Below are 120405 nucleotides of genomic sequence, written 5' to 3' on the forward strand. Positions count from 1 at the left end.
AGAACCTTTCTGGGCTGGATTCAGTTTCGTTTACCAAAAGAACCCACCTGAAAAATGGACATTTCTCCTGCCCAAATTGACTGAAAAAAAGGAACGGCGACTTCATCACTTCCTCAGAGAAGACAGAGGCCAGCTCCCCATGCAAAGCCCTACTTTGTGCTTTCAGTTCTTGAAAAAGACAACGAAACATTCGCCAAAAAACAAGTGGCTGCTCTGGGAGGATCAAAAAGGAGAGCCTAAAGGCCCCAGAGCAAGGCAAAATAAATAAGCCAGGAAATATCTGCAAAAGCAACCAAGGACTGGCACCATGAGGGATCGCTGCGTTAGGCAGAGTCTGAGTGTGGGCAGGCCACGAAGGATTTATTTGCTTTTTGGCGATGATTTTCACTTCCAAAGCACGGAGAAAAACACGGCCAAGGCTGTCTTTGCTGGTTAAAGATTATATTGAAAGGAAGCTGCTGGTCCAAGGGCCTTTGCCCACAGTGTATTGAAGCATAAACACACTTAAGGACATGCCCCAGTGTTTGTGCAGTGTTTATTGGAGAAGTTGTTGGTGTATTTCAGTTTATTAAATGCAATTGCTCTGTGGTTTTGCTTTTTTTTTCTTGCCTTGCCTAAGCTCTGCAGGACGAAGCTGGGAAGAAGAGGATGAATTTATTTGGTTTGATTTATCTGGTGCTGCTTGGCACCTCCTCGTGCCCTGCAAGCTCCTACAAGGCCCACATCGCATCCAAACCCAGCCAAGCTCGTGGCATCCCTCCCGCGGTGTGTGCAGGGCTGTGCATCTGCTCCCTGCTCCTGCTCGTGGGGAATTTGTTGTATCCCCACTTTCTCCCAGAGAGGGCTGAGAAAAATGTATATATGTGGGTTTTATACGTGGAGATAGGATGGAGGTGGGATGGAGATAGGATGGAGGTGGGATGGAGGAGGGAAGCAAAAGGGATGGAGGCAGGAGAAGAGGTCGCAGGCAGGCTGCAGAAGGGAATTGGGAAGGCTGGAGGAGGGAATTAGGCAGGATTGGGGTGAGAAACGGCTGTGATGGAGACGGGTTGGAGGCAGGGTGGAGGAGGGCCGGAGGAGGAGGAGGAGAAAGAGGAGGAGCAGGAGGAGGAGGAGGAGGAGGAAGAGGAGGAGAGCAGCAGACAGCAGGCACGAAGGGCGCACGGGGGGAGCGGAGGCGGGGAGCAGCAGTGGGCGGGCAGGGAAAGGGAAAGGGGCAGGGAAAGGGGCAGGGAAAGGGGCAGGGGCTGGCGAAAGGGGCAGGGAAAGGGGCAGGGGCAGAGAAGGAGCCGCCTGCCCGTGACTCAGCCGCCAGGAGCTGCCCCTTCGCGCAGCGGGGCCGGGGCGAGCAGCGGGAGCGCAACAGGGGACGGTGAGGACCTGGGGAGGGGGAGACGGGGAAGGGACGGGTTCAGCCTTTGGGGGGCTTTGGGGGGTCCGTGCTGAGAGTTTTCAGCGGATTCAGGGGCAGGGCTGGCAGCTGCGCTTGTTTTTCCAGCTTGGTTTTGGGGCTGGGGGCTCCGGAGGGATGCTGGCGCAAGGGGGAAGAGCAGGGGAAGGGCAGGGGGGTAGGGAGGGGGAGGACGCCCCGATTTCCTGATTTCCTAACAGGGGAGCAGAAGGTGACGGGGTTTTGTTTGAAGGACGATGGGGAATGTCCTGTGATGTTTGCCTGGCTGGGGACGGCGATGGAGAATGGGGTTGGGGACGGGGATGGTAATGGGGACAGGGATGGGGATGGGGACGAGGGTGGCTATTTAGGGGGGACCCTCGCCCATCCCATGGATTTGGGATGGAGAGGTGAGCGTGGCTGCTTGCATCAAGCTGCCCTTCCCATTTGGCCAGGTATCCAGCCTGTGCCAGCGGCTCGGCTTTCCTGGGAAGGGCTGGGTGTGGGGATGAGCGGCTGACGCATTATATATATATATATATATTAATTTTTTTTTTCCAAAAAAAAAGGCCGAAAACCAAATCCAATTCTCCTAACGCAATCATAGGTGGAATGGAGTCACCACACCACGGGGCTGGTGCGTGCCCCAGGGCCACCAAGCTCACCCAGCTGGGCTGGCCAGCTCCCTGTCCCGACCCTCGGCTTTGTTGTGGCTCCAGAACAAAGGACAAAGCTCATTTGGGGCAAAAGGCTGGAGGAAAGCACATGACGAAGGCTTTGCTGAGCACCTCCTGCCCTCGAGGGCTGGGGGGTATGGAAGCTGAAGGGGTGGGCCAGCTTTTATCTTCCTCACCCCCTTGGATAAGGGCGGGCGGGTGCCACCCTGGATGCCCAGAGGGCTCGGGGCCAGACGAGGTGCTTCAGGGCTCTGACTTATCTCAGGGCTTGAGCTGCCCGAAGTGGGTGCTGGCTCCAGCAGCCTGTTTTGGTGTGGTTTCTGTTCTGACTGGGGCAGGAGGGCGGGGAAATGCCCGCTGAGATAGAGCTGACGTGCAGATCTTGGGGGCGAGAAGACCTTTGCGGTGGGGCGCTGCGGTGGAGGGGTTTGCTCAGCATCCTCTGCGTGACCCTGCCGGGCTCCGGGCTGAATATTTGCAGCTCTGCCCGTGGGAAAATGAGCAGGGGAACAATTCTGCCTTCGAGATTTGATCAGGAGAGATGGGGAGAGCAGCTGGGCCGTGTCTCCTGCCCTCCCTGCAGACACCCGTCTCGCTGCGGCTGCTTTCCTCCCTCGCTCGCTGCAGCTCCTCTCCGTGAGGCCAACGGCTGCGCTCAGCCCAAATTTCTTCTTTTCCAGCCTCCAGATGGCTGAGTTGCAGGAGTTCTGCAGCAGGCAGCTGCTTTCAGGCCTCAGCTTCTTGCTTTTCCTTTGAGAAATGTCATTACTGGATACGTTGGGGCCCAAAGCAGCAGGGCAGGGGGCTTGCTGCAGCCCAGGAGGCGGTGGAGCAGCTCGGGGGGCTCATTGCACGCCCCAAACACCCTCCTGTACCCTGGAGAATCGCCCAGGTGGAGTCTCAAGAAGTCCAACAACCTTTGCCAGGGTAATATTGAAACTTTAGGGCTGTGGGTCCTGCAGGAGCAAGGACTGGGCTGTACACAAGGCCTGGCTGGATTTCCTTCTGCCTTTTGGGCTTTTGGGGGCTCGGACAGACCAGGCGGTTCCTCCACACGCACAGGCGAGGAACAGGGGCATTTGGTGGTAGGGACCCTCCCCAAAACCAGCTTTGCCTTTGCGTGTTGTTTGTTTCCAGCACTGAGAGCCTGGTGAACGGGGCGAGTCGTGGTTTTTACTGCTGAATTAGCCTGCACCACCCCTGGGAGAGCTGCACAGGAGCAGAACCGGCGCATTTGGGGACGGTGCCAAAGCCGGGAGGGGCAGCAGGTGGACACCCCCTTTGGAGACCTCTGGGGACAAAACCAGGGCTGGAAAGGGAAAAGATCTGGCTGGAGCAGCGTGCAGGAGGAAACAGAGATCCGCAGGCACGGCTGCCCTTGCGCAAGTTTGGGTTTTGGTGCCGTTTTCGGGGTGGCGGCGGCTGAAATGGCCGCAGAGCTCTCCGGGGAGGGGACACGGGTGCGCAGGGGAGATAGCGGCGCTGGGGAGCGGTGACGGAGCCACAGGGGGGGGCCGTCTTCCTCTGCCTTTCTGGGGGGGAAAGAAGGCGAAGGCAGGAGGCAGCAGCTTGTTTTTGGCGGCCGCAGGCTGCCCCCGTGACTCGCTCTCAGCGGAAATTCGCTCTCTGCAGCCAAGATTTACCGCACGCAGGGAGCTTGTTAAAGCTAAGGGAGGGGGGGGCAGGGAGGAAGAAATCACGTGAGATCGAGGCTTTCCCCTTCCTTCTCCACCCAAATCCTCCGGCAAAGCTTGGGATAGCGTCATCCAGCCGAGAGCATCGGTCTTTCCCCCAAAAAAATTCACGCTCTCAGCCCGTTTGCAGGCTCGGCGAGGGGGCTGTTTGCTGAAATGGCCGGCAGGCTGCGGGTTGTTTGGGTTGCACACAAGGAGACGAGGCTGCTCCTGGCCACGAGCCATGTTTTGGGGTGTAAGCGAGCTCGCAAGTGGCGGTGTCCCCTTTCAGCTCCGTCCCCGGTTGGCTGCAGCCGGAGGCGTGCAGCCCGTGTGGTCTTGAAACCTGAGGATTAACCAGGCTGTTGTGCTGCCTGACCTGGGGTGGTGTAAACTGGGGGCACTGGGCTCATCCCGGGGGGACAGAAGGGTTTGAGTCCCCTCTGTTCCTGCTGTAGCTGGCACTTGGGGGCACAAAAATGCCCTGGATGCCACTCATCTGTCTCTGGTCAGGCTGCTGCAGCTTTATCCAGGTGCTGGGAGATAAATCCATGCTGTGCCCACCAGCGTTTGGGTGCTGTGACTCTCCAACCCCACGGGCAGGGTCCCATTTAGACCCGTTCAATGCAGAAAAGGCCTCCCAGAGAGGCCATATGATGTGATTGGGCTGGGAACACCTTCAAAAAGGTGAGATTTGGGGGCAGGAGGCCCCACGCGTTGCTGAAACTCAGCTCAGCTTTTGGGCTGAGCACCAAGGGGGGAAAAAAAATCAATAAGCGGTGGATGAATGGGGGAGAAAAATGAAAGGGGGAGGCTTGCAGGCGCCAGGGCTTGCTGCTGGCAGAAAGTAGGACACTGCTGCTGAGCTTTCTTCCCTGGAAAGGCTAAACTTGGCTGCGAGTGGGTGGAGGCAGGCTGGAGATGTGTGCGCGTGTGTCCCCATAGCTCGCAGAGCCGCCAACGGGAGCTGTGGGGCCGCTCCGGCGTGTTTGGCCACAAGGGTTTAAGCCTGGGCTTGCAAAGGTGATTACGCACCCGGCTGGCTGAGCTGAGTAGGAATTAGAGCCTCAGCCTCTGCTGCTCGGCGCTGCAGTGAGTATCTGAGGGTTTTAGGGCTGCTGGAGGGGGGTTTGGAGAGGGGTTTTGGTGGAGGAGGGCGCCTGAGTATGTTTTTGCAGAGGTTGAGCAGCTCGTGGTGTGCCCGAGTCAGGTGTGGGGACGGGGAAGCAGCTTGTGCTCTGGCATGGGGTGGGTGTGTTGAGGCCTTTCCGTGTCCCTGTATTTCCCCCTCGTGTCTCCGTTCTCCAAACCGGGACTTCCCTGGCACGCTGCCGCTTCTCAAAGCCCCCTGAGAAGTCCCCATGAGATGGGAGCTGCTCACGGGTCACCTCTTCATGGGCTTGAGCTCCCCGCCCTGTGATGTGAGCACATTTAGGGTCCTCAGGGCCACGAGCTGGCCAAAATGAGGCTATAAAGCCCCAAAATGTGCTCTGCAGTGGCATCTTCAAATGTGTTGCAACAAGGAAGGGGCCGGTGAGTTTCCTGGGGCTGCAGCCCTGCAGTTTGATCATTTATTCCTTAGCCTTTGGTTTTATGGAAGCAAACACAGCTCTTAATGCCCTCCAAACTCAATCCCTTGGATCTGCTTCAAGAGGGACTTTTCCTGCTGCTGCTAATCCCACAGCAGACGACCGAGCAGGGTTGCCTTGTCCGATGCGCTTCTGGGTGGCAGGGGGGGGTTATTAGCGTGCTCCTGTGTCTTCTCCTCATCTTTGGGGTAAATTTGGGTCTTCAGGGGCTTTGTGCGGGTACGTTGAGGAGGTTTCACGCTGGGGAGGTTTCAACGATTCCCAAATCTGGCTGCAGGTGGAGTGACCCGTGCCGTAGCCAAGATGTGGCCGTCTGTGTCCATCCTGTGCATCCTGGTGGCCTTGGCCAACGCCCGCAGCATTCCTTACTACCCGCCGCTCTCCAGCGACCTGGTCAACCACATCAACAAGCTCAACACCACCTGGAAGGTGAGTACCGGGATGGTGTTTGGTCCCAGTTGGCTTCTCCTTTGAGCTGGTGCCATCACGGGTTCCTGCTGGGGTAGTAACTGGTGATGAGCTCGTAGAGCAGGAGGAAGATCTGGAGCACCTCTCTGTGTCTCTCCCCAGGCAGGACACAACTTCCACAACACTGACATGAGCTACGTGAAGAAGCTCTGTGGCACCTTCCTAGGTGGGCCCAAGCTCCCCGAGAGGTGAGTGCTGGGGGAAGAAGATGAGGGCCCCCAAAAGCTCCTGGTGCATCTGCAGTGGGTTGGGGGGTCTTTCCTGGCAGGCTGTGAGCGGGGTTCCCCTGGGTGCAGCTCACTTTTTTTTGGTGATGTCCTGGTGGACATTTTGCATGGGGTTAGTGTTGTGGGGAACTTCTACCCCATGTTGTGCCAGCTCCTTGAGCAATCTCATAAGTTGTACGCCTCGAAACTCAGAGCACTGGAGGAGCTGCTGACCTGGTCTGAGGGCTTCAGGAGTGTTCGTTCTCCTTCAGCAGTCAAATAATGGGAGCAGTCCTCCTCCCGGTCACCTCCTGAGCTGGCTGGAGAGAGCACTGCCCCCAGTCCTGCTTCACCGGGGTTCCTATAACAGGACTTCCCTCTTTCTCCCTTGCAGGGTAGATTTCGCTGCGGATCTGGACTTGCCAGATAACTTCGACTCACGGAAGCAGTGGCCCAACTGTCCCACCATTAGCGAGATAAGAGACCAGGGCTCCTGTGGCTCTTGCTGGGTAAGAGCACGGGTTTCAGGTCGTGACAATACAGGGTTTGGCGGACAGCAAGCAGGCTGCTGAGTTTGCTCCTGAGCTTTAAAACTGGGGGGCACAGGGGATTCTGCGATGTCTTAGCACTTCAGTGGGCTTGTCCCAGCCAGTCTTGAGCTTGGTGCTCTCAACTCCATCCCAGGAGGGGACAGAAATCTGCCTGGTTTCTCTCCCGTGGCCTACCCTAACCACCTTGCCTTGTATTTATTTTTTTTTTGGGGGGGTTGTCCACAGGCCTTTGGTGCTGTAGAAGCCATTTCGGACAGGATCTGTGTCCACACAAACGCCAAGGTGAGCGTGGAGGTGTCGGCGGAGGACTTGCTGTCGTGCTGCGGCTTCGAGTGCGGCATGGGGTGAGCTGCTGGGGACATTTTTTGGCTTCAAGGAAGGGTGGGAGGAGCGGGGACACAGCCCGAAGGTGCTGGTAGTGTTTTGGTCTTGTTTTTTTTAGTCTTTTCCCTCAGCACGAAGCCCCACTGGTGGCTTGTGCTGTAGATGGTAGTGTTAGGTGGGAACATGGAGGTGACTGCATGGCCTGAAGGCCCCTCTGGGCTTTGTACTGCAGTAGCAGGCCAAAGGGAGGGTCTTCCAGTAGCCCCAAAGCCTTGTTCTTTTTTTTGGCAAAAGTATTACACCTGTGGCTTATGCAGTCTTCGGGAGCAGGGCTGGGAGTTTGGTGTCTGAGCTGTGTGGTTCTGGAGGCAGAAGCTGAGCAGGGACGTTGTGAGGAGGCCCCACTGCATTGGGATTTGGAGACATGGCTGCTCTCAGCTCCTTCTTGCCCTAAGGCTTTAAAGGATCACCTTCAGCTTCCTCGGCATGGCTGGAGCTCAAACTTCTGTCTCTTTCCGCAGGTGCAATGGTGGTTACCCCTCTGGTGCGTGGAGGTACTGGACAGAGCGGGGCCTCGTGTCTGGAGGCCTCTACGACTCCCACGTGGGTAAGTCCTGGCTCATAGCCTTGTGAAGGCCAAGAGGAACATCCCCACTCGGTTATGGGGCTGTGCCCTTCAAGACATACTAGTGTGTGTCCTCGTGGCCTTGAGCACCTCTGCTAGCCCCGCTGGCTGTTCCTGTCTCCATGGCTCCTCCTGGTCACCCGTGTGGGACAAGAGACCCATATGGCAAAGTAGTCACAACGACCAACCCACAGAACTGGGGTCAGGACATGTATGAACCAGTCTGTGGATGTTTTGTTGGCTTTGGACCAGTTTTAATGCATTTTGGGTGGGGGCAGGAGTCTTCCTGATGTGTTTCCCCTTCCAAAAGCAACTTCCAGACTGGAAACCTCGGCCACCACCTCCTAGCAGGGCCATAAGGTGGTTCAGGTTTCCATCTTTCCCTTCACCTTGTCAAGAGGAAGGCGGTGGGGAGCAGGTCCAAAGGGAAACCTGCAGCGATTGCTCATCTGGTGATGACCTCCTCTTGCCCTCACCCCACTGATCTGTGGGGTTTTTGGGTTAAAAGGATCATAATTTGTGCTCAGGGCATCTGGTGCCTTCTCAAGCTTGGTTGCTGGGGCTGGGGGGTGCTTGGGGACAGCCAGCTCATGCCACCTCTGCCTTCCAGGCTGCCGTCCCTACTCCATCCCACCCTGTGAGCACCACGTCAATGGCTCCCGGCCACCGTGCACCGGGGAGGGAGGAGAAACCCCCAGGTGCAGCCGGCACTGTGAGCCTGGCTACTCGCCCTCGTACAAGGAGGACAAGCACTACGGTAAGGAGGTGGCCTCCCGGCAGGAACTCCATGGGGTGGGTGGGATGAGACCTCTTCCCAAGCAGTTTTATGGCCAACGTCCTCAGGATGGGTGGTTCCTGGAGCTCGTGAGCCTCTCTGATGAGCTCGTTTGTGTTAATTGAGATGGGGGAGGTGATCTGGGTCCTCTTGGTTGTGGTAATGTGGGTGCAGGAGGTAACCACCTGGGCTGAAGAGCATGGTGCTGAGTCTGGCCTCACATCTGCTTCCTTCCTCCCTCCTGGTGGCAGCTGGGACTCTACGCTGAGGGTTGTCTGGCTGCTTCTTGCAGATTTGTCTTAGCATTGAGTAATTTTTCTTTTTGAAGTGAATCTGGAGAAGGGGAGAACTTCCCTTTCCACAGAAGCTGTCTGGTATAGGTCTTTGGGTACAGAATGGGACCCTTGGGTTAAGCCAAGGGAAGAGGGATGGTTGGAGCCCACATCCCCTGCTGGGCTGTGCCTGTGCCTCCTGAGCAGCTGGGTTTGAATTCAACCTTTAAGTGGAGAAGGGGCACACTGAGCACTCATAGCGCAGCCATTTCAAGGTCTGGTGGGCCCAACAAGGCTGGGCTGATGGTTAGGACTTCTTCCACCTCGCTAGGCATCACGTCCTACGGCGTCCCTCACAGCGAGAAGGAAATCATGGCTGAGATCTACAAGAACGGACCAGTGGAAGGAGCCTTTATTGTCTACGAGGACTTCCTGATGTACAAGTCTGGTGAGCATCAGCACCGAGGCTGGTCCCTACCTCACCCATAGGGTCTGTCCTGCGTGGCCCCGTGTCCCTGTTCCCAAGTGTGAAGGGAGATCTTGGGTTTGTGTTCGAGTATTTGGTGTTGTGAGAACACCAGCAGGTAACATCTCCTTTATCCATTGGTTTGTAGCAAGGGGAATAGGTTTTTAAGAGTGGTTCAAAGGGAAGCCCCAAGAAGGAACTCCCAAAATAGCATCGGAGCTAGGATTTTAGGTAAAATCCTGGCAGATGGACCCCAATTCCTTGCACTGGGTTGCGCTGCCTCTGGGCCTCTTGACGAGTGCCTCCTTCTCAACTCCATCTCTCTATTTTAGCTTCAGGTTTGAGTTCATTTAGCCAAAAAGGGAAAACCCCAGAACAGAAATCACCAAAACACCTTTCTCAGCCAGTCTCTGGGTTTTCGTATCGAATATTTTGGAAGCTGGCAGAGCTCTGAGGGGGGGAAAAGCCACTGACGTTTCGGGGTGCTGCCTTGCAGGGGTGTACCAGCACGTGTCTGGGGAGCAGGTCGGAGGCCACGCGATCCGGATCCTGGGCTGGGGGGTCGAAAACGGGACCCCCTACTGGCTGGCTGCCAACTCCTGGAACACCGACTGGGGGGATAACGGTGAGGAGCACAACGCTATTGGTGTCAAGGGAGGGGCTTCCCCCCTGTTCCCTGGTCTCCTTGGGCACTCGGTTTGGTGGGAAGACTGACGTGCCCCTGGTGTCTTTCCAGGCTTCTTCAAAATCCTCCGAGGCGAGGACCACTGCGGCATCGAGTCCGAAATCGTGGCCGGCATCCCCCGGACGGAGCAATACTGGAAGAGGATGTAACCAACCTCGTGCGTCACTGCTGAGTTGATCAAACCACAAATAATCCCGAGTCCCCGATGCTTTTAACTGATAGCGGGTTGGGCGCAGAGCCCCCTCTCTAAGAGACTATAGTTGAGGTTACTTTATTAAAGCTTTTTATCTTTTTTTTTTTTTTTTAAACTTTTATTTTTTAGTTGTATGATGGAGCCGGAGGTGGCAGGCCCTGTACTGGTGCCAGCTGCTGTCTGCAAGCCCTCTGCTCCTGCTGGGTCGCAGGACTCCCTGCTCAAAAGGACTGCTGGGGGGCTTGCTGGCCTCTTTGTGCTGTGTTTTTTGGCTAGCCCAGACCCCTTCCAGCCCAGTTTGTTACTGGGAGGGAGGGAAGCAGTAGCTTTGTGCTGGGAGCAGGGATTTGGTGGGGCAGCAGAGACGGAGGCTGCTGGCAAATCCAGGCATGGTTTGTGCACCCAGGGCTGGGGCGGTCTGACTGGTAGCAGGGTAGGCGAGGGAGTGTGTGCCTTGTGGAATTGGCTAAACGTAGTCCTGTTAGTGACAAAATACTGATGAACTTGACGTGGGGCTGCCTACAGCCCCTCCTGCCTGTGACACGTCCTTTCTGCATCGCTTGCTCTGCTCCATTATTTCGGCTGCTTTTTAAACCACTCGTTCCTCAGCTGCTGTTGGTTTTTTATTATTTCTTTTTTCTTTTTTTCTGCTGTAATCTGGGGTTATTGATCCTAGGGAAGGGCCTGGCTGGAGCTCCGTGAGCTTTGTTCCAATGTCCTGCAGCATTCACGAGCACGCTGGGAAGGGCAAACTGCTTTTGGCCAGGGCTACGCAGCTCGGGCCATGCCTTGGCAAGGGTGCTGCTCTGATGTTGTACTTTGGGACTGCAGATGATGTTCTCCAGGTCTGCCACAGGGAGCTCATGCAGATGCTTGGAGGTATCTGGCGAACTTGCACGCGACTGAAGCTTTCTTTGAGCCACAGGTGGCAAGGAAGTTAAACAAAAAAAAAAAAATTATTTTTGTTATTGGGGGAAGTGTAATAGCAGTGTAGGAGGAATCATGCGATTTGCCAACACTAATATAGTGAAAGAGCTTTTTATTTTCTTTTAGAGCACAAAGTATATTGCTGAGCTAATGCTACAGGGCTGAAATAAGCGAAGCAGGCTCTCCCTTGTACTGTAAAATAGCCCCTTACCTCTGCATCCTGAACCAGTGAGACGGAGCTTTGGTGTGTGTGAATGAAACAACCGTGCCAATAAACGATTTCTCCAACATCTCGTCTCCTGCCCCTTGTTGACTTCTCCTTCAGTAGCTAAAACCATCCTGAGCTCTTCTCCTGTTGCTTTGCTGTTGTGGAAGGCAGGCGAGGCCTTTTTGTACAAGTGCAAGCCGTCCCCACCCCATTCTCTGGCCATATTGGTGGCAGGGGAGCTGCAGCCACTGCCTGGGACCTGCACTGGCCCCCGAGCAGTGCCAAGTCCTGGTGACACAGAGGATGCTCCACCAGGGACCAGAGGGAAGCCAGGGGTGCAGGGCTGGGGAAACAGGGATGTTTCCAGGCACTGGCAAGCACAGCAGCAGCCCAGGGGGTGCTGGACTAGACTGGTCTTGACTTTCTGAGGTTTCTAGAGGGCAGCAGTGCCCCTAGAAGGGCTGTTTGTAGTCCCCCAGCCTGCAACATGCTCTAGGGCTCTAACTTACCTCCTGCCTGGCTCCAGCTCCAACCCAGAAGAGCAGAGAAGGTCCCTGACGTAGGCACAGCTTCCCCACTCCCCTTCTTCCCAACAGGGAGTGGTATAAAAGTCAATATACTGAGCTTTAGCTGTCTCCCCCCCAGGTTACAATTCAGTTTTCAGGCCCAGATTGGGCCTGAAAATAGGGTATTAGGGTATAATTAAATAGGGTATTACTGTCATGCCCTGCAAGGAAGCATCTGCACTTTATGTAACTTGTGCAATAGCGGGGGAACTACCACAATAAGAGAAATAACAGCGGAAGAAATTCTCAAACACTCTTTTTTTTTTTTTTTTCCAAAGAAAACTTTAATGTCAACAAGACAGGAAGCTGCACAAAGGGAGCTACCGCAAGTTTTTTTTTGAACGACAGCTTAAAACTATCTACATAGGTACCCGTGGAGTAGGGGGTGCTTCCTCCAAGTGACAGTCTGGCCACGCAGCCTTGGCCTTGCAAAGGCCACCAAGCGCCCCTGGTAGGGGTAAGCTTTGCTCTGTCCTGCCCCAGGCTGTCCCCCCCATCACACAGTCAAAGCAGCAGTGAGGGATTAGGGTCACTGAAAGCCAAAATCCAGGAAAACAGGACATGAAAGCCGTTTCCTCTTCCCACCCCTGGCGTTCCCCATGGGAACGCAGCCCGCTTGAAGTCCAGGCTGATGGGTTTCGAAGCAGCAGCAGTGGAAAGCTCTTCCAGTTTGCACGTCAGGCTCACTCACAGCACCCCGAGCTGCAGCCAAGTGGGCCAGGAAAACCCACCTGGGCCACCCCAGGCTCCCCCTGGGCTACAAAAGTACAGAGCCCAGAGCATGCAGCAAAGGTGGGTGGCTGTGCTCACCTCAGGCTCAAGGTTATTAGCCCAGGGCAACTCCTTCCCTCTCCCTTTCACCACCTCCCCAGCTGCTAAAACCCCAAACTTTGCAATGCACAGTGCCACCTGCACGAAGGAGCTGCAAGAGCTGGCTTTGGGCTGGGTGCCAGTGGCCAGCGCAGCACGCCTCCGACATTGAACAAGGAAAGGGCTTGTTTCAAGCCTAGCAGCCTCCTCAAATACGACAGAAAGGTGAAGATTGCCCCTGGTTCTAGGTGCCAGGAGGGCAACCAGCCCGGGCTGGTGGCCAGAAGATGGCCAGAGCTTTCTGCAGTGCCTCCTGGCTGAAGCCAGAGCCCTCCACATAGGGAAAAGGGGCTGTGCAAGAAAAGGAGGCCAAACCCAAAAAAAAGGCTCCCGTCCCGCGGCTCCAAGCTGGAAAGGGGTCTCAGATCTCAAGCAAGAAAAGAGGCAACTGGAGTTTCTATTTCAACCATCCTAACCAAAAAAAAAAAAAAAAGAAAGAACAAAATGGTAGTTATCAGGTAAACCGTCCAAAGGGAAAGGAGGGGAAAAAGCAAAATCCAAATTCAACCCCAAACAATAAGACTCCGATTGGTGCTTGCAACCAGCCACGCAGGCAGCAAGAGAGGTGAGGAGCGGAGCCCGGCGATGCCACGCCGTCCCCCCAGGGGGCTCCAGGCCACCAGCATCTCGTCCTCGTCACCGCCCACAGGCCCGGTGGCACCTGGTGGCACCTGGCTGTCCCCACCAGCAGGGGACAAGGAGCCTCCTGCCTCTGCTGCCCGTCCGCCGACCATCTCTTCTCTCCCACCGCCTGCTCACCCTTCAGTTCTCGCCCGCCTGGACGTACTCTTCGGCGGCCTTGGAGATGGTGCTGAGGTACTGCCAGCTGAGGGCGGCCAGCAGCATGGCGCACGACAGGTAGATGGGGGAGTAGTGGTGGCGCGAGGCCATGGGGCCGCCGGGCAGGCTCATGGTGCGGATGGAGGCGATGATCTGCTGCGTCTTGTTGGAGGAAGGGTCGGTGCTGGGGATCTTCTGGTAGATCTGGGGAGGGGAAGGAAGAGTAATGAGTTCCATAACTCCAAGAGTAACCTCAGTTTGCCCCCTGGAGCAGCAGGGGCAAAGGAGCCCATCATCCCCCTGAATTCTGCTCTAGTGAGGCTACATCTTGAGTGCCGTGTTCAGTTCTGGGCCCCTCGCTACAAGGACATCGAGGCCCTGGAGCGTGTCCAGAGCAGGGCTACGAAGCTGGTGAAGGGCCTGGAGCACAAGTCCTGTGAGGAGCGGCTGAGGGAAATGGGGGTGTTTGGTCTGGAGAAGAGGAGCCTCAGGGCAGACCTTATTGCTCTCTGCAACTGCCTGAAAGGAAGGGGTGGGGAGCTGGGGGTCGGCCTCTTCTCACAGGTAACCAGTGATAGGACCAGAGGGAATGGCCTCAAGTTGTGCCAGGGGAGGTTCAGGTTGGAAATGAGGAGACATTTCTGCCCAGAAAGAGCAGTCAGGCGTTGGGACGGGTTGCCCAAGGAGGTGGTGGAGTCACCGTCCCTGGGGGTGTTCAAGGAGAGCTTGGATGTGGTGCTTGGGGACATGTTTTAGTGGTGATATTGGTGGTGGTGTGGTGGTTGGACCAGGTGATCTTGGAGGCCTTTTCCAACTTTAATGACTCTGTGACTCTATGATTCTAAGGCCCAGCTGCTGTACGGGGCCAGGGCCCACTTCCCTGGAGAAGTGCATTAAGCCAGGCAGCCTCTTGAGGGCACCCCATGATGGGAGATGGGCCGCAGGGCCTCAGACACAATCCATCGACTTCAAGTGGTGGTGCTGGGGCAAGCAGGTCTGGCCCAGCAAACCTCACTCACTGCTGGCAACAACCCTTGCTGAATATACTTTTTTACCCCTATGAATCCACCCACCAGCTGTCCTTCCATGTAAACTTTTTCCATCCACAGCACCCCAAAGGCAGGAATCCCGCTGCTTAACCACCTGAGATGGGCTGCCCTCATTTACTGCTGCCCATGAAGTGGAAACACAAACTGCATCACACCCGCTGCAACTATGGACACGGTGTAAACAAGAGTGTTCACCATGGAGCTGTCTGTGGGGAGATGATGAAACCTGTTCAGAAGAACCAGTCCTCTTGACTGCTCAGAGAGAGGAAGCCCTCACGCTCTGTAAGCTGACTCATCTTGCTCTTGACCAGAATTAAGACAAGACTTTGGTCTCTGCCTCCCAACACAGGCACAGACCGAGGGTATATTTAAATAATGTCAAGCACCTTGTTTGGTCCAGGCCAGAACCACGTCAGGCATCGCCATGCCCTGGTGATGGACTAATAGGGACCTAATGAAGGGATTAACAGATTCAAGGGCGTGCAAGGGACTGCCCATTTCCCACCAAGAACAAGAACAGCAGCAGCCAGAAATGACTCGAAGCAAGCTGCTCAACCTACCTCTTCCACGTACTGGTACATGATGGCTTTGACAGCCTGTATGTTTGTGGCGTCCATCATCAGAGTGACGGCTTGTCCCTTCCGGATCTTCACTACGCCCCTGAACACCTGCTTGTTGTTATAGCAGGCGGCCAGAGTGGCGATGGCCATCACCTAAGGAGAAAAACAAAGAGCCCTCACTACATTGCAAGGAGCCTGCCCAGGGAATAACTTCAACCCGAGTGAAGTCAACAGCAAAACACTGGAGTGGAGCCACAATCCCACTTACAGCACGCGCCAGCAAAGAACAAAGAGATAAGAGAATAAAACACGTCAGAGTTTGCTCTAAAGAAAGATATCTTCCCTTGGTGCATTTCCTGGCTCTCTGATGAATTATTGCAGCTACAGGATGACTTGACAAGGAGGCAGCATGCATTATGTCAATTAATAATGTAGGTGAATTTGACAACCCAAATGTTGCCTGCCATTCCTCCCCCCAGCCCCACTTTGGAAATTCACTCCCTTACATTTTTTTTTATTATTATTATTTAATTGTTATTATTTATTTTAAAGATACATTACATTTCTATCTCTCTCAAATTTGTTTCGATCCAGTGAATAAGCCTAAAAGTGAATAGAGATTGAGGGTCATCTATCTATCCCCATGTTCTGGCATGAATTAAAATGGGAGGACAAAGAGGCCTATGCATTCATGCCGTGGATATATGACAGTATGAGATTTTTTAGCCTTTTCTCAACATCACTGGTGTTTTCTGAGAGAAACAGCAGGTTTCTGCCAACTGGGGACTGAGAGGTCAGAAGATGGCGTAGAACACGCCCACTTCAGGTACCCAATGAGGCGCTGTTCATTTCTCTCATCCTCCTCAGACAGACAAGAGGTGGTGATGGTCCTGATTTTCTCTAAACAACCCAAGATGTCTCATGCCCGTTCCCACTTTCTCTGGCCAATTCCCACCCTCCCAGGTGATAAGGTGCTCCTCAGTTTCTTGTTGTGTCCTTATCAATGGTGAAACGCAAAAAGCCACATAACTTTCCAAGACTTGTTTGGGAGAATTAGAAAGCAGGCCTTCTTTCTTAACAGCACTTTCTTCAATCCCTTCAAGTTATTGTTACATATTTTGTGTTCTACACTTGTTGTTTCCATGGTCACTTCAGGATGTCTCCAATGCTTGAGTGCCCAGCTGCATGTCAAGGACACGCCTGGCTCCCAGGGGCAGGTCCCAGGCCGCACACAGACCTCCTGGCCTGGACCCCAGCCTGGCACACATGGCTCCTGTCAGCTGGAAGCAGCCATCTCACCTCAGCATTGGCTCATCACAGCCAGGCGATCTCTGGCAGTGCTGCCAGCAGGGGCACTGCAAGACCCCTGTGATGCCACCACAGAGTCACTGTCACCCTACGGCCTCACAAAATGTGGCTGCCTGTAACTACCCTGAGCCATGCGCCTGCAGCTAGTCTGGCTGGTGGGACTTGAGAGCTCGAGGTCCCAGTGCTGGAAGGAGAGAGGCGGAGGTATTCCATGAGGCACACGCGAAGCCATTCTTTTTGCACACGAGCCATCAAGGTTCTTTGGTAATGTCACCAAATATATCTACATATATGTGCCTGATGTAGCGCAAGGAAGACACAAAGAGTTGAGGCCCTGCACACCGCAGAGGTTGCAGGCACCATGAACCAGGAGCAACCAGAGGAGGAGGCCCCCGGGGATGAGACGTGCCCCATCTGCCTGGGCTGGCTGTCCAGCACCACTCATGTGGACCCCTGCGGGCACTCCTTCTGCCTGGGGTGCATCCTGCCCTGGGCCACTAAGAGCCACCTGCCTGCTGTGCTGCAGGCCTATTGCAGCCATTGTGCGCCTGCTGCCACCCGCCTGGCACAACGCCTCGCCCTGCGGGCCCCCCAGAAGATCGCAGCAGGACGGGCACACACTGCCATGGTCCCTGCAGTACCCCGACGCCGAGGACATCGCCTGGCTACGTTGGGTCCAAGAGGAGGAGCCGGGCTCTGGCGACCATGCGGGCCGCGGGGCCAGGCCCTGCAACTGAGAAGCATCTGGGGCTCACCTGGGGATGGGCTGTGGGGGTGGCACCCACATTTACCCCAGGAATAAATTATGACTTTTCCAGCCTGCAAAGCCTCTGCCTCCACTCATTCCTGCATAGATCAGTGAGGGGCTGAACACAGTACTCTCTCTCTATGTGCACCGAAAATGTGTTTGGGGATCTCTGCTGTTGATGGGGAATGGCTGCAGGTGGCAGGTTCCCAGGATGAGAAGTCATTTGGGAGCCACAAAGCTGACCTGGCCTGACTGGGAAAAAAGGCTGACAGCAAGTCTCCTAAAAACCTGGCAGCAGAGAATGCCTGCCAGCTGGGGAACTGGGCCTGGCAACCTGCAGCATCCCTGCAAGTGCAGTCTAAGGGTACCTAAGAACCTGAGAGTTCCTGAATGCATTCCTGCTGCGTGACATGATTTAGGTGCTCCTGCTCCGGAAAGGGGATTGGACTAGATATCTTTCAAAGTGCCTTCCAATCCCTAACATTCTGTCATTCTCTAACTGTGCATCATTGAGCACTCACCCTGGAGGAGAGTAGGCTCAGGGGGATCTTAGCAATGCTTAGACATCCTCACAGGGAGGATACAAAGAAGACGGAGCCAGGTTCTTGTCAGCACTGCCCAGCAGCCATCCGGCTCTAGGTGTCCCTGCTTGAGGAGGGGGGTTGGAGCAGAGGACCTCCAGAGGTCCCTTCCAGACCCAACCCTTCTGGGAGCTTCCTGCTGGGTAGAAAACAGGCCCTTTTGATCCCACTGACACATAAGATGGCGTAGAACGCCCCCACTTCAGGTAACCAGTGAGGCGCTGTTCATTTCTCTTGTCCTACCAAGACAGACAAGAGGTGGTGATGGTCCTGATAAAGAATCCTAGATGTCTCATGCCTGTTCCCACTTTCTCCGGCCGATTTCCACCCTCCCAGGTAATAAATTGGTCCTCAGTTTCTGGTTGTGTCCTTATCAACGGTGAAATGCAAAAAGCCACATAACTTTCCAAGACTTGTTTGGGAGAATTCTAAAGCAGGCCTCCTTTCTTCACTCCCTTCAGGTTATTGTATAGATATTTTATGTTCTATTCTTGTTTCCATGGTTTCTCCAGGACGTCTCCAATGCTTGAGTGCCCAGCTGCAGTCAAGGACATCCCTGGCTCCCAGAGGCAGGTCCCAGGCCGCACACAGACCTCCTGGCCTGGACCCCAGCCTGGCACACATGGCTCCTGTCAGCTGGAAGCAGCCATCTCACCTCAGCATTGGCTCACCACAGCCAGGCGACCTCTGGCAGTGCTGCCAGCAGGGGCACTGCAAGACCCCTGTGATGCCACCAGAGTCACTGTCACCCTACGGCCTCACAAAATGTGGCTGCCTATAAGTACCCTGAGCCATGCGCCTGCGGCCAGTCTGGCTGGTGGGACTTGAGAGCTCGAGGTCCCAGTGCTGGAAGGAGAGAGGCGGAGGTATTCCATGAGGCACACGCGAAGCCATTCTTTTTGCACGTGAGCCATCAAGGTTCTTTGGTAATGTCACCAAATATATCTACATATACGTGCCTCATGTGTTCCAAGGAGAGTCTTGCCCACTGGAACCTATCATATTTTCCATTTTCATTGCAATGTTTGTAATCCATACTAAGAATATTTAGTGCTATAGTACTACAGACAACTAGGTTGAACCTAGAAAGCTTAAACTATTAGAATATTTTCTTCCTGGTTCTCTCTGTAGTACTCCTGCTGGTGGCACACAAGGTGGTGAGGTCCAAAAAAGAAGACACGAAGCGTCGAGGTCCTGCCATTGATACACAGCAGAGGTGCTGAGGACCAGAGGCTGCTGATCACCACCTGGCACCAGGGCAGCCTCCCACAGGGAACGACCATCTCCACACCGCGGAGGCTGCAGGCACCATGAACCAGGAGCAGCCAGAGGAGGAGGCCCCCGGGGATGAGACGTGCCCCATCTGCCTGGACCGGCTGTCCAGCACCACTCGTGTGGACCCCTGCGGGCACTCCTTCTGCCTGGGGTGCATCCTGCCCTGGGCCGCTCAAAGAGCCACCTGCCCGCTGTGCCATGGACCTATTGTGGCCATCTGATGCCCGCCCGGCGCAATGCCTCGCCCTGCTGGCCCCAAAGGAGATCGCAGCAGGACGGGCACACACTGCCACTGTCCCTGCAGTACCTTGACGCCAAGGACATGGCCTGGCTACGTCTGGTCCAAGAGGAGAAGCTGGGCTCTGGTGACCATGCAGTCCGCCAGGCCAGGCCCCGCAACTGAGCAGGCGGCCGGGCCTCACCTGGGGACGGGCAGAGGGTGGCAGCCACCCTCAGTTACCCCAGGAATAAATTATGACTTTTCCACCCTGCAAAGCCTCTGCCTCCACTTATTACTGCATGGGTCAGAGGGGAGGGGGGTAGAGGGAGTGGGAACAGGGGCTGAAGTAATTAAAGAGCAGAAGTCTCCTAAAAGCCTGGCAGAGAATGCCTGCCAGCTGAGGAACCAGGCCTCGCAACCTGCAGCATCCTTGGAAGGTGGTGACTGCCTCCTGCAAGTGCAGCTTAAGGGTACCTAAGAGCAAGAGGTTTCCTCAAGATACCACTACCAAGGGCAAAAGCAAGAAACCAGAAGAGCAACAGGCTGTCTGAGGAGGAGGAATTGCTCTGGAAAAGGTGCCCCTCTTAGAGACTAGGTAGCATCCGTTTCTATCGGTTGTCTCAGGTGAAACACAGAAATTAGCAGCGTCTTTTGGCAGCTCCAAGGAGGTGGTGTTTTAGATTGGACTAGATGGTCTTTCGAGGTCCCTTCCAATCCCTAGCATTGTGTGATTCTGTCACAGACATGATCTGTAACCCTTCCACCTCCAGCTCTTCATCAGCTGGGCTGCAGATGATGAAGAACCACTTGGAAGCCATAACCTACCTGGGGGATAGCACAGAAGTTGAAGACACTTTGGTTTTTCAGGCGGGACAGATACGTAAGGACATCAGGGACATGGTGGAGAGCGTTGGTGATGAGCTCGTTCAGACACTGGACAGCCATATCGATGTTCTCTGGTTTGGCAAGGTCCGAGAGCTTTTTTGCATATCTGCTCCAAACCTAAAGAGCAAGATAAAGACTCAAATTAGAGGGTACATTCATGCTGTGAAGGAGACATCGGTAAGTCTGAGGTCTGGGGGAAGAACCCCCACAGCCTTGAAGGACTAGGGCTTACACGGCTAAAGAAGAAAGAAAATTCCTTGGAGGGCTTCAAGAACAGCAGACAAGCATCTGTCTGATAGGCAGAGCTGATCCTGTCTCTGGGAAGAGACTAGGTAACCTCCCAAAAACCTCAGCCAGTCTTTTTCTCCCTCATTCCCAGATCTGACTTAATAGGAGAGGGGAAAAAGCTGCCCAACAAGCTCTTAGCAGTGGGGGAAAGACATCATCTTGCCACCACATCAGTGCCTAACAGCTGTAGATAGATGTAGGACTCGTGAGCCAGGTGTCATTTGAAGAAGTTGTTATTAAAGGAACATACAACCAACAGCAGCAACCTTAAAATTGGAGCAGACTGTCAAATCTCTCCCATTAACTTCGATTTAAAGGGATATGAAAGATGCTACAATTTTAGCTGTGCGTGGTCCATTTGGCTACATCCACAAAAGATCTTGGACAGAAGTTCACAAAGATTGTCAAGGGACAACAACAAACAAGCCAGAACAGCAGAAAAGCCCTGACCATGGGGATTTTGAAGAAAATTCTAGGAGGAACTCCTCCAACGCGAGGCTGCAATGCACTATCAGAGCAGCAAAGACTGTACCTACATAATTTATTAGCACAGTACGTGCAGTTCCTCACGAAGCACAGCAGAAACACTCGCCCAAAGGCAGTGCTCTCCCTTACCTCTCTGGGCCAGAACTCCCTTCCCTCCAGCTGGTCCTCCAGATAGTCACGGATGATGTTGGTTTTCTGCAGGAAGAGGCCCATGGAGTTTGCCAGCTCCGTGTCCTGCCCGACAATCGGATCTTCTAGCTCTGATGCAGAGAAGAGACGGGAAAGGCCTATCCCCACCAGCCCAGCTACGTAGTGACAGTACTGGGAGGCACCGGGAGGGGAAAGGACAAAAGAAAAACAAGATAAATGGAATGGTTACAAAGAGCTGCCCACTTCTCACAGCACGTTTTACAAAAATGATGCTCAGGAGGCAATTCATGGTACGTTTTCTGCAAGTTCTCCTTGCAACATTGGCCTTCCCACGCCCAAACACCTTGCCAGAGATGTCCTCTGCCACGTGAGTGAGTGTTGGTGCTAGGTAACTAGGTTGGAGCAAGGTAACTTGAGCGTGTCCGGGTTGACTTACCTTATCCCACTCCCGCTGAGAATCGACTTTCTTCTCCAAGAACTCGGCCATCCCGACACCCATCTTGTGGCAAATGTCTGAAATCACGTCCTGGTAGACTTTCGACAGGTTCCTGAACTCCATGGAGATCTGCAGCACGAGCCACCACAAGGAAACAAAGACAGCAGGAAAAAAAATAATAATAAAAATCAGAATTCAACATTTATTAGCAGACCAGACTTGTTTAGCAGGCTCTTATCCCACCCTGGCTAGAGATCTAGGACGACTCCCCCAACAAGAGTTGTTTCAAGGCCCTCCAAGCACAGGCTCTGTCCATCCTCAATCTCAACGGCACGATCTCTGGCAGCAGATCAGACACGATGAAATCTTTGGGAAGACTCTGCAGCCTTGGACCTGCATCCTCTGGGAGGTGCAGGACAAAACTAGCTATGCCTGGTGTGCTAAGTCATTTCTCAAAATTGATGAGAGCATCCCAGCACGCCAAGAACAGGAAGGGAAGGAGAGGATGCTGGTGCTCTGTTCTCCTGAGGCTTTCCAGCTTTGGCTCTTGCAGGACATGAGTGCCCTTCGCACAACGGGAAAGGCATCAAACAGCAGGGAGAGTGTGAGATCCTCCCCCTGCATCTCCACAACCTTCCCAGTGATTCAATTGCTGCGTAAATTAAGCGCACGGGCTCAGCTTCTGCCTCAGGGGCTGGGATCCCCCACGCAGAGAACTGCTGGCGAGCACATCCCTACCAAATATTATTAAAATCATACCTGAATATGAACTCTTATCACCTGAGTGCATAACACAAACAAAACAGAGAACAACAAAGTTCCCTAGACACCTTACCAGCAGAAAATCTCTCCTGAACTACCACAGCAGTGGCATAAAACCCACATCTTTATCACTATATATTAACAACTCCCTGGTGCAGCTCTCTCCTATCCCATGCATCCGCAGCAGAGCCTCAAAGTTTCCACTCCACCTTGCTTCTCCAAATGACAACCCCCTTTCCCACTGCTACGGAAAGCCTGATCAGGACAGAAAAAAAATAAGCAGAAGAAAGCTGAGCAAAGCAGGACTTCCTCAAAAAAAAACAAAAAAAAAACAACAAAAAAACAACAACAACAACAAAAAAAAACGCTTTTTTCTATATTATACTGTTTCTTCAACAGAGCTTTAAAAACAAAGCAAAAAAAAAAAAAAACAAACCATCAACTATTCTTGATCAATGTGAGCAATAGCAAAGCAGCTCTAATACTGATTAACTTACTGGGGAGATGCAGACTCCTTGTGCCTTCGTTTTGGAAAGATCCTTAAATAGCAACACTTTGGGCAATAAGTTTATGAACAGCAAAGGTGCTTTTTATCGTAAGCTCTACGCTGAAGACCTTCAGACTCCTGCAGATCCTGCAGGACTGCTGCAAACGCTGTTCCTCCCTCAAGCTGGGCACCAGGAAAGTCTTCCTCATCTCCCTCTGCACGAAGGGTCCCAGGACAGCAAACCCAAAAAAATGCATGGGCTCTGCCCCAGGAACCTGATGCTTTCAGAGGTGCCTTACCGTGGGGAAGTCCTCCAGCACCTGGCGGTCCTTCTCCTTGCTCTCCATGTACCTCCAGTCCGGCTGGTAGAGATAGGAGTGAAACTCGTGCAGCATCGGGACCTTTACGTCCAGGCTGATGGTCATGTCATCCTCTATGGTGTCCAGGGCACGCAGAACTAGGTAGAAGATGCAGACGGCGTGGCTGCAGGGGGAGAGAAAACCGTCATCTTAATCAGGGTTGCTTATTATTTGGGAAAAGCAGCTTAGGTTCATCCCTGGCTTTCTCCCTGGAGCAGAGCGTTCCTTGCAAGGCTTTTTTGGCTATTTACCACTGGGCAGGGCACTGCAAAATCCGAGCGAGCTCCGAGGCTCCCGGCCAGCGCTCGCTAGGACCCGGGGGGACGGAGCCCGAGGTCTGTTTACAGGAATAAAAAGCAAATTCACAGCAAGGACAAGGGGAAAAGCAGGTGGGACCGTTCCTACTGCTGCACCTGGAGCCCTTTTAGCCACCCTGGGGGGAGTAAGGGCACCCCTTAGGGTGCAACGGGAGCATCAGGGAGGGCAGGCAGAGCCAAAAAGGCTCCGGATTTCTCTCAGGCTTGCCGCACCCAAGCCACACAGGAAGGAATCACTTCCCCAGAACCCTCCCGAAATGAGAAACGCTGGGTTTAGGCAACCCCCTTCCCAAGAAGATGCCCTAAACACGGGGCAACGGGCCGGATGGGGTCCTGGCACATGCAGCACAGGATTTATAGGGCCAAAAAGAAACCCAGAGAGATGAGGCCGAGCCTCCCAGCCCAGCACATCGATCCCTCGGGTACCGCCGCCGCAAGCACCACCTGCCAGCTCTGCCTCTCCCTCCCTCATCCCCAAACTCTCCAAAGGCAGCTTTGGGAAGTGGATTTCTCCCGATCCGCCACAGAGCTGTGGCCATAACTCAGCAGCAGTCCCCGCACGTAGGTCGGGAACGGCCGCCGATAGCATTTTTAGGATGCCAGGCAGGCGTTTCTGTGCCCTGGGGACAGGGAGCCTTCACCATCCCGGTAAACTACAACAAGGGGAGGATTAAAGGGCAGAAAAGGCAGGCAGGACAGATTACCGGCACCCTATAGACACCAGGAACACATTACGAGGTGTTAAAGAGAAGTGAAAGCGCCAATCAATAAAACAGGGAAAAAAATAAGTTGGGTTTTTGGCCCTTCTCACGCTTTTCCAAGCCGCTGGATTTTTTTTTTTTTTTTTGGCTTTTCCTGCAAAACCATTTCACAAACACTGGAGAGCAGCCGCGGGGCAGTGTCCCAAACACCAGCTTGGCCCCAAATGCCAGCTCAGGAACCAGCAGATTCAGGAAGGATTCAGGCACAACACGTACACCTACTTATGGGATCCCCTGCTTTGAACCATTAACACGGCTCGGGATTGATGAGGAAAGTTCCCCAGAGGGGAAATCAGGAACATAAAGGAATATTTAGGGTGCGTAAAGAGGCGCACAAGACCCCAAGCTTTTATCCCCCTTTTTCCACAGGGGTCAGCGAAAGCTTTAAAGCAAATCTGGGCGCCCAGCAAACCTCGTGGACCTCCGGGACGGAGCTCTGGAGGCTGCTGCTTCCACACCAACCTCTCTGTCGGGCTCCAGACCCTCGGTCAGCCCCGGTTTTCTGCTCGCCTCCTCCTGCCGTGCCTCTCCGGCGTGGCACCCAGCGCCAGCTCCCGCTGCTGCTGCCAGGACGCGCATTCCCAGGGTGTCACAGGCAGCACACGGGCCCTGCCTTTCACCTCCCGCTGCCAGACGAGCCGCAGCGACCGGCGGCGGGCCCCCAAAAAAAATAAAATAAAAAAAAAAAAAACCCGAGCCCTGCTGCGTGGGGAGGGAGCAGCTGCGCCGAGGAGCCCAGGGGCATGGCGTGGGCACCGCCGCGCTGATTGGGGCAGGAGGGTTTGGGGTGCAAGGCTGTTGGATGGTTCCCCTCCAAAAAAAAAATCCCGAATGAGCAGACCTGGTGTTTGGGGGCATTGCACAGACCCCCCCAGTACCCAAACTGAGCAACCCCAATGCTTAGGGGCATTGCACAGACCCCCCCCCCAGAACCCCCCCAGGCAGCTTCAGCACTTGGGGGAATTGCACAGACCCCCTCAAATCCCCCAGTACCCAAACCGAGTGGTCCCAGTGCCTGAAGGCACCACACAGACCCCCCCTAAAGTAACTCCAGTGCCTGGGGGCATTGCACAGACCCCCCCCAGTACCCAAACCGAGCAACCCCAATATTTGGGGACATTGCACAGACCCCCCCAACACCCAAACCGAGCAACCCCAATGCCCGGGGGCACCGCGCAGCCCCCTCCCACCCCCCCCCAAGCAGCCCTGCAGCCTGATACCATTGCACCCCCACCCTCCCCACCCCCAGCCGTGCCCCCCCCCCGGGTGCCCCCTGCTTTCAGCTCACCGCAGCTCTCCGTCCAGGGCCTGGATGACGGCGGCGAAGCTGCGGCTGGTCTGGTTGAGGTAGCGGTAGCAGGTGCGGAGGCCGAGTCCCAGCGAGTCCTGGGGGGAAACCGGGGGGCACAGAGGGGGTTGGAGGCGTGGGGGGGCCGGAGGAGAAGGGGGGCACTGGGTGGCAGCCCCGCTGCGCTGCCCCCGCCGCCCCCCACCCCGCAACCGCCCCAGAGCAGCTCTGGGGGGTCCCCGAGGGGGGGACAGAGCCAGGGTGCGCTTGAAAAGGGACACGGCTTTGGTGCTGGCGGCCATCGGGGAGGTGGCAGCGGGATGGGGGGGGCACCAAGGGGGGGGCACCGAGCCCGCTCCGCCCCCTTGACCGCCCCCTTAACCCGCTGAGCGCCCGGCGTGGTGCTGGGAGGCTGCAAGCTGCTGGGAGCACCGCGACGGGGCAATGCATGGGGAGCAGCGAGCTGCTGCAAGGCTGTGGGAGAGGTGCAATGCGAGGGGAGCAGCGAGGTGCTGCAAGGCTCCGGGTCAGAGCAATGCACGGGAAGCAAAAAGGTGCTGGGAAGCTCTGGGGTGATGCACGGGAAGCACTGAGGTGCTGCAAGGGGCTCGAGCAATGCACGGGGAGCACCAAGGTGCTACGAGGTGCTGGAGCAATGCACGGGGAGCACCAAGCTGCTCCAGGAAGGTGCTGGAGCGATGCACGGGGAGCACCAAGATGCTGCAAGGGGCTGGAGCAATGCATGGGAAGCACCAAGGTGCTGTAAGAAGGTGCTGGAGCAATGCACGAGGAGCACCAAGGTGCTGCAAGGGGCTGGAGCAATGCACAGGGAGCATCAAGGTGCTGGGAAGCTCTGGAGTGATGCACGGGAAGCAGCAAGGTGCTGCAAGGTGCTGGAGCGATGCACGGGGAGCACCAAGGTGCTGGGAAGCTCTGGGGCGATGCACGGGAAGCAACAAGGTGCTACAAGGTGCTGGAGCAATGCACGAGGAGCACCAAGGTGATGCAGGAAGGTGCTGCAGGAAGGTGCTGGAGCAATGCACAGGGAGCATCAAGGTGCTACAAGGTGCTGGAGCAATGCACGGGAAGCACCGAGGTGCTGCAAGGCACCAGGGCCGGGATAATTAATCTAAGGGAAGCATCAAGCTGCTACAAGCCGCCGGTGCAATGCACGGGAAACACCGAGCTGCTGCAAAGCACCGGGGCAACGCGTAGCAAACAGCAAGCTGCCGGGAAGCACCGGGACAACACGCACGGGATGCACCGGGGCTGCTGCAACGCCCAGGAAGCACCAAGCTGCTGCAAGGTGTTGATGCAATGCACGGGAAGCATTGATCTGTTGGGAAGCAAACCGATGCAAAGCACCGGGGCCGGTGCAATGCAAGGCAAGCCGGCAGCTGTGCAAAACACGAGCAGAACCAAGCGGCTGCCGAGCACCGGTGCTGATGCAGCAAGCACCCGGGAGCAAGCAGCACGCTGCAGGGCAGCACCGGCGCCGCTGCAATGCACCGTGAGCACCCAGCCTCTTGCATTGGGGCTTGCTGCGATGCCTGCAGCACCCCGGGGTGCCGGGGACCCCCAAAGCGGGGGCGCGCATCGCCTGCAAGCGGCTCCGCACACACCAAGCAGCCGTGCACGCCCAGCCGGCTGCCGATGCAAAGCAAGGGGAGCGTGCAAACCCCAATGAGCGATGCTCAGCACCATGCAAAGCCCCGGGAGCGATGCAAAACCCCCCCGAGCATCACAAATCCCCCCCCAAAACCCGCAGCGGGGCCGCGCACGGAGCCCCCCCGCCCCCCTCCATCACCACGGGGACGCGCCCCGGAGCATCCCCGGCCCCTCACCGGGTCGATGCGCGGCATGACAGCCCGGTAGCCGCCCATCTTGAAGCGCAGCAGGTTGTAGATGTCCTCGGGGTGCCCCAGCCATGTCCGCAGCAGCTCCATGGGGGCTCCCGCTGCCCGCGCGCGCTCCCGACGCCGCCACGCGCGCTCCCGGCGCCGCTCCCCCCTCTTCGCCCTCCCCCTCCCCTTGCTAAACCGCTGAGGGGGGCGGGCCCCTCGAGGAGCCGCTCCGCCAATCAGAGTGCTCGCCTCATGGCTCGGCAGGTAGATAGGAGCGCCTATTGGTCGGCCTCTCGTCGTACCAGAGGGGTTTCGGCCAATAGGAAGGCGGCGCGGCTGGGGTGACAGCCGGCGGCGGGCGCTGATTGGGCAGCGGGCGCTGCGGGCACTCGCGTGGCGCCGGGAGCGCTGAGGGGGGAGAGGGAGGAGCCAAGATGGCGGCCGCCTCCTGTCAGCGCCACAGGGGTTGAGGTGCTGGTGGTCTTTGAGGCAGTAGCTTGCTTCTAGCCCCCACCTGAACCCCAGAAGTATAAAAATTGGAGAACACCTCACATAATATCTCGTCCAGCCATCCCTTGTCGCTAATATCACACATTAAAGCGTGTCCCTAAGCACTACATTCAACCTGAAGCTCCCCCTTCCACCAATATCTCCGCTAAACCCTGTCCCAAAGCACCACATCCAACCGTGAACTCACCTTTTACACCAATATCTCCCACTAAACTCTGTCCCTGAGGACCCCATCCAGCCCTTCCCTAAACTCACCCATGGACTGTGACCCCACCACCTCCCTGGAAACGCTCTTGCAATGCCATGACACAATTTCACCTCAAAATTTTTATTTAGGAAGGACACCCAAACCCCCATACTTCATTTTCAGGCCTCCTCTTTCACTAAGAACTTGCCTCCTAACAAACAGCCACTCAGGGCTGGTCACAAGATGAAAGTGAGCTTTTGCAGGACACCCTCAGAAGTGCCATTAACCACCCCTTTTGGTACCAAACCCCCCTAAATTCAGCAGTCCCATCACCCACAACCACTCAAGGGCAGTGGCCATGAAACTCCAATTTGGGAAGCAGCCTGCCATTGAGGCCTTGAACTCCATCATTCCCAAGTGATTCACAACCCACCTTTAGATCCATGAGATGTCTTCCTGCTGGTGCCATCCTCTAACAGGGCAGCATGAGATTCTGGAGTTCCCTCATTTGTGCTTTATGTTTTTAACCAAGGAACACTCAAAAGAGACACAGTGAACTTCATCTGAACATCACCAGTTCTGCTAATTCAGTTTTTATTTTTCACTCACAAGTCAACAATCCTTTGTTAAAGTAAAGCCAAATTCAGGGAGAGAGAACATGCAGTAGGGCAGATGTTGCAGGAGAGACAGCTCTGACCAGCTAGGGAAAGAATCATCTATTTCTGAACCTTTCTGCTTTTAAGCTACCTTGAAGATCATGAGTTTCATGCAGTCCCCATCACAAACATTGTGAGATACCCCCACGTTGGTCAGGCTTGTGATCCTGGTTGTAGCTGTGGACCTTACTGAGTCCCTCCCTTCAGAACCACACCTGTATTTTGTTACAGCTGATTTTTTGACATCAAGACCTGGATTTAGCAGAGTTCGCCAGAAAAAAAAAAAAAAAAAAAAAAATCAGCCTGCGGGGGCAGACGCTCTGGCAGGCAGAGCTGAGCTGCACCAAGCACTGCTGAGGTTTTCATCCCTTGGAAGGAAGCAGCTTGTCTCGCAAGAGCTGGCAGAGGAACAGCCACTCATTTTTTAACCACACCTAATCACAGCCAAATACACACGTAACTCTGCCATAAAACAGAAGTAGGATTATCTAACACTGAACCAATCAAGCTGTGTAGACTGACAGACCTACTCCTTTAAGTCAACTCCATCTGAAGTCATTTTATTTATATTTGGGTCAAGAGTAAGAGTCTCAGTGACAGTAGTCACCTGCTCAACACCCTAAGCTTCCCATTTGCTGTAGCAGACATGGAGACAAGAACACCTCAGAACTGGTTAAACTTTTTCTTTGTGACAAGACTGTGTAAAAAAAAAAAAAAAAAAAAAATCAACCACTTTCTCCTTTTTGCATCCAGAGGCATGCAAAAGTGCCTCCTGTCACCTCCACTGAGTACTTCACTCTGCCAGATCCCTGTCCCTAACAAACAGCCTCAACACCACCAAAAACCATGAAGCCCATCTCAGGAGACCTTTCTGAGACTACTTGGACACCTTCCAGGAACCAAGGAACATAAAGCCAGGTCACTCAGTGACTGGGGTAGGCTCCCCGACCCCTGACAGCACTGCAGGCTGGCACTGAGGACACCACCACGTGAGTCTCTTATAGCCACCTGAGGGTCCAAAGGTTCCCTTCATCACCGCATGCCCAAGGGGACACTGCTCCTTCTGGTAGATCTGAAAGTGCAGCCCTTCGTCACGCAGCTTGCTCTGCAGCCAGTCCGAGCTGAACTGAATGGCACAGTCGAGTAGATGCTCGAGATCTGAGGGTGCCAAGAGAGATCCTTGTGTTAATGGATGGATCTTTGCCAGGTAGAGGATCTCATTTTTAATGATGTTCCCTGCAAAAGGTCAGAAAATCGGGAGACTATAAGGATATTTCTTATCAAGGTGATGCAGACCCACAGCTTCCAGTCACTGTGATTTCTGCTGAAAATATCACATCTTGCAATGCTATCTCCCATATCAGAGGTGGCATACAACAAGCAGACTTACAGCTGGGAACAAACCAGAGGACAACTCCCTTCCCACTACTCATCAAGCAGATCCTCCTTTCTTCCACAAGTACAAGCTGCCCACACTAACACATTTCACTCAGCTCACAGTGTGCACCCAAGTATCCAAAACCTTTCCTCCCTTTCTTGCCCTGCCACTAAGTCCTGGAACTCACCCAGCCCTGAAAAATATCTCTGGTCCAAGAGGGTGTAGCAGACAGGATGGGGTGCACGGAGGGCATCCAGCGCCCGGCCACGGTGGAACTCAGCAGAGAGGATGTCAGACGTGGGATCAGCCACCGGAGACGAGCACCACTGCATTCGGCAGTTGTAGAAAACAAGGAAGCCTCCGCTCTCAAAATGCAGAACCAGCCTGGGAGAAGCAGAGAAGTTAGAGGCTCTACCATAAACATCCCTAAACCACCTGTTATGTTCTGGGTCTGGCTGAAGAGATTTGCACAAAACAGAGCAGAAAGGCAGCAGCTTAGATTAAAAAAAAAAAAATCAAGTATTCGAAAGGGTCCACACATAACTTAAGTTTACAGAAAAAAAAAACAGACTGAACACATCATTAGCCATCAACCCATGGAGAGCAAATGCCCATCAATTCCCATGAGAGCCCCAGGGAAACCTCTTGGAGTACCAGCACCCCAGGGCTCCAAGGGGACCAGTTGTAATCTGGGCTTCAACAGCAGTGTTTTCACCACTGTCTCTAAGAGCATCACTCCAGCCAGTGGTTTCAGCTACCCCAGATGTTAATAAAAAAGCTTTGTAAGTATAAGTGGTATAAGCTGGCATTTTGGGGGCATAACTCACTTTAGCATCCTAGAAGTCATCTTTGAATAAAAGTCTTAACCTAACTGACACTGTGGTTCCCAAGATGACAGGCAACATGAAGCCCTCAAGTGCCACCCCTTAGTTCTCTGATGAGATGAAACAAAGGAGATAAAACAACAGAAAAATTAAAGAATTAGAGAGGCTGTGGCTGGCTGGAGGAGGCAGAAGACAGCAGAGAGCAGAACACTTCTCACTAAGGGTAGGAGAAAAATATTAAGACAACATGTGTGCAAAGCAAACCTTACCCAACTGATATTGCTGACAGGCTTCCATCACACCTACAGCACAGCAATCCCCAAACAGCAACCTACTATGGGGTTCCTGGTTGAACACACCCCACACCTCCTTATTTAAGACCTACTTTTAAGATTCTGAGAGGAAGAAAGCGGAAGGACAGTACTAAAAAGCATTCCCATATAAATTTAGTCTGAAACAGAAGATTGCCTCTCCAAAATGAGTGAACACCACCGAGTACCTGGGTGTGGGGTCCTTCCAGTCCCCCCTCTTGTTGGCTTGGCTTGCTCTAGAGAACTCATTTGCCCGAATGCTGCCGAATAAGCCAAAGTGGACACGCAGCCAGCTGCCCGGACCCCCTGGGACATCAGGTCTGGAGCACTGGAGCTCCTGCAGCTCCTCTTCCTGGGGATGTGTCTGTGGAGCACACACCTGGGCAGGAGAACTTGTCCCACTAGCAGCCTCTCCTTGCAGCACTGGGTTGTCTGTGCTTGGTCCTAAGGGACAGCCAGCTGCCACAAAGGCCAGGAATAAGTTCTTGCCATGAACCTGAGGAAAAGGAAGGCAGGATGGACTGAGGATCTACATCATCTCTGGCTGTTTCCATACAAAGGGCTGTTACCTAGTGTCTTCTAAGCAGGAGGCACATCACCCAACCCTTCACAGGATCCATTTGCATCTGAGCCAGCCCTGTCAGAGCTCAGAGCATCCCTTCTTCATCTATATGAAGCAAAAAGCACCCAAACACTACTCCCACGTGAAGGCCTCTCAGAGGCAGGCCAAAGGGTAGTGGCTTCCCTCCAGGGCCTGCCATGGACTGATAAAGCCACCTTCAGCACAGCTCACCTGGGCATCCTGGAGCCTCAAGGACTTCAGGTCATCCACATTTATCTTCCTGGTGCTTCCCCCCACCTTGGCCACCACCTGCCCCACAAAACAGGAGGCCAGCAGCTGGAACTTCCTCACTGAGGGGCCCTCCGGCATCCCGGCCAGCTGGGGAGGGAATGGCAGGACCTCCTCACACCAAGTGCCCTAGAGCTGAGGGAAAATTTCCAGCTCAGAAACACAACTAACAGTCAGAGGCTGAGCTCACAGCCCCAGGAAGAGCTCACCACAAACCCCTCACACCCCTGTTTTCTTCCTCAAGCCCCTTTGGCAGTGTCCACAGAGAGAGCCAGGTCCCTTTCAGAATCAGGAAGTTGAGGAGCCTCCAATTCATGGGGAATTTCACAATCTGGCTGCACAGGGCCCTGAGCAACCTGTTTTAACCCCACTTCAAGCAGGGATTCAATGTGTGGATTTCCAGAAGCCTTTTTCCACCACAGGTTTTCCAGGAAGGCCTTAGACCGCTTGGAGCAAAAGCTCCCTGAACTCCAGCCACTGCTTCAGGCCCAGAACTGTCGCTGCCAGCACCAATTCCCCCTGCAGACCAACCCCAGAGACCAGAGGCTCTGCTTCAAACCCCACAGCACCCAAAGAAAGGCTCTGAGCCATCTGGCACCACTCTGAGGTTGGTTTTTACATCAAGCACATTCATGGGCACCCACCAGCAGAGGCATCTGGGCTGGGCCTGACACAGCTGCTCCCAAATGCTGATCCCACAGGGCCAGGCAAGGCAGCATGGCCATAAAAGCCTTCATGTGCTGCAACGAGCACAAACCCTTTTGGGAAAAGCTCCAAGATGAAAATGTGTCAGAGAACATTACCTGGGTATGGTACCTTCCATTTAATGCCTTAACTGGTCCTACAAACTGAATAGCTTTTGTAGCAGTAAAAACCTGAGCTTTATCCCCATGTCTCCCAGGGCAGGAGGTAATTATTCACAGGCTGGTTCCAGTTACACCCATTCGGCTGGGTGTTGCGTACTGTAGGCTAAAGCCAGTACCAGGTCAGGAGTCACCCAGGAGGTGACAGATCCCCAGGATCAGCTGCTGGCCCCAGACACCGCTCAGTCAAGTGGCCTGCCCACACCTCAGGCCCTTTTGGTCCTCCTCCCAATTACATAGGCACAGGATTTGCACAAGGCAGCACAAAATGAGCCTCAGAGCAGCTCATGGCTATAGCTCAGAGCTGCACATCACCTGCAGAGCTTCATGGCTGTGATGCTACTGCTGTGTTCTCCTACAAATGCTCCTCCACACGAGCAAGAAGCACAGGGAAGAACAACCCATGTCCCACCACAACTTCATGGCCTTACTGGGGTTTCAAGACACGTGGGTATGACTTTCCGTGTGCAAATATAGGGGCACAGCTCTGCTCAGCCCACTGCCTTCCATCACCCATGGGATTTTTCACTCCATAAAACCATTATCTCCCCAGTTTGCCCCAAATCTGTGCACCAACAAGCCCAAGCCCCTCTACAAGGAGCCCCTGCAGGATGAGGGCCTTGGCTTTTGCCTCCTGCCAGCTTCATATTCCCTTCTCCCACCCCCAAAAATTGCATTCAATTCCCACTTTACACCACTCCAAAACAACCCAGAGCTCCCCCCTCACCTATTCTCCCAGGGACAGCAGAAGCAACCACCCTGCAGCATGCTCCTAGGGATGGGGCTCACCCAACACCTCCACAGCCACAGCACAGACCCCCAAAACAACCCAATGCACACCCCCCTGTCCCCAAACCCCACAACCAGTGGGCTTAACAGTCTCCTCCTTTCCTTCCCTTACCCCCATTGCCTGCTTCTACTACCCCCCAACCACCTCCCACAGCCCAAAACACCCTCACTACCTTCTTCCTAACCTTCACAGCCCAACCTCTTCCTCTCACATGCTTTAATTGAAAAAAATGAGAGCCTTCCCCTCTTAAAATATTAGCAGGGGGGCTCCCTAATTGGCTGGCATGGGAGAAAAGGGTGAGGTTTCAAGTGCTGGCCCCACCCAGCCCACCAGTTGCCCCAGGGACTGGTTGAACTGGGAGAGAGCCTGGACACTTCATGGCTGGAGGGGGACAGTGTGAGGGTTGTGAGCGGAGCCTTTAGTGGAAAAGTGATTTTGGTTTATGGGGGGCAGCTGGGAGCAGTCGGGCTGAATCAGCTGCGCAACTGTTAGTAAAAAGAGCAAAAAAAGTCAATTTTGAGGGTGCCTGGAGGAGCTTATCCTTTCTCTTCTGTGCTTGTGGAATCACCTGCAGGTTGGAAAACATGTTAGGTGCTTTCTCCCCTACGCATTAAAATAATCTTTGCTTCTTTAGGTGCACCAAATAGGATAATATTTACCCCCAGGCCTCCCCAGGAAGCCCCCCAGGATAGTCAGAGCCAGGCAGCAGCCTTCTGGTTTTATTGCCATTGTTTTATTTCCATTAGTTCTAAAGGTGTAGAAGTTACGTGGATCGGTAGCCATACTACTTCTTAATATATATTTTTTTACATCTTTAAATAATTACAACTTGTTCAGTTGGTTGGTTTCCCTCTCCCCCTTACAAACAAGTGTCTGTTTCTACGGGACCTTCCCAGCCGACCTGGGAAGCTTCAAACTTTATACATGGAGGGAAAAAAAAAAAAAAAAAGGCAAAACAAGACACCCCCCCGGCATAGTCACAGCTTCAGAGTTACACTGAGAGTCATTGATCGGTTTGAAAGCTCTTCTGCAATATTCCTGAGCTCCTCCTGGTTGGGGAGGGTCCAATCATCCCGTACAACTGCAAAGTGGATCCCGGATCTCTTCTGATCGATTTACACAACAAGATCTGACGTGATTCGAGATATTGCACGTTCACAACTCGGAAAGACGTTTAGAGGGGGTAAAAGATCTTTCCACCCTTCCTGCTCCCCATCTTGCTCTGGTGAGCACGGAACTCAATGAAGAGGGCTTGGCACAATCCCACCTTGTGCTGCAAACCCGTAGGCATCAAAATTTATGCGTGCCATTAACGATGAGCTGTAAGGGAACAACTTCCACAAACAGGTTTATATAAGTGATTAAGCATTTTGCAGGACTGGGCCTTTCGCTCCTGAGGACAGGGATGGTTCTCAATTCTGTTTGTGCAGGACCCAGCCTGGTGTCACAGAATGGTTGAGGTTGGAAGGGACCTCTGGAAGTCATCTGGTCCAAACCCCTGCTCGTGGCCCTCAGCAGGACCTCCAGCCACACTGCAAGGGAACAAATAACAGCAATAATTGTCTTGTCGTATTGTCTCTGGTAATTGTATCTCGTTTCATTAGCAAAGCAGGCTCTGAATGCCTCCCCCATCACCTGAAGGAAAGCAGAGCTCGAATGTAACCCTGAATTTTGTAACTCGCCCCTCTGACTCGAACGAGCTGAATCTCCTGCCGGTTTCCTTCCTTCATCCCGTGCGAATCCCTTCAAGGGTCACCTCTGGTGCTTGTCGTCCTGTGGTGACGACCCCAGGTGCATCTGAAACGTCAGCTGCTTGTGGTGTGAAGGGGCCTCACCTTCTGAAAGCAGACATCTTGCTACCTGGCTCCATGTAAATGCTCCTCACTGTGTTTCAACATTCATTTTTTAAGGCTTTGTGGGAAGAAGAGAGGCAGTCAACCAAATTGTGCCGCGGTCATTTAGATAACCTAAAAGGATGTGAGCCGGAGGACCACCAGGCTCATGTCTTGCAGGGTTTTTCCACTTTGCTCTGCAAGCAGCCTCCTCCGTGGCACCAAGGAGTGTGGTTTAAGGGCAGGAAAGAATTTCAACCAGGGAATTTGGCTCTGAGGGCAGTAGGAGGAGCACAGTGATGGGGAAAGCAGACAAAGCCCTCGGGAGCATCAGCACAGAGACAAATGCTGCGTGTGTTTGGTCTCCTCGGGCTGTGCAGGGTGGTTTTAGGTATCTCTGATGAGGCATCTCTGGGGTGCTTCGGTGTCACAGAGAAGAATTCACAGCGAGACCCCAAGAGACCTCAACTGCCAGGTGCGAAGGAGGACAGCACAAGGAGCAGGCTGGCTAAAGACCTGCGTGCCCGCAGAGACAGACCTTAATGTTTTCAGCCCAAATTCATATTGTTAGGTGCTATTTCTGGCCTCTTTGCAGGCTACTGGTCTCAGCAGAATCACAGAATGTCAGGGTAGCGTTTGATTCATGTTTCATTGAATGCCTGTAGCTAATGCGCTAACGAGGTTGGACTCTTCATGAGCTCTGTGGGTCAGAGTGCAAACCCCGGGGGCATCTTGGCAGGGAAGGATGGGAAAAGTTCCCAGTTTGTGGGCTTCATTCCCGTGAGCCAGTGAAGGGCACTTCTTGTCAGGGGGAGGACCACACTTTGGGGATGCTCACAGAGGAGCCTCAAGGTGCAACCATCCCCGTGGCATCGCTGCGTCCTCCTCCAGGGAGTGCAAATGCTCTGTCCCCTCTCAAAACCCCCTACAAATCTGAGTGGAGGGGCCCAGCTCTCTACTCTGACTCCATTCCCAGTCTCTGTCATGACCAGTCCAGTTAAATCCTTCTCCTTAAAGAAGCTTTTCAGCCACCAGGAGGAAATTAAAGTTCAGACACGAGTCATGCTTTTGTTTCAGCCGTGTGGGTGGCTTTCCTCTTCGCCAAGCCCCGTATCTTGGTTGGAAACACTCCTTGAGGGAATGGTGAAGGGTGAAAGCTGGAGGATGGCACCTTACACCCTTCAGCACATTTTGGGGTAGCACTCGGTCGTTCCGCAGTCAAGTCCAGGATGCAGGGAGGGAAGAGAAGAGCTTGAAAGGAGAGAAGAAGAGCGACAGAATTTGGGAGTGGACAGAAACGAGAGTGGAGAATCTTGTTGGATGCAGTCTCCCCCAAAAAAACAGGCTCCTCTTGCAGGCAAGCGAGTCTGTGCAGATGCTTGGTGAAGAAGATGCCCCCTGCCTGCATCCATTAAAGGCTGAAGGGTTTTCTTGTAGTGGAAGGTCAAATCCTTAAGGGTTGGACATGGAAAATGGTCACGAGCCGGCTGCTAGGGGCAAAGCGGGCACTCACAGTACAACACCAGATAAATGACAACAGGATTTCATCAATGACATCAAAAACAACAGAGAAGGATGCAAAATAATTAAATTAACTGGCTGAAAAGTGACGGCACAGCAGAGTTAAAGAGCAACTTCCACTTGCTGTGCCCTGCAATAATCTCTAAGCCTGACTTGTGGCTATCCATAAGGGAAAAGCCCAACACTTTCCTCCAGGATTTGATGACCAACGTGGGTCTCCTCTACCCACTCCTGGAAGGTTTCTCCTTCCAAAATCCCCCTTTGATTTCAGACAGACCTTCTCCAGGCTCCGCCGACGTTTTGGAAACACAGTCCCATGATTTTGTAATGATAAATAGGAAAGGAGTTACTATTAAATACGGACATTCATCGGGTTTCCAGACCATCTAGGAGAATGAAGGTAATGCTCTAGGCACGTGAGGTGAGGATGAGGAAGCGGGGGCTTTTTTTTTTTCATATCAAATCCACTAAAGACACCGCAGCATGTCTCCTGGAGTCTGTTCACCAAACTGTCCTGAATCTGGCTCCATTTGGTGGAAGATCACTGAATTTCGGTCATGAGAAGGTGACGGCATTTCCTCTGGCCGGGAAACAAATGGATGGTGACAGAAGAAAAAAAAAAGTCACTGTGCCACCATTGTCTAAGTCTCAAATGACAAACGTTTTTAAATAAAACCCCAAACCTTTGTCCATCCTTGTGTTTCTGGCTATTTCGTAGAAGGTGGTGACAATCTAACAAAGAGAGGCTTGTTGGAAGGGGAGGAAAGGCTTCAAATCCATTAGTTACTTTGAGATTTGAGTCTTGGTTTCTTTTTTAAGAGCTCTAATACACCTCAAAGAAGTCCTCTTTACCTCTTTGCTGGAACATCTCGAAAGGGGAGAGAAGGCAGGAGAGCAGGGGAGGTGGGAAACAACATTGACTTGATTATTACGTGGCATCTTCTTCGTCTCTTGAGCCGGTCAGCCTGAAGTCTCTGGGTGGAAGACCAGGTTATGCAGTAATGATGTCCCCATGGTTTTCGGCTAAGACCAGGCTGTTCCAGGAGTCCTGTTTGGAGCTGGTTTGCGGAGACTGGCTGATGGCTGACTGGTAAGCCTGCGGGGAAAGCTTCAGGGCTGAAATCGCAGGGTGAATTGAAGAACCGTGTCCAGACATGGCAGAGACTGAGAATGCCTACGGGAAAAGGAAAATCCCGTAAACAACAAACAAAAAAAAACCACTGAGGACCCTGTGATTCCCTGTATGTAGGGCTGGTGCCACATTAATAACACATATGAGGATTTGCTAGAGTTTGCAGCTTAGATGTGATGCTTTGGGGAGGCTTTCCTTTTTCTAGACCCTGCTCTTTACTATTTCTGCACATGGGACATATCGTTCTCTTCTAAATGACAGAAAAGCGATCATTTTACCCCCCAAGGCTTGAGATTTCATCGGCTTCGGGCACTCCTAGCTTACAAATGCCCTCCTGTGGACTGCAGGACACACAACAACAGCGCCGCAAAGCGTTGCAGGTGCAGGATCAGCCCAACCCAACAATGCCATTATTTTTTTTCCCTATTTTGTTTAAATACTGCAGCTCCCTGTATGAACCCAAGGGGGAAGCAACTACCACACACCACTGTCTCTTAGCTGTGCTGTGCCATGGGAACCCTCATCCAAGGCACAGTTATTAAACCCCGCACGGATCAGCTCCCGGCTGCGGGTGCTGCTCAGCAGGACGCACTCCTTGCTGAAGGCAGGGCTCGTCCCAAGACATCTAGCGGTGGATGTGGCACAAAGCACCCGCTCACCCTGCAGCTCTCTGCCATCACGCTGGCTGGCTTTACCTTCACAGGGACTTAAATCTGGGCTACGTGAGTTTATTTTCACGCTGCATTTCTCATATCGTTCAACACACAGCCAGCAAGTGTAGATGAAGTAGAGTATTGCCAACTTTTTCCTTGCTCAAGACAAATCAAATCAAGTCATATACAGGGAACAGGTATTTTCTTGCCCATACAGCTGCCCAGCTAGAAGGGATCTTATTTTTTTCATCAAGGCTGCTACCTCTAGTTGTCCATTCAGAACTGCTACATGTCATTAAAAAGCCACAATGTGCTAAGCACGATGACAAAAACGTGTGTTTTTTACCCTGTCCCCAAGGGTAGATCTCCAGCTGTGAAACCCTAGACCCTTGGCTTGAAAAGAGGAAACCTTTTACTATAGAGGAGGTTTTGAGGATACTCCCCTCACTGTATCTCCCATCCTAGTTCCCCGCTCTGTCCCACCACCCCACGTACCTGAGAAATGGGGCTGGGGTGCCCGTAGTGAGATGAGAGCTCTGGTTCTGTTTTTATGGGGCGCATTTCCTCGGTGGTCGTGGCACTGCTGCTGCTACTGGTGGAGCTGGTGGTTGGGGTAAGACTCTCACTGCTGGATGGACCTGTGAGAAAGCGAGGGGTAAGCCAGGCTCTTCCCGAGGACCTAGAGCAGTGCAGATCTGTCCCCACCCATCCAAAGTTAAAAAAAAATGGTTAAAAAAATAACAGAAAAGGCTTTGTTACTGCTGAAAAGCATTCAGACATTCCCCATTTTTAAGACGCAGCCCATTTTGTAGTTGGGTGTTGGACTTGGGACATAAATCCGAATGGCCAGAAGCACAAGCACACACATGTACACACAATAAACTCCCTTGTTCAACACTTACCTGCTGGCGTCTTTGTTTTGTTAAGGTTCTTCGGCTTACGCTTCCTTGTTTGAATGCCCTCTTTTCTCATCGCTAAAGGCCGTGGAACCTGTGGACCCAAATATAAAAGCACGTTGGTTTCTGTATCTCCATATGGTCATGTAGAACACGGTTCCAGTTCTACCTCATTGACCCCATGAAAAAATTATCTGATTTAATTGCAAACAACAACAAAACGGAACCCAAAGTCACAGGTCAACACTGCTGTGTGAAGACAGATGTCAAAGCTGCAAGGTGGGACTAGATGGGTTTTTACAGCATAGGTACTGAGAGATTGTTTTAAGGCCAGAAGGGAGCAGCAGCCCATCTAGTTCACTTTCCTGTTGAACTCAGAGCTGAAGCAGCCTTTCTGGGCAATGCTTGTTTTCTGGAAAACTACTAAATCTGCATTGGGGGACCTCCCTTAGAACTGATCCCACTGAGCTGGTCATCCTCAGAGTCAGACACATGCTGAAATTCCTAGCAACAATTTGTGGGGGCAGGTAAAGCTTCCCCTCATTCATTGCGTCTTCCAGCTTTGACCTGTCCCTCCTGGATGCTCCTCCATCTGCTCTGAAGCACTGGGAATCCTTGAGAGCATGGGAGTGTGTTAAAAAACAGGAGCAGCAACGGGGAGAAAAATGGGGAAGAAGAATGGGGTTTTCTTCTGTGGACACGAGGGTGGTGAAGGTCTCTGTCTCTGCCACTGCGTTGCCACTGACTGGTGGGAAATGGATGGGAGATTTGCATCCTGAAGTCCTACTTTGCCTTGGGCTCCAGCAGGGCTCTTCTACATCTATCAGACATGACATGAACGCATGGAGCCCCCACTAGCAGGAAGAGACTATCCAGGCTCCCGTGCAAGGGAAATCATCATCAGGAAAACCACAACAAGGGAGCACAGAGTTGTACCCTGAAGTTGTCCCCACCGTGGTGCCATCGCCACCCTCCCCATCAGAGCAACGAAGGCTTTACCCCGTGGAGCTTCATGTAGAGCCCGCAGGCGTTGCAGACGGGCTCTCCCTCGGCGTTCCTGCGCCAGAGCGTGGTCGTCGTCGTGTGGCAGTTGGCACAGGAGAGGCCGACGCGGCGGGAGGCCGACTGGGATTAAAAACAGAACAAGAAAAAGCATCAACCCTCCGCGGCTCCCACCGGCAGCATCTCGGGTCCCTACAGGTCTCGGGTTTCCCTCTTGCCTCTCTTGTGGCAAGAGGAGCTTAAAAGAGAGCTTGCAACAACAGCAGAGATTTCCCCTTCCAGGGCTCTCTGGCAAATCTTGGGCTCTGAAAATAAATACTGAATGTATTCATTTAGGTAGAGGAGCTGGTGTTGCTTTAACCACCCCCCTTTGCTATATCCCTAGACGTGTCCTCCTTTTCTTCATGGCAATTCTTTTCCAGAAGAAAAATCAGGGATTTGGCCATTTTTGCAAGATTTCCTGTCCAGCACTGGACCAAGTCTGGTTTCCAGCCTTCAATACCTGACCACACAGATCTGCCCAGGGATAACACGGAGACCAAAAAATGAAACAGGGCCCAGTTACAGACTGGTAGAGGTGGTGGTGGAGCTCGGCTCCGTCCTTCACCACGAAAGGGTTTTCACAAGAGGGCGCTGGGTAGCTGCGGACATTGGCAGCGCTCAAAGAAGTGACATTTTTTGGCATTTGCAAGGAAGTGGCTGGGTTTGGGCTGGGTGGAGGGCAGGGCCGCTGGGGATGGAGCCTCCAGGATGATGAGGAGCCCCGAGGGAAGGCTCGCTGGCTCCTTGCTGCATGGGGTTAGGACAGCACGGACTGCCGAGCCCTTCCCAAAAAACTCCTCACCCAAACAGGCTGGGACAGGCAGGTATCAACCCCGAGATATTCCACATTCCCCATGCATGCCCCATTCCGACCCCACAGCCTTTGGGACGCCCTGACCTGCCCCACAAGCTCTGCCTTGCCCAAGGGAACAGCAAACAGAGTGTCCAGAAGAGGTGGCCGGCCACCGTGAAGGGAAGGGGGTCAACCAGCAGTGACCCTGGGGATAATGATCCTGAGGGTAAGAGAAGATCAGCTGGAGGTGTGGTGGAGCTGGAAGGGGTTTCCACTGCTGCTAAAATGCCTACAGGAGTTTGAAATAGGCTGGCTTTCCAGTTGCCCAACAATGTTCCCTGCAGCCCCTTCCACCACCTGGCCTGGATCAGGTCTCTGCACAGCTCATCTGCCCAGTCCAAGGCCTTGCAGCTCACCAAACTCAAGGTAATCCTACTTAATTTGGAAATCTGGCCCCAAACCACCTGCACCGAGCAGATGGGGACCCGAGGAGCTGAAATACCCCCTCCATCTCCACCTGGCCGAGGCCTTTTCGCCTCGTCCTGGCAGGCAGCCTGGCCCCACGTGTGGTGCTGACTCACCAGCCTCCTCTGGGGTTTGAACAAGGGCCGGTTGATGCCGTTCATCTTGTGGTAGAGCCCGCAGGCGTTGCAGAGGTAGTGCCCCGTGCCGTCTCTCCTCCAGAGTGGGGTGGACATGGCCCCGCAGTTGACACACTCTCGCCCCTCGGAATAGTCATCAAAAAATTCTGCTGCCATGACGGGAGAGAAAGGCAAAGATTGGGTTAAATCAGCGTCTCCACGTTTAAATTTCTGCTCTGCTTCTCGATATTTGAACCCAGCAGTGACACTCAAAGAAATCACAATCGGAATTTATGGGGTGCAAGAAGCATCTCCTCCTTTCACGGGGAAGCCCCCAAGATTACAGGGAAGAGGAACCCCTTTCCCTGCCATACGGTGTTGGCTGAAGGACCTGTGTGGCAGCAGGGATGTGCCGGGACACAGATACAGGGAGACAGAAATAGAAACCTTCCCTTCTGCTCTGACGTTACCCAGTTTTCAAGATTGGACATAGCCAGGGCAAACAGATCGGGGCAGGCAAGCGGCCGTGTTTGCAACCCAGGTGAATTCCCTGTGACCGGGGACAAAGAGAAACCCGGACCCACGGAGCAGAACTGCCCAGAGAGCAGAGAGGAACCCAGGCATCCCCTGCTGGAGCTCAAATATGTGTGGGCAGAGAAAATCCTGCCTGTGCATCCCACAGCCCCTTGGCAGATCCCAGCAACCCCTCTACAGAATCGCTGCAGAGAGCCAAAAATCAGAAATATTCACATGCTGTCACCCTACTCTCTGCACAAGAAGCAGCTCCTGAACAGCAAGAATCCACAGGTATTTCCATGATAAACCCATTCCTGCCCCTGTATCCCCTCTGCACCCAAAGACAGCGACCGCGGCACGCACGTGTCCTGCTATGGACATCAGGAAGGGAAGACCAGATGATAAACTCCTTGTGGAGAAGAAGAAAAGGGCAAGCAGGCTGGGATTAAACCATGCTGCTGAAAAAGCCGGATCCCCAACATACTGAGACACACACGAGGCTTTTGGAGGATGACAAGAGCTTTGCACTGGGGCCTTCAGCCATTACATGTCAGCGTAGCATCAACTCTTCCACTACTACTGTCCAACTTGCTCTATTTTGTGCCTGCCCACCTGCTTGTTAGACAAATCTCACTTTCTGCTGGAGGACAAGAGTTCCCCAAACGGCAAACCAGCAAAATTTGACTTTTTGCAGATCTATGTCTTAATCCCGTGTGGATTCTCTGATATCTTGTAAGTGTTACGTTCAACCATCAGCCATCTCTCTTCTGCTGCTCTTCAGGCTCTTTTGGGGAAATCTGTGGGAAGCTACGTAACCATAACACAACCAAAGGATTAAAAAATGACTGAAGTGGGGCCAGTAAACAGATACTGAGAAGGATTCATGTAGTTATCCCTAGAAAACCAAGCTTAAAATGACAAGCGACTATACCATGTGGCAATGGGGAAATGCTAGAAGAGAGTAAATGAGTGCACCTAAAGGGGCTCTGGAGCTAGAAAAGAAGGAATCTGCTATCTTCTAATTAGCTTAGGGAACCCTCATTACATTTGTGTAGTTCTGGTGGTTTAGGGAAGATGGGAATCCCTCCAGGTGAATGTTGGACTCAGTGGTATTGTAACTATGCCTCACTTTCCCATTTAAAATCACCACCGAGCCACAGCCAAAACCCAGATCAAATAAACTTCCTTCAAAAAGAGGAGGAATTGGAAGAGCTAGTCAGGAAAGAACTCATTTCCTTGAAAAATCTCAAGAAAGGAAAACATTTTGCTATTTTTTCTTAGAAGTAGCTGAGGTTTCTGATTATAATTTTCCCTAAAACAAAAAAATCTGTATTACGTATTTTCAGGGTAATTTTCATCTTACAACAAAATCTTTTCCTCTTTGAAAATAGTTCAGTACTAAGTCTTTGACACAATCCACAGGGAACTGAGCAGGGCAGGGGCAGTCCAAAGATAATAGTTAAAACACTTATTTGAATTGTTCTTGGGAGTTATTACAAAATGTTGCTTTTCCTGGAGAATTTTCCAACAGAAAACCAAAATCCGAAGGCTTTTAATCAAAGAAACAAAAGGAAAAAATTTCTATCTGTCCCTCAGAAATGCTAAGAGTTGGACTAGCCCTTGAATAGGAAGGTCCCTCAAAATGGGAATGATAAGAAGAAATGTCAAGTATGGAAATACTTTTGTTTTTAAAGAAAACAGCCTGTGGAGCCCAAACCAGACAAGCTGCAAGTCTTTTGTTTTCTGATAATAATCAAATTTGCTACTGTAACCTAGCTCCATGGTCCGTATTATTTTCACTGGTTTGTAATCTGCCATCCAAGATCAAAATACAAAGCAGTCTTCAGACCTGCTCCTTTTGCTCTCCCCAGTCCATCTGCATTTGTTTGAGCTATGTTCTCCGCTATTTTTTTCTTTCTTTCTTTTGGGTTTGCAGGGGATTTGGCCTGGAGCTTCTCTCCTGAGGAACCTTCACCGATTTACGTTTCTGGAAGACCTTTTCTGCTTCTGTAGTAACAGCATTTGTGCGATTTCCCCCTCTCAGCTGCAGACAAAGGTGGGCCTCGTGAACGTGATCAACTGGGAATCGCTGGAGCTGGAGGCCGGGAAGGAGCAGACTTTGCTCTCAGGGTGCATGGCAGCTCCACGCAATGGGTGGCTCTCCCTGACCACGGCCCTCGCGGGGTGATACGGGATGGGTGCGTCCCCTGCGGACACCGCCCAGAGCTGAGTCAGAAAATGACATCTGTGGAGTGCAATCTCATTAAAAACATTCCCAGAGCCCCGCTGGGGCAGGGAGAGCTCCTTGACCTCACTAGATCTCACCTGGAGGAGAAATACTGCATCAAGGTATGCCTGATGATGGCAAATTCCTCTCGGCAGAGGTGCCGGCTAGAAGGGTGTGTCATGGAAACACCTGAATGTCAGCTCAGGGAAGACAACTTAAGCTTAATGCATGCCTGGATGAAAGGGTGACTTGTTTTGGTGCCAGTGGAGAAATGGAAGGCAAGGGATTGGTTTTCTTTCAAAAAGAGGTGCTCTCATTTCACAGCATCGCTAGAAGCAAGGTTGAAGTTGTGGAGGGAATCCAACCAACCCAGCTGCTCTTGAAAACCTGGAGATCTATGAAATGCTAAGAAAATATCACTTTAACAGGAGCAACCCGTGCAGTATGACGTGGGCAGATGCTCAAGACCCAGGTAACGCAATAGCTGCTCAGTTTGGAAGGTATGGGCCATGGCCTCTGCCTGTCTCCCTCCCTCCCTCCCTCCTCCAGGGGCACAACCAGGGGCAAGGCTGAGCTATATTGGGAATGGAGGTCACTGGGTTTCAAGTGCCCCCATTGCTTAATTTGCCCTTGTTATTAATAACGGGGTCCCGCAGACCGGAGGATCCGCAGGAGAAGCCGTGAAGTGTTTTCTTGGCTGCCGTCTCGGGGCTGCGATCTCTAAATCCCGGCGTTATGAGATCCCCTGACACTTATTCATTCCCTCTCCTCACACTAGCAGCCGGCGGAGGAAACGTTTATTCAGGCAGCAAATTGCCCGAGCGGCTCCCGGTGGGACCCTAACAATGGGAATGGAAGGAAAGGCTCCCCCAGTCACACTCAGGGCAACAATTTCCGTTTCGTGGCACAGGAGCCACCGCCTGATAATGGAGATTTATGGGGCCGGCCAATGACCTCTACAACAGCCTTTCTCCTCAGAGGTCTTCCTGGAAAGGTTTGTTCCCTCTCCCAAAGCCAGGTATGGCTAGCAAGGCCGAGGAGAGGACAACACGTATGTGCCAGCTGGGCTGAGGAGAAAACAGGCCCAATGAACTGAACAACCTCCTTCACCACGTGTGCCTCAAGGTCTTGAGCTCCTCTCTGAAGGCTCAGCTCCCCTAAGCGCCTTTGCCCAGCCTTTATCTCAGATAATATCAGTCTCGGGGTAGTTCAGGCCTTGTTATGGGGTGGGTCCCTGTGCCTGGCGTTGACTAATGCCAATGGCTTTCTGCTGCATGCTTCATAAGACCCTGCCCCATGCCCATGAAGGAGCTTCTCACATAAGATCGGATTGTGAAATGGTGCTGAACGAGATGGCCTGGCGAGGATTGGGGCCTGTCCCTGTCCCAGCCACCAGCTTGCCACATAAAAGGAGGTCCTTTTCCCCTCACACCTACCCCTTACCAAGACTACAAGGTCCCCAGGGCAGGAAATGTCACTTGAATGTTGCACAACAGTCTCCTAATCTTGGGTGAGGCCTTGAGCATGCTAATGTCAGGAATGCTCGCCACAATGGGACGCTTAGTCCCTGGGGAGCCTGGAGGGATTCTGAAGTGGAGCACTGGGGGCTGTTAGGGGAAAAGCATTCTTGGAGGTGGCCTTTCATGGCTCTTAGTCACTGGGAGTGGCCCCTTACATCCACCGCCAGGTCCACAGAGATCAACCAGGGAGGACAAAGCAGAGCTGGCCCACACCTACAGGCACTTCTTCCCGCATGGCTAGGGCATGACGGCATCTCCGGCCAAGGATATCAAGTCTTTGTACTTCTGCCTTCCCAGCTAGGAGAATCAGATCCCTGTGCACAACCAAATCAGCTGGGGAGCAGGGGGAGGATGCCCAGGGCTTGGGTCTGAAGGGAGACTTGAACTCCTCTCTAATCCTTCCAGCGTCTCTGCAAACCCCAGCTCTGCCAGCATGCCCATTCCTAGGCCTTTAGCAAGCTTAAATTTGGAAGCCTTGGAGAGATATCTTGAGCAGGTGAACCTTAGGGATCAGGACCCAACAGAATGATAGGAGTGAAAGCACCTCTGATGGAGAGGTCTTGACTCCTCCAGTTCAAAGCCAGCAGCCAGTTTATAAGTTTCTGTTCCCAAACCAGCCTCCAGAAGGGGTCAAAGAGCCCTCCTTGTGCTGGCTTGGGTGAGATCTGGTTGTCTCAACAAGGTCGTCTCCTTTCTTCTGCCCCCTCCTGCCCTCACCCCCTCTCTCTACTTGCTGGGGAGAAAGAGACTTCCATTAATATAGCACTGGAGTTTTGTTTACAGATGGAGGGATATTTAATATCAACATTTCCCGCTGCAGAAGTGTCTTCTCAACCCAGTGAAGCAACTAGACAAAGGAGAAGCTGTCCTTCAAACACAGCCAGGCACTTAGAGGCTCTAAACAGAGCCTGAGAGCAGTTCTCCCTGCAGAGAAGCAGTTTCCTAAAACAATTTGTTATGATAAGAGGTGAGAGCCACGTTCCTGTGTATACAGAATCCCAAATGGACTCTCAGGGGCACTCGCAGCTGAGGGAAAGGACACTGGTCCCTTGGACACATGGACACCTTGGGCTCCCAGAGGATCCCAAGCCACCAGCACCTTCTGCTTCAAGGGACAACCACAACAGCAGTGCAGTGTGAAATGGGATTTACCATTCTTGGCTACTCAGAATGGTTTGTCCCAAATCCCAAATTTGTTCCTATTAAAAAAGCAACAGTATGGAAATAATACCTACTGTTCAAGCCTCTGGGTGTCCCTTTAATAAGTGTTTCTGCAGCGAGTGGAGCAGAAAGTCACAACTCTTTCTTTTAAATGGGTTGAGGTTCTCCCATGAATTGCATGACTACAGGAGCTGCAGCTTTATGGGAAAAACAATAATAAAAAAAGAAAAACCACCAAAAAGCTTCTGGTCAGATCACAGCTGTTAAAAGTGCTTCTTGTTCCAGTGCTGTGTCTGAGTACAGGGCTGGAAAGGAAAACAGAGCAGCAGAAAACACGGAGAGACAAAAGCAGAAGAGGCAGGGGGTGATCGTAAATAAAAGAGCTCAGATTTATGCCTGAGAGAGATCTGCAGCCAAGAGAAAGCTGTCTGTGAGTCTTTCCTTTTTCTATGGGGACATCATCAGCTTGGCATGCAGATGGAGATCAGAAAGCCCATGTGCATTATCAGCCACCAGAGCTGAGGATGTTTCTGTAAAAACAGGTTCTGCCCATTTTTTTTCCTTTTATCCCTTCCTCTTCTCTGCATGTTTCCCCTCTGACAGAATTTGAGGGAAATTCATCCAGTTACCCACTATTTTAGAGACCAATGGGACCTGGATTAGCAGGAGACATCACCTGTGTGGTTGTTGATCCACAGGAATTGGAGAAGGGGGGCAACTTCCTTGCTGTTAACCAGAAACACTATTTCAAGCAATATGCATCATTGTGAAGCTTCACAGAAAGGGCTTGATGCTGTCCCCGAATGTTTTGGAGTTTATCTGACATGTCTAAAATGGTTGATCACTCAGTTGGCTGCTCAGAGTGACTGGCTTTCCCCCTGCAGACCTACAGCCCCTATTTAATTGCTTAGGAAGCACTTCACCTATAATCAGGCTGAGCCATACGCCGCTTTTGAGAAGGCAAAGAAATCTCTTGCCTCATGAAACACCGAGACTGTTCCTACACAACCGTTCCCAGCCAAGTGTTTCACGTCAAGGCAAAGGGAACATTGCGTCCCTCCCCTGCAAAGCTCCCCGATCTGCCTGCAGCAAGCCAAGGTCTATGGCACATACCACTCCCAACAGCCAAGCATACTCCTTTCCTTCACGGATATGTTTTCCCCAGCCTGAAGGACAGTGGAGGCAGAAGCAGCCAAGGGACCAGCTGAGATCATGTGCTAGGGGTCCACGAAGGGAAGGCTGGTCAAAGCCTGGGCCTGGATTTGAGTTCAGTCTCGGCTCTGTCCTTGGGAGCAGAAGCAAAGGCTCTTCCATGCCTCACTGCGTGCCCACACAGGGGAAAGTGGAGAACACTGGGCCTGGGGCTCTGGGGACATCTCAGCACGTAGTTTTGGGAAGGGGCAAGAGGTGGTAATGGGGACTGGCCAATGTGGCAACTGGGAAGGGCTTTCCACCACACCAGAGCCCCCATGCCCAAACCCCACAAGGCCAGGGGCTGTACCACAGCTGTGCAGAGAGGTGGTCAACCCCCATATTGAAGCAGCATGGCCCAGACCCAAAAAGTGGACAGCAGGCCGGGCAGGAGAAGGCCTGCAGCTCCCCCTGGGTTGTATTTGCACAGGGGGAAGGCCCACTAAGCTCTGCTCGTGCTGCAGTGGAGACAGGCTCTCCTTTTTCCATATCCACCATGAACACCACTCATATATGGCCACTTGTGTGCATATGCATGCAGGATGGGGGCTGTTCTGATGACAGAAACACAACCAGATCATTAGATCCCAGTCACCCCAGCATCCTAACAGGGCTCAACCCCATATTGCAGTCAGAAAAGACAAACCCATTCCTTCTCCCCACTCATCAGCAGCAGGCCTGAGGCCCTCCATCAGATCCTGAGCAAAGCTTACGCAAAAAAAAATGTTAAAAAAACAACAACAGCAAAAGCTGGTTTTGGTCAGAGCACTTGCTGGCCACCCCTTTGATGGCAGTGTGGTGTCCTACAGCAATTTGTGCCGCCTGTGAAGTTGTGTGTAAGTGAGTGAGCTCCAAGGCCTGCTTTCTTTTGCTGGGATGCAGGCCTGATCCCACCCACCAAGGTGACCTCCCCTTTCTTACTCCTACTTACAATTCTTACACTTGTAAATATCTGAGGCTCTTCTGATAAACAGGAGATTCCTCTGCTTATCGACTGTCCAAATATTTTTAACAAATCTCAGATTAGCGTGGAGAGCTCGGGGAATGGCCAGGATGGGGCCATCCACAGCCTGGGGGCCGTTTGGCAGCAGGGACCTGGAAATGGTCTTTCTCTCACTAGACAAAGGGAAAAGAGCCACAGCATTTTCCCTCTTGAAATACATCCCATCTCCACATGCACATGCTTTGGCTCTCCTTTGATGACTGCAGGGATAATGGGGAGAAAATGGAGAGTGTCAGAGCCAAGGAAAGCTTTGTAGCCTGCTGCTGTGCCAGGCCTGGTGCCCGTGCCTGGCACTCGTTCATCAAGCATGACACAGCCTTCACATGCCCTTGGCCTGCTTTGCTTGGCCACCTACAGCACCGTGGGTGAGCCGAAACACCTAAAACCACAGGAACCCAACAATCTGTGGTCATACATCCCCCTGCAGCATCTGTCTGTCTGAGGGAGAGCATCTGTCCGTCTGCAGGGGTGGCCCAGGTGGACCAAAGTCAAGGCCCAGGAAAGTGGTGGTGCCTGGGGTCATTACGAAGATAAAACGAGGGAAGCTGTGCGGGTAGATGCTGACAGCAGGGCATTAGGAGAAGCTTTTTCATGAGGACATGGATTAGGTGGCCAGAGAGGTGAGGGCATTTCCATCCCTGGGCATTTCCAAGCATCAAGACAAAGACACAGCTGGCCTGAGCTAATTCAAGTGGCTAATTGCTTTGGGCAGGTTGGGCTAGAGATCTCCTGACATCCCTTCCAACCTGCCTTTCTGTTACCCTGTGACTCCAGAAACTCAGTAGTTTGTTTTTTTATTATTATTATTATTTTTTTCCAGACTAGTGCAGGTCAGAGGAAAAAGTATTTATCTGCATCAGGCCAAAATCCCTTGTGGAAACACAACTGTATTATCAGTGTGTGTGTGTTATGTGTGTGTTTGTATATATATATATATATACACATATACAGACATATATATTCAGTGTAGATATACACTTACTGTGTCCTTAAGAATGCCATTTTAGCCAGCTAGGAGTCATCTCTAATCAACTCTCTTTGCTTTTGCTGTTAGCATTATTTTTCTATGGCTATGCAGAACACAGCTGTATAGAACTGTACATATATATATATATATATACACCACTATAAACACACACTTTGTATATTCTGAATTATTTATATACACTGTGTATATAAATACACACTTCATATATTTAAAAATATATATATACCACATATAGGAACATAGGAAATATGTAGTCTATGCACTGCTTAATGTGCCCAAGCCCTCTCTAAACATGACAACCTTAACAGTGACCTTCAGGTGCATATTCAAGCTCTGCCCCAGCATTTTGTTTGGACCCTGTGAGCTGACCAAAACACACCAAAACCAGTGAGGTCGGATCCTGGCCTCTCTACGGGACGGCAGCCAGGCACAAACAGAAAGGTGTTTGCTACGGCATATAGGATGCTGGGTGCTCTGACCCCCGGCCCTCCTCTTTTCCTGTTTTAATCGTTATTCTGGACAGTAAAGTCAGCAGGGGCGGAGGACGGAGCGATTCTGCGATAAAGTATCTGCAGAGGTCAGCCCAGCGCTCGGCAAGCCCAGAAACTGCAGCCCAGGCCAACGAAACGGCAGGTACCTGACTTATCAGGGCAACATACAACTTGCAGTTTTTCTACCTCAATTGATTGGACTTTTTATCTAAAATAACAGACATTATAAGATAGGCGAAAGTCGAGATAAGGAACAAAATTGAGTAGTCTTGAATCAGATCAGCTTGGGGACAGGTTCAAACTCCCACACCTGCCCCGGGGGAATCAATGAAAGTTTCTTGGCGTCGTCCACTCGTTTTGAAACGCTGCTCAAGTGGAGTGAACTTTGAGACCGTGGCGTTTATTCTGTGATTATAATTAACCTGCTCACCCGTTGTTATTGATTTCCTCGTGAAGGGAGGCGACGGGATGTTGGCTCAGAAATATAAATGGCTGGGGAGGGGAGGCGAGGGGCCAAGCAGTCTGCCCCCTCTTTGTGAAGTGATGAGGGGCAGGACATAGGCAGCTCCTGGAGAAAAGCCTCGGTCATGCCCAAGACCCCAGGCAATAGGACATCCTCCAAGGCCAGGAGGAGAAGACATCCCCCAAGCCAAATACCTCCCTCTTGCTCTGCATCACCAAGGCATGTCCCAGCTCTGCATCCATCCCAGTAGCCAGTCCCTGGGGCCAGCAAGCCCTTCCCCAAACCCTCTCACATCTGGGGCCAAAGCCGTCTTTCGGAGGAGACCTGATGGCTGAGCCTCCTCATCCAGCACTGAGCCCCGAAAATTAAATAATGATGGCTCCATGGCCTGCAAACCCAACAGCTTGGCTTGGAAACTCATAGCATTTCAAATCATATATTTTTATGTCTCCTCATGAGCATGAGCACATAGGAATCAGGGGTTCCCAACTTTCTTCTTGTCCGGAAAAGCTGCCCCTTCACCTCCCTGCAAAAATCAAGCCTCATGTGTAATGCCACGGCTCCGGACGATGGAGCCCGGAGGAAAAACGAGCAGCACTGAAGGGGATGAGGCACAAAAGCAGCCAAGACGGAGTCAAAAGGGAGCTGCCTGGGGACATTTGCATCGTCCCAGGACAGCCTGGAGGGGACGGCTGCCCCAAGACAGCATCGAGGAGGCAAGGAAGGGCAGCGGCAGGACCTCTCCTGAGATGCTCCCCGGCAGACACCGGCCTCATTCCCAGGGATTAAGAGGAAACATTCCCAGGCAGGGATTTTTTGTTATCCCAGAGTCAGAAGCGGCCGGTACCAGGCCCTGTAGGAGACGTGGGATCAGCCCCACGCACCCCTGGTCCGCCTGCCCCGTCCCCGTGTCTGCTGCTGATGGAAAACTTGCTTTCCCTGACTTTCCATGAATTATTTTTTCCCCTCCTTCACAAACAAGCCAAATTTCCGACTCCCCTCTCAAGGCTGGCGCGGGCCGCGCGAGCCCAGCTGGCTCCGATAAGGGGCTCGCCAGCTTTACGGGTCGCTAAAAATAAAAATAAAGCAGCAAATCCCGGCGTGCTGCACCACGTAAACTGAGCGGCTGCTTTCCAAGATGGAAAAAGGGAAGGTGCTGCTGGCGTCTGGGAAGCTTTCCCGGCCAACAGCCTTCACCTCCCCGAGGAAAGCTGTCGGTTCCCAAATATCTTGCAGGGGGCTGGGTTCCTGCCCTAGGGAAGCTTTTTGTATGGGCCTGATCCTGCAGCAGCTCCCAGCCCTGGGTGAAACCTCCTTTTGGGGTGGTTTCGGCTCAGAGCAGGCAACTTGAGCGGGTTGCTTGGTCGGTTTTGGTTTTAATTTGTTGGTTTGTGTTGTGTTATTTTTTTTCCACAGCCCATACTGAATTTATTTAGGGGAGGGGGGCTGATCCTGTAAGCACTACCTGGGCAAAACCTGCAGGATCGGCCCCAGAAACATCCCTGCTGCAGATCCAGAGGGGAAACTCGGTTCCCGTAAGGAAGGGAGGCATTTCCAGCTCCCCTCCTGAAAGCAGGCTGGAAATACCTGGTGAGAGCCAAGGGGAAACTGAGGCACAGGGCAGTATGGTGGGGCTGGGCATTGGGGTAGGGTGCTCAGGGCATGGGACATTTCTGTGCATCCCCTACAGCTGGTTTCAGCAGCAGAAAGACTTGGGAAGGACGCAATTTTGCCCCTCCAAGCAGAGCATGAACCCTACAAAAGCTATAGGTGCCCAGAGCCAGCAAATAAAATTACCCAAAGCCATCTCTGTGCAGGGAAATAACCAAGGAAAATTTTTAAAAAAGTACACCGGGCACCTCTTGGGTAAAAATAATGATTTTTGCTCCCAGTTGATGCGCCCCCAGCCTTGGCTTTGCAGCCCAGGCCTTGCCAAAAGCAGAAGGCTGAAACATTTCGGCGCTGCTGACGGGGTCAGACGTGCGGCCAGCCTGGGAAGCCTCTGCCCAGCTCCCTGCGAGCGGCTCTGAGCTGTCTGGAGAAGAAATCCCAGCTCCGGCTCAGCGCAGGGAAAGGGAAACGGCGACCAAGTGCATGGCCGGCTTCGCTCGAGCACGGGGGAAAGGGCTGCAAATGCGCCCTGATGCCGGGATTTCTCCTCCGTGCTTTGCTTTCCCGGTGGGAAATGACCCGAAAAAGCAACAAGAAAAGCCCCTTCCTGCAACCACCCCCCTACGAGCCCTCACAAAACACCCACGGCATCGCTCGGCACGCTTCAACAGCAAAAAGGTTCCCCCAGAAAAGCCCCAAAGCCGCTCGTCCCCCGCTACGAGAGGCAGTGACGGCCAAATTATTTTCAGCCGCTGTCACGCACAGGCGAGCACCCGCCTCTGAGGACCTCACTGCTCAGGAATGGCAGATAATTGGGTTTAATTTGTCGTTACGGATGTATTTACAGCTTGGACCGGTCGCTGCGACCGATCGTGCGAGGCAGTTTAGAGGGATTTAAGATCTTGCCATACCGCTGGAGGTTTAATAGGCAGCTGCAAGGCAATGTTGACCCAAAGTTTTTGTTTTTTTTTCTTCGCCCCCAAACCAGGCAAACCTCCACCCGACATCATGGTGAAATTTTCTTGTGTAATTTGGTGTCATTTGGGATGCAAACACACGTTCTCACCTCTGTCCCTGCTTACTTAAGCAGCGTTTTGCGGTCGGTCGCGCACCAAAGGCGGTTTGGCACCTTCCTGCCAGACAGCCAGAGCTCAGGACCCATCAGCGAGGCGAATATTTGAATATTCCCAATCCTCGGCCCCACAGGCATAATTAACACGATCCACCCCCCCCCCCCAAAAAAAAAAGGGAGCCGGTATGGGGACAACTCAACCTCGCGGATGCGCACGAGGGGTTACGGCAGCACGGCCGCCTTGCAAAAATCGGAATTTCAACAAAACTGGCTACTTTCAGCCCAGGATCAGAGCCCCCCACTCACATCCCTGCCTGGTTTCACAGGCAGCAGCCAGCCCCAAATGGGAGGCAGGAGCCTCGCAGGGATGTTTTTATAGAAAAGGGGTGCAAAAGCCTCAAAGCACACAAAATGTGCGGTGCTTCCCCCCCAAGGGATGTCTCCTGAGTGGATAGACATCCCCAAGCACCCCATTTCTGCACCCGCTTTTCTGTAAGGGAATTAGAAGGAAGGACACACCGGGCTGATGTGCAAGGAAAGGAATTTGGGGATAAAACCACCGAAAATGAGGTCTGTTTGCATCTCTTTTCCCTATGCACGCAAAGCTCTGTGGGTCCCAACGAGCAACAATTCCAGCCCAGCGCCCTGTGCCGATGCGAAATCATAGAAAGTTAGGGTTTTGCTACTTCAGCTACACTCTTAAAGGCTTTTTAATTAGATTTTCCCTGAAATTGCATTTTTTCACCCATTCTTTGACCATTCCCTGCACACATTCCCCCGCAGCTGCCGACCTCCAGGCACAAAACCTTGCGCATCTCGCCGGGCGCCTGCTGCCTTTTCACCTGGGTTGGGATTTATCTGCAGGTCGGCGCATGGCTGGGGGGGAATTTCCCAAAGAAAACCTTTCAAATCCCCCGAAATACTGCGGCCATGGGGTTTTCAAAATAACTGGCCCCGTTAGGGAGCACCGGGGAGCACCTCTGCCTGCCGAGCCAAGGTTTCTCCATCATCAGAAGAGCACGGAGACAGCAGGATCGGGTCCAATTTCCTTTGGTAAACACCGCCTGATACACGCTCCTCTCTCTTTCCAAGGATTTTGCCTCTTTCTACCCAAAACGGATGGAAATAAATGTGGAGAGAGTGAAGTACGGGCTGCCCTCTTAAAGAAAAAAAAAAGAAATTGCTGCTTTTGTTATGGGGATAAAGATGCGCATGGGTGTGTGTGCAGAAAAAATAATTCATCCTGGCTTAATAAATCTTAGATTTCGTGCCACTGCTCACTGCCTTCAGTTTTTCTGCTTTGTAAAAAAATAATCATTATATAAAAAATATATGGATATGATATAATACGTGATGTCATAGGTATTATTTACTGCACCAGAGCTATTCTATGCGTGATTGTATTCAGTAATTAAAGCTCTGTTTCCAGTGATGGAGCTGTACCATTAGTAAGGGTGTGATGATATTTTTATTATTATCGTTGCTTTAATTGCAATTTTAAATATGCTGTCCGGGGATACGGGGAAGGGCACAAAAATAAATCGCGTGCTCGAGCTTGAATCGTGTCTCCCCATCCCGTAGCCCTGCGGGTTTTGTCCCCAAAACTGCGGGGCTGTGGGGCTGGGGAACCCGCTCATTGTCACCCGGTTGTCACGGCGGAGGGCTGCAGATGACACCTTCGCCTTCACCGGGGATTTTTGCAAATGGGGAAGGAGAGGAGGGAGAAGCAAGGCGGGATGCTTTCACCCTAAAGCCGCCGTGTTGGGAGCGGTGCCTTTGAGCACCCCTGCGAAATCCAGCCCTCAGCCCTCCCTCCGATCCCCTGGGGCATCGGCTGGTAGGGCAGGGGGACGTGACAAATGGGATGAGTCAGTGGCACCGAAATGCCAGCCTGGGGATGCTACCCCGCCAAGCTCTTCGCATCCCTGTGGGAAAGCGTGAGATCTGGTTCCCCGATCTCCCAGCAGCAGAAAAAAAAAGAAAATTAAGAAAAAAAAAAAAACATTTTTCCGACCGATGGCCGCGTCTGCTGGGGGCTTTGATCTTTGCAGATGTGGTCCCGTGGAGCCCGGTTGGGGACTCCTGGCTCGGTGAAAGGCAAAACGAAATGCAAAGGCAGCTAAAGTGTCCCATGCCACGGCTCGCTCCCGACCGCAGTGGCAAAATTCAGCCTCCTAAAATATAAATATACGCAGAAAAAAAAAAAAAAAAAAAAAAAAAAAAAAAAAAAAAAGAAAAAAAAGCAAGAAGAAAAGGAAAAAAAGACCTCCTAATCCCCCAAAAAGAAAAATCCTTCTATTTCGCACAAGTTTGCAGCTGAAGTGAAAAAAAGAAAACTGCACAGGGTGGGGATGGGAAAGCTGGATCTGCCCCCCCAACCCCTACGTAAAAGCCAGTGCATTGCCTCCATCCAAGCTCGCCTTTCCCCAGCAAGGGGGGGATGGGGCAAAAACACCCCCGTGGCTGCTCTGGGGGCAGATTTTGGTGGCGGGGACATCTCCTAGAGGGAATTTTGCCATTCCTTTGCTGGAGAATTCACCCCAGCCCCATGCCCTGGGGCAAGTTCATGGCTGCTGGGGCTGATCCTGCCTTTCAGGGCGAGGAAATAGATCCCCAAACGTACCCCCAAACCCCAAATTTGCTGAGCATGCAGCAGGAGTGTTTTTTTTTTGTTTTTTTTTTTTTTTTTCATAATATGCCCATGTGGTTTATTTATGCCCCCAGTCTCCCCAGCATTTGGTACCACTGAGCTGCTTTGCCACTTTTTAACCCCAAATTCCTCCTATCAGGGAAAAGCAAGAACATATATCTTTTAGTATATATTTTTTTATCAGCTTTGAATGCAGTTTCACTAAAGTTTCACTAAACTTTTCCTGGAGCATTGCTTATCAGGGGAAAATAAACGCCGTGCCCAATTGCGCAGAGCGCGCGCGTCTGAGTCTGCAATTCCAGCTCCATCTGCACGGACTTAACCTTCATTATTAAATAGTAATGCTAATTAATATTACAGTAATGGCCAGCTGCTCTGCAATTAGCACTGTCCGAAGGTGGTTATTTTTCCAGGAAATCACTGGAGGAAAACGAAAGCGCTGCAAAAATCCCTGGGTGCAGCAAAGCCTTGCGCCAAGGGTTGTGTTTCTCGGTGTGCGGAGAATAAAAATATCTCCGCTCCCAAGGAAAGGCAAAGAAAGGAGCTTGGGATTCACCATGCTACCCGCCGGGGAGCTGCCTTCCACAAAATCCCCTTTTCTGTTTGAATCCCGAATTTTTAGGCTCGATGCCTTTCAGGCTGTTTCATCCCATCTCCCTCATGCTACGCAAGGGCTCGAGTGAAGAGCACCAACAGGCAGGCTCCGGCCACGGGACTAGCAACACAAACTGATCTCAAAACCCCCCAAAACACCACGAACCTTAAAAGCTAACCCAATATTTCTCCAACTGCAATGCTTCATCCTGAATATTTCATTTTTAAAGTTATTTTTCTAAGAGCCCATCAGCGACCGCAGCGAAAATGCGATTTTTTTTTTTTCCCTCAAGGAAGAGATGGGCACTGAAGTCAAATAGAAATGCAAGACTGTCCTCGATGATACAAATCAATGATTCCTACATGTTTTTCCACCACAGGGCTTCCCAAAATCCCTGCCTGGTTGACCAAAGCTTTATATTTATAGCTTAGTTCCCCTTTTTTACACGATTTCTTAATGCTCGAAGAAACGCAAAAGGCAATGGCAAGGCCAAGCCTTCACTGACACCCGACTTTCATTCCTGTAATTCCTTAAAATAACGCTAAAGTTTAAGAAAACCTTGCTGGAGGGAAATTTTACCCTCCTGCGTACAACCTGAAAATCTATCGGCGGCCAGATTTGAGGCATTCATTTCTGAGTGCCTTTATTTCTCTTCACTCCGGTGCCAGCAGCGAAGCCCCCACGGGGAAGTGAGGAACAGAAATGGGTCTGGGGGAGCAGCCCCACAGCCCTGCTTTCCTCCCCATGTTGCCTTTTTCCTCCGCGCAAAATACAGGAGCGATATTTTAAGCCAATTAAGCAATATTTTGAAAACAATTTCTGGTCTTAGGATCGGGGGCGCTTACAGAAATCAGCGCTTAGGCTCCGAGATGGGGATCGACACAAGAAACCCGGGTGGGATTTTGGGCAGGGAGACCCCAAAATCCAGAGCTCCCAGATGTGCTGATCCCCCCCCCCCCAAAAAAAGCAAACAGGGTACAAGAGGCTGTGCTAATGGATGCGGATTTATTTCTTCTTCTCTTTCACCTCTCCCCCTCGGCGCTGAATTTCCCTTCACCTTCCCTTTCCCCGGCCTCGCCAACCACCCAACAGCTGCAGAAAGGACGTGACACAAAGCGGCCCGAGAGCGAGATCTGGGATTCACGCACCAAACTTTTCCAGTTAATTCCATCCCTAAATTTCCCCTTTTTGCACCAAATCGAGCCGGGAAGGGGCTACCCACCAGGGTTGCACTCCTGCAGACCCCAGCCATCCCCGCTGCGGCCCCGAAATACTTGTGGAGCTATTTGTGGAGCAAACCCTTCCACAGGAGCTCGGCACATGATTCTTGCAGCTCCAGGCCTACCCCAATTTCATTTAAATTATTTTTATTATTACTTGTAACTGTGGTTTCAAGGACTTTTTGCAACGTTGCAGTGAAAGTGCATGAGTAAGGGTGCAACCGGCGCCGTGAGGACCCCGATATTCTCCATCCCCGGGAGCTCAAAAATCACAACTTTCTCAATCCCCAATCCCACCCTCTAAAAATAGGAGTGCACGGATGAAAACGGGGGGGAAATAAAACATGAAAACTGTGGGGAAAAACATAAAAACGGACAGCATCCCATCCCACCATACCCCATCCCCTCCATGCCCCGGGGGGTTTGCTTCGCTCACCGATGTTGGCGTGCCGGGCGGCCGCGGGCGTCCCTCGGCCCTGCAGGTTGTGGAGCATGGGGCTGTCGAAGGGCGAAGAAGTCCAGGTGGTGGCCATTTCGGGGCTCACGTAGGCAGGGTAGGGGCTGGAGTAGGAGCCGCCGAAGCCCCGGCCGTACTGCTCCCTCCCGTTAGCAGAAAGGCTCAAGGAGCTGCTGTAAGCCGCCGCGGCCTCCCGGGAAGAGGTGGCAGGGATGGGGGTGCTGGTGGAGAAGGAGAACCGAGGTGACACGGGCGGGTGGGACGATCCGGGGTTGTAAGCGGCGCTTTCGGCTCCGGGTTGAGTCCAGATGGAGTGGCTGGAGACGGGGCTGCCTTGCTGGGAAGAGCCGCCGCTCTGCAGGTAGGGCAGGCTGGGGAGCATGGAGGTGACCCTCGTGGTGGGCACATAGACGGGGGACGCTGCGGCCGCGCTGTGCATGAAGCCACCTGCCCCCTCGTAGGCCGGGGGGCCGGGGTTCGCCGCCATGGCTAAGCTCTGGTACATCTCGCCGCGGGCCCCCCCAAACCCCGGCCGGCTCCCCGGGCACAATCCAGAGCGACGATGACGACGACGAGGGGAGCAGAGTGATGAAAAAAAAAGAAAACAACAAAAAAAAAACAACCCCCAAACCCCGATTCCCTTCTCCCCCAGTGGCAGCCGGAGAGGTCTCGCCTTGGGGAGGGGGTGTCTGGCCAAAACGCAGCAGGTCGCTTTGGGCGAGTTTAATTTCAATTTTTTTTTTTTTCTTTTTCTTTTTTTTTTTTTTTTCTGGTCCTTTTTCCTCCACCCACCCCCCCTCCCCGCCGCCCACCTTCCCCACCTTCAGCAGGTCCGGCGGCCGCTTCCAGCCCCCCAGCAAGAAGTCCTGGTCCCCCGCGGTGGAGAGCTTTAGCTCCCGCTTGGAATTAGCTTCTCCCACCGGGCTCCATCCATCAGCTCAAATCCCCCCCCCCCCCTCCTCGACAGTGGGGCCGGGCTGCTTAAAACCCTCGGGCAGTCTCCTCCCCGTCCAACCCCCCCCCGGCCCGGCCAACAGAGCCCCGGGAGATGCGGCTGGGGATGCGGGAGCCCCCCTCGGGGCTTGGGGGGGGGAGGATGGAGGGAGATAAGGAGGTTAGAGCAGGACCTAAAGCTTGGGGGGAGGATGGAGAAAGAGCCCCCGGGGGGGTGGGAGCGGTGGGGAAGGTGAGAGACAGCGAAAGCCCGGGGGCAAAAAAAAAAAACAAAACACCTTTGTCCCGCAGGTACGGGCGGTGCGCGCCGCCGCTGATGGTTCCCGGGGGGGGGTGGAACCAGCGGGGAGGGTTTGGGGGGGTAAAGGAAGGAGTTTTGGGGGGTTTTAGGGGGTTTTGGAGGGGTTTTGGGGGCACCGGTTAAATTGGGAAAAGGGAAAAGGGGAGGGGAAGAAGGAGGGAGGTTTGGGATCCCACCGGCACGCCCCAGGCGTGTCTGGGTCCTGTGCACCCCGCGGGGGGGTCCCCAAGAGGGGGTTTAAGCGCTGCGCCCCCGATTTCCCCGCTCTGAGGATGCTGGTGGGGCTGGCGGCAAGACCCCTACGAAGCAGAAACAGCACCGACCTCCCCCTCTGTGGGGTTTTAATGCACTCCCCTGGCCCTTTTCACGAGTGGGGGCACTGGAGGGACCCCATGGGGATGGGGTTTTGAGGTGGGCACTTCTCAGGGTGGGCGCTTTGGGGGTTTGTGCCCCGACGAGTTTTGGGTCCTCGTTTGGGCCCCTTGGGTTTTAGGGCAGAGGGATGGAATTTTGGGGCACACTATGGGGCACGCAGCTCCTGCTGTGGGCTTTATAGGGGTGAAACCCCCCAAAAAACAGGCGGGGAAGAGGGAAATGAAATCCCCTACTGCCGATTTCTCCACAGATCACAGAGGGATCCTAGAAAACCGCCTCGCACCCAGGCCAGGGCTGGCCGGGAGAGGGGGATTTTGGCCAGAGGACTCACTCTTGGGACTGATTTAGGTTTAAGCAGCAGATTCCCCAGGCTGAACCCCTCGGCCGGGCTGAATTTAGCAGCAGAGATAACCGGGAGATAAGGGCTGATACCCGGCAGGACAGCGGGAGCCGAGGGAAGGGGGAGAAGCCGGAGGCAGAGCCCCGTGGCGCGTTGGGAGCGGGTAAGGATGGCAGCGGGGTGGGAAAAAAAAAAAAAAAAAAAAAAGGTTATTTTGGGGTGGATTTGCTTTTCCCCAAAACCCAGGGGACGGAGGGGCCGCTGTGAGTGCGCCCGTGACCGGCCTAGGACGGAGCCTTCCCACTGCGGGCTCCAGAAGGGAGCGGGGTCAGGGGCAGGGGAAGGGAAGAAGAGCGAATTCCCCTCCCGTGGGCAACAACCCCGATCGGAATAATCCCCCAAATCACAGGCGAATCAACCCCAAAAGCGAATCCGAGCCCGTTTTCAAGCCCCCGGGGAAACAATAGGAGGAAGCTCGCGGGGAGAGGCCTGGAGGGAAGGGGCTCGCCAGGAGCGGGGGACAGAAAGTGCTACCCACCTTGGTGCTGGGGGCAGGGGGGGGCCTTTGGGGGCCTTTTGGGGCCTTTTGGGGCCGTGGGGCAGGGACCCCTCGCTGCGGGGATGGCGGGGGGCTATGGGGTGCCTGGCTCCTGGTCCTGCTCCGCCGGGGAATGGGGTTGCGGAGGGGGCAGCTGGGTTCTGGTTGTGCGCCCCCCCCCTCTCTCCCCCCCCCCTATCACCACCAGCACCCCAAATAATTTCTCCCCAGTGTGGCCAGTCTCCCCAGTCCCACCCGCTGACTGGTTTGCCCACGTCACGTGGAAGTGGGCGGCGATGGGAGGAAAAGAGGTGGTGGTATAGGGAAAAAAAAAGAAAAAAGTGGGGGGGGGATGGAGGAGAAGGGGGGGGTCCGTATCTCTTGCACCATCAGCCGGGCGCCGGGTTTCGTTGCCGTGCCAAAAATATAAATTTTAAGGGAAAAAAAAGGAATAAAATCCTAAAATGAAGCCCCGGGGCATGCCCACACGGCCGGCCCCACGCTGCAGGCAAAGTCCAGCCCTGCTCCACGCCTCCCCACGCACCTGGAGGGACACCCGTGGCCCCCCCGTGCTGGGGACGGGGGGCACCCAGCACCCCGATCCCATTACCGGCGACCCCACTCCCTGGGGACCTTTGAGGAGCCGGGGGGATTTCTCCGAGCTCCCGCCCCCAAATCCTTCATGCTCCGAGCAGAGCAAAGTAGTCACAGCCACCCTGCTCCCACCCCAGTGTATTTAGGGGTGCCCCCCCCAAAATAGACCCCCTCCCCAAATACAGACCCCCCAACCTTGCCCCCACCGCCCCCCTGTGCACTGCTGTAGGGTCTAAAGGTTCCCGGTGCGATGCGGGGCCAGCCCAGCTGATTGCAATTTGGGGTCCCACCGAACCCAGAAGGGTCTGGGGGGGCTCTGTCCCCCCCCGAATGATGCTCACACCCTTTATAATTCCTAAAAAAATCCGCCCTGGCCATTATTTGCCCCTAATAATCACACACCAAAGCCCTGAGTTTGCAGTGGGCTGATGGGGGGCTCTGGGGTACCCCTAAATTTTAGGGTCTGATCCAGGGAGAGGTGGGGGGGGGGCTGGATCTGGATTTTGGGGCTCGGAAAGTGAAATCCCCGATGAAATCGAAAACCTCCAATTGGAAGATTTCTCCTCTTTACGTTTCAATAGTGAAAAAAAAAGGTGGAAAAAGCAATTTATGGGAGCAGAGCGCGAGCCCCCCCGTCCCATTGAGCCCCTTATTCCCCCGGGGAATTGGGGGCGCGGGGGCTGCCCCAAAACGGGGGCTGCTTTGGGGCCGGGTGTGGGGCATCGGGGCCGGGCAGCAGGGCTATAGGTGCGGGCACCTATAGAAAAGTCCGTGCGGGCGCAGAAACACGGGGGAATGGCACGAATTTTTTTTAGGACCGCGGTCCTAAACCGGGATTTTATATCTCTGCTGCGGGTATCGGGTTAGGTACGTGTAAATAAAATGATTTCTGCTGCGGGTCTGTACATCGAAATGCGAATATCGCCTGGGGACGGGACTTAAAACGTGTTCATATATAGGAATATATAGGGTATGCAGGTATATAGGGTGTAAAAACATAAATCCAGCCCTTCCTAAATACCCACGTATGTGCGGACATAAAGAGGGGCATGGACTCAAATAGGGGCACGGCGCCGGGCAGGGGAAGGCGGCAGAATTTAATCCCTTTTCTTTTTATTGATTATTTTATTATTTTTTTTCCCTCCCCAGCAGCTGCGGATCCAGATGTGCCGCCATCCCAGGGGACGCGCATCTCCCTGCAAAACCCACCGGATTTTTTTTAATTTTTTTTTAGGGGAAACTTCGTTGAATTTTTTTACGGAATCTCATCTCTTCATTTAAAAAAAATAATAATAAGAGGGAGAAGAATTTCAATTAAAAGCGCTTAAAACCTCCGGAGCAGCCCTGCCGGGAGCAGAGGGGATTTCAGGGACCTGCCTTGGCTTCGCCCCAAAAGCGCTGAGCTCAGCCCCGGCGGGATGGATATATGGGGAGGGGACGGACCCGCTCCTTTTTAACCTTTTTTTTGATAAGAAAACGAAAAAAAATATATAAAAAATAAAAGCAGAGGTCGGGATGCGGCTGGGTCCCCGCGGCTGCGGCGCTCGGTGGCTGCAGCCGGGACCGGCGTCAGGGTTTTGGGGTCGGAGCTGAGAAGATGGGTTTGGGGAGGGATTTAAGGTTTTAAAAATCTGTGCCGAGAATTGATTTTTTAAAAAATTTTTCCTTAAATCACGCACACGAAATGGTTGGGGGAGACGCGAGGCAGGAAGAAAAGTCGTTTTGGCACTGGGGGAGGGAGAAGCGGGTACACGCGGCGCCGAGCGCGCAGGGCGCTGGGGTTTGGGATTTTTTAATTCCGGCTGCGAGCCGGAGAGGGACGGGAGAGGGACTCGGGAGGGCTGCCCTAAATGGTGGGGGGGCAGCCGCGGGCGGTACGGAGCGGGGCTTGTAGGGCCGGGGGGCTGCGAGTACAGGGGCTCGGAAGATGTGGTTATAGGGCTGGAGAGCTGCGGGTATAGGGTTGGGGAGCTGCGGTTATAGGGCTGGGGAACTGAGGGTATAGAGGTTGGGGAAATGAGGCTATAGGGCTGGGGAGATGCGGGTGTAGGGCTGGGGAGCTGTGGGTATAAGGGTTTTAGTGCTGTGATTATAGGGGTTTTGGTGCTGCGGCTATAGGGCTGGGGTCTGCGGTTATAGGGCTGGGGAGATGCGGCTTTAGGGCTTATGGGGCTGTGGCTATAGGGGCTGGGGAGATGAGGCTTTAGGGTTTATGGGGCTGCGGCTATAGGGGCTGAGGAGCTGCGGTTACAGGGCCGGGATCTTCGGCTCTAGGGCTGCGGATCTGCGGCTGTAGGGCCGGGAGCTGCGGCTGTAGGGTTGGGAGCTGCGGCCGTGCTTGGGGCCGGTCGGGGCCGTGCCGGGAGGAGCCGTGCGCGCCCCGGAGACGTCTCGGGGCCGCACCGCCGCCGCCTCCCCCCGCCCCCTGCCCAGCGCCTTCGCAGCTGAGCCCCCCCCCATCCCAATTTCTCTCCCCCCCCCCATCCGTGTCTGAGCACAAACAAAACCCCAAACCAGCACCAAACCCCTCTGCCGCGGTAGGGCTGGATCCTTCCCCTCTCCCCCAGGCCCCATCCTGGTGAATATTTGGGGACCCCCGCCCCCCCCCCAAAAAAACAGCGGTGTGTGGGCAGGAAGGGGGCAGGGCTGGGGGACCCTGCTCTGCCCCCCATCAAAATTATGTTATTTAGTTTATGATTTCATTATTTTATTTTATTTTATTTTATTTTATTTTATTTTATTTTATTTTATTTTATTTTATTTTATTTTATTTTATTTTATTTTATTTTATTTTATTTTATTTTATTTTATTTTAATTTTCTTTCGTTTCATTTCGTTTCATTTTAATTTATTTCCTTTCCTTTCCCTTTATTTTATTTTAACTTTCTTTCATTTAATTTCACTTTATTCTATTTTACCTTATTTCATTGCACTTTATTTCACCTTATTCTCCTTCGTTTCATTTTACTTTACCTTATTTCTCTTTACCCTATTTTGCTTTATTTCGTTTTGTGTCCCTCGTAAAACGCGGGCGCGCCCCCGCTGCGGCGCCGTGACCGTGGGAACCCGCGGGAGCGCGCCCGGGGTGAACGGGAGCGCGCCGGGGGCGCGCCTGCGGCCACCAAACCCCTGCCCGGGGGGGGGTCCCGGCGCTGCCCCCCCGCCTGCTCTGCCCCAGCCGTGCACAGCCACAGCCCTCACACCACAGCACCCTCGGCCCCATAGCCATATAGACACCGAGCCATATAGACATAGAGCCATACGGCCATATAGACATAGAGCCATATATTGTAGGGCCATCCAGCCTTCTACTCGTCTGCACATTTAGCCCTATAGCCATATAGACATGTCACACGACCTTCTACCCATCTACTCATTTACATTTTTACTCATTTACCCATTTACTCATTTATCCACATATCCGTACACCCATATATCAATTTATCCATATATTCTTATATCCATTTATCCCCATATCCTTTTATCCATATACCATACACCCATTATCCATATACCCATACACCCATTTATCCATATACCCATTTATCCATACATCCATTTATCTATATACCCATTTATCTGTACTTATCCATACACCCCTTTATCCATATACCTGTATGTCCACATATTCATGTATCCATTTTTCCATATAGGTTTATATCCATTTATTTCTACACCCATATATCCATACATCCAATTTTCCATATACCCAAATATCCTTGCATCCCTTTATCCATACATCCTCGTATCCATTTATCCATATACCCATATATCCCTTTATCCATACATCCATATATCCATTTATCCATATACCCACTTATGCACATACCCATTTATCCATATATCCATTTATCCCTATATCCATTTCTCCATACATCCATTTATCCAGACACCTGCACATCCACACCCCACACCACAGAGCCACCTGACCCTTTCTCCCCGTGACGTTCCCATCATTTCGGTGTCCCTGTGCCTGACCATGCCCCCTTCCTACACAGCCCTGCATTTGTCCCCACATCCCCACCCACGCATCTCCCTGCCAAGTGCCTACACCTGCGGGGGGATCTCACCTAACTCTAATTCCAACCCTAACCCCAACCCCAATCCTAACCCTAAACCCCCAAACCTAACCCTAAACCCCCAACCCTACCCCTAGCCCCAACCCTAACCCTAAGCCCCCAGCTCTAACCCTAACCCTAAACCCTAACCCTAACCCTGATTCCCCAACCCAACCCCAACCCTAAACCCCAACCCCAACCCTAAACCCCAATCCCAACCCTAAATCCTCAACCCTAACCCTGATCCCCAACCCTAACTCTAAACCCCCAACCTTATCCCTAACCCCAACCCCAACCTTAACCCTGAATACCCAACCCTACCCCTACCCCTAACCCCAACCCCAACCCTAAACCCCAACCCCAACCCTAAATCCCCAACCCTAACCCTAAATCCCCAACCCTAACCCTAACTCTAAACCCTCAACCTTACCCCTAACCCCAACCCCAACTCTACCCCTAACCCTAAACCCCCAACCCTACCCCTAACCCTAACCCCCCAACCCTACCTTAACCCTAACCCTAAACCCCCAACCCTACGCCTGCCCCCCCGCCGGGGCCGTGCTGGGGGCCGTGCTGTCAGCCCCTATTGATGAGGTGTGGGCTGACGGCGGGGGGCGCCGGGGGGGGGCGGCGGGGACGGCTCCGCTCCAGACTCCCCGGCGCTGGGGTCAGCGCCCCCGGCAGCCCCGACGCCGCCTCGGCCCCGGGCACGGCCCCGGTCCTGGTCCTGGTCCCGGTCCTGGTCCCGGTCCTGATCCCAGGTTTTGGGTTTTCATGTTTCTGATGCTCAGAGCTCAAGGGCAAGGGGGAGTTGGACGGGGATGCAGGCTCCGGTGGGGTGGGTGGTGATGCTGGAGGTTGGATTGCAGGGAAAAAAGTTTAAAAGTAAAAAAAAAAAAAAGTCAAAACAAACAAACAAAAAAACATTAAATAAAATGCACACTAAAAAAGAAACACCCCCATTAAAATGGGGATTGTTTTAAGACAGGATTTTAAAATAAATAGGATTTTAAAATAAATAAGATTTAATATTTTATTTTTTTATTATTTTATTTATTTTTATTTTTTTTAAAGCATGAAAGCATCTATATTTTTCCCCAAGGAAAATCCAGGGTGTTAGAGCTGGGGTGATGGGGAAGCTTCGGGAACCCTCCTCACTTCACCCTGACCTATCCCAACCCTGTTCCCCATGGGGCCAGGACACAGCAGAGCCTCCCCCAGCCCCAGGTTTGGGAGGGTAAGGAGGTCCCAAAGCCCCCATAGGATCGGGAATCCTAATCTCTCTCCAGGCTGAGGGGTGTCCCTATAACTGCAGGTGGGGAGGACTCGGCTCCGGTAGTGGGGTTGGCATCAGCAGAGCTCATAAATAATCAGCCCTTAATCTCCAAGCTGCTGCCGAGCCCCCTTGGGATTACAATGAATTTCCATGTGGTTTACACCCCCATTTCTGGAGCTGAGGCAGCGGCGTGGGCATTTTCTTCCTACAGAACCAGCGGCCCAGCTTCCCAGAGATATCCTACAGAAAAAAAATGCTTAGGGCAGCCCCTGTGCCGCCGCTCCCGGGCAAGGAACATCACAAACTTCCCCGGCTTAGCTCAGCCCAGCAGGAATTCGGACTATGCTGCCGAGATTCCTATGGCCGTGCAAATAAAGCTTCCAGCTTCCATTTGGGAAGAGCCTGCCTGCTCTCCCGCTGTCCCCCTTTTGGGATTTACACCTAGAGAAGTGTTGCTGGCACTGATGCTGCTGGTGCATTGGCATTGCTTGGAGGTGCTGACCCCTTGGCACAGTGTTTGGGCTCGGACAGGGCTGGGAGAGCCCAGGCACCGTGGGTTCTTCACCCCGGGGGGCTCATCCTAGGGAAAAAGGGAGAAAATGCCCCAAAACGTAGCTCAACACGAGAGGGAGTTTGTCATAAATGAGGTTCTCATGGGGTAGAGCCCCAGCGCAGCACCCCGTGGGAGAAACGTTATAGTGGAAAATTTATCCCCAATTAGCCATCATTCTTAGATCACTAATTATTCTTAGATCATTAATTATTCTGAGATTGTTAATTTGGTGTTTAATAGAACTGCAATACCCTCAGGGCAATGTGCCTGGAGGCAGGGGCACGGATGCTGGTTCCTCCGGTGGTCTCCAGCATCACGGATGCTGCACCGTGGGGCTGGCAGTGGCTGGAGGACACCACCTGAATCCTGGGGTGCCAAAAAAAATGCTGGGGGGAGCCTGGTCTTGTGCCATCCTGCTCTGCAAGGGTTGGATTCAGCAAGGGATGGCTCCCCAAGGACACCTCCAAGAGAGGCGTCCAACCCCATGTGATCCACGATAAATCCCTGGCCAGGTGGAAGCAACCATTTGGTTGTCTTCTTTTTTTTTTTTTTTTTTTTTTTTTTTTTTAATTATTATTTTTTGCTCTGTCTTCTTTTTTATTTTATTTCTCTTCCACAAAAGACCCCGGAGCACTTTATGAAGAATAATTAATGAATTAAAAACAGGTGTCAGAAGTAGAACTGAGTAGGAAAAAACACTTTTCGGTTCAGCAGAAAATCAAGAATAAAAAATCAAATTTATAGAGGAAGGACGTTTGTGTTTCAGCTGGAAGATGCAGAAATGCAAAACCAACCAACTGGGAAGCTCAATATTTTTTGTTTCTGCCTGAATGAAGCTCTGATGTGCAATATTTTTGCTCATTTTCCAGTTTTCTTTTTTAACACTTTCACTTTCCTCGTTGGCTTGCTTGTTCTGAGAAGATTCGAAGACATTTCTGGTTGAATAGCTGTTTAAACTCAATAAAGAAGAAAAGCTGTGTTTGAACTGATATGAGCAAGAAGTTTAAACATTTCTAATTGTTTTCGGTTACATTTAGGGTTGAGTTTTTGTTCTTGAAAGGATAACACAGTGTGTGCACAAATCCAGATGTCCTTTACCAGTGAAAGCTGAAAATTATTTGAATTATTTTCCTTAGCTTGACATAAAAATATACTCCTTCTTCCAAGAATCTTCTTTTCTGGGGTTTGTGTAGAGAATAAAGAATATATTTTAACTCCTGTCTACTTCCTGCATGCCTGCCAGTCTGAACAGCCTTGGCTGTTAATAACTTGCTGTGGGAAAACTACAGAATGGGCCAAAAAAGTTACATTTTCTGTTGTTGAAGGCAAAACAAAACAAAACAGCAGGTCTTTTGTTGTTTGACTACTTCCTAGCTTCTCACCTTCAAGGGAAAATGCTGTCAAAACTGCAACTCTCCTCCAGAAACGCCAGCAAAGGCTTTAAAAGAGAGCTCTCCATATTTTTATTTCTATTTATTGATTTATATTTTGATTTATTTTTTTTATTATTATTATTATTTCTTTTTTTTTTATTTTTTTATTTTAGCCAAGGAATCATCCAAGAGAGCAGGGCAGAAACAAGAGCTGCTGCCACCCCCATGAATTGCAGGGTTTTTCCCTTCCCTGCCTCCAGGTGCCCACAGGATGAAGCTGGTGGAGTCCCATCATGCGTGGACATCATGAGATGGTGGCAGCAAGCAGTTTGGGGTCCACTTTCTCCGTTATTAGTTACAGTGCCCCTGAGAGGGTCTCCTTTCTAGGTATGAGGTCTCCTGCTGGGTTCAGCCATGCTGTAGGGCTCAGCTGTAGGGCCCAAACCACAGACATCCCCCAAGCCCTTTGTGGGGATGGGCCAGGATCATTCCCAAAGGATGATAAATTCATCGGGTCCTCAAAACATCTTAGTCCTATGGCATGTGGGACCTTCAGGGTGCCCAAGCCCAGCCATGACAGGGTTTGGATGAGGCCATTCCATGTCGACAACCACGGTTCATGGGATGGATGTGGCCAGCTCAGGCCCTGCCGTGCTTCACTCCATGTAGCTGAGCTTTTTGGGACCAAATCCCTTCCTCCAGGAACCTTAGGGAAAATTGTGGGTCTGATGGCCCTCTGCAGCCCTCCAGAAGGCTGCTTCTTCTCAGCTGGAGGAACCAACCCTCACTGACTTAGTCATCACCAAGCAGCATCCCAAGACAGGTGGGCCACCAAGCCAGGACCAAAACCCGTAAAATGTGCTTCGTTTCCTGTCCTTGGATCGAAGTGACCACCAGTGTTGAACACACAGCAGAGAATGAGGACATCTGATGGTGATGGATTCATTTTTTTTTTTCTTCTTCCTTTTCCAGAATTCTTGGCTAATTTTATATTTTAATGTTTTTTAAAAATGGAGGTGAAAATCTATAGAGCTTTTACCCATTTTTATCCAGATGTCCTGGTTTTACTTTCCCCTTCTCTCAATTTTTCCTCTGCTGTTGATACAGTGTTGAAGCCCAAATGCCTCACGCTACCATTTTTGATAAAAAAGAGAAAGGGTGAGAGCCCCACCCTTCGGATTTGGCCTGTTTTGGATCCCGCACCATTAACGAGCTTTAACTTACTTTTTTTCCTCTTCTCCTCTCTATTCTCATCCTGCCCAATGAATCCTGATCCCCACAAGACCTCAGCATGGGTTTATCTCCGCTCTGTTGGCTGGAAGAGGGTTTTCTCAGTAAATAAAGCAAATCAAATGCTCACGTCCTCAACAGATACCAGGGCTTTAGATGCAAAGGTGCCTCCAGCCTGTGCTTGGCTCTCAGTGTGATGGTGCCCTGCTGAAGGAGAAGGATGTCCCAAGGCTTGGGGACCCCTAGTTCACTCCTCAATAGCCCCAAGACCTTGGAGAGGCCACCACACCTCTACTGCTCCCTACAACTGCCCAGATCCTAAAGCAGAGGTAATAAAACCCCAAGTGGTGAATCTTTGACCCGCTGTTGATGGCTGTCCACGTACCTGGGCTCTGGGACGCCCACCCCAATGCAGACAACAGAGGGAGGGATTTGCAAACAGAGATTAAACCGTTGATCAAGGCAAGCCCAGGTACCCTCAATGGGCTGGTAGATAGGTCTATCAGCAGCCAGAGCTCGGTGTTGTCCCTGCTAAACGTGGAGAGCAGTGTTGATAAGATGATAACGTTGACCAAGGGCGTTATCAGGCTTGGGACAATGCGAGGACATGAGCAAACGCTGGGCAGAGGCATCACAAGGAGGGCTTTGGGAGCCAGCGGGGCGATGCTATCTCACTGGGGCGGTGCAAGGCAGACCCCAGAAGCTTTTTTCTCCACTTAGGTGATGTTGGGAGAAGGTTGGTGGCAGCAGCAGCCCTTTGTAATGAAGGAAGGAGGGTACACATTGATGGTGTGCCATGACAACGCTGGAAAATCAGTGTATAATGCAGGAGATGTCTCCAGCTCTCACCAAGTGCCCTTAAATCTCCCGCTTTCAGCCTCTTTGTGTAAGTTTGGGCTAGGGAAGGCTGCTGGAAAACTGGCTAGGTGTTAGCTCTGTAGCCTCCTTCATAAAAACAAAAATCCGTGAGTGTGCTGGCTGCTCTTTATCCAAACAGCACTTGAATTTACTGATTAGTTTGAGCCAGGTTTGGCAGAGGGGTGGAGAACTGTGGGCAGAAGTAGGAATGGGTATTCTGTGCTTGTGAAGTGGTTTCTCCCACACCTTGGTGAAAGAGAAATCCCATTTCCCCTTGCAGATGCTCAGGTGCTGTGCTCAGGCCATTGGACCACAGACAGCAAGTGTGCCATCCAAAATAGAGACCGGCAGCCTAACCTAAGCCAGGCTATGCACAAACTTCCCTTGAAGTGACTTATTTTGCTACCAGGGCTGTCTACCAGGAAATCTTTCTGCCCAAAGCCATCTGGATGATGATGATGATGATGATGATTATTATCTCCCTACCTGCTCATTTCAGTGGCTCTTGCAAAGGAAACCTGAAGGAGAAGGAATTAGTTGCAGCCAGAAACGAGCAACAAGGGACAGTTTTCAGTGGAAGTGTTTGGTGCAGTATTTGCACCCTTCATACTCTTGCTTGCTGCTTCTACAAGCTGCAGCATGGACGGACTCTAGCTGGGAGCAACACCGGGCTGTTTGCACATCCAAGCTGTGGACAGGCTGCAAGAGCAGCTAAAGGTGAACCAGGTGTCCTGGTATGTGCAAAATCACATTATTTTATTCCCCTCCATCCCTCCCAACAAAGGGATTTTAGCTTTTGCAGGAAGGGAAATCTGCTCTCGGGAGGGGATGTTTTGAGACCACCAATTTTCACCCATTTCCACGAGGTCTGTATTAACCAAAGAGCCTGGAGCCATCAGCCCCTGTGAAGTTCTCACATTTAAAAGTTCCCATCAAAACAAAATGAACATCCAGAAACTTGGCAGTAATTGGATCACGAAGTGCAAGCTCCCGTGATTAGATCAGGAGCACTCTGAGGGGTTACACTAAATCAAAAGAACTAATCAGACTGCTAGAAAAGGGAGCAGCTCTTCGTTTAAACTTCATTAATTTCCTGTCTGCTTGGCAGAGCCTGTGAATTATGCACTTAAAGATGCAGAGGTTATTTTAACGTGCATGGGCTGCTTCTGCAGCAAGAGAAACCTTCCTAATCCACACAAAGCGAAGAAGCGAAGCCCGTGCTCCAATTTTCCCTGATACGCCTTGTCTAAAGAAAATATTTGGCCGCCTGTTGTATTTTCTGCTCGGCTTGGCATGTTGCTGCTCTGCTTTCCAGGGCTCCCGGGTCAGCCGAGGTCCTTTGCTGCTGGACCAAGGGGTGGCATCCCCTGGGGAGAGGTTTGGGGAGGGTGAGAAAAAGGAGATAAAGACCTTGATGATGACCACTTGGACAGGACCGTGAGAGGAGAGAGAAGAAATGCGGAGAAGTGACCATATTATCTATTTTTTGGGGGGGGCTGATCTAAGGTTGCTCAGAAGTTTGGGAAGTCTCCAGCTTTCTGCTGGATGGAGGGCTTTCAGCTTTCATGCTGCTGCTCAGGAGATTTGTCTAGAAGTAAAGCCACATGTTTCCTGCCTGAAAAAGGTTTTACTAGCAAATACTGGGCATCCACATGTTTAGCCCTGCTTGGCTGCAGTTGAGATAATTTTTTTTGCCAGTAATCAGGTTTGATTACATCTTCACCTGCTAAAGTAAGCCCTGGCATTTTGCTGGTGAAGATACTTTTTGGGAAGCTGGACAAAAACATGAGCCAACCACTTCCTGCTACACATCTGAAGGCCACAGAATCCACGTCTCTACAAGGCTTAGTTTTGAGCTGAATTTACAGCTCCCATGCGTTACCAAGCCAGAAACCCCATGGATTCACATGGGAGGACTTGAGAGGGTAAAGGTTTGGGGCTGAGCCCAAATTTTGGGAGGTATCTCCAGGTGCTATCAAATGCTCATCTTCTGTCAGCGTGCGAGCAAGTGCTCAGCCTTGGGAAGACACACACTATGGCAAGGTTTCTTGTACCAAACTTTGTGTGAGGCAGTTTCCTGAAGCTGTACCAGGACTGCATGGCAACAGCACACCAAATTCAGGATATGTGTGAAAAACAAAGCAGATGCTGTTCAGAATAAATTCAGGTTTGTGTCACTGATACTTCTCCGTGAGCTGATCTGTAAGTGCTCAGACTTTTTGTAACTGCAATCTCATGGCACCGGCCAAGGGTGTTCAGCTGATACAACCTAATTCTATTTTTATTTTATTTGGCTCCTGATTAATGCACCATGGTGGGTAGATGCAGCAATATTGACCTGGTCAATAAGGTTGTCCCTACTGTAGCCCAAATTAATGTGGATGTTTGAAGGACTAGGAATCTCAACCTGCTGGACCAGGAGGGGCCAGAAATGTTCTGGACTGCAACTGCTCACTTGGTGCACCTTTCTCAAGAGGATACCGAGGTTTTAGCCAAGTTTTTCAGGCCCCTGAGAGCAGCTTATAACACTTGCTACTCTGAAAAGGTGTGCTTGCTTTTTTATTAATCAGAAAATTCCCCCAAGCCCCTTGATTTTTGGTTTGAAAGCGAAAAGCAAGGGAGTTGCCATCAGCAGAAGGTTAATTCATCTTAAAAGAGAAGACAGACATTCCAGCCAAATTAAATAATAAAAGAGGTGAAAAAACCCACCTGCTTTTTAACTCCAGGCTTCTGTTTCTTTTTAAAGCAGGTCAGTGTATTAAAGGTTTCGTGCTGAGATTGTGTGTGGAGGTTTTGGGCCAGATCTGTATCAGTTCCAAGCGGGAAGAGGTGCATCCTAATTGCCATCATGGTTCTGTACACCTCTCTTCACCAGGAGATCTCAGAAAAAGCACATTTCACCCCTGTTTTACAGGTGTGGAAATGGAAGCAGATGACTTTCCTGAAGTTCCTCAAGATGCAAGGGAGAGGGCTGGGAAGACAGAGAGGACTCCGTGCCTCTTTGTTGCCCTGGGCACAAGGTCCTGCTTCAAACCAAGACCTCCTGCCTCCTTTAGAGATGGGTCTGCCCGTTTCTACCTCCTACATTTATTGGGTTTCTGGTCTACAGGTGAACACTGACCATGTGAGTGGATGGTTAAAGGAAGAGGCAAGGAGCAGTGACAAACACCTGGGCACTCAGCACCACCTCTTCCTCCACAGCTGTCCCCAGGTGGACGTCCAACCACAGACACGTTTCCCTGTGGCAACATCTAGTTGGACATTTCTCTACAGGTGGAGCTTTAGGGTGGCATAACTGCACCTTATGAAGCCTGCCATAGATGTGTAGGTATGTTTCCCTGCCCATTTCTGGAAAACCTTGGAAATAACAGTCTCCTGAGAGCCAGCTTTGAGCATCCGTACTGCCTGGGGTGCTGCAATTCACAGCTGCCCATGGAGCGAGGTTCTCCTTGGGAGGATGTCTGATTAATTCAAGGAAGGACCTTGGCTGTTTTTTTTTTTTTTTTTTTTTTAAGTTTATTTTGTTTTGTTTTCCTTGATGTTGCCAGAGGCAGCAGGATGCTGCAAGGAAGTGAATTCAGCTGCCTGAATTAACAATATATCTGAGGACTCTGCGTGTGTGCAAAATGGATGGTAGCTCATTTGGTCTCCAGGGCTCTAAACACCTCTGTGCCCAGCACTGTATCCTTAATTTAGGGGACAGACAAGTAGCACAATAACAGTGCAATCCTAAAAAAGCTGTCCTGAGCGAGAAGTGCAGCTCTTGGCACAGCTAGCTCAGCTGCTCAGTCTGGGACGGACAAGGCAGAGGAGTGGAAGGGGGCTGATACCTTGAGTCAAGGAAGGGCTTGAAGGGAACCTGGCCAAAAGTGTGGTAATAACTGGGCTGGACCACTGCTGGAAAAGCCAAGAATAACAGAGATTTCTTAGTTAAGGGCTACCTTAGTTGATACTAGAATTAAGAATACTGTTCCCACCATAGTATGGGAAGGATTAATTTAAGGTAGAAGCTTCGGTTGTGTTTGGTGCTGGACAAACACATCCTGCTTCCCCCCCCAAAATAAATAAATAAATAAATAAATAAATAAATAAATAAATAAATAAATAAACAAATCTATAACTAAAGTAGAGAATTTGCTGAAAAGGGAGAAAGAGGTGCAAATAAGTGGAGGAACCTGCCCAGGGCTAAGCAAAGTCAGTGGTGAAGTTCAGAGAGAGTTGAGGTCTCCTGACTCCTGCTGGTGGCACCAGCTTGGCTCAGGAGCCAGAAACAAGGAGTGACAGTGAATAATGAGCTGCGGTGGCTATTTTTTATTGCTTCTCTTTTACAGACACCCTTTAGGGACTAGCACATGTGAATTGACCAGGATCTCTTAATGGAAAAGATGGTCCCTGCTCCGTGGAGGTCAGAGTGCAACCACTTCCCTGGGGTCTGCAAGAGATTCTGGGTGTCCCGTCTCCCCTGTATCAAGATCTCCAGCAAAGTGACCTGTTTTGTGGCTTTCTCCTTGCTGTTCCCCCTGTATGGTTGGATTGAGAGTGACAGGGTGTTTTTTAACAGATCTTCCTGGCATTTGATGCAAGCCCAGGGGAGCGGTGGGAAGGCAAGCTGTAAAATGGTATGCCCTGGCTGTCTCTCAGCTCCCAGCCTTTCCCTTGGAGTTAGATAAGAGGAACAACAGATAAGAAGAAAAGTGGTTCTTTAATTCGGCCAGAATTCACTTAGTGTGAAGGAAAATGTCTAGTGAGAGAATTAGGCTAAGCCAGGAAATATCCTCTTAAATCTCAGCTCTCCCGTGCTAAAAGTATATTTAGCATTTTTCATATATGCATATCAATGTATCTGTCTTTCTCTATACCACTACAAAATCCCTGTTTTCTAACTGTGTGTTGGCCAAGAAATTCTTTTAAACTCATAAAAGCAAGTCAATACAATGCTGCCTTTTCAGCTCCATAGATTGGGGCATTTTCACCCAACACATGGATGAATAATGGCTCAACCAAAGCTTTGCACTGAGCAAAAGCTTTTGAGGAGGCTGAGGAGGGACCAGGCTTTGAGTCATTCTCTTTCTGAAGACCTACCTACCACCTCTGGGAAGAAGGCCTTATCTACCCTCCTTATTTATCCAGCACTTGCTGGCAGGGAGCAATGTTGCTGTCATCTGAACAGTGGTGTGGAATTGGCACGTGGGATATCGCTGTGGTTTGGGAAGGTTTGCCATGGCAAAACGCTACTGCACCTGCACTGCAATCTGATGGGTTCGCACCAAGGCGACTATTTGGCCTAATTAAAGACCTTCTGGCATTCCTGTATCATCCCAGCAAAGAGCTGGCGAGTCACCCAGATTCACCTTTTATTTGGGGAAGGAGATACATCCAAAACTTAGGATGGAAACAGGAGAAATTGCCTTGCTGCTAATGGCCTGCTGCCACACTGCTTCTCTGAATTAAGCTTGCCTAAAGACATCAGGCAGAAAGAACAAACACTGGGCTGTTCTTACCCAAAATGAGCATTTTTGTTAGTGATTCGCATCCCATTTTTGCAGTCCTCTGGTCCCCAGAGCCTGCAGGTGGGAGATCTGGGCTGTTCACAGTCTAGTTTTCTTTCTTTATCTGTTTCCAGCCACGCTTGTTTGTGGAAGATCGGCTGTTTTATTTTGCTAGAAGTAAAGCAGCTGCCTCCTGGGACAACAACTTCTGCCTGAAGGTGGTATGGGCCAAGGTAAAGGCTGTGGTTTCTCCTCTGAGAAGTCCTACTTTGTGGCAGTCACCCACTTTTATACTGGGTTCCCTTCCTGGTTTGTTTTTATGCCACAGGCTTACCAGGCTTTGAGCTGTCTCAGGGCCTCTGACATTCAGTGCAGAGAGGTCTTGGTATGCTGAGGGTCAGAGATTGCTGCTCTCACGCACACATTAGTAATATTTCTGTCATACTTCAAGCCTGAAATGCTGCTAAGATGAATAATTAAAGCAGCCACAGAAGGACATGGCAAAACCTCTGCGCTAGGCCCCGCAGGCCCCAGCAGGACAGGCCAAGGGTAGAGCTGAACCTAAAAGGCAGACTTTGGGATTTTTCGTCTGTATATATTTGACACTGTTTGAATATACCATGACTTTTAGCATCTGCAAAATCCTTGTTGTCCAACACCTGGGGGCTGAGGCAAAGCCAAGGGACATTCTCCCTGCACCTAGCAAGGAAAGGTAAAGCCATGCAAGGCCTGTGGACTGATGCTGAGATAGCAGCTCGGTATCTAAACAGGTAACACCCAATTACAACAGAACTGTGTTGACTTACACTTTCCCTTATCAGAGGAATCAGGTATTCATGTAAATCACAAAAGAGTTTGATGGATGCCAGTTCACAGTGAGCCCCAAACCAAGGAATGAGAGCCTAGTTAAACAAAATGTATGTTCTTCTTATCTTTAAGCTGTGACTATTGCTATGAAATAAAAAACTATAAAAGAAAGTGCCTTATCACGGGGGTTATAATTCTTTAATGTTCCCCAGGGGCTGTGTCTGTGCTGGAATCAGACCCTTGGGACCACTTTCCGAACCCCACTGAAGTAATTTTCTCGCAGACAGAAGATCTTTCCTTATCACGCGTTGTCCTGGCAATAAAAAAGTCTCTTTCTTGAGATGCATGTTTAGACTAAGCCTGGTGAAAAAAAAAAAAAAAAGAAAAAAAAAGAAAGAAAACGGAAAGAAGGGGCAGCTAAATTGGTCTTAATTCTGATGCTCGCCTGAAAGTAAACAATGAGGTCCAGGGACAACCTTCATTAGACCCTCTCGGGCTAGGAAGCAGGGCGAGGAAAGCAGATGTGGGAAGGAGCCTTCAGACAGCCCTGCTAGGGACCAGCATGGAGCCCGGTCTGAACACTGCGGCTAATCAGACCCCTTATCACGTTTACTGGGAGATGGGTGATGCCCATAAAACCAAGTCAGGCTGAGTGCACTTAGTGGAGCCAAAAAGCTAATTGTTAATAGATGCCTGCAGCGCAGAGCTGGGGAAAGCCAGGTGGCCCCCTCAGTCCTGCCTCGCCCCCAGCAGTGCCTGGCAGGAGCTTGGATTTGGGGTATTCCCAAGCCCTGCCAGTTTGGATGGGCACATAGCATTTTATTGGTATTTAGCCTGATCATGGGGTGTAGACATGTACGTGCCCTAGTTGAGGTCAAGACCTTATTAACGTGACAGCGGTCTAGCCACCCCGGTGCCTCTAAGGGCAGCAATAAAATCAGGCTTGTGCTTTGCACCAGGGGCATGCTAAGCCCCGACTTTCCCAAACATGAACAACTGAAATACATGATTTGTGACAGAGATGGGCTGCATTTATACCTCCTCCCTCCAAATTGAAAACAGTGGCTGTGGAAAAAGATGAGGATGAGTTGAGCTTGCAGTGATTTTCTCTGGTATGATTGCTTTGACTCTAGAAAAGTGAAGGATATGCAGAACCAGAATTGATCCAGATATGTTTAAATCCTTATCTTCAACATTTTTTCTGCCAACAAATGCCAGTGTATTTAAAACCTTGTCTCCTTCTCTGCTTCTTTGGTTGGACTGGGATGTCCCACCTCGCTGCAATGCTTGCCTTCTGCAGGACACAGATCCATCCTGGAGACTTCACAGCTTAAAAAACTTTACACTTTTTTATTTCTTGATAATTTTAGCTAGCTAGGTGGATTGATCAATATAGAGCCTTAAAAAACAACACCAAACCTACAGGGCCCAAAGGCAGGTGGCAGGCAGAGTTTGCTAGATGCAGGCAGAGTTTGCTAGATGCAGGCTCCAGCAAATACATCCCACACTCTGCAGCGATTAATTCCCTCTCTGCTCCTGGGGAAGCCTCCAGCTTCTGCTCCCACATCCTTTGCTGGGCTTGTGTGAGAGCAAGTGTGCAAAGCAGCTCAGTGTCCAGCTTCATCCCATCTTAATTCATATCCTAGAGAGGAGGCACAAAGTGAGAGAGCCTGTCCCGGTCCAGCCGGCACTCCCCATGGAAGAACAGAGGACAGAGATCTCCATTTCTCCAAGCAGCCTTGAGCCCCTAACACAGGTGCTGGTTAAGAGCTGTGAATTTGAGAGGCAACCCCTTCGCATCACCAGCAGCTGCCTTGCTAGTGCTGCAGTCTCTGAGACCTAGTGATGCCCTGTTGTCATGGGGCATGCAAGGAGAATTTAAGGTGGTTGCTGGAGAGGAGTAGCAGGGCCAGGTGGTCTCTGCAGCAGTTTTGCAGAGATTTTCCATCTCTGAGTTTGTCGGAGGGCATGCTGCAACGCAAACCTCTCTCCCTATTCATTCTATCCCGAGATACAGAATCCAGTCCCCACATGCAGGGACCCAGCGAGCCCGGGACATCCATCTACAAAAAGGGGACTGGGAAAGCGGCCAATGGAGAAGGTAAATGGGCTGCGAGTGTGAAGGGGCTCGGCTGCAGGTGTGCAAACACAGCTCGTCCCCGGCATCGGCTGGGAACACGGGGACCCACTGCCTTTATCTCTTGACCTCTTGCTCTCCTGCCCCAGGGATCCAGATGCTGTGGCTCCGAGCGCATCCCAGCCAGCCCGCCCGGCTCCCACCCTGCAGCACAGCCTGGACATTTGCAAGAAGGATGAATGCAATTCCTTTACGGTGGGATGCTGCTTCCAAAGCTATATTTGCACCCGCCTCCACCGAATTAGAGTCCTGTGGATGCATCACCACCTTCCCTGGGGTCTTGTGCCAGCTCATTCAGGCTCACATCTGCCCTGTGAGACATGCAGTGGGCAGCTCTCGAAGCTACTGCTCACGGGGGCTAAGCTGCCTTTATGGCAGGTCACACACCCTCTGGAACAGCGGTGGATTTAGATGCCATAAAAGCCCTGCTCCAGCACGCCCCAGGAGTCTCCCATCGCCCTGTATTCGTTGCAAAAGCATTCTTAATATCTGTACTGGCACTGCATGTCGCTCAGCCGTCGGGGAAATAACAGCAGCCCCCGGCACCCTCTTGCTCCTCCCCGCCACTCACAGGCATCGCTTCTGCGGCCGGCTCGCTTTATTTTTCTGGCAACAGAGGCAAAAGGGAAAAAAAAAGAAAAAAACTCGTGTGAAAATTATTTATTTGGTATTAATAGCTCAGAGTCAAAGCCTCAGCAGACACTTGGGATAAACAGGATCACTCAAAATACAGTTGTTTGAAATCAGAGCTTTTCTCTGACCCTGGGGTTTCTTGCCAAAGCCAGAAAAAAACTGTATATATAGAATCCCTTAATATATTTTTTTTCCTGTTAATCCGCAGTACAACAAGCCTTGGTTGTAGCCAAAGGACTTTGACCAGGACGATTAAACCAACATTTCATTTACGCAGTCGCACGCATGGTTGTATAGGTGGTCGAGATGTAAAGTAATCCTCCCTATCTGACTAATAACCCCTTTTACACTTCCAATCCCATTTGTACTCTACCATTTCCCACTTCTCCTCCGTCACTCTTCTCCTTTCATCATTTTTCTTCTCAAAAATATATTTTTTCTTTCAGTCAAGTAGCCGATACATTTTTTTTTTTTTCAGTTGGAAGCTGTTGAGTGAAAAACTGTATTTTGGAAGAAATTTCTGGACTCTTTACTTTAGAAAGAAAGAAAGAAGAAACAACAGCACTTTTGTTTTTGTTTTTCCTTCCTCTTTCTTCTGTTTTCTTTTACTCCCTGTCCTGCACAGCCTGTTTTCCAGACAGATAAAAGGAGGAAAAAAAAGGGAAATAAAACAACAAGTGAGTTTATATTTTTATCTGTCTTCAGCGTGGATTTCCTCTCTTCCCCTTTTTTTTCACAGAATAACAGAAATGTTCCCAGCCAAGAAATAGAGCATCTCAGCTCATTAAAATTACTGTGCATCTAGCAGCACATCTCCTAATGAATTCAGCTCTTTAATTGTGGTTACTCCTTGCATTTAACCCTGTGGTACTGCTGCAGTCGAGGCACAGAGGAGGAATGATCTAGGCACACCTTGAGAAACCTGGGTTCAAGACTTAAACCTCATTTGCTGACTCAGAATCACCCCTATAGCTACTTTTTGTCCCATTTCTTTGTGAAACGGGGCTGGTAGCCCAGACCCTACAGTTTTTCAGAGAGCAATGCAGAGGATCCTTTGTAGGGTCCCAACCAGAGCGGTGCAGGGTAAGGGACAAGTGCACACGAAGAAAGCAACCAAGCAGGGATGCTCCTGGAGCAGCTCTGATAAAGCTATCCTAAATTTTTCCCCATTGCAAACCTTTATTATTCCGATTCTGGGCTGAAATTAAAGGGTTTTCTAGGGGTGAACACTGGTTTTGTCCCCCTGTGCCCCGCAGCATCCCCGATGGAGATGGCTCCTGCAAAGCTGCCGAGCCTTCACACTTGCTGGGGCTCTTGGAAAGTCTCAGCTAGCAGCTTCCCCTCTCCCCGCCGGCTGTTATAATCACACATTGTTCCCGGTCACTGCCTCGATGCTTGCAGCACTTGGAAAATGTCAAATGTGGGAGTCCGGCAGCCTTAGGTTAGAGTAAAAACTCCCAAACATATTTGGAGGGCTGCCAGCGCTGTGCAAGCCCTTTGCGAAGGCAGATAAGGGGCGACCTTGCAGGCAGCGGGCTAGGCCAGGAGTTTATTAAATCCCCCGCTTGCTTGGGTTGAGCTCCCTCAATATTGTGATCATCCTGTCCCCTTCCATCGTCGCCTGGTGCCCCTGGGTGGGAAAGCGCCGGGCGAAAACATGGGCTGGTGGCCACGGTGACCTTCGCGGGGACATCCGGAGGTCGAGGCGGGGGAGCCCGTGGAGATGGGACGTCTGGAGCCAGCAGGGATGGGACCCCGGAGCAAAGGGGGTCGGATCTGTCAGGGTCGAGTGAGCGAACCCAGCGGCTGGTTTCGATGGAGCCAAGCAGCCCCGGGGATCCCGATTTTGGCCCCAAATCCCTGGGGTTTTGCGGCGACTTTGCGGGGCTTGAAAGCGCGGCCGGGGAAGGATGGCAACGCCGCCTCGCGAGGAGGGGGAGGAAGGGTTGAGTTTGGGGCTTCGTGTTGAACCGAAACGAAATCTAAACATTTTGAAATTCTTCCCCAAATGACAAATAATGTCAAATACTGAGATAGCACCGGGCTGGATTTGAGCCGCGAGGCACCTTCTTATATTCCTAACTTCTGATAAAAAGGATGGAACACAGTCACGAAAACTTTCCTCTCCTTCCCCTCATTATTTTTCTTCTAAAAAAAAAAATAAAAAAATACACAACTCCAGTGAAATCAGCAACGTCTCCTGAAATGTTCCAGTTTGGATGGAAGAGCCTTTCTCTGCAGGAAACGTTTCCCTCCGGGTTTTCCTGGCTGGCGGCACGTCCCCGACCCACTGCCGCCGGGCTGGGGCTCAGCCCAGGGCTGGGAAAGACCCCCCCCAGACCAGCACTGGGGGCCTGTTTGCAGTTTGTTCGCTTTTTTTCCTGCAAACGTGGCTTGTTTTCTCTACTAACTCCTGTGGAAATGGCAGGGTGTGAGCTACCTGAGAACTGTTCCCCCCTCGCATCCCACCAGGGATCCTCTGAGCTTCCTGGTGGCAGCCCAGTTATCCAAAATACAAGGAAAGGGGTTTCCTGGCCCCCAAAACCATCCAGGTATATTCTCGTTGGCTTTCACATTCATAAGAAATTCAAGGGCTGTTTTCCCAGGTGAATTCATGTCTCCCAAATGTGAGCAAAGCTGCCTTTTATAGGCAAAAATATTTGCAGGCATGTTTTGGGGCTGCTTGGTGAACTGGGCTTTCCCCTTGACCCCTCTCAGTATATCAGAAGGAGTCAGGTAGCTTTTTTTTTTTCCTTTTTTTTTTTTTCCTCCTCTAAATGTGGAGGAAAACCCTTCTATTTTTATATTTTCAGCTTCCTGTTCCTTTTCCCCCTCTGCCCCATGGATGGCTCCGTGTCTCAGCCCCGTCTGGGCAAAGTGCACATCCCCAGGCTGCGCGCGAAGGTAACAACCCACAGCCCAACACGGCATAGCACTGCTCCGTCTGCCTGCCTTTCCTTCAGGAAAAGTGAAGGAAAAGATCTGTACCACCGGCTGCTGTAACACCAAAATGCTCCTGTCCTGGAGTCAGGGCTCAGATTCAAAACTTTACCCCAAATCTGGATTTTAACTCAGGATGGCAAAGACAGCCCCAGGTTGGGTGAGCACAGAGGGTCTCCAAACCAGAGCACGCAGCAGACCCCTGCTCCCCCTTTTGCACAAACCAACCTTGGACCCCCTCCCTTTATTTTTTTCATCTTTTATTTTGTTTTTCTCTTTTATTTTTTTCCCCTCCCTTTATTTTTTCATGCCTTCTCTCCCCCCTCTCTCAGCCGGAGTGGAGCATTCAGCAGTTAATATCCTCCTGCCTCCAATTGTGCTTTAAGAGGTGTAGCGTTTGATAAGCCCCATTTAACTTGGCTGTATTACATTGTTTAAATAATTCAAATACAGATTGGCCCTTTAGAAGGATTTCTGCTCTATTGACCCTGCTGGTCATGAGTTACCAGGAAGTCAGGGAGGGGCCCAGCCTCAGCTTCCAGGGCTGAAAGCCTGAAAATCAATTCCAGCTCTTTAGTGCCCCAATCACACCCCATTATTCCCAGGTAATTGCAGACCTGCTTTGCTGTTAACTCTTTGGGAACAATGTGGCCTTTGCTGGGAAGAGGGAGCCCAAGGAGAGCTTTCTTCTCCATCAGGGTCCTCATTTGTATGGACAGTGCCATGGGCTTATCGTTAGGGTTTGGATGAATAATGATTTACAGGTAGAAGTGTCAAATTGCTTGGGTATTTTTTTTTGTTGTTTGCTTTTTTGCTGTTGTTGTTTGCTTTTTTTTTTTTTTTTTTTTTTTTTTTTTTTTTCTTTCATAATACCTGGTTTGCTGGAGGTTGGCTGGACTGCAGCATTAATTGTGCATTTTTAATTTTATTTTTATTTTTGCTGTTGCCGTCTCTCTCTCTTTGCAGGATCGATTCATGAGGAATAAGGAACAGGATCTAGTAATACAGCTCATCTCGTGTACAACTTGTATAGACCAGTGCTTGTCTTTCATGCTCAGGTCATGTTAGGTACTTTTTGGATGCTCTCCAGGCATATGGAGATCCTATGTGAAAGAACAAGAAGAAATAATGATTTTATACATCAGCAGCAGGGTGGCCATGCACAGGTGGGTCAGGATAGCCAAATGGTTGGTCTTGAGCACATGATGTCCACTCTGCACACATTTCATAGGGGGTTATTCTGGGCTAGCCCTGCTCTGGTCCCATAGACAACAAGACCCTTTATGAGCTGTGGTACGTCTTCTGGGTCAGCTTCACCAAACAGGAGTCCAGGATTTTAGACACAGTTGGGTCTTAGGGGGAATTTTTCAAGTCTCAAACAGAGACTGAAATGTGGTGATGCTTCAGAAATTAACTCAGTCAACACCACAAGATGACTATGCTCTTTGGCAGATAGAAAAATAAAAACAAAAACAAAAAAACAAAACAACAACAAAAAAAAACACACAACAAAACCAACAAGATTTGGTACATCTAAAAATGTCAAATCTGACAATGATGTCCATTTTCCCCTCTCCTCACAGGACAAAACTATTCTGATGAGAAGGGGGCTGTTGTCCTGGCATCTTTGGCTTGTGGGAGAATAGGAGCCACACCAGGGAGTTTTTGTGAATTAGGCTGGGTACAAAATGCAGGTGGAAATACCCTGAATTCCATTTGTGAGGTGCTGCCTTCACTCAAGAGTCTTCTTCAGCTATTGCTCCTCCTCTGACATGAGGCAAACCCAGGGCTAAAGACATAAGAGGCACAAAAATCTGCCCTGTTTCCTTCTTGGCACGTGAAGATTAAGTCACCTACCCCAGCATCCAGCCCGATCTGTCCTGTGGCAAAAGCCATGGCCTCACCCCGTCACCCAACATGACCCCTCAGCTGCTGGTGGCATTTGGGGTGGGGATGTCAACTTGGATGGAAAACCTGGGGCGATGGGCACCTGACCATGCTTTGGGCCACTGAATCCCCACCCCGTTTACAAATGGGCACCTTATCTCTGGTGAGTATTTATCCAGGAACATGGAGCAGAGGACAGGGAGGAGCAGCAGCAGCCTCTGCCCCAGGTCACCGCACCAGCAGCTGCTCAGAGTCCACCTTCAGGTTGGGTGGGCTTCTCGTCCCATCCTCTCCTTTTGGGATGTTGTCCCAGAGCCTCAGTCCTGTGTAGGTTAAGAACCGTCCTCTAATGCCCAGCTGATGTCTCCTGGGCTCATGTGCACCTCGTAGTGCTGGAACATCCCTGGTTCCTTCCTGGAGGAGGTCTTCAGCACCAACGAGACCTTTGGTGCCCCTCTATGTTGGGCTGACTTGTTGACCCAGCCTGAAGACCAGGGGCCCTTCTGGGTTTCAGGGTGTTGTCAGGGATGTGGTGATGTCTCAAGGCAAGCAGTGAAGGGATGTATGTGCTGGCCTGCTTGCAGCTTTTAATTTAGCAGGTGACATTATCCTGTGGTCAGGGTCTTTCAGGGGATGATACAGAGCATGAGCCTAACTCGGATGGGCTAAATCATCCCCAGGATGTGTTCATTCTTTCACTACAGAGAGTAGTCTACTACTCTGTAGTCTGGAGTGCCTACAGAGATTTTCTGGCTAATTTAGCTGGCTAAATAAATGTTAACAAGTCAAGGGCCTGAAAACCTTTCTCAGCCTCATGTTTCAAGGCAGGAACACGCTCTGCTACACGTGGCTGAGACTAAAACAGCAGCGAGGCAAGACAGTGGCTGGTCTTGCCACGGAGACACCAGGTTATGCTAAGTGGGGCCATTCATGCCTGCCATTTAGTGTCCCCATGTGAAAGCTGGGGAGAAGGAGCGTGTCTGGTTATCTCCGTGCTGTTCAGAGTGAACATCATCCCATTATACTGGGACAGGCTGCCCAGGGAAGTAGTTGAGTCACCATCATTGGAGGTCTTCAAAGGATAACAGTGGACCTGGCAGTGCTAGGTTGAAGGTTGGGCTTGATGACCTCAGAATTCCTTTCCAACTGGAATGATTTTATGATTCTGTGATTCTGGATGTGCACAGAAGTGAGGGCAGAGGAATTGTAGCCATGGGCTGCCTGGTGAAACCCAACAGCAACCACTACTGCGGGAGTGCAAATGGCACCTGATGTTTGAAACAGAATGAAGAGGAAGCAAACCCTGTGATAACTTCTGAGGGTCAATTACTGGGATTTCAAGGGGTTTTGAGGCAGTTGCTTGGCTCCCCCTGGAAAGGGATGTCTTCAGATGCTCAAAACTCAATTTAATGGGTGGGGAGATATCATTTCAGAACCGAAGCTCACAGGAGACCTGCCCCTACCTCCAGCTACTCAGAAGGGACTCCCGGGGCCCTGATTTTAGACAAAGCAGGGCTGTGCTCACCTCCCTCTCCTCTCTAACCTGCAAAGGGTTAAAGGGTGGGGGAGCCGTTTGATTAATAGATGTCGTGTGAACATGCACATTTGCCTATGACTGCATTCCTGGGGCTTTCGGCTGGGCGATAAGCTGCGACCAAAGTCCTCCGGCTCCGGGCAAGGAGAGCAAACAGGGCCCCAATGGAGCAGTTATTAATTCCAGCCCCGCGTCTCTCAGGGCTGTCTCTCAGCAACGGGGCTCCCGAGAGGCCTTTCACACACCAATCGATACAGCTCGCCTCTCCCCTTGCCTTCTCCATCCTAATTTTCCTCTTTGATGCATGCACCCCATTGCCGTGCCGGGACCTCCAGTGCTGGGACCCTTCCCAATTAATCAGCAGCACGAGAAGGAGGGGATGATGTTCCCATTGGGGTGATGGGAACAGCCCCCAGCCCCCAAACTGCTGTGGTAGCTGGCCCATCCAACCATGCCCACCACACTTCAGGACATGGGGAAGGCAGTGGGGAAGGAACAGACCTTTTTTGGGTCAAAAAAGGGGAGTTCAGTGGCAATATTGGCAAAGGACATATCTGCTCTTCTGCAGACATGGAAGGATGCTCTCTGACATCAGTGCTTTTCTTCAAAGTAAATTTAATAAAAAAATCCCCAACACACCTAATTTAGAATGTCCTTGGCTGTGAATTTTCCTTTCGCCTCCAGGCAGTTTCAGATTGATTTAAGACACGAGCTCTCTTTTCGACTCCAAGCTGTGACACAAGGATGTTGGTTGAAAACGAAACTCCTTTCCCTCCCTGAAAAGCAAAACAAACCCAAACAACCTGGACCTTTCAACTTGTTTGTCTTCAGATAGGACGCTGTCACGTTACTCACGAGCCAGCTTTCACAGGGGTGTATTTTTAGTGGTGATGATCACAGAGGATTTCTGTGAGCCATGGGTTGGTTTGAGCAGGAATTTGAGGGCAGCATTATCAGGGCCAAAAGTGGCATTCTGCTTGCTGGCATATGTCTGCTCACCCCACGGCTGCTCTCAGGAGCCTGGCCGTGACGGTGCTCAGCTGGGACTTCTGCAGGAAAATGGATTCCTTGGGATGCACCAGGGTTTTCACTAATGGTTTTGGGAAGATTTGTCTCCAGCCACTCTGCAAGGGCTGAGTTTCATCTCCGAGCTGGAGAAGGTATGTGGTGCTGTATGGAACACAGATGTCTCTAGGTTGTGTCAAGCTGATTGCATCCAAAATGAAAATGAGAAAATGCTGCAATCAAAGAGTGCTGTGATATGAGCTGCTGTTTTTCGAGAGGTTGTACATTTCCTATTTTTATTTTATTTCAAGACAAGCACAAAAAAAAAAGTGTATGATGTCATGCAGGACTGAAAATCCTGACATAATTTTCAGGTGAGAAAGCCATTCTTCAGCCACTTATTCACAAAGCAGTAGACCCTTGTGCCTAGCTCTGGAGAGTTACAGAGAAACATTAAAATGAGATGTCAAAGAGTAACAGCAAATGTCTGTGCTGAGAAACTGAGAATTAAATCCCTGCCTTGGACTGTAAGGATCTTGAAATATCTGGGATGAGAAATATGATCACTGTGGACCAGAAATTCCATCCACAACCGAGAATTTTTATAGGATTCACTGAAACAAGCACATTTCCACAGAGAAGCCTCAGCTCAAACAACTAAAAAAAGAGTAGTTTTGTCCCAAAATTCCCAGTGGGCTCACGTTTAGGCCTATATCTGTGGCGGAAGATATGAAAAAGGCATACTGAGGTCATCTAATCCAGGGGCTGGAAACCTTTCAAGGGGTGAGTGCCAGACTGTGTTTTTCTCCCCCCGCAGAAACCCAGCGGTCTCTGTCTCTCTTGAAAAAGGATGAGTGGATGGGTGGGATCCCGGCTCTCCGAATATAAACCATCTGCAGCAGCACAGTTGCACCCTCTGGAGTTTGTCCTCATAGCCCCTCTCCCAACACGTGCACGAAGGCTGAGCTCCCACAGCAGTTGCTGGAGACCCCGTCCATGCAGGCAGATAAAAACTAATCCAGGCACCAGGCTTTAGTCAGCCTTGGGGTATCCCCACTTAATCCCCCATTGCTGGAGCAGAAGGAGATGAATTACCTCTATTTCCTTTGCCTTGGAGCCTGGGTGGGCATCTCGGCTGCTCCAGTGCATCTTCAATGAGGACAACTATCAGAAGTCCTAAATTTAGGTCCCTAAATCTTTCAGTTGAATTCCATCCAAGATCTTTGCAAGAGGACAAGCCCCGTGCATTTCTCTGCAGATAAAGAAGATCTCCCCATGGGTTTTGTGGTAGGGGAGTTTAAGGTTTTTCACAAGAGCGCTGTCATATCGATAAGGAAATCCCGTTGGCTTCAAAAGATCTTTGAGGATCTGGTCTGGAAACCCTCGTGTTTCGTAACTTTTCTTACTGAGGCATTTCTAAAACACAGCATGGGGCATCTGCAAGAAGCTGAGACCAGACCCGAGCTGTTCTGTTTCCTGAAATCCAGAACTGACCCCACATCCCCCATCCCTGGGTCTCTGAAGCCCGCTCCCCAGTCCAACCACGTCTGCAGCTAACACAACACAATTTCTGCCTTTCAAAGCCAGATCTAAGAATCAGCGAGGTCAGGGGAGGGAAACAGCTCAGCACTAAGGTCATTTCAACTATGTGTTGAGCCCTTGGGCAGCTTTGATCATTTCAACAGAGAAATGTGTCGCAAGGAAATGCCTTCATCTCTTTTAGGGCTGCAGCTTCGTACTGCAAGTCCCCAGTTCTTCAAGGGGCCTTGAGAAAAAGGTGGCATATCCTCATCTGGAAAAGAGATGGGGAGGTTGTTCCAGGGACCCTGTGCTGCCAGGAGGGGCGATGCTGTTAATTGCGTGCATTATTTTGCACAATTATTAACATCCTGGAGGATACAGAGCTCTGAGGGAGTGTGGGTCAACCTCTAAAATACCTCTTCATCCTGATTGACTCAGAAGAAGCTTTTAGTATTTTGGAAGCACTTTCTGGAAGGTTGTCCTTGTCCTTCACAACACCTCTACCAGCCAATGGAACCAGGGCACAAACGGTAACCCCAGCGGCCCTAAAGAGTAAGGGGTGGTTAATCCTGCAGCACTTTATTCTTACAAAAGGGGGGACCTTCTGTCCTTCTTTGTGCACCAAAAAACTAAGGCCAGGCACCGTGACAGCAAAACCAAGCACCCTCCATCCATTCTGTTGGCATCAGAAAGAGGTTTCTTCCACACTCACAAGAGTTTGAAGAAGGACTGGTGTGGGGGAGATCCTTCAGTTGGTCAATGTCGGTTTATTGATGGAGGGAGAGCACAGGTAGGATCAAGATGTATGAGTTAGGTCAGGAGGAGATGTACATCGCGGAGGAGACCCTGCTGAGTAAGGGTCTCCTCAAAAATCTCCTACCTTCAGAAGTTTTTTCTGTCCATCTTCACTTCTTCCCCATCATGTGGGTGATGGTTCTCCATCCTCCTGTCTCAATTTTCTAGTTTTCTGTGTTTGCTTCTACTTTGGATAATGAGGAACCGGTTCCCAAGTGTCTGATCAGTAAGTAGTCTGGGAGAAGAGAAAGGTTTTCATCAGAAATGTTTCAGAAAGGAATATACATAAGAATGTTTTGTTAAACACAATTTTTGAGGGTTACTTTTCAGTGAAAGTCTCCACTTTTGGTGAAACAGGAGGGAAATCCATAAGGAATTTCAGCAAGATCTGATTGTGTGTCACCAAAAGTTTCAAGTCTTCTTCCCCTGTAGCATTCAACTACCTTGTCACTCTGCTTCCCCTCCAAGGGCCTGGGTCTTCTCACGGAGCATGAGCCCACACGGACGGAGGGACCAGGGCTGGCTCCCGAGCATCTCCTGGCTCCCATCTGTCTGGCCCAGGGTTTTGATGGAGCGTAAAATCTTTGCAGCATCCCCACTGCAGGATTTCTCAGGGATCGACCGGCCAGCGAGTGCAGCACCAGCACTAAAAACAAGCCCTCACAGCTGAAAGCCAGGCCAGCACGTCCGCTGGAAAAATGACATAACCCCATCCCGTAATCTGGAGTTCCTCCTGTGGGGCAGCCTCTCAGGCTGGGGCTGTGCGCGAGGAGATCAAAGGGTAGGACAGGAAAATGAGAGTGGAGCCCCAAGAGGGAAAAACACCATCGCCTGCCGGCCTGGGGACTAATCACAGCCCTGAGCAGGCTTTGGGAGTTCCCGTTCACAGGAGGGATGGAGACAGACATCCTCCTCTGGCTCCGGGCACCCGGGTGTGGGCATGGTGTCTTTCTCCATGCCTCTCCCACCTTATCGCTTGGATTGGTGTGAGATGGTGGCCTGAATTTGGACCCATCCCCTCTTGCCCAGTGCTGTTCAAGCCCCGTGGAAGAGATGATCTTGACCCAAAAAGAGTTTGGAGACAGGGCAGTGCAGTCAGCATCCCATCCCCTGCATATCTCCAGATAGCTTCCCACCCTCCCTGACTCCAGAGTGCCCAGGGAAAAGAGATGGAGAGGGGTGGGGTAGCAGGAGGGAGGTGTAACAGCAAGGAAATAATGCTAAAATTGATGGGTCCCACGCCAGGACTGGTGGTACAGAGGAATCTGCACTGGGTACATCCCTGTACAAAGAGTCTGGAGCAGCCTTGAAGCCTGGCCCCTTCTCCTCCTTCTGCCTCTCTCCTCTCCCCTGCAGCCACGGGGGATTTGCCACCACCTGCGCCCCCCATCGCACCCTCCCACCCCAGCTCTGTCTGCCCACCGGTGCCCACGTCGGGGGATTTGCATCGCCCAGGTCCTGTGGTTTCTGACCCCTGACTTGCCCGTTGCCACTGGAATTCCCTATCGCTCCATGACTCAGCTGACAGAAAGGGAGACAATGGCATTTTACATCAGCCCAGGCTATCAGGAGCCTGCCTTATCTGAGCTGTGTTTTTCTATTAGTCTAACACTCCATTGTGCATCCCTTTATCAGCTGCAATGTTGATGTAATGCTGGCTTGGAAGTGGTTTCTGCATCCTAGCACTAAGACAGCTCACTTTTATTTCGGGGGGGAAGGGGAAGGCGCGAGAGGAGGGTTTATCGGGATTCTCAGGAGATAGGAGCCCCTCTCCGGCACGGCGCGGCGCGGGGAGGGAGGGGGACGGGGTGATGGCGGGGGGCTGCCAGCCTGGGCTGAGCAAGCTATTTGCAGCCTGCACGTTATTGAGTGTAATTTCTGCCCCCCTCCACGATCAGTATTTTTAACTGGTGTGCTCACTTGTCAGGATTAATGTCCTGTCTGGTTCCCTCTGCAAGCTCCAGAAGGTGCAGACCTGGCTGTCTGCAGCCAAATTCGCCCAGCGGGGTGAGCCCAGGCTTGTCCTGCAGTGGGGGTCATCTTTAAAAGCACTTTCCTGGGTGGTTTTTCACCAGCTGATATTCTAGTTGAGCTCCCACCATGGCTTTTCATGTCTGTTTCACGTACCTAGACATCTATTTTCACAAAACACCCACCAATTTAGCATTCTGAAGCAGCCAATGGATTAAAAAATGTTGGGAATGGAGAGGAAGGACAAACAGGAGCGACCCACGTGAAGTTAAAATATGTCAAGGTGACCTCATAGACTTTTTTTTTCTTGCAATTAATAAACTTCAAAACCTATCCCCAACACAACAACATGCAGACACAGAGTCACTTCAGCTGCTATGTGGAAAGAGAAGCACATTGAATGTATGCTAACACAGCAAGGTGAGATATGGCCAGGTAGGAGCAAGCGTGCTCACTTTAGCCTTTCGGGCAATGGTAAGAGCAGCAATGATGTTATCAACCCAGGGCATAGGCTATTTGTGGTGCTGAGCATCATCCCTGAGTACTGAGACCTGCTTTCAATTGGATACCCCACCAACCTTGGCCACCACCCTTTGGCCAAAGTCAGCAGCACCAGTATTTTCAAGCCACTGTAGTCTCTGGTGGGAGGAAGGCGGGCAGTGTGAGGTGCTCTCTGCTCCCTCCTTGGTGGGATTTTTGCTCCTCTTTCCCTCTTAGCTCTGTTTGTGGGGTTAGGATCAGAAGGTGTTTGCAGGCAGATGGGCCAGCTGGGGTTCCCACTGCTCTTTTCTTGTTTTGCTTCGCTCAAGCCCAGTAGTTTGGTAAAGAAGTAAAGAAGCAGTAAAGAAGCTGCAGCCAGGATACTTCCTCATAAAGTATGTATACCCAGTAGTCACTTGTAGGGGCCATAAAATAATTAATGTCTTCTTAATAAGAAGCTGCTATGAATCATACTGGGGCTGTTTCACTGGTGCCTGGTTTGCGGTGCCACCACGCAGAGGACAGCTCTGATTTTGGACCTTGGGTTCAGCTGCTGAGTGCCTCCCCCTGGGCGAGGGGATGCATTATGTGGCTCTAGCTGCACATCCATCACCCCAGCGGCTCAGCAGCGCTGGTGTCAGCTCAGCTGGCTTGTTTGATGTGGAAGGATAAGCAATCACATCACGCTACAGACCCCTACACTCCCGATTAATAGCTGGAGTCAAGGCTTTTCTGCGATGCACAGGAAGAGTCTGCGGAGCTCTAAAAGGCTGCTCAGGACCCATTTCTATCCTCCCAGAGTTTATTCTTGAGACAAGACAAATTTAAGTGAATTGCAAATACAAACCCAGGGCAAACTCTCTGCATACATGCCATCATTGCTCTTTGGGACGTTGTCTAAGGTGGGATGCAGGTGGCTCTCCTGCTGCAGAAGCTATGAGCACTCCCACCCAACAAGCTTTCCCCAGGGGAGAAGGAAAGTGGTACATACATATGCATCTTGCAGCAGTTTCTGTTGAGGTCTTGTGTTGGAAATTACATCATACCTGGTAGTGTGACCTTTCTACTGCTTATTCAGACATGAACAACAGCACTTTTCATGCGTACCAAACAGGCTTCAGCCTGGGACTCTGGCATTTGCCTACCAGTACTTTTGCATCTGTGTTTGCATACCCCGGATGCCTACGTTTGCATGTTGACCCCTGGAGAAGTGTGAAGACCACAGCATGTTTTACTTGCAATGGAGAACCCAGAACAGACCTTTCTGAGAGGACCTTCAGAGTTAGCTTGATTTATTGCTCCTTTGTACAGGACAGCATCTATCAGATTAGAGGAAACCCTACTGTGATGGGGGCTTGGCAGACCTGGTGCTCAAGGGGTAGCATCTGAAGTACCAATGAAAGGAAAGCAAATCTAGAAACATGAACCATGGTGAGCAGAAAAAGTCATCATAAATGGTTACAGCCTGGACACATTTATGCTATGTGTTAAGTCCTCAGACCCCACATAAAAATGGGGAAGCACTCATGCAGCAGTCCTGGAAGTTCTCACCTCGCAGAGGTCCTACCTGGGCCAGACCTCACCACAGAGCACAGCTCATGCACCAAAGCTTTCTGTGCTCTCTTCTCTTCCTCTTCAGCCTCTGGCTGCTCTGGCTGTGCTCTCTCTGCCCAGCGATGGCTGCGGTTTCGTCTCAGTCATCATTTCTATTGTTATCTGCCCATTATCTGATCCTCTCCCAGCGTGGGCCAGGAAACGTCCTCCTGTCTCTGTCTTCGACGGCGCTCCATCCTCTTCCTCCTCCAAGAAGACAAAAGCAAAACAAGCGCATAATGAATCAGACATTTCCCTTCTCACTTTGCCCCTTACTTCCCCCTCTCATTTTTTACGCGGACCAATTTCTGTCTTTCCCCTCCTGTTTATTGGGAACGTGGCCGGCGCAGTTCCCCTGCGCTCAGCATCCCGGGGAGTCTGGCCGGCTCCTCTCGGTGTCAGCAGGAGTTCAGCGGCGGGTAAGGCTGATAGGGCTCCTCTGGCCCCCGCCGCCTCTTCCACCTCACGCCTGCAAGAGGCTTGGCCTCGTGACACCAGGGCACGGGATCAAACCCAGCGAGATGAACTCGAGCCCAGCTAGAGGTTCATGCGGGTTCAGAAAAGCAACTGGACAGTTGAGTGGAAGAAAAACAGTCTATCGAGGGCCATTTAGCATGAGATCAGCTCGTCCAGCTCAGGATGTCATGTGCGTGCAACTCGCTAGAGCCTGGAAGAGAGTATTGGGGGAGCATTGCTCCGTCCTTGCCCTGATTTTGCATTCTTTCATTGGCATTGCTAGGATGCCCACTTTTACGCACTCTATGGGTTTTATTTTGGCTGTAGGACAGGATGGTGCAAAGCTCTGCCCATGAAACCCACCACTCCTTGGGCTCTTCTGTTAATTTGCCACCATTCTTGGGGGCCAGAGGCAGGGAAAAGCCTAGACATATGTACAGCTCAGGGTCAATATCGCTGTGGACAGGGAATCCCTCCTCGTGCAGGTCACGTCTTCTAGGCAGGACTTCAGATTTTGGATGCTCAACTGTTTGTTGAGAAGCTCAACAGCTGGCTGGTCAAGGGGAAAAGCTATGGCAAGGTGTGCGTGACCATGGGTTGTGCTAGCAGGTGCTCCCTCTTTCCTTGAATAAGTGACAAGGAAAACAAAAATGCAGGAAATGTTCCAATTTCTGACAATTTCTCACTGTTCTCAGAAAATGGAGGTGAAAAGCAGCATCCCCACAGATCCATGAATTTCCCCAAATATAGATCCTGTAGTCAATTTTTTATTATTATTTTTCACTGAAAACGAAAGAAGGAATGAAAATATGAAAATATGAAAAAATAAAAGTGAAAGATGGAAACATCCCAATTTCTTTGCCTCTGTAAAACTTCTTGTCTCTTTTTCCTGTCACGTCTAACAAGGCCACATAACTTAAATCAAACAAGCATTCTCTCTGCAAATGCAGAGGCTGTTGTCAGACTATGTGAAAGCCATGTTTCTGCTTTAAAGAAGATGCTGAAAAATGAGAAGGAGCATGGAAAAAAGGGCTACAGAAATTATCTGAAGAGTGAAGAGAAAGCCTTAGCATGACAGGCTCAGAAAGCTTGTTCTGGTCGGCTTATCAGAAAAGGAGATGGAGAGGTGACTGGAGAAGAATTGCTTAGGGAGAAAAATGCCTGATGGAAAAGGTCTCTTTAATCTAGTAAAAACTGGCCTTCCCAGGGCTGCAGAGCAGAGCCAAACCACCCAGGCTTGTGGTTACTGCTGAGTATAATTAGTCAATAAGCTACCCAGGTTCTTCATCCCTGGATACCTTTAAATTAAGAGCAGATGTCTTTCTGGATGTGATGTTTTAGCCAAGTGCAAGCTCTTGAGTTACGGGAGGGAGCTATATCAGAATATCATACTTGCAGGGGTGAAATATAATGGGTTGTGCTATATGGGAGGTGAGACCGTGAGGCCTTGAACACCATGATTCATGAAAAGTGAAGGGGAATTTAAGAAAAGGATATGGGCAGATATTTTTCCTTACCCAACTGATGGATGGAGATCCCAGGCTTCAACACACCTGGGAGAACTGTTGAGGGAGACTTGCCACCTATTCACTGGCCAATTAGGTAAATGAGCTCTAAGATTTCCTACTGTTTTGAGGGCACAGCCCTTTTCATGGTCATGGTGTTTCTGCTCGAGGGAAGGTTAATGGCTCAGAAAATCAAATTGATGGAGACACCTGAGTGAGAATTTTCACTGGGAAAACTTGGAGTAATCCAGGAAATGTTTTCTTCAGCTTTTATACTGGCACTATTACACTCCTGGTCCTGCTGGGTTTGCAGTTCATAACCAAACAGCAAGGCAGTGTTATTTAGAGCTATACCTCCACAGAACAGACTCATCCTTTCTTTGTCACACTTTTTTTTTTTTTTTTTTTTTTTTTTTTTTCTTTAAAGGCAAGTTTCATTTCCTTCCATATACTTCCATATATTGAACTATCAATGTGCAATTCTCTTACTAGTCAAGAGCTGCAGGAGAGACTTTCTTTAGATGTGTTGCTGTGTTGCTTGGACAATGTTTTACCTGAGCTCTGCCTGCAATTCTGGGCAAAGCTCTTGATAGATCTTTATTGAGCAGAGCAAGTAAATGGGGTCCAAAATATCCATTTAGGCCTCAGGCTAAAAGGTTTGACAATGAGAAGGGAGACTTGAGCTAATCCTGAGCAAATCTGCAGCAACAGAGGAATAAAAAGAGAGCAGGACTGAAGAATACTGTAACAGGTAGGGCCCCTTGAAATCTCAGCTAGTCCAAACACTCCTCCCTTGGCTCTCCCTAACCTTTCCTCCTTGTGCAGCCTGTTCTTGTAAACCACCGGTGTTGGAGACACTGTTCTCCCACTCTTCTCTCTCCCTAGACAGTTAGGCAAATGAGGTACATATCACTTTTACCCTATGTTTTATCTTTGAGCTAAACACTCTGTGTCCTTCAACTGTTCCTCATTGGCTGTGTTTTCCAGTCCCCTGCTCATCCTTGTTACTGTCTTCTGCATTCCCTCTGTTTTTTCCCACATCCTCATGTGATGCTGCAAGCTGGACCTTGTGCTCCAGCACCAAGCAGTCTGGAGTTCCCATATCCCAGCCTCTGCACCAGTTTGTACACCCCAGAGTGGAGTTAAAGTCCTTTGCACCAGATGATTTATGCCCAGCTTCTGATCTGCAATCAGATCCTATTCCGTTCCTACTGATCTGTTGCCTTCTGGTTGGCCTCCATCAGTCCTAGCCTGCTGCATGCAGGATCTCTTTATTAAATCCTCCTTTTCCCCTGACCCTGCAATACTGGAGATCACCTTGTATTCTAACAAATTCACCTTGTATTCTCACAAATTCACCTTGCATTCTCACTAATTCTTGGCTCTCAGCACAGATTCTCTATATCGAGATGCCAATGGAAATTCTTTTTTTTTATGCTAATTTGCTCTGACACCCACAGAAACGGTGGTGCTCCAGACCCTTTGGAAATCAGGCTGGTCATCTGCACATGAGGTGGAGGTCGGATCCCAGACCTGGGGAGCATGCAGTGCTTTTTTGTTCTGTGTACACAGCCTTCAGCATGTCAGGGAGGGGCTGTAGGCTCTTGCATATAGAGGTGCCTTTCATTGCATGGCTGAAGAAAAGAAACCCCCCATTCAACCCTTCTGAGCAGGTTTTCCAGCCCCTCCCGTCTTGTCCCTGATTGCTTATCAGCTGGGATATGTTTATCCTACATCTTTCTTTTCTCCTTTTCGCGTCTCCCCCTCCACCTCTTCCCTTCCTGCTTTTTCTCCCACTGTATCTCTCTCCCAGCAGCCCACATGCACGTCCCCTCTCCAAGGCCAGGGCTGAGCCTGCAGAGGAGTGGAGCTTCAGACTAAACTTCAGTTTGCACGCTCCCTCTTTCAAGGGCACAAGGCTTTTTTTTTTTTTTTTTTTTTTTTTTTTTTTTTTTTGCCTGCTGTTGTTCTCCACCGCAGAACTGGAAGGTTCTGGTTTGTGCCACTGTCGATCGAGACAGCACCGGAGTAATTGCAGCATGTTCCCTCCCTCTGGAATTTAGCAGAGACCAGCTCCTTTTATAGCCTGGCCGGAGCCCCTCTGAGGGAGCGTTCCCGTGCCTCTGACAGTCTTTCACCCTTTCTGTCCCCGGCACTGAAGTGACAGCGCTGTGGTGTTGGTTTCAAGCCCCACAGGTCTATTGAGAGGATCCTTGAAGCCTCTCCTGGCATGGCCTTGCTCTGCCCTGGTGAGGCCATGACAGGCTTCGGCCTGCGTCTCTCCAAAGTCCCTGCTGCCACAGATGCTATGCAGGGGCCATAAAATCATAGAAATATAGAATCATGGAATGGCTTGGGTGGGAACGGACCTTAAAGATCATCTAAATCCACCCCCCTGTCATAGACATGGATGCCACCCACTAGGTCAGGTTGGCCAAGGCCCCATCCAGCCTGGCCTTGAACACCTCCAGGGATGGGGCATCCACTGCTTCTCTGGGCAACCTGTGCCAGTGCCTCACTACCCTTAGAGTGAAGAATTTCCTCCTAATAGTCTAAATCTATCCCCTTTTAGTTTAAGACCATTTCCCCTTGCCCTATCATGCCCTCAGCGAGTTGACATTATGGAGGCTCCCGCATGAAGCACTCCCCCCGAGCTGTGCACATCTCCAGGAGCTCAAGGTGGCCACCACCCCCTAGACAATTTCTGAACCTTTTCCCTAGTCTAAGTCTCATCCAAAGGATGCCCATACCATCCCAACCACTCCTGGCTGCAGGGCAGATATAAGGATGCAGATAAGGGATTGTATCCTTGTGATGATCTCATTCCCAAGCGGTTGTGGTGGTGGTGGTGAAGAGGCAAGCGGTGGGGTGAGGCAGGGGGAGCCTTGCACTGCTGGTGTCTGAGATGTGCTTGTGCTGTGGGAAACCTGGGCCTCTGATATGAATCCTGATAGGTAACAGCACGCGGTGTCCCCTTGGTCATGCTGATCAACTAATAAGAAAGGAAACCCCCTACCACTAACCCTTCAAACTCAACTCTCAGCCCAAATCACATGGAACTAACAAGGTGCAAACGAGCATCTTCTCTGCATGAAACTCCAATTTGTTTGGCCTTTTCATCCCCTACCTCTCCAAGAGCCCTTGTCTCCTGCTATCCCTCTGCCTCCTGGCCTGCTGCTGTTTCTCCATGTGTCTAACTGTTGAACATCATTGGTAGAAAGTCAAGTGCATGCAACCCTTTCCCAATAGATATTTCACAAAGGGAGCTAGGAACTTCCCCAGGACCTTTCTAAAAGGTTTTTCTGCTGTATTCTCTCTGAGAAGACATCCTTGAGGGTTTCTCTTTAGATTCACAGAATCTGGATATTGCAAAGTACCTAAAAAGTCAGGAGGATTATGACTGGGTGGAAACCAAGGAGCCTTGTTTTCCTGAATTGCTTGGATGCTTTGACTTTCTTCATCACAGGGTCCACAAAATGGGGACAGAACACCTTAAGGTTACAGCTGTGTGCTTTGAGTCCTGTTCTGCCTCCCCCAGTAAACTAGGTAGCCAAGCATGGCATGGTTAGCTACCCAGGGGCTGGAGTGCTAATCTGGGAAGCAAAATGGGATTTAAGCTCCCCTCCTTGCAGTGTCTCATCAGGTAAACATGCATCTTCCCAGCTGTGAAATGCAGACAGTGCAAGAGTGGGATGACAAGAGCTCAGCGTTATCATGAATAACAAGGACAAGTGGCCTCCTAATCCTGGGAATGAGATGATCTTTTCCATTACAGGGCACTGATCTACTAATCATTTAAGCAGTGCCAAACACAGATATCGGAACTTGGCTGTCTCTATCATTAATGAGATGCTTGGCACAGTTTTGGCTCAAACCAACAAGTGCCACCCCTATCCATCCTGTGCTGGGAGCACAGGGCAATGCCGTTGTTCTCCCAGAACATCAATGCTGCTTCATCCCAACGAGGTTCAGGCGGAGCACCCAGCTTTTTGGGGTGCCCCATCTGAACTGCTCTGGGCACAGGGAGCATGTGGCCACAGCACAGCTGAGCCTGCTGATGTATCACTCCTCTTGCCCTGCTTCTTAAACCCTTTACATAAACATTTGCTAGTGGCCAGGGTTGGGAAAGAGCATGTTAGCAGATAGAGCTCTGGTCTGACTCACTGCGGCTGCTCAGATGTTTTTGCCCTGCTTTTCATGCAGATGAGCTCAGACCATGGCAGAGGTCAAACCAGCACATGCTATCTTTAAACAGCCCAGAGCTGAACCAGAGTGTTCTTCCCAAAAACCATTCCTGTCAAATACTTTTATTTCCTCCTGGTCTGTCCATGCCATGCCAGCATTTCTGCTTGCAATGCATGGAAAATCTAGTGACCACATGTCAAGAAATACTGAAGAAGAGAGAACAACAAAAGAAAAGGGCAGATAGCACAGGGTGGTTCTTGTTTATCTCAGATGGGGGCTTGCAAGGTTGCTAAGATCCTCGGGCTGAGCTTGGATGGGGAAGAAAGCTCCATTAGCTCCGTTGCCCTCATTGCCCACATGAAGCTTTCTCCCTACTTTGCCACTCCGGTCCCCCCAGAGCTGCCCCTGCCCCCCGCCCCATTAGGACCCTGCGGGCTGTCGGAAGCATAATGGAAGAGAGAGCTTTCATCCATCACAGACCTTGAAGAGTTCAGCGAGGCAGAGCCATCAGAGAGGAGAAACATTCCTCCGCGAATCCCCTCTTGTCTCTCGGGTGGGAAGGGGGAGGAGGAGGGAGAGATAAGGCCAAACTAATTTGTCTTTTTTAATTGGCTCAGAATACTTGAACGAAAGCTGGTTTGTTATCCTTGGCTTTGCTCTGGCAGGCGTCCAGGATGTAGGGCAGAGACGGAGGCTTCTGAAGAGTTAACCTCTTCTAAATATCCTATTAGGATCCTCTCCATTTAGTGTAAGGACGATGTAAGCAGAGACAGAGTGGGAGGGCCTCCTCTTCTTTCTTTTTTTCCCCTTTTCCTATTAGGAACCCAGCCTTGGAAGGGACACGGGGACATGCAGAATAGCAAAGGCCCAAGGGTGAGATTCTTCTGGTCAAACTTTGCTGTGCGCGTTGTAAACATCCCAGAGCTGAGCTAATCACCCCGAGCTCCTTTGTAGTCAGCGAAGAGAGACAGGCACTTCTAAAGGCACTGCTCGTCCCAGCCTAAGGCAGGCATTTCAGAGAGCACAAACTATTCATGCCTGTCTGCAGTGACTGGAAAAGGAGCCTAGGGTCATTAGCTTGAATGGAGACATCCATGTACTTGCACACAGGTGGGCACCTGGTGTCCTCTGAGATGTTCTAGCCTTGATGAGACATGCAAAATGCATGGACATGGCACCAGATCTGTAGGAGGCCTGTGGAAATCCTGAAGAGAAGCTGGATGGAGGCTGAGGGCAGCTAAAACATCACTCAGTGCCTGCTCGTGGTGAATCGAGCTGCTCAAGGTAAAGCTGATATTTGGGTTCTGGATGTCTGGACCCAACTGGCCAAGCTTTGCATACACAGATGGGAAGAAGTGACTCCAAAGTCATCCTTGAGGCCAGACTGACTGTCAAGCCATGGTTTCTGTTTCTGTGCTTCAAGTGGCTGTCAAGTGAGCCATTCATGATGGAAGAGAGATCACCAAAACACACAGAAAACAAACCCAATGGCATATTTACAAGATCATTAAGACATAAACCGCACCGTGTGTGTCCTCTGTCAGTCCTTGTGGTCATGATGAACAGACAAAGTGGTCCAACATGTTTCCTTGAAGGGTCCCACCTCCTGTCCTTCCCATCTTCCCATCTTCCTTGAAGGGTCCCATCTGTCCTTCCTGAGGACAGATGATGTGAATAGAGCTGAGTTCAGGATGTAAATAGAGCTGAGTTCAGGACTACATGATGGAATGGCCTCAAGTTGTGCCAGGAGAGGTTCAGGTGGGAAGTGAGGAGACATTTCTGCTCAGAAAGAGCAGTCAGGCGTTGGGACGGGTTGCCCGGGGAGGTGGTGGATTGATCATCCCTGGGGGTGTTCAAGGAGAGGTTGGACGTGGTGCTTAGGGACATGGTTCAGTGGATGATATTGGTGGTAGGGGGATGGTTGGACCAGGTGATCTTGGAGGGCTTTTCCAACCCTCATGATTTTATGACATGGGCCTTAGCACAACCCTGGACTTCGCATGAGGTCCCTCACACAGCCAGCTCAGGTCTGGCGGAGAGGGAGAAAACCAGAAATATTGCATGCTTTGGTCTCTTCTCATATTCAGATGGGTGGATCCACTGTCTGCAGATAGTTACAGTCACAGGTCAAGGCCTGTGCCCTCCACACGTCTGGGAGCATCAGATTTGCTGCGGTTTCTGACAGCATTACTGCAGAGTAATTTCTCTCTTCAGGCCATGAGACTCCACCAAGCAAAGAGGCGAGAGGCAGTGCTTGCTGTGCAGCTTGATGTACAGTTTGCGAGGCCTGGGGTTAATTCTGTGCTCAGTTATAAACTTCTCTCTGTAGAGTTGGCAGACCTAAATGATTTAGGTGCCAAATTCCCATTTCTCAAAAAAAAAAAAAAAAAAAAAAAGACTTATCTGGACTTGTAAAAACTGGAGCTTGCTTTCAACCCCCAAAGATGGAGAGTTAACGTTCTCTCTAGACCATTTGCCATCTTAAATCATGTTAATTAACCATGTCATTTAATTCATACAAATGTCTGATTCCTTTTGTAAAACCCGTGTTCCTATCAAAACCCATCATGTGTGCAGTTTAACTGTGTTCCACTGTCTTATTCAAAGGATGGTGCAGAGCTTAGTTTTCAGATTTAGTGGTTTTTTTTTTGGCTCTTTTAAAGTAAAAGTCTACAAAGTGAGAAAGAGAAAAATGTCTCAGAAATGTGGCAAACCCTAGTACAGCCAGGGCTGGAAATCCCTGCCCCTTATTATCATTGACAAAGCCTGTTAGAGCTCCCTCAGTGTGACCCAAGTAATGCCATCAGAAGACAGTCCCAGTCCCTGGGTTTTCTTCTTTAATCTGTTGGTTCTCCTCCTTTAGTTGTGCTCTTTGACTTTTTTTTGGGTCTGTCCCCAGTTTGACCCCTTTTTCCCTCAAAACCCAGGGCCCAGGAGGGGGCCCTCTGCTCCATCCGAGACCTCCCCAACACTGAGGAGATCACTCCAGAGCTAACTTCAGAGATAACACCCCAGCCTCACAGAGCTCCCCAAGGGCTCAGACATCTTCCAGTTTCCCCAGGGACTGGGAAGAGCTGTTCCCATTACAACGGGCATGGCCATGGGTCTGCAGATGTGGGACACCCACTTTGTTGTTGGTCCAGCTGGCCAAGCCTCGGTCTCTGCATAGAGCAGAGCAAGAAACTGTGGCAGCTCCACACAATATTTGTGTGGGATTTGGTGTCCACTTGGGTGCCTGAGGTGTTTTTAGGGACAGCTGGTCACCCTGTTCAGAGGGGTGGAAGTCTTGTGCCATAGCTGCTGGCCCTGTGTTGATATTTCAGCATCTCTGATGCTTGTAGGCATCTTGAGGGTCATCGTTCAGCCCACTAAATGCTGCGTGAGGGTAGCAGAGGGAATAGAGGGAATATAAAGAGAATTTAGACATCATAGGGAGACATTGGTTGGGATTAATTGATCAGTCTTAATCCAGACCGGAGTCCTGATTTAGGACAAGTTTCCTAGGGAGCTGTACAGCCTACATTGCTCTGTTTTCACATCTTCATTTCCATCCTTCTCTTCCTGCAGAGATTCTCCTTGCCCTGCTCAGTGGAGGCACCGCAGAACCCCAACCACGTCCCCAAATATCCCTTGGGAGCAGGGCACCGAGTCACCTCCCACCCTCCGTCTTCAGAGGAACCTCAGCATCCGTGAGCAAGGGCTGGTAAAACACCTCTCCTCAGCTTCATTATTTGCCTCCTGCTCCACGGGGACGTGCCGGAGGCTGAGCAGAGCCCGTGGCTCTCCCCAAACCCCCCTTCCCTCCCCGTTCCCGGGCACCCCCAGCCCACCGAGGGCTCTGACAGTAACCATGCCACGGGGGGCTGTCAATCAAGCCAACGTTGGCCAGTGTCAGCCACAGTTCGCCGTAATCTCCCGGTGCCAGAAGTGACAGCTACCTTTATCCACATCCCAGGGATATAAACAATATCGTGAAATAATGACAGGGGGAGCATAAGCATCAATATCCTTCAGCCGCTTCGCCCCCCCCCTCCCCTCTCTCCGCCTGGAGTACGTTCCTGAAAAGCCTCATTGCCTAATACCTGGGGTTTCTTTGCTTATTAGCCTTATCTGCTGGAGCAAAGTACCTCGGTGAAAGACATTTTTGGTGCTGGTGCCTTTTTTTTTTTTTTTTGGAATGTTTTTGTAATCCTTGCATTTATAGGCAAAGACAAGGAGATCAAAGCCGCCCGGGGTTTATAAAGCATGTCAGGCTGAAAGTTTGACATCAATTAAAGTGATATACATATTGCCCAGATTTATGAGAAAACGCTGCTTTCGCCCCATCCCCTGCATACCCCCCCGGGGTCGGTGGGACGCTTTGGATGGCTCGCATCTCCTTTCAGAGCCTGACAGAGAGTGGCTGGGGATCTGAGAGCAGCACGGAGGGGACACGGTGCTTCCCCCCAGCTGCATGTCCTGGCCCTACATGAGCTGAGTTTGCAGGTCTCAGTTGCATCCTTTGTGCTGCCGTGTGAGATAGTAGCTCAGAATTAAGGAATAACTCAGAAGTTATTCACTCGAGATGTTTTTGGAAGGGAGAAGGGGCCACAATTATTTTTTCATGTTTTATTCTTAGTGTTTTTTTTGGGGGGAGTGAAATGCATTCTTTTTGCAGCAGAAATTGGCCCATTATCACCCGAAGGAATGGCTACAAATCATAAATGGCTGCAGATGGATGAATTTCTCTCTTTCAAGGCTGCTGAAGGATTTCCTAATGAGAGCAGTTTGGGTCCCCATCCCCACCAGGGTCCCAAATACTGTCCCATAGTGGATACCCTCTCTGTGGCACTTCATGGAAGGGGCAGAATTGGATTGCCTGGGAGAGGAAAAGCAGATTTCAGTTCCTAGTCCCTCTCGGGCTCAGGAAACTAAGCCCAAAATCATTTGTTTCCCTGGAAGTAGCTGTGACCCCCACCTCCAGCCCTCTTGCTGAAGTTGGCCAGCTATGTCTCAAAAATATAAGTGACTTCCAGACCGTGAAGGTAACCCAGGGGAGGGAAGTCTGGCTAACATTTCATCCTCACGATGCTCCCCTGCACAGGTGGACTCTGCTGAAGTGGAAGGCAGTGGGGATGGAGGCTGGAGCCCCCTGCCCCAGCATCCCCTGATCTATGGGCACAGACCCCTTCTCCCTCTGGTCTTCCACAATTTGCATCACTTGTGTCAGGTGATAACATTTTAAGTGGCAAAACCGAAGAAGAATATCTTCAAAAATATTTTTCAGAGCTCACAGAATCACAGAATGAGCTTGGAAGGGACCCCTGAAAGCCAGCAGGTCCAGCCCCTGCTCACACAGGGACACCTGGAGCAGGTTGCATGAAAACAGTCTTGAATACCTGAGAACCTAATAAAAGTTTCTGGATCTAAAAATGGCCAAAGGAAAGGCAAGGGGGTGAGGATAATGAATGCAAATTGGACAGTTCGTCCCTAAATTAGGTCTTGCTTTCATCTCATTTCCCCTGCTGTGATTCCAATGTCCTGAGTGTTTCCTGGCAGTCCCTCTGCATTTTTAACATCTCAATTTCGTTCTTTTGCCCCAGCGTTCAGTGCTCTTCCTGTGTCTTGTGACCGACGGTTGTTTGAAATGAACATTATTCCTCAGGAACAGGACAGCAGCTGACTGTCCCTTTAACCTTCCTGGAAACAAATCCACACAAACCGAGGAAGGCTCTGAAATCACCTGGGAAGTGATGTTGCCCCCAAAATCATGGATATTCTGCAAATCCACTGCTGGTTTGGTCTTTTTTGGGAACCCCCAGACCTCAGCACAAAGCAAAGGCCCTGCACTTTCAGCTTCAAAAGTTGCCAGCCCCCACATTCATGGAGAAAACATGAAATCATCCAGGAGGGGGAAGACAACTGAAAGCCAGCAATGTTTGTAAAACATCGTGGGGTTTGTGTAAACCTGAAAGCTTCCTGAGGGATGTGAGATATGACACGTGGGAAGGTGCCACCAAGCCTGGCTTCGCCTGTGTGCTGCAGGATATCTCAAGCAAACCGAGACAAATTGGTTTTGTATTTTGTCTGAAAAAAAGAAACACCTTCACATTTCATCAAAAAACAAAAACAAAACCAAAAAATATTCAGGTTTCCCACCTGGACCACACTGGTGACTCAAACGAAAGTTACTCCATGACTGCTTGGAGCTGCCAGTCCCACAGGGTGGCTTCACGTGAGCAACAACTGCATTTGGAGAGAAATAATTGAAGTGGAGCCACTCTCTGAGCTGTTCTTTTGGTCACCGTCAGCAGCATTTTACAGGCGTTTGGGAACAAACCCTTCCAAACACCAAGAGTCTGGATCCAGGTTTTATTCCCTGTGGCTGTGAGCCAGTTTGGGGGCACCTGGCCCTTGTGATGCCCCCAAGTCTGTGCCCCAGACTGCCAAAATCTGCAGTTACACCAGTGAAAAAAGATGTGATGCTCTGCCAGGTCTTTGTAAGGACTGGTGTTGCCATAAAATAAAAAGAAAAATGGTATATATAATAATATATTATTATATATTATTGTTATATTTGTTATATTTATTATATTTATATATCTGGGGTTCAGACTGGTCTCAAAGCAATAGAACAAGAGTCTTTGCTTCCTCTGATTGTTATATATTGTTCTTTGACCTTTCTAAATCAGCTTTCTCATCAGAGGAAATGTCACCTGGAACTGCATATGTCATGGGACAGATCCTTCTCCTGATAGACACGTGCACCAGACCTGGCAGGTCATGCTGGAGACCACGCTGGAGAAATCGTACTTTCAGCATCTGGCTTCCCTAAAAACAAAACAAAACAAAACAAAAAACAACAACAACAACAACAAAACAGAAGGTGTGGGGTTTGATTACAAAAATAATAAGGGCAGTATGACTTCTGAGAAACTGCACCATGGGAAAGTGATGAGATGCAGTTTCTGCCCAGACTACAGGGTTTAGGAGCTGCTGAAGGAAGACGTGAGCTGTGGGGAGCTGCTGGTGGCGGTGCTGCAGGGAACGGGCTGGGAGATGTGTGCTGTGATTTCTACCTTTGCTCTGAACATGAGTAGAAAAGGGAGCAGACATTTACCACTTCCTCTGAGTGAAACCCGGTGCTTGAAGGATCTTCACAAATCTGAGGACACTGGGCCTCCTCCTACAGGTTTCAACACCTCCTACAGATCAGACTGCGATCTAAGGATAACATTTGATCATTAATTGCCTCTATATTGAAAATTATCGTGGCAAAGCAGTTCTTCAGCAACTTTGCTCATGATGGCAGTTTAATGTGCCTCTCTATTCCAGTCACTGGAGGTGTCGTCCAAACAGCAGAGCATGGAGGGATTCAGCTCCTGCTAAGGCAGATGTCTACATCCATCTGGACTGCTTTACTGGCTGTACTGGCTGTACTGGCTGTACTGGGAAGGATGAATTTAGATGCCTAAACACCAGTGTTTAGCACGTGCCTCCAGAACACTGAACTTTGTGTCTCAGCACCAAGGGATGCTGAGAAAGGACCAGGACTGACATTTATGCACCAAATAATCAATGCAAGGCTTTCCACTACTGCCATCCTAGGCTGAAAACAAACCAGAAGTCCCTATAGGAGCCCCTATACTGCCCTTTTGCTCATCCCTGGAACTATCTGAGACCTTGTGGTGTACAGGTTTTCTTGAAAGACAGACAGTAGTTTCTGCAGTTTGCTGTTTTCTATTATAGAAATGGGGTACAGGGCTGTAGCTTCAGCTTTCCTGGGTTGCACTGATTCCTGCTTGCAGTAGGAAAGAAATGGGAATAAATGTTTTTACCATCAGAGGGGCATGGGGTGGAAATAGCTCCCCGTGGAAGCATTGGAGACAAGAGATGGAGCCAGGTTAGGTTAGCTTGGGGGATTTTCTCGAAGGACAAATATACACAGCTCTGATTTTGGTTGAAAAGATCAGAAAAATGGGCTAAAGGGATGTTATATTGTACAGTGAGAAGAGGAAAACACAGAACAGGCTGCAGCAGGTTGAACTCCTTCACATCACCATCACAGTGTCTCCTGGTGGAGATTTCTCTGCTTTAACTGTGACTGCTTCCACACCACATCTCCCAAAGCTGGGGTGAAGACCTGGAGGCCCTGTGCTGTCAGGAGACCCAGGATAACTGCAAATTATGCTGGAAAACCTGGGCTCTCTATCATTTATCCTTCCTGGTTCAGATGTTGAAGCTGCTGTTGTGCAGTGGCTGTTTCCCACTGTTGTGTTCTGGCATCAATATTCAGGTAAACTGGAAGGTATAATGAGGGGAAATGCTCTTTTGGGTTAGGGGACAAATCCTTCCTTCCCCCCAAAAAAAAGAGGTGAAAGAGAAATGATGCCAAATATTTCATTTTCTCTGGTTTTATTACTTAATCTCTGAGGTACTGAATAGGGAAGCACAGCTTCCTTTCAAGGCACAACCACTGCACAAAAAAAGAAAAGGCAAGAAATTTAATTTCAGAGCTCAGGGCAAATGGCTTTAAAGTTTTTTTTTTCCATTTTTTTGGCTGAAACAACTTGCCAAAATTGACCTGAACTTGCAAAGAGTCTCTATCTGCCAAGAAACTGCATTTTTTCCAGTGAATTAATGATTGTCATGAAAAATTTCAGTTAGCTCAGACAAAGCCCAGAGCAGTTTCGAAGAGATAAAGTTAAAATGGTGCAAAAGTCTTCCCAGACAAGCCTTTATGGCTAGCTTCTTAAAGGAATGCATGTACCTAACTCCCTCTCAGATCCCGGAGAGTTAGTGCTTCGTTCTTGGATGACACTGGCCCTTCATGCTTGTACGATGACGGCACTTTCCAACAGCAGAAGGGACTGAAGCGGTGGCCACCGAGAGTAAAAAGCCCCTTTTACCCCATCCAAAGATGTCCACAGTACCATTTGAGCTTTATTTGGTAGCACACCGGCCAGTGTTAGTGGACCTGTCCTACGCACTATGGCTTTTCTTTCTCCCTAGGAGCAAATTTCTGCACTTGGCAGGTTTCAGGCCCAGCTATAAAATGCACACTCTGTTGAAAAATCCCAGCGACCAGCTCTGCTCTTTGACCTTGCTTCATTTTCAAAGCAAAGAACAGCCTCAGCATCCTCCCTCATCCTCCCTTTTATTTCCCTCTTGGCAAAATATAAACGCGTAGATTTTTCCTAGGACGCTGGTATCTCTGCCCAGAACATGCCATGACATTATTTTTAACTCTGTTTTCTCTTCCTTGCTTTTCTTTATGGAAGAGCCTTGGAAGCTGTCTTTTTTTAATTTTTTTTTTCATCTCCATCCACATCTGCTTTGCCCTTTCCTTCCCTTCCTCACTCCTGATAAAACGCCCTGGTCTGATTCCAGCAAACTGCCAAATGCACGGAGCTGGGCACGAAATACCTTGGCTGATTAAATCACCCTTTTTAAATAGCCCGAGCAGTTAATGTCAGCTCTCCCTGCCAAACAGCTTCTTGCCTACCCATATCCGTGCGGCCAGCCTCTCTCCTGCTTGTCACTCTTGTTCCTGACTTGTGCTGAGACAAGGCAGCTCAAAAGGCAGCCAGATGCGTAGGCATCCCCTGAAACAAATAATAAATAATTAATTTTTCAAGCAAATAGAGAGAAGCATTGCTGGGCAGATTGGACACTGTATTTTAGCTAAATCTTGTTTCCTTGCTGAATGTGGACTGAGTGCCATGACCTTAGAGGATGGACTGCTTAGTTGCAGCATGCTGTAGGTGAGCCTGGAGCTTTGCTGTGCTGGGGTTGTTGTAGCTGGATGTAGGGAGCCTAAAATCTAGCCTTCTTCATGGAAAGAGGCTGATGCCTCTGAGGAAAGGCAGAGGGGGAATTGGTAAGGTGAAAAAGATGCTGTCTGGAAAGCCCCAGGACAATTAGGTGGTTTTTAAGGGTTCAGATGTGGCTTGGAGGTCCACAAAGGTCCTGCCTTGTCTCTGGGATATTGCAATGCCTCAAGCTTTCTTATAGAGGATGTGGGTCAAAGCGACGTCCCTGTTCACGTGTGGCTGAGCTCCCAGCAGACCTGAGGCTCCTGTTCCCACAGGGAAGAGGTCACCCAGCCCTGTTAATCCCTCAGAATCCTCGTGATGCTGCAAATCATGGAATTGTAGGGGTTGGAAAGACCTCAAGAGATCATTGGGTCCAACCCCATAATAAATCAAGCAAATGTCTGATGGAGAAGAGGCAGGAGGAGGCAATACAACATCCTCTGCACTGGTTGTGGTCAGGGGATGACCAAGGAAAGAGAGGCCCTTCTCTGGCTAAGAACCAGATTTCTCTTCAGAATGGAAAAATTCTATTTTTTTTTTTTCCCATCAATACTGACTGGCCAGACTGCCTCCAAGGCTGAGACGTTGTCCTGTGTACAGCACCTGCTGGACCCAGTGCCCTTCTGCATCTGCAGCGACCTTCAGATCTCCAAGCAGCTTTAGAAGGGATTTAACGTTTCCTTGTCTTCATTCCCTGGAAGACCCCTCAATCCCTTCCTACGGGATCATCCCTTCCATTAGCTTGTTGTCATGATCCTGATCTCATCATAGGATGAGGGCTTGATCTGCTCACCCCCAAGTCGCTATTAGGGAAAACCACACTGACGTGATGTGGGACAAATGGGCCTTCATCCCGTTTCTTCTTCCCTTATCTCCCAGTTACGGAGACAGGAGGGAAGAGTGCAGCTCCAATTTCCCAACTTCCACTGTAAATTAGATCTGGGTGAGCTACATCCAGAAAACTTCGGGGGGAAATGGACAATTAGTGCCATGAACCGGGGGAGATCCTTTCCATGGGAAGTCATGGGGGACCCAGAGCACAGTGGGTTTACAGTCCATGTGCAAAGAGCAAGAAAATCCCAAAAGACCTGAAACAGCATGCTTTGTAAGGGGTAATATCTGCCTAATATGGGTAATATCTGCCTAATATCTGAAGGGCCAAGGCAGATGGGGTCTAGGGTAAATATCCTATGGTGCTACTAATGCTGCTGAGGGCATCCAACTCCTTCCTCGGGTGCAGCCCCGTGCTGCCCAGCAAAGCAGCACCCTGGGGCCCGGAGAGGGGTCCCCAGCCCTGTTCTTGCCCTCTGGAAGCACAGCCCTGTCCTTCCTGCTGCCAGCCACCAGTCAAGGCCCCCCGGCAGGAGGGCCTGACGCAGGCATCCCCCCCCCCCCGTGACGCTGCTGCGCCCGGGTACAGAACATTCCCCTGGGGGGGCCGGGGCGCAGATGCACGCCTCCCGTTACCTTGAGCCCCTGGGAAGGGCTCCGGAGTGAGCGGGGGATACGGCTGGCTTGTTTTGCAGCCCTCCTGCAAGCTGAGGAGGAGGAGGAGGAGGAGGAGGAGAAGCAGGGACTGCATGGGAGAGTGCGGTGGAAAGAGCCGGCACAGCTGGGCTCCGTCCCGTGGCCTTCACCTCGCCGCCTTGCTGGGGGAAAAGGGAAGAAGGGGAGGACGTGGCTGGGGAGTCCTTTGATTTCTTCTGCCTTCATGCTTTGTCTTTTTTTTTTTTTTTTTTTTTTTCCCCAGGTGGAGGAGAATGGGAACACAGGGGCTCGATTCACACTTCACTCAAATAGGCAAATAAAACATTTTCTGGTCCCAAAGGCAAGCAGGGCAGCAGGGATCCATCCTATTAAGCTCTCTTCCCCATCAGAGAAGGATGGCCACGATCAAACTGACCATTTTGGGGTGACAACCCCCAAACCGTGCCTGGGACTCACCTGGGGCAGTGCTTGTGGGGCCAAGCCAAGTGGGACGGACAGTTTGTAGGTGGTGGTTCACAGGAGCTCTGTGTTTCAGTGCCACACAGCACAGCTGGAAAGCCCCTTTTCTCTCTCCCTGTCTTTGTGATCTCTCCCTGCTTCACAGAGGACACTGGCTGGGTGTCTCCCCCCTGGTGAACCATCCTAATATCTTCTCCTTCTGCATCCATGAGGGTTAAGGCTGTAAGAAACCTCCTGAGTGAGGTGCAGACCATCTCTGGTGCTCACACCACCCATATGTGTGTGTGCAAGGAGCTGAGACTGGGAAACAGGCAGCAAAACCCACCATGGCCCGGCGGGTGTTGCTTTTATCTCAACAGATGGCTTTAGGCTTGCAGGTCACGCTTGGGGTTAAGGTGTGATAGGTATGTGGCCAGGGCTTTACACAATCTGCACTCTTTTTAGATCAAGCGTGTTAAAAAGAAATCAAGGCAGTGCAGACACCAACTTGCTTGCTTTCTCCTTGGAAGTCAGTCCTGGCAGACCTGGGACGTGATCCATGGCTCATTGGTGTTTCTTTCCACTAATTTCCCTTGAACCCAACCCTAAATCACTGTCACATTTCCTGAGCGATGGAGAGATCCCCCCTGTGCAGGGCAAGCTGTGTGTGTAGGGTAGACACACACACATTTGTGCTCCCACCCCTTTGGCACTCTTTGACTCTCCAGCCCACCATTGCTGGCACTCAGCTACAAACTGAGCTTCTCTTGGCAATTTTGGCCCCAAGCATCCCTCTCCCTCGGGCTCCCAATGCTGTAGGAGTGAGAAGAGGGATGCGGGATCAGGGGGAAGGCTGTAAATTGCTCACCGAGGATGCTATCACATCGAGCCCACTGTTTACAGGCTGCTGCCAGGTTATTGAAGATCAGAGAGTCGCTGTCTCTAAACACAGCTACTCCTGGAGTGCAGCACGTCGAGGCTGGTTGATACATGTCCACCCGCTGCCCTTGGGCTGACCTTTAAGACCCCGGAGTTATCAGAGGGAAGCGACCATGCGGTGGGGCTGGAGGACCACCTACGGTGCGACGCGAGCTGTGCGGCGATCCTGCACAGCTCCGGGAGAGGAGATCTACAGATACAGCCTGCACGGGGGGCTCCTGGCCCACGTGGATCCAGGGATGAAAGCCTCTATGAGCATCTAAACACCTGGCAAAAATAATTGCCAGTCCATAGTTGGTAGAGGTGCTTTTTCCCAGTCCGTCCAGTTGGGCTGACTTATCCCCTCTGCAGCATTGGCCCAAGGAGTGGGGTATATGTCCACCAGGTGAAAACCAATGCTGGTGATTTCCAGCAAAACCAGGCTTAGTTGGTATATTTATAATGATAAATGCAATACCACTGGCAATTTGATGATCCACACCATTAAATTATCAACATACTCCCAGCACCAGCTCAGCCCAGGTTGAACAGCATAGAGGTGAACAATCCTTGTGCGTGGATCTGGAGGTTGCACACATCATTCCCCAAATGTATTTTGGATGTGTCTATTCTTTTCTGGATGCTGAGAGATTTTCGTAGCATGGGCATGGCCAGCTGGCCTCAGGGTCAGAGGACAAGCCAGGTGCTTTTTTTTGTTTACCATAATGTGTGAGCTCAAAAGTTTAAGGTAAAGAAGAGTCAACACCACCCAGAACAGGGTTTGTCCTGCGGAAGGAAGGCCAGCAAGGTCCTCAGTTACAGATGGCAAAGGAAGAGGTCATTCAATGAAAATGGCAAAGGCGAATTTGTGATATTCAAGGGAGAGCATCAGGCATGTAGGGAAAAAGGTCTGTTGTTGGTCACATCCCATTAGCAGTCCTCAGCAGAGAGGAGCCTAGAGGCCAGGCCAGATCTTCCTTCCCAAATAAAACACATGAGCTCAGCTCTGGGCTGGCTTCCTACATGCCACTCTTCACTTGGAAAGGCACTGAAATTGCTGCTCTGGAGTTGTTCCTCTGTTTTTCTCCCGCAGTCCCCAGGCAGAGGATCAGGATCCAGAAAAACTCAGAAAACTGACTTAAATCCCTGTTAATGTCACACAGAGAGGGACGCAGGCATTTCAGCATCAAAAGCCAGCAGTAGCAGGCAGACCTGAGGAAGACGTCCTCATTCCCATACACCAGGGTGGCTGTGATCTCTCAGCAAATATTTTTGGGTAAATGAGGCCACATGAACTGCCCCGCACCTACATGAACCCTCACTACTGACCCTTCCTCAGATCGTGACCTTCCTTAGATCCTGTCTGAAGAAAATTATTGAGGTTTTTCTCACATTGCAAGTATTGCTTGTTTCATGCCAAGGCCTCACTGCTGGCTGGTAACCACATCTCACTTCATTGCTGCTGCCTCCCGACCCTTGAAGATGTGGCGACCACCACAATGTCTAAATCCAGAAGAAATAAAGGGTCAGACCCGTGTGAGATGAAAGGAAAGGCTCAATTCTCATTAATACCTGAGCTGGGTATCCCTGACAGGAATGCTAAGCAAGGTGCCCTGTCCTGAGGCCTGCCTCACCCAGGCTTGGCTGCCAGACTGCCTCAGCACCTTGACCCGTTTCCAGGCACCTCCATTTTGCACCTCACTGAAAAATTTCCTAAAAACATCACGTCTTTGGGAAGCCGAGGCTGAAGTGAAAGTTTCCAGACAGGACCAGAAAGATTGTGCAGGGGCTGAAATAGAGCAGCTCCCTCACACAAGTTTTGTGAGGGACCTGGCTGAGGTGGTCTGCAGGGTCAAGGCACAGAAAGAAGATCTGGAGGAGTACTTTTTCCCCACTGTTTCAGTAATTTTTGAGAGGTTTTCCTGTCCCACCTGAAACACAATAATTTTTTCACCCAAATTAGAGGTTTTGTGAAGTGTGGGTGTAGTCATCTGTAGTCTCTGTGGCGAGGGTGGGCTCCTGCAGCTGCATTCCCTGTTGTCTTACAAGGTGCCTCCTCCAACCTGGAGCTTTTTTCTACACCAGCAGCATTCATGACATCTCTTTCAGCTTTGTGGCATCCAATGAGGACTGTGTTCATGTCTTTCACTCAGAAAGGACATCCGTGGCCCCTCTCTTCTCCTCAGCTAGCTATTTCCCTGAAGCTCACAGGAGCCTCTGTGGTACTCACCCTACTGAAGAGGGAATCGGGGCCACAGCAAGAGACACATCTCACCTGGATGTCCCGAGGCTGAGAAATATGGGGTGCAGCAGTTCTTCCTGGCCTTTTCTAATCACACAGACACCTCTGTTCTTCAGAAATATCCCCTCTCAAATTGCTGTCACAAGTGCTTTTCATTCACAGCAGTCTCAAAGATGAAACCATTGGGCTCCTCCTTTCCTCCTAGCTAGGTGCACATGATTTCTTTTTTTATTTTATTTTATATTTTATATATTTTATATATTTTATATATTTTATATATTTTATATTTTATTTTATTTTATTTTATTTTATTTTATTTTATTTTATTTTATTTTATTTTATTTTATTTTATTATTTTTTCTGGCCACCATTCTCTCACCCACATCAACTGCCAGCAGCTCGTGCACTGATGTTTGAGTCTGGGGTTGAGCTGAGCCTGCAGGTGATGCTCTGACCAGTACACACCAGTGACACCAGAGATGCTCTCCCTCCTTGGGAACAACTTCTGTTGCATGAAGGACAAGCTACCTGAGTGTTGCTGCTGCAAGGGGCAGGTGATATTTGCCCAGACTGGGTAGCAAGGCAGTTTAGAGGCTGTGGCTCCTTTTCCTGGTAGACCAGACATCACACCCCTGAGCATCCCTCACGCAGGTCAGGGACAGATGGCAGCATCCCACCACCTTTCTGCTACCTCCACCCTGTGGCTTCAGCCTGCCTTGGAAAAAAAAAATAAAAAAAGAGAAAAGAAAGATAAGGCCAGGAAGAGGGATCAGGTGAGGACGAGTTAAATATAGATCTGAAAGGCTGAGGGAACTCTCCTGCTATCACAGAGACAATTACGAGCTGTGAAATGCCTGGCTTGGGTACAACGAGGGGGGGCACACCTCTGGCAGTCAGAGGATGGTGGTGGGGACAGGAGGATGCTCCTGGGCCACTTTTTTTTTCCTCCACCCTTGCTGGCACAGCTCTGGAGCATGGTTTTATGGCAAAGAGGCCAAGCTGGCTGTGAATCCTCTCTTCTGAGCACGAGGACTCACCTCTGAGAGGAGTTGGAGCTGGATCCCCCTGACGCCAGCTCCCAGGATCACGAGCTCACGAGCAGGCTCATGCCGGGTGGGTTGTGGGAGGCTGTCTGGCCCTTCTTGCCAGTGCTGAATAAGCTTCTAATTTTAACTGGGAGTGACCTTGGGTGGATGCTGGGGAAGGAATCTCTGGAGAAGGGATGTCTGGAAGCAGCCTAGAGAAGGAGCACCCTGGCAGGCCACAGCAAAACCTGCAAGATTTAGAGACTTTCCAAGCCAGAGATGGTGCCACAACACCTGACTCGACTCGCTGAGGGATGGACAGTCACCCAGAACCAGCTCCAGGCCTTTGGCACATCCCACAAACCTCTCTGGGGCAGCCTGAGTGCAAAGCAAATGCTCCTTTCGGGCTCTTCCCTGTTGTTGTTCCTCTCTGAGGGCTTTTCTGGGTGCTTGTGGGCATGGAGAAGCCTTTCCTTGGGCAGGATCACTAGGGACTCTCTCTGCTCTGCCACCCACATGACTTCTCCTTTGGTTTGGGGGTGCTCAGGGACGGCCACACACCCCTTGCTCACCCAGACTTGAGCTTCATCAGCCCTTGGGGATGCTCTGAGCCAAGATTTCTTGAGGAAGCAAGCCAGATGAGATCCCTGGACTGTAGGCACCAGGCTAGCAAGTTGTCCGGCCAGGAAGGGGGCCCACCTGGCCAAAAAAAATGGCCATTGTTCCCTTTGGTGGGGCAGCTCAGGGACCGAGGCTCAGCCTGGCAGGACATTGATGCCCTTGTTTGCTCTGCAGTGTTTGCCAGGGGATATTTGCCTTGCCCTGCGTGGGTGGAGGTAAATCAGAGCAAGGTGAGGGCTCCTCACTGCCTCCCTTCTCGGGGGCCCTTCCTCGCTTTTTGGTGGCAGCGTGGCAGAGTCCAGGCACCCTGTTCTGCAAGGAGCTCAGATCCACAGGGTGCCAGGCTCTCAGCCAGAGATCTGGACAGGTAATGGACTTCTTTGCCCCTGCCGTGGCCAAGCCTTGCATGCAGAGCATTGGTGTAAGCCAGAGTCAGGCACTCTGGGGTTTAATGAAGCACAGGAAGAAAGCAGAGGGTAGAGAAACCTTCCTTGAGAACCACCAGGTCTTTGTTCCCAGGGAAGGGCCATGTGCTCCCTCATCTTCCTCCCATGCTTGTCCATCTCTGCTAACCTCCTTCTGCTGCTCTGATTTTAACCCAGCTTCCTAAAGACATCCAGGACAGATTGTAGCGTATGCCATGCTTTGTCTTATATCAGACACTAGAAAATCCACCTGGCTGTGGATGCCTGGGTTATGGGAAAAGCCTCATCTGGAGCTCGCAGCTCGTTAGTCACCCGAGAACCAACTTGATTTCCTCCTGCTGCTCCGTGGCACTGCCCTCTCACTGCTTTTCCTTCACTCTCTCTTGCTCCCACCCCTCTCCTTCGGGCACCTGCTGATTTTTCCATGCCCGTCTCACCCCTGGCCCCGGTTCCAAGTTTCCAGATGCACTTTCCACTTTGCTAACACCTCCCAGCACACAGCTGTCACCTGCAGAAGGTTTTACACTGTGGCCGGGAGAATATTTCCACATCTACAAGGTGAGAAATACCAGAAACCTCCCCTCCAGAGCCTCAAACCACTTGCAGACAGGGAATTAATGCAGATATACTCCACATCAAGAGAAGATATTAGATTCATGGGTGGGTTTTCAGAAAGAGGATGGGGATGAAGTGATGGGAGCAGCTAATGGAGCTCTGGATCTTTCTGTATGGGCATTGGAAAAACCACTCCTGGTTTTTGGAAAGACCAGTTGGCACCTTGGGAGTAATGAAAGGACTCTCTCTTGGTTGCCCGGCAAGATATATATCACTAAGTACCTCTTTTAATCCTTGTCTGGGCCATTCGGAGAGTTCATACTCTGTCTAAGGCTGGGATTACCTCTTATCTTGTAAAACACCTTGCAGAACCTGATGCCTGCACAAAATAAACAGCGTGCTCTGCTTGGGTAGCTTCATGGAGCACTTGTAAGCGAGCTGCCTGAGCAGTGGCAGACCGCTGAAGGATCACAGTGTGAGATCCCAGATCCCTCTTACCACCCTGCTCTGCTCGGTGACTGACCTGTGAGCCTCTGGCTGGGTGAAAGGGGCACCTCACGGAGCTGCCAGGTCGGTTTGGGGGTGAAGGGGGATCTGGCAGAGTTTTCTGAGGCCCTTGGAGATGTTCTGATGCCCTGCAATGTAGTCATCTCCTGGGCTGGAGGTTTCTCACTTGGGATTTTGACCAAGATCCCTGATGTACGTGTCTGGGGCACAGCCTGGACATGGGACCTCTCCTCCCCTGCTAAATGATCTCAGCAGAGGTGGATCCATGGGTCTTGTTCCTGTGGTTTTGTCCTGAACCCATGGGGCTCAGGGTCTCCTGCAACCCCTGGAGAGATGTTGCTGCTCCGGATATTGGTGCAGCTTGAATTAAAGGGCTAAGATGTCCATGACAGAGGAAGTGCAATCTCCTCTTTGTTATGTTCACCCTGAGCTTGGCCACGTGTTGTTATTGGCCATAAAAATACCCCATTCCTTTCTAAATTGAGCTACTATACTTGACTCCTTGGCCTTGGGTGATAATGAAATGCACAAGTGCTTAGCAGACACCCTGCTGCTCTTCCTCCCTGTTTGCTCCAGCATGAATGATCCACAGTTTTTGGTTCAATAAAATATTTACAACCAAGGGGGCACGTGTGCTTCAGCTGTATTTATTTGCAGTGTGCCTTATCATTAATAGAAATCTCTCAGTCCAGCATTGAGTTCCTGGTAAATGCGAAAGGCCAAGCAGGAGCTCGAGCAGGTGGAAAGATTGTTCCTTCATCTCCTGTGAAATTATTGAGCAGATAATTAATGAATGCTTCTTGCTTCCATATAGTTATAGCGCCCATAGCTGGTGCTGTGGAAGCAGGAAACAAGCTGTTTCATCCTAAATTAGCGCTAGGATCTACTAGCACGTGGCTCAGGAGGTGCAGAAGCAGGGCCATGGAGATGGAGGTGGTTGGATGGGGTTATTTGATGAAGAGGTCTGTGTAAGTGTGTCTGGTCCCTGGCCACATTGCTGCTCTCCTGCTGGTCAATGCTGATTTATTCCTTGTGGCTCAAATAAATGCTCGGGAGGTAACCACATCCCCTTTGGATCTACCTCTAGATGAGGTTCTGTCATCTGCAAATAAAGCCCCTTTTAATTTATTACTGCAATTAAAGCCCCTTTTGCCACCTGGGGATGCAGGGAATGACACCTCCAGCTTGTGCAAAGCAGCAGCGTGCAGATTTTGGCCTCCTGAGAATGCTCAGCCAGTCCCTGTGGGGTATTTCACCCAATGCTGGGTCTGCAAAGGAGGGATACAGGGTCTAAAGCCAGGCAAGGTGCTACTCACACCAACACAAGCATTATTATCCCATCAGGAAAGCCTGTCCAAGGGTGCTGGCACCACGACAGGGGATTTTGGCCCACCACTGGCAAACGACAGGTGAATGAACTTGACCTGAATGTGCCTGTCAATGATTAAGTTGTCCCTACAAAATTGTTATGAACCTTTCTGTGCCTTTTACTTCCAACACTCTTGCAGCAGCGGTGTGCACAGGTAGCTCCATGACATGTGCTGGCGATGGTCAGGTATTTTCCCTGGCAGACTGGCGTCATCCCTGCTGTCACATTCTCCTGGCATCCTGCTGACATTATGCTAGGAGCAGCTCCCTCCCCAGCAGGACTCAAAATCTGGTTCCTGGCACAACCAGCAGAGCAAGCACCCAAGGGAGATGCTGCTCAATGCCATGATCTGAAAGGAGCCCTCCCAGCTCCCAGCCCGGTGCTCGTTCCTGTGCTCCTTGTGCCCCTTTGGTGGGGACTTTGTGCTTTTTTCCTTCATCCTCTACTCCCCCAACCCAGCAGAGCTGAGATCTCTTTTTTATTTAGGGTTTAATTTTTATTTTATTTTATTTTATTTTATTTTATTTTATTTTATTTTATTTTATTTTATTTTATTTTATTTTATTTTATTTTATTTTATTTTATTTTATTTTATTTTAT

The 120405-nt window shown here is 50.9% G+C and overlaps 4 protein-coding genes and 1 long non-coding RNA gene across 11 annotated transcripts; 2 read left to right on the plus strand and 3 right to left on the minus strand.

Annotated features, from left to right (window-relative positions):
• The first annotated feature begins 1228 nt into the window (after positions 1-1228).
• On the plus strand, positions 1229-11109 carry CTSB (cathepsin B). The gene is made up of 10 exons (XM_084512924.1): positions 1229-1372; positions 5607-5758; positions 5900-5985; positions 6398-6512; positions 6780-6898; positions 7400-7485; positions 8114-8260; positions 8882-8998; positions 9513-9641; positions 9753-11109. Exons 2-10 carry the CDS (start codon positions 5633-5635, stop codon positions 9848-9850), a joined length of 1023 nt encoding a protein of 340 aa, XP_084369050.1. The 5' UTR covers positions 1229-1372; positions 5607-5632; the 3' UTR covers positions 9851-11109.
• Positions 11110-11851: 742 nt separating this feature from the next.
• FDFT1 (farnesyl-diphosphate farnesyltransferase 1) lies at positions 11852-27201 on the minus strand. 2 transcript variants are annotated; one of them, XM_084512923.1, is made up of 8 exons: positions 27050-27201; positions 25206-25303; positions 22780-22963; positions 21232-21360; positions 20775-20966; positions 19812-19988; positions 14855-15007; positions 11852-13449 (listed from the first exon to the last, which is right to left on the minus strand). In XM_084512923.1, the coding sequence occupies exons 1-8, from the start codon at positions 27149-27151 to the stop codon at positions 13228-13230; spliced, it is 1257 nt and encodes a 418-aa protein (XP_084369049.1). In that variant the 5' UTR covers positions 27152-27201; the 3' UTR covers positions 11852-13227. The 2 variants fall into 2 exon arrangements, with proteins under 2 accessions (XP_084369049.1, XP_084369048.1); XM_084512922.1 differs by lacking the exon at positions 27050-27201 and having other exon boundaries at positions 25206-25525.
• A 1098-nt stretch (positions 27202-28299) lies between these two features.
• NEIL2 (nei like DNA glycosylase 2) lies at positions 28300-33695 on the minus strand. Of its 3 annotated transcripts, none has more exons than XM_084512925.1 (5): positions 33591-33695; positions 31709-31900; positions 31104-31411; positions 29968-30164; positions 28300-29638 (listed from the first exon to the last, which is right to left on the minus strand). In XM_084512925.1, the coding sequence occupies exons 2-5, from the start codon at positions 31844-31846 to the stop codon at positions 29322-29324; spliced, it is 960 nt and encodes a 319-aa protein (XP_084369051.1). In that variant the 5' UTR covers positions 31847-31900; positions 33591-33695; the 3' UTR covers positions 28300-29321. The 3 variants fall into 3 exon arrangements, with proteins under 3 accessions (XP_084369051.1, XP_084369052.1, XP_084369053.1); XM_084512926.1 differs by having other exon boundaries at positions 33603-33646; XM_084512927.1 differs by lacking the exon at positions 33591-33695 and adding an exon at positions 32944-33043.
• A 434-nt stretch (positions 33696-34129) lies between these two features.
• Positions 34130-59807, minus strand: GATA4 (GATA binding protein 4). Of its 3 annotated transcripts, XR_014690863.1 has the most exons (7): positions 59015-59807; positions 41871-42040; positions 40452-40577; positions 39459-39546; positions 39052-39194; positions 35054-37945; positions 34130-34950 (listed from the first exon to the last, which is right to left on the minus strand). XR_014690863.1 is itself a non-coding variant. In XM_084512935.1 (6 exons), exons 1-6 carry the CDS (start codon positions 59538-59540, stop codon positions 37763-37765), a joined length of 1233 nt encoding a protein of 410 aa, XP_084369061.1. In that variant the 5' UTR covers positions 59541-59807; the 3' UTR covers positions 34130-37762. The 3 variants fall into 3 exon arrangements, 2 of the variants coding, with proteins under 2 accessions (XP_084369061.1, XP_084369060.1); XM_084512935.1 differs by having other exon boundaries at positions 34130-37945; positions 41871-42037; XM_084512934.1 differs by having other exon boundaries at positions 34130-37945.
• Positions 59808-59857: 50 nt separating this feature from the next.
• LOC311433623 lies at positions 59858-63657 on the plus strand. 2 transcript variants are annotated; one of them, XR_014690864.1, is made up of 2 exons: positions 59858-61168; positions 63287-63657. It is a non-coding gene; the product is annotated as an uncharacterized lncRNA (long non-coding RNA). The 2 variants fall into 2 exon arrangements; XR_014690865.1 differs by having other exon boundaries at positions 63290-63657.
• Positions 63658-120405: the final 56748 nt, after the last annotated feature.

The sequence above is a fragment of the Aythya ferina genome (assembly GCF_964211825.1).
Source record: "Aythya ferina genome assembly, chromosome: 3".
In the NCBI taxonomy this organism is placed as follows: Eukaryota; Metazoa; Chordata; class Aves; order Anseriformes; family Anatidae; genus Aythya; species Aythya ferina.

Coding starts and splice junctions, on each gene's coding strand:
- NEIL2 (XM_084512925.1), bottom strand. CDS start 31,846: ATGCCGGAGGGCCCCTCAGTGAGGAAGTTCCAGCTGCTGGCCTCCTGT. Junction 30,165..31,103: donor TGGAAGGACCCCACACCCAG/GTACTCGGTGGT, acceptor TGCTTCTCCCAG/GCTGGTTCTGCATTTTGAGA. Junction 29,639..29,967: donor GAGATATTTTTCAGGGCTGG/GTGAGTTCCAGG, acceptor GACCTTTTGCAG/GGAACATCATTAAAAATGAG.
- CTSB (XM_084512924.1), top strand. CDS start 5,633: ATGTGGCCGTCTGTGTCCATCCTGTGCATCCTGGTGGCCTTGGCCAAC. Junction 5,759..5,899: donor AGCTCAACACCACCTGGAAG/GTGAGTACCGGG, acceptor GTCTCTCCCCAG/GCAGGACACAACTTCCACAA. Junction 8,999..9,512: donor CTTCCTGATGTACAAGTCTG/GTGAGCATCAGC, acceptor GCTGCCTTGCAG/GGGTGTACCAGCACGTGTCT.
- GATA4 (XM_084512934.1), bottom strand. CDS start 59,540: ATGTACCAGAGCTTAGCCATGGCGGCGAACCCCGGCCCCCCGGCCTAC. Junction 42,041..59,014: donor CGCCCGGCACGCCAACATCG/GTGAGCGAAGCA, acceptor CCGTCATGGCAG/CAGAATTTTTTGATGACTAT. Junction 40,578..41,870: donor TCAAACCCCAGAGGAGGCTG/GTGAGTCAGCAC, acceptor TTTTAATCCCAG/TCGGCCTCCCGCCGCGTCGG.
- FDFT1 (XM_084512922.1), bottom strand. CDS start 25,507: ATGGCCGCCAGCACCAAAGCCGTGTCCCTTTTCAAGCGCACCCTGGCT. Junction 22,964..25,205: donor GCCCTGGACGGAGAGCTGCG/GTGAGCTGAAAG, acceptor CTCCCCCTGCAG/CCACGCCGTCTGCATCTTCT. Junction 13,450..14,854: donor TGTACCAGTACGTGGAAGAG/GTAGGTTGAGCA, acceptor TCCCCTCCCCAG/ATCTACCAGAAGATCCCCAG.